At 59.8% G+C, this 112,232-nt stretch overlaps 9 protein-coding genes across 24 annotated transcripts; 5 read left to right on the forward strand and 4 right to left on the reverse strand.

Annotated features, from left to right (window-relative positions):
• The first annotated feature begins 5,136 nt into the window (after window positions 1-5,136).
• NUDCD3 (NudC domain containing 3) lies at window positions 5,137-35,338 on the forward strand. 2 transcript variants are annotated; one of them, XR_011156221.1, is made up of 6 exons: window positions 5,137-5,496; window positions 7,552-7,844; window positions 23,030-23,162; window positions 27,362-27,505; window positions 28,310-28,600; window positions 33,517-33,604. XR_011156221.1 is itself a non-coding variant. In XM_069035336.1 (6 exons), the coding sequence occupies exons 1-6, from the start codon at window positions 5,176-5,178 to the stop codon at window positions 34,392-34,394; spliced, it is 1,191 nt and encodes a 396-aa protein (XP_068891437.1). In that variant the 5' UTR covers window positions 5,137-5,175; the 3' UTR covers window positions 34,395-35,338. The 2 variants fall into 2 exon arrangements, 1 of the variants encoding a protein (XP_068891437.1); XM_069035336.1 differs by lacking the exon at window positions 28,310-28,600 and adding an exon at window positions 34,284-35,338 and having other exon boundaries at window positions 33,517-33,705.
• Window positions 35,339-36,891: 1,553 nt separating this feature from the next.
• CAMK2B (calcium/calmodulin dependent protein kinase II beta) lies at window positions 36,892-56,524 on the forward strand. 6 transcript variants are annotated; one of them, XM_069035654.1, is made up of 21 exons: window positions 36,892-36,965; window positions 39,606-39,700; window positions 41,510-41,569; window positions 41,944-41,998; window positions 42,099-42,164; window positions 44,305-44,377; window positions 45,040-45,142; window positions 45,467-45,550; window positions 46,081-46,175; window positions 46,400-46,522; window positions 46,607-46,690; window positions 47,400-47,442; window positions 47,887-47,961; window positions 50,027-50,064; window positions 50,150-50,221; window positions 51,770-51,814; window positions 52,053-52,101; window positions 54,891-54,966; window positions 55,050-55,144; window positions 55,476-55,710; window positions 55,779-56,524. In XM_069035654.1, the coding sequence occupies exons 1-20, from the start codon at window positions 36,901-36,903 to the stop codon at window positions 55,706-55,708; spliced, it is 1,629 nt and encodes a 542-aa protein (XP_068891755.1). In that variant the 5' UTR covers window positions 36,892-36,900; the 3' UTR covers window positions 55,709-55,710; window positions 55,779-56,524. The 6 variants fall into 6 exon arrangements, with proteins under 6 accessions (XP_068891755.1, XP_068891756.1, XP_068891757.1 ...); XM_069035655.1 differs by lacking the exon at window positions 51,770-51,814; XM_069035656.1 differs by lacking the exon at window positions 47,887-47,961 and having other exon boundaries at window positions 50,024-50,064.
• A 795-nt stretch (window positions 56,525-57,319) lies between these two features.
• YKT6 (YKT6 v-SNARE homolog) lies at window positions 57,320-65,546 on the reverse strand. 5 transcript variants are annotated; one of them, XM_069035660.1, is made up of 8 exons: window positions 65,446-65,546; window positions 64,938-65,059; window positions 61,005-61,087; window positions 60,187-60,287; window positions 59,227-59,331; window positions 58,977-59,042; window positions 58,479-58,580; window positions 57,320-58,080 (listed from the first exon to the last, which is right to left on the reverse strand). In XM_069035660.1, the coding sequence occupies exons 2-8, from the start codon at window positions 65,039-65,041 to the stop codon at window positions 58,045-58,047; spliced, it is 597 nt and encodes a 198-aa protein (XP_068891761.1). In that variant the 5' UTR covers window positions 65,042-65,059; window positions 65,446-65,546; the 3' UTR covers window positions 57,320-58,044. The 5 variants fall into 5 exon arrangements, with proteins under 5 accessions (XP_068891761.1, XP_068891764.1, XP_068891762.1 ...); XM_069035663.1 differs by having other exon boundaries at window positions 65,367-65,545; XM_069035661.1 differs by having other exon boundaries at window positions 65,320-65,545.
• Window positions 65,547-67,295: 1,749 nt separating this feature from the next.
• On the forward strand, window positions 67,296-74,390 carry GCK (glucokinase). The gene is made up of 10 exons (XM_069035471.1): window positions 67,296-67,340; window positions 69,670-69,832; window positions 69,953-70,107; window positions 70,315-70,434; window positions 70,525-70,620; window positions 70,953-71,052; window positions 72,729-72,912; window positions 73,129-73,284; window positions 73,900-74,133; window positions 74,246-74,390. Exons 1-10 carry the CDS (start codon window positions 67,296-67,298, stop codon window positions 74,388-74,390), a joined length of 1,398 nt encoding a protein of 465 aa, XP_068891572.1.
• Window positions 74,391-76,163: 1,773 nt separating this feature from the next.
• Window positions 76,164-78,631, reverse strand: LOC138121704 (saposin-C-like). Of its 3 annotated transcripts, none has more exons than XM_069035474.1 (5): window positions 78,610-78,631; window positions 77,354-77,478; window positions 77,094-77,276; window positions 76,843-77,015; window positions 76,164-76,257 (listed from the first exon to the last, which is right to left on the reverse strand). In XM_069035474.1, the coding sequence occupies exons 2-4, from the start codon at window positions 77,435-77,437 to the stop codon at window positions 76,848-76,850; spliced, it is 435 nt and encodes a 144-aa protein (XP_068891575.1). In that variant the 5' UTR covers window positions 77,438-77,478; window positions 78,610-78,631; the 3' UTR covers window positions 76,164-76,257; window positions 76,843-76,847. The 3 variants fall into 3 exon arrangements, with proteins under 3 accessions (XP_068891575.1, XP_068891574.1, XP_068891573.1); XM_069035473.1 differs by lacking the exon at window positions 78,610-78,631 and adding an exon at window positions 78,008-78,555 and having other exon boundaries at window positions 77,354-77,475; XM_069035472.1 differs by lacking the exon at window positions 78,610-78,631 and adding an exon at window positions 78,008-78,553.
• A 16-nt stretch (window positions 78,632-78,647) lies between these two features.
• On the forward strand, window positions 78,648-85,544 carry POLD2 (DNA polymerase delta 2, accessory subunit). Its single transcript, XM_069035470.1, has 11 exons — window positions 78,648-78,753; window positions 79,363-79,612; window positions 82,064-82,185; window positions 83,076-83,199; window positions 83,277-83,391; window positions 83,556-83,754; window positions 83,867-83,947; window positions 84,256-84,413; window positions 84,530-84,657; window positions 84,734-84,835; window positions 84,934-85,544. The coding sequence occupies exons 2-11, from the start codon at window positions 79,393-79,395 to the stop codon at window positions 85,089-85,091; spliced, it is 1,407 nt and encodes a 468-aa protein (XP_068891571.1). The 5' UTR covers window positions 78,648-78,753; window positions 79,363-79,392; the 3' UTR covers window positions 85,092-85,544.
• Window positions 85,211-92,568, reverse strand: AEBP1 (AE binding protein 1). 2 transcript variants are annotated; one of them, XM_069035468.1, is made up of 21 exons: window positions 92,291-92,568; window positions 91,766-92,155; window positions 91,439-91,507; window positions 90,861-90,932; window positions 90,655-90,741; window positions 90,195-90,311; window positions 90,001-90,090; window positions 89,558-89,626; window positions 89,405-89,479; window positions 89,214-89,323; window positions 88,999-89,138; window positions 88,826-88,910; window positions 88,607-88,751; window positions 88,423-88,511; window positions 87,885-88,008; window positions 87,611-87,807; window positions 87,007-87,186; window positions 86,579-86,918; window positions 86,350-86,489; window positions 86,178-86,277; window positions 85,211-86,097 (listed from the first exon to the last, which is right to left on the reverse strand). In XM_069035468.1, the coding sequence occupies exons 1-21, from the start codon at window positions 92,532-92,534 to the stop codon at window positions 85,547-85,549; spliced, it is 3,414 nt and encodes a 1,137-aa protein (XP_068891569.1). In that variant the 5' UTR covers window positions 92,535-92,568; the 3' UTR covers window positions 85,211-85,546. The 2 variants fall into 2 exon arrangements, with proteins under 2 accessions (XP_068891569.1, XP_068891568.1); XM_069035467.1 differs by having other exon boundaries at window positions 92,279-92,568.
• A 2,195-nt stretch (window positions 92,569-94,763) lies between these two features.
• CAPG (capping actin protein, gelsolin like) lies at window positions 94,764-99,102 on the forward strand. 3 transcript variants are annotated; one of them, XM_069035428.1, is made up of 10 exons: window positions 94,764-94,837; window positions 95,406-95,512; window positions 95,579-95,751; window positions 95,832-95,986; window positions 96,343-96,504; window positions 96,919-97,068; window positions 97,148-97,240; window positions 97,755-97,887; window positions 97,965-98,053; window positions 98,146-99,102. In XM_069035428.1, exons 2-10 carry the CDS (start codon window positions 95,490-95,492, stop codon window positions 98,209-98,211), a joined length of 1,044 nt encoding a protein of 347 aa, XP_068891529.1. In that variant the 5' UTR covers window positions 94,764-94,837; window positions 95,406-95,489; the 3' UTR covers window positions 98,212-99,102. The 3 variants fall into 3 exon arrangements, with proteins under 3 accessions (XP_068891529.1, XP_068891531.1, XP_068891530.1); XM_069035430.1 differs by having other exon boundaries at window positions 94,774-94,837; window positions 95,454-95,512; XM_069035429.1 differs by having other exon boundaries at window positions 94,835-94,856.
• Window positions 99,103-99,692: 590 nt separating this feature from the next.
• Window positions 99,693-110,956, reverse strand: DBNL (drebrin like). Its single transcript, XM_069035427.1, has 14 exons — window positions 110,838-110,956; window positions 110,226-110,281; window positions 108,290-108,402; window positions 107,966-108,040; window positions 107,558-107,704; window positions 106,897-106,974; window positions 106,134-106,285; window positions 105,394-105,448; window positions 104,766-104,840; window positions 104,568-104,670; window positions 103,196-103,306; window positions 102,181-102,284; window positions 101,050-101,155; window positions 99,693-100,754 (listed from the first exon to the last, which is right to left on the reverse strand). Exons 1-14 carry the CDS (start codon window positions 110,918-110,920, stop codon window positions 100,615-100,617), a joined length of 1,398 nt encoding a protein of 465 aa, XP_068891528.1. The 5' UTR covers window positions 110,921-110,956; the 3' UTR covers window positions 99,693-100,614.
• Between the last annotated feature and the right edge of the window lie 1,276 nt (window positions 110,957-112,232).

Raw genomic sequence — 112,232 nt, forward strand, 5'->3', positions numbered from 1 at the left:
AAATCAAATTAGAAAAAATTAGAATCAGTGGCAAGTTAGATTCAGTGGTGTCGTGGGGCCCCCCCACACCCCCTCAGAACCCAGGGGACCCCCAGGGTTCTGAGGGGTGTAGTGGCACTCATGGGAGTTTGCTGCTGGTACAACACAGTTGATTGTGCTGCTGATCTTTATTTATACTCCTGTAAATATTCTGCTGGCTTCTGTCCGGCTGTCCGGGCGCTCCGAACTGGCTTTGGAAGCTGCAAGGCGCCTGCGGAGAGGAAGCTGCTGAGGCCCGGCCGGGGCGTGGGCTGGGTGTGAGGGTGAGGAGCAGCACTGGGCACCCCACGGGCTCTGGGCACCCAGCTGCACAGGTGAGCTGTGGGCACAGAGAGCTCTGGGGAGAGCACAGGGCGCCAGCTCACAGCTCCAATCTCCACAGTGACTTGCTGGGCACCCAGAGCACCAGAGCTTGAAATGCCTCATGCCACTCAATACCGGTTTGGCAGCTCCACTCCGCCCCACCAACTCACTTTCTCCTCTTCCTCCACACATGGAGTACACAACACAGCACCATTCCCAGCAGCATCGAGCCAAGGACCGCCACGATGCCTTCTATGCAGTACTTCTGGAAATTATCAGCATCCACGGCATTTGGGTCTGCCCTGCCCACTACAATGTTTGGCTTTGCCCCATCATCCACATCATCATCCTCATCATCATCCTCATCGGCTGGGTCTGCTCCGCCATTCCCAGTGCTGGTGGATCTCCTGCTGACAGCGCTGTTGAGGCTCAGGCTCTTCACACCTGGAGGAACGATTCTGCTCGTTAGTGTGCCCTGCACACCTCTGGCAATCTCACCGGAGAGCTGACATTGCCAACAAAAGTTCTTTCCCACTTCATTAGCATCTCTGAATGAGGGGATATCCTGTTGGCAGCAACATTTCTATGGCTTCAGTAGAAACCAAGGGAACTCCCAAAGGTCTTGTTAGTCCGTGCTCTCTGGACCCTCTCTCTCCTGTCAGCTTTGCTTACACTTTGGAGTGGCCACAATCCTGTTCTTCCAGTGTCTGCCTTTCCTCCCTGTTCCTGGGGATCCTTCACATGTGCCCACAATTTCTCTTGTGTTCCAGCCAGGAACAGGCAAATGCAGTCCCTGGGACTCAGCTGGAGACACAACTGGCAGTAGAGACTCTGGACCACCCTTGCAGCTCACCAATACCCGCAGGGCATGACATGGAGAGTCCCTGCAGTGAGGGACTGAGGTGTGGGCAGGGGTGCTACGGTGTGCCCCTACATGCACCTGAAACCTCTGCTGCCCCATTGTGCTGGTTAGGAGTGACCTGTACCCACCTGCTAGTATGACCTTCATCTCCCTCAGGATTTCATGTAGCACTTTGGATGTCTCCAGGGAAGATTGTCTCCTTCCATCTTGATACTCTGGACCTTAATGGAAAGAGTAAAGTTGCATTTTCCCCCCAGCAAGCCTGGGAAGCAGCGCTCAGGCTGTGCAGTCGGTCAGGACTGACCAGTGACTCCTGCAGTGCCAGGGGTCTTCCACTGCAGGGTCCAACTGAGAAGCTGGGAAAGCCCTCCCTGTGCCCACAGCTGCAACCAGACCTCCCCCTGGCAAGGAGCTCCCTGCATACCCTGGAGCACCATCTGTCCTGATGGAACAACAGAACAGGGAAGGGGATCAAGGAAGAACACAGCACACCCAGGCTTTGCTCCCTGTTCCCGGGGATCCTTCACATTTGCCCACAATTTCTCTTGTGCTCGCCCATCTTCCCTTTTGAGGCTTGGCAGGTGCTGCCCTGGATGGAGACTCTGTCTGATGCTGAAGGATATTGCTGTCCCCCTGGGCAGGACTCAGGGGGCTGGACAGAGAGCATGGGGGGAGCACAGCTGTCTGACCAATCACCCCTTGGAGTGAGATGGACAAAACCCATCCCTGTGTCAAGGAGAGCTACCCCCAGCTCTCCCTCTTTAGCCCAGCACCCATACCCCAAGGGGATGCAGTCAGGCCCTCTAGGGAGATACCTGAACTTCCCTCTCCCTTGTTGCCTTCTCTGCAGTATGGGCAGCATTTGCCTGCCCCCAGCTTTCAGGACTTGTCTCCCATTTACAACCTCTGGCAGGGCTGCCCAGTGCCTGAGTAATTTTGAAAGCATTCCTATATCCTGGCATGGGGGCCTTCCCCAGGGTTGGCCAGCACTGTCAAGGATCAGAGAAAAGTAAAGTGTCAGCATGGCTCAGGCACAGAGTTTGCAGGAGGACAATGTAGGGTCCCCTTAAGCCATGCCGGCTCTGAGAGTGCACCCCTTTGGACCCCAGTTCCAAGGAGGGATGCCCCTCTGTTGTGGTAGGGCCTCCAGGGTCTCGCAGCAAGGTCTGGGACGCAGGTGCTGGGGGAGGGACATTAGATCCAGAGTCACATTTCCCATCATTCGCTGAGGGGTGTCCAGGTGGCCTCATTCCCAAAAGAGCAAAGTTCTGAAATCCCTGAGAATAGAGTGTGAGAGGTGGTGAGCATCTCGCTGCACCCACAGAGCGTCCGAGCGTGCGTCCCTGGCACAGCAACAGCAACAACCTGCACCCCAGAGGTGACAGTCACCCCAGAGCCACTCCTGGTTGCTGGCAGAGCACTGGCTCTGCACTGACAGTTTGGCTGCTGCTGCGGCAGAGCCTGCAGACACCCGGGGATCTCGGCAGATGCCGCTGAATGGCCAAAGGACAGCGATTACCTGACACACTTGTTGTGTGAAAGGCCCTGGTGTTTTCCTCAGGGACTTGCACTGCCTGACGGCCTTCCTGAGGTGCTTCCTCCTGAGGCACAGCCTCATGCTCTGGTGTTTTAGTGAGAAAGTGTGTCAGCTGAATTCCAAGTTGCTGTTGCTCATCAGGATCTGTCAGAGCTGGGTGCTGGCCCTGGCCTGCCCACCTACCCACTGCCTGTGCCTGCCGTGGAGCAGCCCCAACATCCTGGGCTGGGAGGGCCACCAGGAGGAGGATGAGAGTCAGGGCCCACCGTGCCTGTACCATGATGCAGCTGCTGCTGCTCCTGCCACTGCTGCTGAAGCCCGTGGCACCCAACCTACACTGCACACCAGGGCCTGGCTTTGTGACCTCAAAGGGGGCTTCTACCAGCAACATTCTGCCATCTCCACGGTGTACCCAAATATTCCCCGGCTGCTGGTGACAGGTCAAGCAGAGCCACCAGGTTCAGCCCTTCCCCAGCATACACAGGGTTCTCTGGAGAGCTGCTCTAGAAAACACTGCAGAGACTACCTGGGACTTAACCTGTCTCCAGAGCAAATCCCAGTGCTCCTGGAAGTGCCTGAGGGTGTCAGGCAGCTGCTGGTATGGACCTGCCCTGAACATGGACCAAACACTTCCTGGAGTTCCCTTGGAGGAGTTAGGAGCTGGCACCTGGGAATTATCTCAAACCCTTCATGCTCCACATTGGTCATCAGAGAGCACTGTCAGCTGGCAATTAAGCACCATGAAGCTGCTCACTTACTTTGCCCCCACAGGGTAATGAGCATACTCAGGGAAGCAAAGAAAATAGAACTTGTGGGCTGAGACAAAAACAGTTTAATAACTGAAATGCAGGAAAATAATAATTATAACAATAATAGTAATAAAAAGGAGGTGGTGAGAGGGAGAGAACACACAAGAAAACAAGTGATGCACATTACAACTGCTCACCACCTGCTAACCAATGCCAAACCAGTCCCCAAACCCCTACCAGACCTTTGTTCTGGGTAACTCCCCCACACTGGGCATGACGTTCTATGGCACAGAGTATCCCTTTGGCCAGTTCAGGACAGCTGTCCCAGCCATTCTCCCTCCCAGACTTTAGTGCACCTCCTCCCTGGCAGAGCATGAGATACAGAAAAGTCCTTGGCTCAGGGCAAGCAGCTCCTTGGGGCCACCTCTCCTCTCTCCTACCTGATTTGCTGCCCATCCCACTGGCCCAGCAGCACCCACTGCCCTGGCCAGCAGCTCCCGACATGCCTGGCACAGAGCTCGGGGATGTCCGCAATGGGGGCCAGCTCAGCGGGTGCCCCTGAGGTTCCCCCCAGCCCAGCACGGCTCCCACTTGCCCAGGTCTGGAGGGGCACCATGCAGCTGTTTCTTTGCCCCTCAGAGCTTCTGTCTCCAGTGGACCGGCAGCAAACCACCTTCACTGGCCATCTCCATGCTGGGCCACAGTGCCACTGCCCTGGGGCAGTTACTAGAGACATTAAAATGTTCATAAACAGGATCTATGTCTGACTGTTTGAAAAGAAATACCATAGAGCTTCAGCTCTCTGCCTGGGAAGATTATGGAGCTTTGACTTGGGGTCCTCTGGCGTGTTATTAAGATCCTCCTGGGAGCTCTGCTGAGGCCCATGGAGGGCAGGAGGTGATTCAGGACAGCTAGCACAGGTGCACCAAGCACAAGTCCTGCTTGACCAACTTTCTGCGATGGAGCAACTCCACCCGGGGACAAAGGGCGGACTACGGGTGGCACCGCTCTGGGCTGTGGGCATGGCACCCCCAACACCCTTCTCTCCCCTGGAGAGGTGGATTTTCAGGGGGTGTTGGATGCATGTCTGGTGGGTGAATTATTGGATGGTCGCAGCCTTGATCAAGTCGATCAAGGGGAGCAGCTGATGGAATAATTTTTGGTTTCGATAGCTTTGATACGGTCTGTCCCAGGACCTTTCTGGACCAAACGTCCCGCACACGGCTGGATAAACGCATCCTCCGTCAGGTGAGGAACGGGCCCAGGAGTCACAGTGAGCGGGGTGACACCAGACCGGAGTCCGGGGGACGGGAGCGAGGGGACGGCTCGAGCAGCTCCCCCAGCTCCGAACGCAGGCACCGCCGCCCACAGCACCCCACAGCCCCTCCCATCCACCATGACGGACCCGGGTACGTCACTTCCGCTCCCACCGCCCGGCCCTGGCCCTGCCCCCGAGCGGCGGCGCCTGGGCGCCACCTGGAGGTTCGGAGCGGGTCCTGCAGCCCCGCCCCTGCCCGCCCCGTGGGGGCAGAGCTGGGAATGGCGAGGGGAGGGGGAGGCCGGGGACATGGGGGATATGGAAGATATGGGGAGGGGGACACTGGGGACATGGGGGCGGGGATCTGGGAGTCCTCTGGTGCTGGGAGGCGACAGGAGGTCCCAGCGGTGCCACTGGGGCACCGGGAATGCCTTGGAACCCCCAGCGGGGCGGGAGGGGCCTCCGGGGAGGCCGGAATACATGTGCGCGGGGCGGGTTCCGGGCGGACCGGAAGCGGGGCCGAACTCGTTGCCGTGACAGCGGGCCCGGGGCCGCCATGGAGGCCGCGCTCACCGACATGTACGACCAGGCGCTGCTGGGCATCCTGCAGCATGTCGGCAACGTGGAGGAGTTCCTACGCATCCTCTTCGGCTTCCTGTACCGGAAGACCGACTTCTATCGGCTCCTCCTGCGGCCCGGGGACCGCCTGGGCTTCCCGCCCGGCGCGGCGCAGGCCATGGCCCTGCAGGTACCGGCGGGGCCCGGGGGGATGACGCAGCCTGGCCGTGCTGGCGGCCGGCGCTGTCCCTGCCGCGGGGCCGAGCCGAACGGGCCGTGTCTCCCCGGCCGGGCGGTGTCCGTGTGGGGCCGGCGGCGGGGTTAGGTCCGGGCAGGGCGGGAGATCTGGGGCGGGGGTCGGGCAGCACAGCGCTGCCTGGAGAAGCGCAGAGGAAGGCAGGAGAGGTCCCTTGAAGCGGGGGGAAGCGTCACCCTCGTAGGAAGATGAGCAGCCCCGGAGGCAGGCGAGGACCCCGGTGGGAAGAGCCCGGGTGCGACATCTGCTCGGAGCTTGGCCCCGGGAGCACCGGGCCAGGGTGGACTCAGGGAGCTGCCGCCAGGAGTGGGAGTAGACAGCCCAGAGAGAGGCAGGAAGCAGATGAGAACCCGGGAGTCGTGGGGGGAAGTACGTCTGGGCTCCGCTTAACGAGAGCTTGTGGCCGGCATTGCACTGGTCCCACTCCTGGACGGGAGGGGGCAAAACGCCTGACTTACCTGGTTCTGTGTTGGAGGAGCTTTGACTTGGGGTCCTCTGGCGTGTTATTAATTTCACTGGCAAGGAGGAAATGAGCTCGTAAAACTTAGAGTGAGGCTGGGTTTGGGGTGTTTGTCTGCTCGGCCTGGATGAGTTTTCCTTCCCAGGTGCATCAGGTCCGACATGACATGGGTTGGGGAACAGGAGTCCTGCCCCTCCCTGCAGTGCCCCGTGGCACATGGGGGTCCTCATCACCCCCCAAGGTAGCCCCTGATGGCCTCTCTGGATTAGGGGGATCCCAGAGGGTGCTCAGGCTGCAGAGGGATGGCATGAGCTCAAACTGTTGGGCAGAGGGGCAGTGCTGATGGGGTTCCTGTCTGGTGTCCCCCCGGGACAAGGAAGGAGGTGCATCATTCCTGCCATGGGAAGGTCTTAGTCAGGGTGGCCTCATGGCTGCAACCAGAGGTACCCAGAGTGTGGGGACAGTGTGGAAGGGGCTCATTCCTCCTCATCCTGGCTCGACTGCAGCCCAGGGGACACAGTTCTGAGGTGTTGCTTTGCACGATCCATGCAGGGCTGGCACTCACCTTTCCCACATCCTCCCCTCTGCTCATTGCTTGGGGAGGAAGGCCGGGGTAAGTGGCACAAGTTTCTGTCCTGCTGTGGTTGCGCTGGCAGGAGCCCTCTGTGGGCCATGTCCTTTGTCCTGCACCTCCTGGACCCAGAGGAAGACTCAAATCAAGCAGGTGTGCCAGTGCACTGCTGGAAGAACTAAATCTGCTTCCAGAATATTCCTGGGAAGCAAAGAAGGGCTGTGTTTGATGCTTGCACACTTCTCATGTTTACAGTGCCAAAGCCCTGGCACTCAGGTGGGAGAAGTTGCAGCCCTTTCAAGGAGCAGGTGCAGGGTCTGAGTTGCCATCACCCCTTGCTGCAATGCGGTTGTGGGCTTCACTTCTGACCTCCAGCCTGCACTGGACAGGCATGGCCAGAAGCCACCTGCGGGGTAGGATTACATCTCCTGGGATCACATCTTCTCCTGCACCTGTCCGTTTGGGCACAGTCAGTGCCAGGTCAGTTGTCCTGCAGCTTCTCCTGGGGCAGCTCATCCTGTTTGCCTGTTGGAGACTTTGTCTGAGTCCAGGCTTGCAAATAGTCCCTGGGTGAGCCCTGGAATTTGGGGTATGGGGAGGCTCCCTTGGAACCCCCTCCCAGTCAAGAGCTGAATCTCACCGCTCTGCTTTTCCCTGGAGTAACCAACCCTCTTCCCAGGCTGGTGTGAGGTTGGCTGCAAGAACACAATCCTAGAAACAATTCCAAAATGCTCCCAGGAGTTTTTGAGGTGTGCTTGACATGGCCATGGAACTTTTCAAAGAGTCACCAGCTGTTTTTGTTGGTGACTCAAGCAGCTCGAGGTAGGTGTGTGGTGCGGAGAGAGGAAAGGCAGGAAGGAGTAGGTGCCCCAAGTGTGTGGTGCTGCTCCTTTCCTTCGCTCGGCATCCCAGGCAGAGCTGGCAGTGCTGCTCACTCAGTTTGCTCTTTCTCTCCCAGGCGTTCCGAGTGTTTGAGCGGATGGCCAGGCAGGATGATGAGAAGAGGCGCCGGGAGCTGGAGGCAAAGCTGAGGAAGAAGGAGGAGGAGGAGGAGGCAGCTGCAGCTGCTGAGAGGGTGAAGCTGTGCCCTGCGGCTCAGGAGATTGAGGTGGAGACAACGGAGCACTTCCCAGCACCAGATGCCGGGGGAGCTGCAGGCACACAGGAATCAGCCGCAGCCCAGGGTGCTGCAGCCCCCAGCCCTGTGTCAATGGAGCCTTCGGGGGCTGCTGCCCCAGCAGAGCTGCCCACGTAAGGGTCTCTTACTTTCTTCATGCTCCTGGCGGGGGGAGGCAAAACCATGGACAGGGTGTCCACTGTTCCCTGCACAGCCCTTTTTGGGTTTTGACCTTCTTCTGCAGGCACTCAGCCCTTCGGGAAGCTGTGAGGATTTCCCTTGCAGGCTTCCAGGGCCACAGGCATCATGTAACTTCCCACAGGAGGGCAGGAGTTGTTGTCCTGTGGGTGGTTTGGGGTTTCCCACTCTGCTCTGAGCGGGGAAGGTGGCACATCCTGTACATGGCCCCACAAAGCTGGGCTGGGCCATGTGGCTCCTCCACAAATTGCCTGTGGTGAGCACTGTCCTGCTTCTGGCACTTGATAAGGCTCACATGGAAGTCCTGGCACCAGCCTGCAATCTTTTTGTTAGTGCTGGACTCCCTGGTGTGCTGGGAGACATCCCAGCAGCTGTCTGGGAGTGTGCACGGATACCTGCAATACCTACAAGTTGGTACTGGCAGGCCTGGCTGTGTGACAGGCAGCTGCAGCAGCAAATGGGTTTGGAGCCCTGTAGAGGTCTCTGGCCCAGCCCTTGGCTCAGAGTACGGCCAGCTTCAAAGATCAAGCAAGTGCTGCAGAGTTTTCTCTTTAGCCAGGCTTGGTGGCTTTCCAGCAGTGCCAAGCAGCCTCCATTTGTGCAGAAATGTCCTTGTGGTAAAGTCCTTCCATGGCTTCTGGGACACTGCCAGCCTGACTCTGTCCGCTGAGCAGCAAGACGTGAGCTCCAGAGGGCCAGGGTGGCCTGTCTGAACCGTGTACCTGAATGCAGGTTCTGTGCAGGGTTCACTCGTCCTTCCTTGGGCATCACCTTGACCCTGGGCCAAGGAAGAGCTGCCCAACCCTTGCTCAGGGTCTCATGGCCCATTGAGGTTCAAGCTCCTGTGTTTCTTTGCTGACCAAGTTGGGGGAGTGATGCTGTGAGCTGGCTGTGCAGACTCCATCTCCTCCTCCCCTTTCTGGTATGTTCTGTGGTCAGACGCCATGTGATGGCTGCGCTGCCCCTCTCCAATCACCACGACTGTCCTGGCCATATGCAGGGCTTTGCTGTGGCCCATCCCTGCTGTCCCACTGGTGCTTGGTGAGGAGGGAAGCTTAGGCTGGTGAACCCTGTCCTCCCAGCCAGTTTTGGACATGTTATGGGGAAGAGCGAGCTGCCAGAAGGAAGTGGACCACTGGAAGAACCCCAAATCGTGGGAGGACTGGGATGGCCTATGCCCCTGAGGGGCATAGAGAATTCAAGAGCTCAGACTTAGGGGCTGTCGACCTTTGGCATATGGAAGGAACAGTCTGAGGACCAAAATCTTGGGAACAGTGGAATGGTACATGGCAGGAGTGGAGAGGTTTGTTCCTGCCCCTGGGGATGGTTGGGCACTTGAACAGGCTGCTTGGTCACAGCTTCAAGGCTGCCAGAGCTCAAGGAGCATTTGGACAATGCTCTCAGGCAAATGGTGGGATTGTTGAGGTTGTCCTGTGCAAGGCCAGGAGTTGGACTCAATAATCCTCGTGAGTGCCTTCCAGCTCAGGATATTCCATGATTCCGGTATTCTAGGACAATGTTGGAGTCAGGTTCTGCAGCCTCGGCTGGAGGCCATGATGGGGAAGGGCCTGAGCGTGACCACCACTGGGGGAGGAGGAAAGGGGACTGGCAAGGTGCCTGGTGAGTCACGTGATCTGATGGGAGGAGGAGAAAGGACTTAGGTGTAACTGATGTGCATCCCAGAGGATAAAGATAAGCCAGAAGCCAAAAATGAAATCACCTGCAATGCCTGTGCTGGAGCTCTCCTGGTAAAGGAGGATTGTCCCTGGGGCTGCCAGTCTGACACCGATCCTGGGCAAAATTAGCAAGTCAAAAAAAGCCTTGCCAAAGTGCACAGCAGTGGCCTGGGTGTGTCCAGCTCAGCTTTCTCCCAGTGGAGAAGAGAGGGAGAGACTAGAGGCCCAGTGAAGCCATGAGCAGAGGGGGCTGGGCTGAGTGCCAGCTGCTTGGCCCTGTGCAGGCCACATCTACTGTGGCTTGCCCCGTGAAGTTTCACCTCAAGGACTTTTGTTGTGGGGCAGCAGCTGGTGTGAGAAGAGTTCAGCCACCCGAAAACAAATGTCAGAGCTGCAGGAAGGAAACTGGAGGGATCAGGAAGGAAGGTGAGGGCTCATGTGGAGCAGGATGAGTCTGACAGCGAGTGTGTTGGGGACAACAGGGATGGTTTCTGCTGTGTGTGGTGAGAGCCTGGTTGAAACTCGGCCGTCTTATATGCTACCCTCTGGCACCGCTGGAGAGTAGTCCCTGTCAGACCTCAGACACTCAGGTGTTGTTTTGCAGCCTGCAGCTGTGGCATCGAACACCAAGCCCTTCGTGGCAGCTTTCCCCTGGGTGTTGCCATGAGAAGAAGATGCCTTCAGCTGCATACAGCTGCCGCTGCAACTTCTGCCTTCCCTGATGGGCTCTTCTCCCTCTTACTGCTTCCGCCACCCCAAACTCGCTGGTGGGGTGGAACACCTGCAGCCCCCTTGGCGCCTGCCCAGTTTAAACACGTGGTGGGTGAGGTGGGGTGCAGGTGGCCCCGTCCCAGTCCCGGGAGTCTCTAGTGGTTTTCAGGCCAGGAGAATGGGGTGGCTGCAGGCCTGAAGTAGGGCAGAGCAGCCCACGGGTTTGTCAGGGGCTGTAGTTGGTTTCGATGCCTCTGGGGGGCACTGGAGCCCCCTGAAAGGCAGTGGGGGCCGGGCGGGCACCCCCCGACAGACTATTAATAATTTAACCGACTGCTTAATTCTCCACAGCCCCTTCCTTCTGAGCAAAACCCAGAGCACCCAGCCTGGGTACGAGGGGCGCATGAGTAATGCACAACTCTGGCAGCAGGAATGCAGAAAAGAGCTTAAACAAAAATATTTTCCATCTCCTTTCCTTTCCCCCGCCCCTCCAGCCGCTGGTGAAGAAAACCGCTGCCACCAAAATCTATATAAAAACTTGCTCATTCTGTCAACCTGACAGCTCTGGAAATGTAGGGCAGGTACCATCCCAGATCTGCCAGCTCCCATCAGAGCCTCACGCTGTGCCTGGATGCTGGGGTGCTGGTTGGGAACATCTTGTGAAGCACAGTGAGATGGTAGCTTTTTCAGGGTCGATCCAGATGAATTGAGCCAGTTTTGCAGGTGTGGAGGCTTTCAGGGCTCAGTTTGGGGCTCGGCCTGGTTTCCCCCAAGTCCCTCACCTTCCCCACTTGTGAAAGGCAGGCAAATCAATTCCTCTTTGCTGTCCTGTAAGTACACCGAGGACTGACGTGTCTTTGGGGTGACGCTCGTGCCAGGACCTGTGCCAAGGGGGACAGAGGTCTCTGTGCCACAGAAGAAGCCAGGCTCCTCTTGCAGTTGCCCCAGGTGTTGCAGCCATCCTTCTCTGGCTGTCGAAGCTCTCTTGCTGTCCTTCCTTGTCAGGAGGGTAGCAGGGCAGAGCCCTCCTCACACCTCACCATAGGGCTGTTCTTCCTGGCACTGCAGCTGCACAGTCCCAGCTCTGGCTCTTCCCCCATCTGCTCCCAGAAGCCATCCTTGCCTGAGCTCAGCTCCTAATTTTGAACACCTCTGCTGCCCAGCACCCTCGCCTTCCCCCAGCTTGGATTCCATCCTGCATATATTTGCCACACAGCATTTAAAATAGAGCCTGGCAGCCCACGTGTGGCACTGCACAGCCTGGCCTGTGCTTGTGCTTTATGACTTTGGTTCCTGGCTTCCCTCTGCTCCTTGCTTTCTCCCAGTATGAACTGGGGGGGAAGCTCTCATCCCCCTGTCCTGTGAGTCCCTTCCCTTACTCTATGTGTGGGCAAGAGGTAGTGGCAGGAGGCTGGGAAGGGCAGTCCTGGAAGCCTGTGCATGATGGTGAGGTTTCTGAGAGGAGGATGTTTGGGCGTAGACAGCACAGCCAGGGCTGGAAACAGGGCCAGTGGGACATGGAACACCATGCCAGGTGGGCCCAGGAGGATATGCAGTGCCTCGTTCCTGAGGAAGGCTTTGGCTGCTGCCGGGCGATCTGGCGCAGTAACATGCAGAGCAGAACGAAACCCTGCGGTCTCTGTGGCCTCAGCCATTCGCCTTCTGCGGCGTGGAGAGGGAAGAGACGGCTAGAGGAGTGGGCTGAGGTGAGGAGGGCGCTCTTCATGGCTCCACCACTGCTTTGTGGGGCCTTGAAGGAGACCCTTCAGGTGTTCTGCAGTCTGTGACTGGAGAAGGGACTCCACTCACCCTATGTGCACAGTGCCGTTGTACCAAGGAAGGGGGCAAACAGGCTGCTGCTGAGCAGCAGAGCCCTGGCCACCCTGACCGCCCCAGTCACCTGGTCCAGGTGAGCTCCGCCACCGGGGCCGGTCTCCCTGACATCGCTCTGTTATCCCTGGGAGTGGGTGTTTGGGCTCAGCAGTGACCTGCAAAAATCCTTGGTGTACTCCCTGGCTTGCTGGCCGGTGAGAAGCAGAGTAGAATTGAACTGAAATTCGTTAATCTGGTGAGCTGACTCCTAACATTTCAGCTCTCTCCTGAGACCCACCACTCCCATTCCCAGAGCTCCAGGCGACCTGGGGTTAACCCTTTGTGAGACTGGGAGCGTCCCTGGGATGACACAGCAGAGCTCTGGGAAATTTCCATGAGGCGCCTGTGTGAATCTAACTCGACTTAGCAACGGCTTGGCTTTGCTGGAAGCCCAGATGGCGTTTTATTGTGAGGTGCCTGCAGGATGGGCTTCCTGGCATGGCTGCATCCTTCTTGGGGTGTCGGAGACGGGAGTTTCACTGCTGGTCACCCTCTGTGGGGGAGCAGGGCTGTGAAGAGGAGCTGTTGCTGCATGCTGCTGACTTCGAGGCCGGTTTTGTTTGACTCAGAGACTGCGTTGTCCCAGGCTTTCTCCTCTCAAGCCTTTTCCATTCGAAGGGAGGGGAACCCTTAGGTGCTCAGCAGTTTTGTCTGGGACTGTCCAGACCAGAAGCCAGTTAAACTGGTTTCCTTCCCCACTGCCCCTGGGGACTTTCCTGATGAGCTCACCTCAGAGTCTGTGCTGTTCTTTCAGCCTGACCCAGAAAGGAGCTGATCTTGATCCACATTTAAGGAGAGTCTGTCCTGGTTCTGATTCCTCTTACGCACGTGGGGCTGTGCACAGGGAATTCCTCCAGCATGGCCAAGGCCTGTCATGAGCAGGAGTCAGACAGTGCTCAGAGAATGGCCTGACCTGATAGAGCCGAGCTCCATCTGGCCCCATATCCTGTCTCCATCAGCAGCAGATGCTGGGGGAAGAGAAGAACAGAATGAGCGTGCAGTGATACTTTCTCTGTGCTTTCACCCTGCTCTGGTACATAGTGGCTCAGCAGCTTTCTGAGCACTTGGTCCTTCGGCTCTTTGGGGGGATTATTTTCCCTTTTCTTTCTGAATTTCAGCCCTCTCATGCCTGAGGGCTCTGCAATAGCATCCTGCAGCAGGTCCCTGCAACACAGCACTGCCATGTGTGGCTATTTTCTCCATGTGGGTGAAGAAGCATTGAGTGGGTCCTCAGTCCCCTTCTCTGCCCTCTGTGGGGTTCTTCTACTGTGTCCATTTTCCCCTTTCAGCCTGTTTTTGGGCTGAAGAGTCATCATTTCCATGCTTGTTTCTCACTTGAGCATCCTTGTGCTCCTAGTCCTATATGATTCTCCAGTGTTCTGAGGGCCACCCCCATGCTCATGTATGGATGCATTGGTGTTCTCTGCCTCCTACCCATTTCTTTTCTCCTTGGCTGTCCTGCTTTTGCAGTGAGGCCATAAAATCCTCTTCCAGCAACATGGTATTTCCTGCAGTAAAGTGGTATCACTCCAACCCCTTTTCTTCCCTTCCTAGCTCTCCCCAACGCTGACAACTTTTTCAGGTGGGAGCAAGAGCTTCATGGAAGCTCTGTGTTGGTGAGACCTCCTTCTGCTGACATGCCCCAGTGTGTCCTTGGCTCCTTATGTGTCACCAAGGCTTTTGGCCCTCAGGGTCTGCAGCGCTGCACTCTGCAGTGCTGTTGTGTTTGGTTTCTGGGAGGAATGTGTCTAGGTGATAGAGAGGGAAGCAGGGAAATGTAACTTAATTCATCTTTGCTAAGTGTAGTCTTTCTTGCAATGGAGAGAGGCTGTGGTTCCTGCTGGGATTGTGTGCCTTCTCCCATTGTGGTGGGAGCTCAACTGCTCAGGAAGCATCCTTTTCTAAGGCCTGAAACACTTGAGCTGAGGGTGAAATCCCTTAGTCATTTCTGGTGCAGCCCTTGTCACTCCCAAGCCTTTTGCAGATGATGAGGAACTAGTCAGGGTTCAATTTCCCAGTGTTTTCATGGAGAACCAGGCCCCTCCAGCTGGGTTGCTGAGATCAGCAGCAGAATGCCAGTTTCCCTGTCCTGCACTGAACTGCTAAGGCTTTTGGTTGCCCTACCAAGCTACTGAGCTCCAAAATTAGGTCCTGGGACCAAAAATAACTAAATTAAGACCTATAATTTTTTTTCTCAACATGCAGAAGATCCCAGGGCTGGAAACCAAGGGACAGCATGTGCCCAATTCTTAAGTAAAAAAGAATTGCTGTTTGCTTGGTTTAATATTGCAGCGTTCACCGAAAGGGGCCTAATGTGGAAAACTACCTGGATTGGGCCAGGTTGTGTTGGTGGTGCAGGGGTCTGAGAGGCCACCTCGTACTCTCTTCCCACAGCTCAATCCCATTGGCTTCCTTTGGCCTTATCCCCCTTTCCCAGGGGAGCCTGGTTGGCTGTGTGTAGGTCTCTCTCTTGGGAAACCTCTGAAGCCCAAGGCTGTATAAGCTCTGTGCAAACAATAAGATCCCAGGGGTCTTTTCTGGATGGTAGCATGTCCTGCTGTCCTTGACCTAAATATCCCAGCAGTAGTGAAATTTAGCCCCCTGGTGCTAGCACTCCAACACTCTTCTGCAAGCTGATGGTGGCATTTCAACTTGCCTAATGTCAGTAAGTTGGCGCTGCCGAACAGCTCTGTAAATAACTCGGGACACAAAAGAGAAGGCTAAAAGCTCTCCTGAAGAGAGTGGGCTTGGAAAAGAGCAAGGCTCTTCCCCAGCAGGGAGAGGAGCAGAGTGTCTTGGTGGGGCTGGTGGGGCTCCAGCTGCAGAGGAGTGGGGTGGATTTGTTGGCTGGCTGCTGGGTTAAGCAGCATCATGTGGGTGGTGCCTTGGGCACCTGGTACCAGGAGACTTGATCCCTTCCCACTGCATCATCCAGGCTTGGTGACACAATGGCATATAGAGGAATGTGTCTTGATGGGCTTGATTTTTAGTTGTTGGTCCCATCCTGGTGGTAAGTTGAAGCTTTGAGGCGTCCTGAAGGTGAGGTGACCTTTGAAGTACAAGTCATATGAGGAGCAGCTGAGGGAGCTGGAGGGGCTTAATCTGGAGAAAAGGAGGCTCAGGGGGGACCTTCTCACTCTTGACAACTCTGCGACAGGAGGGTGGAGCCAGTTGGGGATCTGGCTCTGCTCCCAGGGAACAAGGGACAGGACAAAAGGAAATAGCCTCAAGTTGTGCCAGGGAAGGTTTAGGTTGGATATTGGGAAGATCCCTTCATGGAAGGGGCTGCCCAGCCCTGGCACAGGCTGCCCAGGGTAATGTTGGAGTACTCATCCCTGGGGGGATTTGACAAACATGCAGATTTGGCTCTTGGTTACATGAGTTAGTGGTGGCCTTGACAGTGCTGGGGAAACAGTTGGACTTGATGGTCTCAGAGGGTTTTTCCAACTGAAATAATTCCATGATTCCATGATCCTTGTAATGCTGATGGTGGGCACTGCAGGCTTGAGCCTGGGCTGCACTTCCTGGCTGGGCTGTGCCTCAGGTTTCAGAGTGAGGGGAAGTCACTGACTTGCATTTTTCACTTTTTATTTTGAGAGCAGGACCACCAAGCTGCACAGTGCAGTCCTGGAGGTGTGTGCTCAGGAGCTCAGGGATAATGGGCCATGGGGAACTGTTGACAAACTTCTGCCCACTTGGGGGGTGAAGAACACTTTCCAAAATTGGATTTGGGTTGTTCTCCAGCAAACCAAACACACCTGGGCTGGAAGAAATCCTGAGGATTGGGAGGGCCCTGGACCACTACTGTGCTCAGGGCTGGAGCTTGCTGCCAGCCAAGGAGCATCAGAGAGGATCGGGATGGATCAAAGTGGATCCTGAGGCTTACTGACTGCACTGCGACTCAAACTGTAAAGGAAGGGATTTGGCATTCAGTTTGCTTAGTGCTGTGCCAAAGCCTTGATTAGTTGAAGTGCTGGTACAAAGAAGCCTTTGAGGAGCCCTGGGTGCCTACCGGACCCCAGCAAAGGTCTGGGAGCTGCAGTCTACATTCTCTTACCACAGCGCTTCCCAGGCAGAACCCAGAGACAGAAAGTGCAACTGTCCTGATGTTTTGATGCCAAAAGATGTTAAATCTGGAAGTGGGGGGAGGCTCCTTTGCAGCTTGCTTGCAGAAGGAGCACAAAGCTGGGATTTTCCATGCGCACAATCCCTGCAGCTTTGGGAATGCAGCTTTCTGAAGAGGTTAAACCTCTGGCTTCCCTACCTGTTGCTACAGCATCCACACTGGATCCCTGAGGACCAGAGGGTACACTTTACCCTCTTCAAAATCATCTTAGAAGCTGAGTTTTTTTAGCTTTGGCTGTTGTCCATCTCAAGCTGAAGCTTGATAGAAGCTTTTTGGGGTGCACAGACCTTCCTGTGGCTTGAGGCATTTTGGGTTCTCATCTGAAGGGCTAGCAGAAGTTCTGGAAATCGGAATTCCAGTAAATCTGTATTCTGTTGCACGCTGGTGTCTTTGGGTGAGCGTGGCCTTTCTGCAGCACTGCAGAACAGGCTCTGCCATCCCCCTGCCCACTGCCCACCTGCCTAGCTGGCACTGCTGGATGGTTTCTGCCCTGCTGAGCTTCATGCAGCCCCTTTAGTGCTGGAGGTGTGGGATGCAGGTGTGGTGCAAGGTGCTTCCCCAGGAGGGAGTGGGGATTTGTGATAGTGTGAAGGCCTGGAGGCTGCCAGGCATCTGATGGGCCTCCCTAGGTGGGTGACCCAAGTGTTGCCACAGCAGGACGATGGTGGCTGCTGATGTGGTGCTGTTCCCAGCAGCCCTGTGCTACCTTCAGCAGCAGTTTCAGGGGGACAGAGCCTTGATTAGTTGAAGTGCTGGTACAAAGAAGCCTTCGAGGAGCCCTGGGTGCCTACCGGACCCCAGCAAAGGTCTGGGAGCTGCAGTCTACGTTCTCTTACCACAGCGCTTCCCAGGCAGAACCCAGAGACAGAAAGTGCAACTGTCCTGATGTTTTGATGCCAAAAGATGTTAAATCTGGAAGTGGGGGACAGACTGTGGGCTGCTCCTCTCATTCTTCCTCAATACCACTCTCTGGGGAGCCCAGTGAGGTGCTTTGAGCCAAGCAAAGCTGTCTGTGAGCTACAGGCAGATCTAAATGAAACCATGGTGGGGCCACAGCTTGCCAGGGATATGGACCATCTCCCACCAGGCCTCGGGCCCTGGCAGTGCTGGCACTGGGAGCTGCAGGAAGGCATCTACTTTGGAGCCCCCAACCCCAGGGTAGCATTCCCAGCTGACCAGCCCTTGCTGCAGTGGGGCCAGGTGCCCCTGGCAAACATGTTCCAGCAGCAGCTTCTCTTCCTGAGTGTGCTGGTGTCTCTCTGAGTCCTCACAGTGCTGGGGCCATAGGATTTATGATTCTGATGGATGCCACTTGATCTCAGCTGCTGTTAGGGAGCAGCAGCCTGGATCCAAATGTCTGCTTGTTGCAGTAAATGTCGGCTGGATTGACGACGTGCAGAGTGTCTCCTGGCAGGCCCTGCTTTCTGCATGTGGATTTGGGTAAGGCATGCAGAGTGCTTTTTTCTTTTCCTTATTGCTCTGAACTTCATTGTTACTCAATGAGTTCTCTCCACTCTTGGTAACCTCTCGAGCTTTCATGTATCACACAGCTTCTGACAGTGGTTAAAGCTGGGGTGTTCGTCCTCTTCTGTCTGCTGCCAGGGTGACTCCGTACACCATGCCCTCTGTTTGCCCACTCAAATGGTGGAAGGTCTCATGGAAGGGAGAGGCTGTCTCTGGCGGTTAGGATGTGCTTGTGGGATCTGCAGGATGTGTTGTGATGGCAAAGTGCAGATAGAATGGGACTGTTGGAAATACCTCTCTCAGGAGCAGCTTTGCATAAGGGAATGGGTCTGTGTCTCAGTTTCTGCTGATGCTGGGTTGGTTGCTTCAAAAGGTTGGTTGCCAGCCCAGCTTTTTCTCCACATCATTCCCTTTGGCATCGGCCAGTCCTGCTGTCCAGCTTTGGCTGTGGCGGTTGTTTCTCTTCTCATCCACCTCCACGTCTGGCTTGACATGTTTTCCTTAAAGCTGCCTAAATAATTCACCTTGACTAATAGCAAACAGCAGTGCCAGCTCTGGAGGAAGCTTTCTGGGAATGCCAGTGACTGGAGGGTGTCTGCAGTACTGGCCACCAAGCCGTGGCATCCTTGACTGCTAGATCCAGGTATCCTGGACTTCCCTTCCTGAGACAGCAGGGATCCTGTCTTGGAAAGTTGAACTGCTCCGGGCCGAGAGGATCACTTCCATTAAGTTGTTCTGAAAATCCTTGGAATTTTCTCCTTCTTATGGGGAAAAAAAGAGGTCCATTGGGATTATGCTGTATCAGTTCCCTCCCATGACACTTTCCCACCTCTGCTCCTCCTCAGGTTGAAGAATGGCTGCTCCCATGCTGCTGTGTCTTTTCCACAACTTTTGCATGCTTGCACCAAGACTCCTCAGTGAAGAGGAACTTGGTGAGCTGCCCTGCTTCTTCTCAGCTCAAACATTAACCAGATCCTTTGGTGTGTTTGGTTCCTGCTCTTGGTTTGTGTCCAACACTGCTTTCACAGAGCTGATGCTGCAGCTGTTGAGCTCCAAGGACAGAAATGTGTTCAGCTGAGTGTCCACAAGAGCGAGGATTGCTGTTGCCATTTCCACATTGCTCAGCTCATCGTGCGTCACCAACCCACGGAGCCGGGAATCCCAGAGTAAGAAATGCCCAGAAATCTGTGTATGGGGCTTGACATGCGGCTCAATCCTCAGGCATCCAGTGCACCCACCAGGGACAACACTGCTACCTTTCAGGGGGTCTTGTCCCCTTGTGCTGCTGCTGAGGGTCTCACCCTGCGTGTAGGGAGTGGCTTCAGTCCCAGGGACAGCGCAGCCGTGCTGCGCCATGTGGCTCTGAGGAGTGGGAAACAGATCGACTGCTTCTCGACGGTGCATTGTTAAAGGTTTCACCTCCCCCAAAATGACACATTGCGAGCAAAAATAGAACAAGACAGAACACATAGACCCACCCCCACCATCCCCACCACCCGGCAGCCAAGTGCACGCGGTGCCAAACCCATGGGTTTAAAAGCTGGTGCTTTGTCATCCTCCCTCCCCTCAGCCCTGCCACCACCTGCCCCAGCCCAGCAGGCATTCGGGCAGTCCAGTGAGTGACCAGCGCCACCCGGCCCACACTGTGTGCTGGATCTGGCCTTCCCTCTTCACCTGGTGGGTCTGGGGATGGGAGCAGGAGCCATGGTGTTGATGCAGGAGATTCTCTTGCCCGCTGCACAGTGGTGCTCTTGAGAAAACGTGAGGGATGCCTTTGGCCAGGAGAGCCACCTGCGGCGTGGCTTGGCCTAGCATGCTGTGAGCCAGAGCTGTCTTCTGTGAACAGTGAGGGAAGCTGCCTCCCAGCCAAGGAGCAGGGTCCAATTCTGGAGTGCCACTGGCGTGTGCTAAGCACAGTTGGACCAGGCAGAGATCTGGTTGGAAAACCTCCAGGAAAGGAAGAGTTGCTCCAGGAGGTGGTAGAGCTGTCAGCCGTTTGTCAGCAGTGCCTAACAAGGCTGCGGCCTGCCTTCACCATCCTGGATCCTCCACAGCTCCAGAGCTGGCAGTTACACTGGCAGTGAAATTACCCAGGCTTCATGAGTCCCCCAGTGATCCTGTTCTGGGGTACAAAGCCCACTAGTTTCACATGCATGGATTTTTAACATTGGAAACAGAGCTGAAGCAGAGGTTCATGGTGTCTTGGGAAAACAGCTGGAGGCATTTGGACTGGATGTTGGGGAGGAGAGGAGTGGAGAAGTGATGGCACTGGAGCTCACATCCCCAGGATCAGCAGCCATGGCTGGAGAGAGGTTTAGGCACGAGGGGGAACTTCTCCCCTTGAAGCTGGATGAGCAAGGCTGGGGCTGCAAGGCCAAGGCAGTGGGGCTGAGCTTGTCCAGTGAGCTGCACGTGAAGGCAGAGGTGGCGGTGACACGTTCCTCCATCACCCAGCCGTGCTCCAGTTACAGCACAGGAATAGCTCTGGAGAATGACAGAGGGACAGTCGGGCTGGGAGTAAGGCTGCTATCACCTGCGCAGTACCTATGCTGTGCAGAGAGACATTGGACAAAGTCCTTACAGAGCAAGTCCTGCCTCAGTTTCCCTGTCACACAGTTAACACTGGCTGTGGGGCTGATGAATCAACTCGTGCCCTCATAGGCAGTGAGACTGCACTTGGTAAGCTCCAAGTGGGACTACAACATCCAAAACTGTCCAGCTGGGATCTGCTCAGCCCTGGTGCTCTTCTCCTGAGGGAGAGGAGGCACATCCAGGACAGACCTGGTGGCTTTGTGACAGCAACTGACGGCTGTATTTGTCCATGCTGAGGCTGTGTGGCATTTGCAGCTGGCGTTCTCACCATGTGTGCCTTTGTACCAGTGGATTTCTCCCATCTTTGATGATTTGCCTCTGTTCTCATGAGCCTTGGCTGGGCATAGGCCCATTGCCGCCTCCTGCTCCCTTTTGAGTTTTTCCCAGGAAAGGCCTGGAGGGGAACAGCCCTGGGGAAACAACCATGGTTCTCATCTGGTTCTTTTGTGATTGCAGGGAGCCCCAGACACTTGGAATGGCAATTCCCAGCTTCCCCCAGGTGTCCTGCTGGCAGGTTTGGGAGGAGCCAGGTTGGGCTCTGCCTTGGCCAGCATGGCCACTGAGCCAGAAAGCTGGGCTTCTCATGGAGGGGGGCTGCAGGTAGAACTGTGGGGTGTCGAAACCGCCTCCATGCTGCTGCCCCTGAAGGTCACGGAAGAACAGAAAGGGGCCCACACTGCTTAGAAGAAAACACTCTCTTAGGAGGGGTTTAAACCAGCTGGGTTTAAAATCGAGTCAGATTTGTTCTTTGGTTCGCTATGTGGCCTGGGGTGGAGGGCAGGAGTCCCGTGAAGCTGTGCTGTGCCTGGGCAGACCCCACAGCATGGATACACATCCTGCAAGGGCATTTAACCAGCCAAGCTGCCCCAGGCTGCACACAGACCCTCCTCCCTGCCGGGGGCTGATGCAGGGTGGTCTCTGAGACAGTTGTGCCTTGAGAGCCAAGCTGAGTGCCACCACTGGGGTGTCCCTAGGTGGGGACCAGGGGACACATGAGACAATGCCTGGGCACATGCCACTGCATTTCAGCATATTTGCTTCCCACGGGGACGAGCACGGGGCCCTGAAGACCCTGTCACCACAGCCCCTGGTCGCCTGCACCATTCGGCTTCTCGCCCTCCAGCCTGTTTGACTCCTACAGTCTGGGGGCGGTTGGGAAGCGACAGCTGGAGCCAACGCACCAGCCCGGTGCGCGCTGCCATGCCAACCCTGTTTCCATGGCAATGGGCACCCAATGGGCGACTGCCAGGCAAGGCCAAGATGCCCGAAAAATGATGCGATGCCCCCTGAAATGGCCAGCTGAGGCTGGGAGCCTGTGAACACTGCCAGTCCCAGTACTGCCTTCAGTGCCTGGGAGCGGCTCAGAACCACCCCGGGTCACAGGTGTAACAGCGCAGGTGAAACCCTTGGTGCACCTGGTGAAACCACAGAGAAAAAAAAAACGGGAGGTGTGCACAGCCACGTTGACAGCCCCCTCCGACGGTCTAATTTAATTTAAATAGATGTCTTTTATATAACCCTCAGGGCACCGTGCTGCTGGAGCCAACCCCACCCTGTACTAGTGAGGGCCCCCCAGAGTGGGGGTGCAAGGAAGGCAGTGGGGCACAGGAAGATAGGCTCCCCAGGGCTGCTCTTCACCAGCCCCCCCTTTACATAAGTCCCTGAGCCCCATGTTTATCCAGCTCTACATTGAAGCCTAGGTGGGTATCAAAACATTTTAAAATAACTCTGCCTTTTGTTAGCACCACAGCTATCTTTAGAAGAGATTTGATTTTATTTGAAAGCCCTCTCTGTGAGGGTTCGGTGGAATAGATCCCCAGCCCAGCAGTTTAAAGGGATATGGGTGTGGTGGTCTCCTTTCTTGGCTGGAAACACTGTATTGATTATTGCTTATTGATCTGATAAACCCCATCTTAGCCCTGCAGCCGTCTCCTCAGCTTTTCTCACATTTCCACAGCTGGAAGGGGCAGTGTTGTGCTCTTGAGTGTTGCTCATGATTCACTTGCCCAGGCACCCTGGGATGGCTCTTGAGGCATCCCGCTCCGCAGCTCCTTCACCTCCATGTTGCCAACTGCCCTGGTCATAACAGCTGGTGCTTTTCCCAAACGTTAAAATCAGGGTGAGGAGAAAGAATGTTGTGTTTTCATGGTGAACTCAGGTCACAACCATAGGCCACCAACTCTGCAGCCATGACAGTGGCTTGGGGGACAGGTCAGACCCAGCATGTGCCCGTGTCCCTGCTCCAGCTGTGATGCGAAGTGGAAGGAACGAGGAGCTTGTGCTGGAGCAGAGGTGGCCAGGAAGGCGCCCTGGGCCCACTGGGGGCCAGTTCTGCACCTTTTGAGCAGCCAAACCATCGTGTGTCTCACCAGCTGTCTTTTCAGCAGCCTGACTGCTGCTGCAGCACACTGGGGAGAGGGGACTGTGAGTGTCACCCACAATGGGCAGGGTGTCTGTGGTCCCTCTGTCCTGTGGCTGCTGACTTGGACCTGCTCCCTTCCATAGAGTCAGCAGTGAGGGAGAGACTGGCCAGGAGCCCAGTGCTGGAGATGCTGTAGGAGGCCTGAGCAGAGGCTATGCCCTCCCTTTTGGTTTCTTGGACCCTGCTCTCAGAGCTTCCTGCTCTCTCCAGGCTCTGATCTCTGACATTTAACATGTCACCCCTTTCTCCCTCCACCAGGAGACAGGAGCAGTTCCAGACAAACCCTGACAGCTACAATGGAGCTGTGCGAGAGAATTACACCTGGTCCCAAGACTACAGCGACCTGGAAATTAAAGTGCCTGTGCCCAAGCACATTGTCAAAGGCAAACAGGTAAAGTGGTGTTAGTGGCATCTCTTTAGCATTTCCCTTTCCATCAGGGTGCCCAGCTTTCCTGGGAAACTGTTTGGAGCGGAAAGGCTCCTTGTCCTTTGTACTGAAGGACCAGGATGTGGTTGTGCCATTTTCTCCCTTGTGAGTCTGGTGGGGACTGAGATCCCAGCCTGTCCGTGTTCCTATTGTGCTGCAGTGTTCTCTGCTCCATCCCAGTTAGGTTCCCTGGCACTGCCTCACCCTTTCTGTGCTGCTTCTCTCTGCTGTCGCTACCTGCATACTCACGTGGGTTTTGGAGCCTGGTTGGGGATGGATGCCCTTCCTCAGTTGTTCCTCTGGCTCTGCATGTCTTCTGCCTCCTGTTTGGAAGCAGGAGTTGCTGGAACGGCTCCTCTGGCACTGGGGAGCTGGATCAGGCACAGCCCCTGTGTGGCTTGACCTGCTCTAGATGGAAGGGAGCCGGCCTGGGTGGAGGCTGAGGGCCAGCCCCTCCCCCTGGCTGGCTTTGTGCACAGAGAGGTCTCGCCTCTCTCTCTGGCTCAGGCAGGAACTTCTCTGTTCTGCTTGTGGTCACATTGTTTTTCCTGCACCACTTCTGTTCCCTCCTGGTCAGGGACCCAGAAGGAGTGTGCCCATGGCTGGCCTTGGTCAGACCTAGAAGTTTGAACTCTTTCCCAAGTGCTGCCCTTCCCTCTGTATTTTTCCATTTGGGAAGCCTGTGCTCCCCCACCTCCTGCTCTCCTCTGCTTCCAGGGCGGCTGAAAGGAGCACGCTGGAGTTTGTCACTGGCTTCAGCCTACACAGCTCCTCAGCATGCCAAGGAATGTCACTGGCAGCAGCAGCAGCAGCAGCCCGGGCCGGAGGGGTGAGGGGGCACACGGCTGCCACAGGCACAGCAGGGCACCAGGAAGATGCATCTCTCCCAGCAGGTCTCTGAAACAAGCCCAGGCTGTTTCTTAAAGGATTCTGGGGTATCCAGATGGATATTCCATCCCTCCACATCATGCTTCGATCACGATTCCTCTCCCTGCCTGGGGAAGTTTCCTCCATGCCAGGGAAGTTGTGTCCTCGTCCTTGCCAAAAACCCGACATAGGGCTCTGTCTGCTCCATCCTTGGCCATGGAGAGGTTCAGGAGCCTGCAGGAGCTCACAAGAGTGGAGACAGGATATGGTTTCCTGACCTTCCCTTGGGTTAAGACTGTGCCATCGCTGTGGAAGAGTCCCTGCACCACAGAGTGGGCAAAAGGGGTTTCAAGATACCCCATGCCAGTGCCCGTGGCATGGCTCTGCCTACCCTTGCCCCAGTATCTGCCCACGCTGTCCTCTTGAAGCAATCTGTTGTTCGGATGCTGAACTTCCCTTCTCCTTGCACTGTTGCCTGGTGTTTTGTTCATCCATCCTTCTCAGGGCTCCTCTTGGCAGCTGAGTTTCCATTTCCAAATGATTCTATATATTCCCAGCCTTGGGGGAATGGGAACAGGCAGGCTGGGTCTTGGGCCAGAGCAGGAGGACTGAGAGCAATTTAAAAGTTCCATGGATTTTGGACATGTTGTTCCTGAGTACCTGCAAAAGAGCAACATTCCCCTGCATTCACACAGTTTCATATTTAAAAAAAAATTACCAGGTTTTTGGCTCCTGCTTGCCAAGGCAAGATTAAAAATCTCCCCGTTTGGTCCCTAGGCTCAGAGTGCGCCCAACTCTAATGCTGCTCACAGTCTTCCTTATGACACTTTTTGGGATTCAGGCTGTTGCTATGGCATAGTTTTGCTCTGGTGAGCTTAAGGTTTCCTTGTATGGAGCTCGGGTGTCCTTGGAGCAGGAATGGGTGGTTGGGACCATCTTCCTCCATGGTCCCCACCTCTCTGATCTACTTATGGGCGCAACAGAGGCCCACAGATCTGAGTGCTTAAATAGAAATAATGACTCCAGGCCTTTCTCTTTGCTGGACTCAGAGGAGACAAGCTCGTTTCCTCTCTCAGTTTGTATTTGCTTGTTTGAGGTGCGTGGGCAGGCGTGGGCGTTCAGTGTGCACAGTAATCACTGTGGTGAAAAGGCCACAGCACACAGACGAGAGCTGGCTTTCCTTGGAAGCAGCCAAATGTTTTGGGGAGCAGGGAGCACATGGGGAGGGACAAGCAGCTTCAGAGCTGCCGGCCTGCTGCGGGTTGCTCTTGGCCTTCCCCCAGCTGTGGGCTGTGCATACGAGTCCTCTCAGACATGTCCCTCCATGCATGAAGGGGCAGGGCTCTCCCACAGGGCATGTGCTGCCCCTGTCCCTATTCCTGGGGGGCTGGTATGCTGGGTGGGACCTTCTTGCTAGGCACAGGTAGAAGCAGGTGTTGCAATTGGTTCTCATGCTGGCTGCTTGCACAGCGAAGTGGCCAGGTGGCGGCTTCCCAGTTTGGATCTCTTCTTCCATTTGGGTTTCTCTGCTCCCTCTTCCAGTGCATGTCTGGTCCCACAGCCACCTGAAAGGTGTCCCTCAGCCCCTCCAGATATCTTGTGCAGCCACCTGGGAATAAAACCCCTCTCACATTTGGTTGTTCTTGTCCATGTGGATCCCACAGACACAATGCTGCGCCTATGCCTTCCATGTCTCCAGCTTCCCTGGCCCTCCACACCCCAAAGAATTTCCCCCCAAAAGGTGACTTGGGAGTCACCTTGCATTTTTCCCCTTGGTCCTTTCTGGGCAGGCCCTGGAGTGTGCTGAGAGACCAGCATCAGTAGCTGTGTCCCTGTGACCAGGGACCTGAGCAGATGGTGGTAATGGAAGGCAGAGCCTCATCCCCATGCCTCATCTCTGCAGTAGGGCCTCAGCACTGGTCTGGAGGGAGCTGCTCCATGGAAGGAGCACCTCCTCTGGAGGTGTTTCCATCCCAGGGCAGCTGCTCTTGTAGAGGCTGTCCACAGTCACATGCCAGGTGACAGCCTCTTGTCCGCTCCCATCCTCATGTCCCTTCCCCAATCCCCTGTGAGCGTGGTCCTGCTCCCAGCCATCGCACTGGAGCTCAGTCCCATGTCACCCTGTGCTGTGTGTGCTGGGCCTCCTCTGCTCCTGCCGGAGCACACAGCAGCTTTGGGGGTTGTACCTGGGTGACATCAGTCAGACACAGCCATGGTGCCCTCCCCGGCTGGAGCAGCTCTGCCTGTCTTCTGCCTGTGTGGAGCTAGTGAGCTGCTGGAAGTCTCCTAGGTAATGGATAATGTAATAACATTTCAAATGAGATCTGCAGAGCAGGAGGAAGATCTGGGGGAACTCTGGGAGAGAATGCAGGCAAATCTCACTGCAGTCTCCTCCTCTCGGGCCAGCACTGGGGGCCACAATCCTGCCCCTTCCCAGCCAGGTCCTCCCTACATCCTCTGGCTTGGCGCGGGCTCTGCTGGCGGCACCTCAGGGCCAGAGGGGACAAGAGAGAACATATGGTCTCTACAGAGACCAAGGGTACTGCGTGCCTGTCACAGCCTGCCTCTGTCTCCCCAGGGGACAGCCATGTCACCTACATGGCAGGTCAGAGCAGGGTTCCCCATATGGCTGCTGTGGGCGGGAACTGGCCCTGTTCCTGGGGACAGAGCTGCCGCTGTAGCAGGGAGCCGGGAAACCGTGCTGCAGCATTCCTCCTGCACGCGGCCCCTCCTCACACACCCGATGGGAGGCCTGGGCTGAGCCCAGGGCTGGCTCCAGCAGCGGAAGCAGAGCCAAGGAGCATGCTTTCAGCATGGTGCACCAGAGAGGGGATGACCTGCTGCAGCCCTAGTGTAGGAACCCAAAAATTGCCCCTGCTCAGCTATCAGGATGACATACACTCATGCCCAGCTTGTCACAGTGATGGACAGACATGCCCCTAAAGAGCTCTCTCACAGCAAGTAGGTGCTTAACCTTTGAATGCTGTGTGGAGGCCTGTGGCATTACTGGTCTTCCTTGTGGGGAAACTGAGGCGCGGGGTAGAACCAGCTACCTTGAATCCTTCAAGGGCCCCTCCAGTACTGCTTTTCCGTCACTGAAGAGATTCCCTCTCTCCTCCAAACTGTCGCTGTTTGCTATGAGAGAACAGCGGGATTCCCACCCTGCTGCTACAGGCAGGCCTGGAAGCTCTTCTCTCTCTCATCCCCTGCAAATGCACTTGACCCCAAACCCCAGCTCGCACAGTGGGATGGCAAGCAGGAGCCTTCCAGATTATTGTCTCTCCCTTTGTTTCCAGGTGTCTGTGGATATCAGCAGTGGTGCGATTCGTGTAGCAGTGCTGGAAGGAAGCAGCCAGCACGTCCTCATGGAAGGGAAACTCACCCACAAGATCAACACAGAGAGTTCCCTGTGGAGCCTGGAGCCCGGGAAGTGCGTTTCGGTAAGGATGGTCTACACCAGCTGTGTCTCCTTGGCTCGCAGCTCTGCCATGCTTGACCTAGGAAACTGAAGCAGCTGGAAGTTTGAGCCAGCTCTGGATGTGTCTGGCTTTGCCTGTCCAACATCTGGCTCTGCCTGTCCAACGTCTGGCTCATGCTGCCCTTGCCTGTGTGCCGTGCCTTGCCTCCTACTCCTGAGTTGCCTGTCAGGGTGCTGGCTGGGCAGCACATCTGTCAGGCTGGGCAGGGTGGTCCCCAGCTCCAGCTGTGCGGGGGCAGCACAGCCATTACTTGGGGCTGGTCGCTGTCATCAGTCCCGGTGCTGGTCCTGCACACCTGGCCTTGCTGACTCTGCTTTCCACCTCTCCTGGCCCCACTCCAACCCCAGCATCTTGGCAGGTGCCTGTTCCCCGCCATTCCTTTCTGTCCTGCCATGGGATTCCTACTTGCCCTGTTTGATGCGGACACTGCGCCTCCTCCTGTGCCTCCAGCAGGCCTGTGGTTTGCTGTGTGCCTGCTGTCCGAAATCATCCCTGTCAAGGTGGTCTGAGTGCTGCTAGTGCCCAGCTGGGTATTACTGGTGGGTTCCCAGCCCCAAGCCTCATTTCTGATGTGCTCCAGATGTGCAGGCTGAGGGTGTGAGTTCAGCCGTGTTCACAGCTGGAGTTGTTGTGGGAATTCTGCCCATCACCCTGGGATCTTGAGTGTCAAACAATTTCCAAATTTCTGTGCCAGTTTGGGGGCCAGGATTGTGCTAGGAGTGGGATTTTGTTACCTGTGACCATTTTTGCCCTATCCTTTTTCAGCCAGAGGCTTTTCCAGGAGAGTTTCAGGAGTCCCAAGGCTGTTGTGAGACCCAGGAGAGGACACATGCCATCCCTGGGAGGGAGGGAGCTGGCTCCAAGCCTTTCTCCCTGTGGCACAAGGGTGGCAGCAGATGAGCACCCAAATCCAAGTCCCCACAGCGGAAAATGGAGTGGGAATGTGCTGCCAGAGTCAGGAATCCTGTGGATGGTGTGTGGGGAGGCTGCGCAGTGCCACTCGACCACTGCTGATCCGCAGGGATGTACCTTGAGTGACAAGCTGGTGCCAAAAGGGTGAGTGAGGTCCCTACAAGGGAGAGGAGCTTCTCCAATGCTGCTAGGCCATTGAAGGGATGTGGTAGCAGCATCCTTAACCTGCATTTTGTAAATATTCATAAACATCTTGAAAATTAGCTTATCTGGAACAAAGAAACAATCCTGGAAAGGTATAAACCCATTGAAGAGGAGGTGGCCCAATGAGTGGCTGCTCCACAGTGTGGATAGAAGTCTGGAAGTCCCCAGTGGATGTTCCCAGGATCAGCAAGGGAGGCAGTGTCTCTTAAATACCCATCAGAGGCTGGGAATGGTGCGGGTGGAGCGAGACTCAGTGCCTCCTGGAGCAGCCGTGGGCAGCGTGGGGAACAGAGTGGGCCCATCACCCCCAACCCCAGAGCTGGGTCTTGCCTCGAATAACACGAGCCCAGGCTTGTGAGGATCTCCAGCTGGCTGCCAACATATTGATGGTGGGATGAGATCTCGCTTGAAGAATTGTAAGGTAACTGGAGCAGAGTGAGTAATTCTCGCCCAAGAGCATCTCCTTTTTCCATGTGCTGAGTAGCCAGGAGTGGTTTGCGCCTCCTCCCAATTCATTCATCAGAGGACACCCACCCTTGTGGGAATGCATTGCTTCATTCAGTGCCTGGATGGGGTCATTGGGGTTTGTTTGGAGCTTATGGGGCATATGGACCATTTCTGTGCCCCAGTTTGTGCATCACTCTGTGTGAGCTCGAAATGCAGCAGTTGGGCTGTGTCCCTCTTGCAAGGTGCTGCAAGGTGCTGCCTGGCTTCCCTCTGTGGGACCCAGGGATGGCATTCCCTGACAGGGTGTGGATGTAGCCAAAACTGAACTCACCCAGTGCCAGCGCTGGGGTTGTCCGAGGAGATCCTGCCTGCCTTGGGGACTGCTTGGGGCACATTGATGGCCCTGTCCATGCTGTGTGTTCGTGATCTGTGAATTGAGGTGATCCGTGCAGCAGAACTTGATCTTTGCGCCCAGGAGGTGTAATCTCTCTTGCTTAGTCCTGTCTGTCTGAAAAGGTCTCAGTTCTGTGCAGAGAGGCCCTTGAGTCCCATGTCCTCTTGCAGGACATGTCAGGAATAATCAAGATCCCCAGATTCTTCAGGAGGCTGCTGTAACAGCTTTTTCACTGTCCTTGGCCTCCCTGGCCTCCTCCTGGCTCCCTTCTGGGATGCCATTCATGGCCGCACCATGAGCAGACTCCCTTCTCCTCCGGCTCTTACCCCAGGAAGATTATTTTGCCTTACAACCCTTCCTGGCTCTGCTTCCCCCATCCTGCCTGGTGTTCTTATTCATGTATCCTCTTCATTATGTCACTTGCACTCCAGCAGCCCGAGGACTCCCCTCACCATCATTCAGAGACCACTCTGCCTTCCCGCTCCTGCTCCATGGAGTTCTCACAGCTGGAGCCCAGCCTGACACCAGCATGTTTCTCATCTCATCCTTTGGCACACCCGTGTGCATGGCAGCAGAATCCAGCTGGCATTGTTCTGCAGTGGAGTGCTCTGCCGATGTGGGGCGGGGACCTGTCCATATCTCCTGCTCAGGATTATGTCCCAGGATCGTGCCCCTGCCTGTGGCGTGCCACACTGTACCCTGGTCCTGGGTGTCATCCCTGTGCTCTCCCTTCTCCGTCACACCCGCTCGCTTGTTGAAAGCGAGATTAAAATAACCTTGCTGTTTTTAGTAATCCCCACTGGGTGTTGTGCACAACTCCTTTTGGTATTATTTTTGTTGTGGAGGATTTTTCTCCTATTCCCTCTCTTTTTCTCTTCCTCTCAGCCTTTGTTTTCCACGCTTGGGCTTTTGTCAGCAAGTCCTGCCTTGAACATTTATTACTGTCTTGGCTTGTCATCCTGTGAGCCACAAGGCTGAGGGGATACGACTCGGTGGTGTTCAGCCCTGCCCTCCACGTTCTGTTGAGAATGGCACTGCTGCCTCCTCTATCCCCCTAAACTCCTCCCAGTGACTTTTGAGGTGACTTTGGCTGATGTGGTTCCAACAGGAAAGCTGGCTGGGAGAGGCTGTCCTCCCAAGACCTACTTATACCCCTTGGCAGCATCTCTCCAGCTTTGACAAGGTGTTTGGGATCAGAGAGGAAATCTTGTGCTACCACAAAGCCCAGCACCAACAATGGGGGGTTGTGACCTTCCCAGTAGGGTGTGAAGATGGGACATGACGCTGTGTCCATGCTGGTGATGCCTGTCACCTGCTAGAGGGTCTCTCCTGCTGAGTGTCCCATTGTTCCTGCAGCAATCCTCCTTGCAATCCATCATTACCCTGGTGCTTTTCCAGGGAAAGGCCCATCCTGACGTGGCTGAGAGCTCATATCTTGGACACTGGTTGTGGGAACTGAGCACTTCAGCATGAGGACACTGCCAGCTTCAGATACAACATTGCCTTCTGCAAGCCTCCTTCTCCTCAGGCCACTGTTGCAGAGGCTGTTCCTGCCTCACTGTGCATCCCAAAAGACTCAGCTGGGCTTTTACCCCAGTGGCACCCACTAGGCAGAGCCAAAATCTGGCTGAGGGCACAGGCACACTGCAGGGACCCCATCCTTCCTCTGTCAAGTGGCTCTCAGCATCTCTGGGGCCCTGAGGGGTCAGCCAGAGCTGTTGGCTGGAAAACTGGGCAGTGGTGTCGAGTGCGGGCAAAGCTTTGCCTTGTTTCAAAGTGAGAAACATGATGGGCTCAGGGTTTGTCCTTGTGGAAGAAGCTGTGCTGCCTCCTGGAGCCCCCCCGGTTTCTGGAGCTCTCCCCAGCAGTGCCCACAGCTTCGCAGGGGCCTGTCAGCTGAGTGCCAGAGCCTCCTCCATGCGTGGGTGGGTGGGTGGGTGAGGACTGGCGTGTGTGGGGAATCACCCAGAGACCTGCCATGGCCTTTCAGCTCTCCCTTACCTCCACCTTCGGGCACCCAAAGCGCTTGTGGGGGGAACCAGCTGCATCTCCATCACCACCAGCTCTCATAACCCAGACACTCAGCCAAGCAGGGACTGGATCCACAGAGGACATCGGCAGAAACTGTCCAGGAAAATTACTTATGTCTGTGTCCCCCATCCTGGAGGTGGGACCTCTCTGCAGCAAGTTCTCCAGCAGCACCTTGAACCACGAAACTGCAGAGTCACGTGGGTAGAGCGACCTTTGCCCTGGCCTGTGGGCGTTTTAGAAACCGGAGCTCAATTGGAGTGAGTCTCACTTTGACAGCTTTCCCCCTGGAATAAAGAGGGATGAGCGGATCACCCCAGGCAGGCTGCAGAGGTGTGCAGGTGGTGGCAGGGTGCCAGTGAAGGAAAGGGGTTTGGTAGGGAAGGGAGGGGGGATGGGTTTCCATCCCAGATGCTCCAGGTTGGGTTTTCCATCCCCCAGTTCTCTGGGATGGAGTTGAGGTGATGCCTGAACACTTGTCCATCCCTCTGCCAGCAGGCTGCTCTGGTAGGGGTATACCAAGCCACGTGTGCTTCACAGCAATGCCATGGGAGCATGGCTTGTGCTGGAGCCTCACTAGGGAAACCCACACTTTGCCAGCAGCACCACGGGGACATCCCTCGTGTTCCAAACCCTGAGGAGCTGAAGTGTGCTCCTGCTGCAGGTGTGGGACAGTCAAGGCTGCTGCCCCTCCACTTCGCTTCCTGTCTGAGGGGTGACGTTCTGGGGGCTCCTCCCTTCCCCCACCTGCCCACCCAGGGTTGGGAAGCCCAGGAGCAAACCCTCGCTGGCTCTCCCTCCCCTCCAAAGTGGAACTGTGCAATTAAAAGGAGAGCAAGCATGCCTGTCTAGCTGGAAAAACTAACGCCTTCCCCAGGCTGGAATATTTTACCGGCTCTGCTCTCCCAGAAGGATTAAACCCCAGCCACCCCCTCCTGTATTAATTGGTTCCTTTTCTTCACACCGCAGAGAAACCTAGCTCCATAACAGGAATGGCTGTCCGTGTTCTCCCCTCTGGAGCCATTGAGCTTCCAGGGAGGTTTGAGCAAATTGTATTGTCTGCCTTTATTGATGATTTTGCAGAGGCCGACGAATGCCATAAATCTGCCCTGCTGCTGGGATTAGTGCTAAAATAACATGGGAGGAAGCAGCCCACTCTTCCTGGAAAAACAAAAAGCAAGTTGGAGTTCCCGTTGCAGGATGCCCCGTGCTGGCCCCAGCACAGCCCCACTGGCCAAGGCTCTGTTCAAGGCACTGCCATCAGGGATGCCTGTGACTACAGCCAGCGGCTTTTCCCAGTGAGGATGTTGGCTGGAGCAAGGAGATACCCTGCCTCCTTGTTCACCCCTCCGGGGCTGCTGCTGAGCTGCGGTGCCACAGGAAGCAGGTGCTGGCAGTCAGCACGGGTGTCACAGAGCAGCAGGCGATACCGTTGCCTCCTTTGCCACCCATGCTGCTGCCCACCGAGCCAGTGCCAGAGGAGCTGAGGCCAAGGTTCCTTCTAGGTTAGGGAAAGGCAAGATGGCTGCACTACCACACCGGGAGCCCTGGCCCCACACTCCACCAGACACAGCCTCCTCATCCGACAGTCCTGGGTTCTGTCACGGCTGCTGTGTCAGCCATGCGGCCCCGAGCCAGTGTCACCCCTAGGCAGGCACCGCTGGGGGACACTGGTCCTGACTTTGAGCCATAGCGTGGGCTGAGATTTCATCCCCGGGGCCTGTGCTGGGGCTGTGGGGGCCCACAGCAAGGTTGTGCAAAGCCTTTGGCTGCTGAGGGAGGGAGGCACAAGCATCCCTCCCCCTCTGCCAGCTGTGAGGCTGGATCAGTATGAGCTTGACTTCCACTTGCGGGCAAGCCCCATGCTGCTGTCGGCACAGCTGAGCTCTGCATCGCTGCTGTGGAGCTGTGAGGTGGACAGGGGTACCACACTCTGGGCAGGACGGGGGCTCCTCTCCCCATTCACTGACCCACACCTTGTCCCCAGATCAACCTGAACAAGGGGGACGAGTACTGGTGGAACGCCATCCTAGAGGGTGAGGAGCAGATCGACATTGACAAGATCAACAAGGAGCGCTCCATGGCCACCGTGGACGAGGAGGAGCATGCTGTGCTTGACCGCCTCACCTTTGACTACCACCAGAAGCTTCAGGGCAAGCCCCAGAGCCATGAGCTGGTAGGTGCTGGCTACCCTGTGCTGCCAGCCCAGCCTGGCCCTCCCACCTGCCCTTCAAGGGTCCCATCTCCAGGAAAAGGGGGCCCCATGGCTCTGCTCCATCTCAGAGCTCCTTTTCACAGTGTTCCCCCACATTAACATTTCGAGGGTGTGAGGTTCTGCTGATCAGTCTTTTGCCATGCGCTCCTGTCTTCCCTATCCTGGCACCATGGCAAGTTACCTGTAAGCCAGATCCCCCATAGCAGGGATGGGCCCCACCTCCCTGTGCCATGGCACCTCCCTGCCAAGCTGGCCCTGCTCAGGGATGGACCCACATGGGTCTGGGCTCAGCCCGACCCAGGAGCTGCCTGGTGCTGCCCTGGATGCTGTCTGCCCTTTCCCGGGTAGCAAGGGGGAGCACAGAGGTGGTGTGTGCCCTTGGCAGTAACTGCTGCCAGCCAGGGAGGAGGGGGACTGCTGCCCACACCCCCTCCCGTGGGTCATGTGGTCATGCAGCCCAAACGCCTGTGGGATGAGCGGGGTGTGGGGAACAGCATGGGGTCACCCCGGGCTGATGGAAGCCTGTGCCCTCTTTACAGAAGGTGCATGAGATGTTAAAGAAGGGCTGGGACACCGAGGGCTCGCCGTTCCGTGGCCAGAAATTCGACCCCTCCATGTTCAACATCTCCCCCGGCGCCGTCCAGTTTTGACAGTGGCAAAAAACAACTGAAAAATAAAGCAGGGAGAGGAAATGTCCCCGCCCCCGGATGCCCACCAGGACCCTCACACCCAGCGCCGGTGCCCGGGACTCACTGATGCACGCTGCCAGCACCCATCCATGCTGTGTGGGGAAGCCTGAGGAAGCGGGCAGATTTACATCCTGTCACCACGGCAACCTGGGCACCAGGACCCCTCCCTTCCCCTCGCCTCACGCTGCCGACGCTCCGTGTTTTTCTGGAATAGAGGGAGCGCGTTGGGTCGCATTGGGTGACATAATTATTATTTTTGGTGGGTGAGGATACTGCTTTTGGGGTTTCTGGGGATGCGGAGCCCTCCCTGCCCTGGCACTGGGCAGCTTTGCCCCTCGCAGGTGGAGATGGGTGCTGGGTACAGGCAGTGGGGATGGGGAAGCCTGCCCCTGCCTGCCTCTGTCAGCACCCTGCCCACCTGGCACCCCCAAATCCCCTCGCCAACCCCACTCCAGGGTATCCCAAAGGGCTGTGCTGCCCTCTACCCAGCCCCGGGGGAGGCTTCCTCCTGGCTTCTCCCTCCTTCACGTCCTCACTGGAGGGTTGTCAGGACACGCGGGGGTGGGCAGAGACCACAGCCATGCCCCAGGGTTTGCCTCCCCTTTGTCAGGGAGCCGCGGGGGTGCTCCCTACAGCACTGGTGTTTCGGGGTGGGCTGCAGGCCCACATCTCATAGCCAGCAGTTGGGCAGGAGCCTCAGAAACATACAGGTCTCCCTGGCATGGTACTTAGGGGTCTGAGAGTGGGGACTACCTAGGAGAGTAGGCCCCACCCAGGCCCAGCCTGGTCCTTGCAGCTTCCCACCAGCCCTCCCCCCTGGGGTGTGTGGGCTGGGGGTCCCCAGCCATCGCCTTCTCTGGTTTCCCACCCCCCAGCCCCAGTTCGCAATAAACACTCTCACCGTGGGGCCTGTGAGTGATTCGGTGCCACCCCTGGGGAGATGAGTGTGCCCAATTCTCCACCGTCACCTTGCTTATGGGACAAGGGCAGGGACACCCAAGCGGGATGCCTGGGGTGTCTGTCTGCCGCATGGGCTCTGGACATTAGGGTGGATGTTGTGGTGGATATGGGATTCCTGGGGGAGAGTGGAATTTGGGGGCCTTTCGGGGTGCAGATATAGGATTCCTGGGGGTGGAGGGAGTGGATGTTGAGATCCCTGGGAGGGGCTAGATACAGGATACCCCGAGGAGGGCTGGATTTATGGGTTACTTGGGTGTGGGGATGGTGGAATGTGGGATTCCGGGGAGGCTGGATTTTGGGGTCCTTGGGGTGTGGTATGAGATCCCCGGGAAGAGGTGCTGGATTTTTGTGTCCTTGGGGTGGGGGGGGGTGTGTGTGGATATGGGATCCCCAAAGGCTGGCTAGGTTTCACATGGTGGGTGCTTTGGGGGTACCACCCCTGAGGTGTCACCCACCACTCTCCCCCTCTACCGGTGCCGGCATCTCCCGGTGCTGATGCGCACACCGGGCCCGCGGCCCCCCGGCCGCCCACGGTCCCCATGGCAACAGCAGCGCCAGTCGCCTGCCGCCCACCCGCGCCGGGGGGGCCCACACCCCCCCGCGCCCACCCACCCCTCCGGGCGGGGGGGACACTCCACTGTCCCCCGGCCCTGGGGCTACTGCTGGCCTTCGGGATGGCCTTTTGTGTGTCCCCCGCACCAAAATCCATCCCCCCCCCCCCCCATTATGCTGCTGACACTGGGGGGCTTCAAGGTGCCCTTGGGGGAAGCAGGGGGGTGATTTTGCCCCCCCCCCGGCCTCTCCCGGGTGTTTTGCTTAGGGAGGGGTTGGAGCCTGGAAGGGTTGTTTGGGGTGACATCGGTGCTGGAGGAGAGAGTTCAGTATTGGGGGGAGTAGGGGGGAAGTCCCCGAGGCGGGGGAATGCGGGGCATGGATGTGGGATCTTTGAACGGGTTATCTGGATATGGGGGCTTTGTAGGGGGAGAATGTGGGATCCGGAGCGGGTGCAGGTTTGGGGTCCTTTGGGGGGGTTGTGAGATTCTTGGGAGGGGTCTAGATGTGGGTCCTTTTGCAAGGGGTGTAGATGTGAGTCTGGATTTGGGGTCCTCGGGGGAATCCCTCAGAGGGAGTCTGGACACAGAGCTAGCTATTTAGGGGGGGGAATCCCGGGAAGGGGCGTCTGAATATGGGGCCTTTAGGGGTGGGGGCTTGGTCCCCCACTCCCGGGGGTAATTTGGGATAAAGGGGTCCCGGGGTTGGGGGGATCTGGTTATGGGCCCTTGTGGAGACAAGGGGGATCCCCCCGGCGTGCGGGGGCAGGTCCGAGGTGGGGGGTGTCCCGGGGAGGGGGTTGGGGGGGATCCCGGGCGGGGGGGGCGGCGGGGGCTGTCCCGGGCTGGAGCCTCCCCCGGCCCGGCGCCTCCCCCCGCCCCCCCGCGCCGGGCGGAGCCGGAGCCGAGCGGAGCCGGTGCCGGGGCGGCTCATTGCGGCGCGGCGCGGCGGCAGCATGGCCACCACCGTGCCCTGCACCCGTTTCACCGACGAGTACCAGCTCTACGAGGAGATCGGCAAGTAAGGGCGGCGGCACCGGCCCCGGCCGCGGCCCCGGCCCCGGCCCCGGGGCGCGGCGGGGGCGGGGGGCGCTGCCCAGGGCTCGGGGAAGCCGCTCGGTGCAGACGTGACGCATCCCCCCCCCCCCTCCCCCCCTGGGATGGGACACCCGGGACTGGCCCCCCCCCCCGCCCCCCCCGGGACCGGCCCCCCCCAGCCCACCCCCCCCGGGACCAGCCCTGCCCAGCCCCCCCCCCTCCCCCCCCCCCCGGACTGCCCTCCCCCCGGTATTGGCCCTGCCCCCCCACTGGCCCCCACCCCTTATACCGCCCCCCTCCTGGGGCCTTCCAGCCCTCCGGGCCCCCCCTCCCCATAGCTCCCCCTAGTCCCTGCAGCCCCCCTGTTCCCCAAGGTTCCCCCATCCTTACGGACCCTCATCTTTACAGACTCCCCTGATCTGTCCTCATCCCCGCAGCCCTGGTCACCCCAGACCCCTCCTCCATCCCTCCAGATCCCCTGCAGTCCCCAATCACCTGTCCCTGGAGACCCCCCACTCAGTCCTTATAGCTGCCCTTGACCCTGTGGACACTCCATCCTTTCAGACCCCCCCAATTCCTCCTTAACTCCCCCAATCTTCACAGATGCCCCAGCACTCCTAATCCTGCCCCTGGCTCCTGCAGACCCCCTCAGTCCTTAAAGCCCTCTTGCTCCAATAGAACCCCCATTCTCACAGACCCCTCATCCCCACAGACCCTTCCATCCTTATAGCCCCCCCCTCCACATTCCCTGGTCTATATAGATCCCCATCCCTCCAGACCCTCCCCCAAAGCTCCTACAAACCCCTACCCCATCTAGCCCTTATAGCCCCCCTGGTCCCTGCAGCCCTCCCAAACCCTCCACCCCCCATCCCAGTCCTGATAGACCCTCCCCTCCCTTGTCCTTACAGCCCCCCTATAGACACCCCCCATTCCCCAGACCATCCTTGAGTATTTATAGGCACCTGCTCCTTTTAGACCTCCTCTCCTTTCAGGACCCCCTTGCCCCTCACCCTGATGGTTTTTCCCATCCCTCTGCCACCCCTCCCCCCCATCTCCACAGACCCCCCCATCCCTATCCCCTCTGGTCCTTTTAGACCACCCTCCCCCCCCTCCCCTATTAGACCCTTTTGGGCCTTACATAACTCCCCAAATCCACTTCCCCGTCGGGTCCTTATAGATTCCAGCCCTCCTGGACCCCCCGGGCCTTATAGACTCCCAGGTCCCCTCTGACCCCCTGGATCCTTCCAAGCCCCCCAGCTGCACCCCCCGCATCATGACCCCCCCCGGGTGGGTGTTGTGGGGAGCTGAAGAGGAGCTGTTTCTGGGGGAGGTTCATTTGCCCTCAAGGCCTCGGGGGTTGCAGTTCCCTCCCCCCCATCCACGGGCAGGGATTGGGGGGGGAGTAAAATGAGAGGAGGGGAGAGGGGGTCAGACCTTTTGTGAGGGGGGTTGCACCACCACCTCCCTAGATGGGGGGAACATTTTGCAGGGGTGGCTGTGGTCCCTTTGGGGGTACCAGTAGGGGGAACATGGTGCCAGTCGGGGGCTGTTCCTTCGGTCTGCCCAAAATCCAGCCCATCCTGGTTGCCATGGCAACATGGTCCTGTTTCCCCCCTCCCACCTCTCAGTGTAGCCCGCCAGCCATCGCACATGTGTCCCCCCCTCCCCAGGATGGGGGGGACATTGCTCTGGCCAGGGGGAAACTGAGGCATGGCTAGGGGCTGGCACCCACCATGTCCCCTGTCCTGGGGGCCACATGGGGAAGGGAGAGGTTGGGGTGCCAGGCCCTGGGAACCCCCACTTTTCCCCTGGTGGTGAGAGGGTCCCCACTGTTCTGGCCAACATGGGGCCCTTGGTGCCTGAGGACATGGGGACATGGGTGGTGGCACGGGACAGGCAGGCCCTGTGCCCTTCCCAGGGGCACCCTCTCCATGGCAGGACCGGGGTGCTGGTCTCAGCCATGTCCCCATCTGGGGATCCCTTCTGTGTGCCCTGATGCTGCCTTGTTCCCCCCACGAGGGAGGGGCCTCTTGGGCAAGGGACAGGCAGGGGATGTGCAGGGATGTGGGTTCTGGAAGGGGGACAGGTGCTGATGGCACTTGAAGGGGCTGCAGGTGCTTCTGTCTGGCATGGGTACAACCATGCTTTTCTCATCTCTGTCCCTGTCCCTGGGGTGTTGGTGGCTGCCAGCTCCCTATACTCACAGCTGGGTCCTGTGCCCACTGTCAGCACTGTCACCATCACCACTGTCACCACCACTACCACCATCACCGCCACCACCATGGCCACTGCTGCCATCCGGGCCACCCACTGTTCCCATGGCAACGAGCTGCCGGTGCTGGATCCTTCCTGCGACCCCCCTTCCCCTCGATGATGCGTGGCACTGAGCCCCCCCTCCAGCCTCTTCCCCCCAACCACCCCCTGGTGCCTCCCCAGCGCACCCATGGCAGGGGCCCAGCGTGTCAGGGCCCTCCCTCCCCATCCCCGTGTCGGGGTTCACCCCCCTGGTGCTGAGTCACTGTGGGTGCAGCCCCCTGGCCTCGGGTGCTGAGTCACGGGTGGGAGCCACCCCCCACTTGCCCCCCAAGGTGCTTTGGGGCGTGCTGAGCCTGTCCCTCCCCAGGGGGGCTTTCTCGGTGGTCCGGCGCTGTGTCAAGCTCTGCACTGGCCATGAGTACGCTGCCAAGATCATCAACACCAAAAAGCTCTCAGCCAGAGGTAGGACCCCCGGGAACCCTGGGACTCCCCAGGACCCCTCTGGCACCCGAGGGGGCCACTCCCCAGACATCCCTGGTACCTGTGATAACCCCTGGTGCCTGTGGCACCTGTGACACCTGTGATACCCCTGGTGCCCATGACAGCCATGATATCTGTGGTGCCCATGACACCTGTGACAGCTGTGACCCCAGTGGTGCTGGTGACACCGGGTGCTGGTGGGGGGGGGTGAATGCTCCAGGGGGTGGGGTCTGGCCTGGCCCATCCCCATTATCCCCCCTGCTGCCTCCCCCGGGGCCCCTCAGAACTTCATCTGTCCCTGGGGGGTGTCCTGCAGGTATGCAGGTGTGAGCAGATGGCAGGGGAGAAGGGTGTGCACACACAGGTGTGAGCTCTGTGTGTGCACAGGTGTGTGCAATGTGAACATGGGGGTGTGTGTGATGGTGAGTGTGTGCACACATGAACAGTGGGGGTACCTTGGTGTGCTTGCCCATATGTGTGTTCATGGTGTGTGTGTGCACACACTTGTGAGCGGGGGGGTGCCTGAGTGTGCATGCAGAGGAGGGGGTGTGTGTGTGCTTGGTGTGCACCCAGGTGTGAGCAGAGGTGCGTGTCAGCGGGGCTGCGGGTGTGCACGTGTCAACAGTGGGTGCGTGTGTGTGTGTGCTTGCACATAAGGGTGGGCACTGCTGTGTGTGCACACCTGCGAGCAGAGTGGGTGCCTGTGGGGTGGGGTGTGCTCCCAGCTCAGCAGTGGGGGTGTGCAGGTGTTTGCAGGTGTTTGCAGGTGTGGGATGTGTGATAGTGTGTGTGAGGGGGTAGATGTTTAGGATGTGCACCTGGATGAGAGGCAGCACAGAGTGGCGTGGGGAGGGGGTGTGTGTTCTGTGTGCGCACACACGTGTGTGTCTGTAGCCATAGCTGTGTGCACAGGTGTGAGCAGTGAGTGGAGCGGTGCACACACTTGTATGTGTGTGAACTGTGTGAACTGTGTGTGTACACACACACCTGTGTAGAGAGGTGTGTGAGCAGGTGCACACACCTGTGCACGCGTGTGTGCTCTTGTTTGCAGACACATGCAGGGGTGCAGCTGCACACGCAGGTGCACATGTGCACTCATACAGTGGGTGCTGCAGGCACACACGTGTACAGTCGCACACAGGCACAGCTGTACAGATGTGCACACCTGCACACACCTGCACACGCAGGAACCACCACGCACAGGGGTACAGCTGCACACTCCACAAACACAGGTACAGTGAGACACATGGGTGCAGGCAGGCACACGTGTACACCTGTGCACACAAGTACAACCACAGAGCTGTTGGCTGCACACACAGGTGCACACAGCTACAGCCACAGACAGGCACACCCACGTGTGTGCACAGCTGCAGGACACGGATACTCCCGCACACCCATCACAGCTGCACACCCACATACCTGTATATCCACACAGGTACAGCCACAGGTGCTGGCACACCCATCCCTCTGTGTGTACATGCATGCACAGCCTCACACATGAGCGCACATGTGAACATGCACACACCTGTGCTCACCTGCACAGTGTGCGTACACCTGCGTCCATGTGCGTGCCCAACCTGTGTGCACATACATGCAAACCTTTGCACACATGCACACCCACAGGTACAACCCCCACCCCTGCCCCCTGTGCATACCTGCACACCCCACAGAGCCACATGCACTCCCACATGGGCATCTACAGCTCCTCTTGCTGGGGTTGGGCTGGGGGCAGGTGGCAGGGCGGGGGTGGAGGGGGCAGGTCAGGTGCCCCCCTGACCACTGCCCCCCCAGACCACCAGAAGCTGGAGCGTGAGGCGCGTATCTGCCGGCTGCTCAAGCACTCCAACATCGGTGAGTGACTGGGGACACCTGGGGGGTCTCACCCCTACTTGGGGCCACCCAGGGACACCTTGAATGACACCCTGGGGATATGCTGGGTGTCCCTCTGGGGATGTATGGGGTCCCACCCTGGGGTCCCACTAAAGGCTACCTTAGGGACACACTGGGTGCCCCCATAGGGCACGTGGTGGGTGTCACCCTGGTGACATATGGGGTCCCACCCTGGGGTCCCTCTGGGTGCCACCTTTGGGACGCTGGGTGTGGGTGTGTGGGCTGCATGTGACACAGACACCCGTGGGTGCCACATGTAGTGGCTGGGGGAGCCAGGCAGGGAGTACTTGGGGGCTGAGACTGAGCCTGTCCCTGTCCCCATCTGGTCCCCACAGTGCGGCTCCACGACAGCATCTCCGAGGAGGGATTCCATTACCTCGTCTTTGACCTGTGAGTGTGGCAGGAGGCTCCCAAAGCTTCAGGAGGGGCTCAGGGGATCCTGGGGGCTCCCAGGGGTCTCAAGGTGATGTGGCGCCTGGCTGTGTTTCAGGGTGACGGGTGGTGAACTCTTTGAGGACATCGTGGCGCGGGAGTACTACAGTGAGGCTGATGCCAGGTGAGCCTTAACCCCCCCCCACACCCCCCAAAGCCCTGGACACCCCCAGCCACCCGTGCCCTGTGCCTTGGGAGGTCTGCGAGGACGGGGCAGCTCCAGCGAGGCAGGCAGGGGGGCACGCAGGGGGAGGGGAGTACACCCCCTCGGCCCCCACATTATTGTAACCCCTCCACTGGCTCCATCCCGCTGCTGGGTGGGGTGGGGCCCCCGGGTGGGGCCCCCCCATGTTCCACTTCTGACCCCATGCTCCCCCCTCTGCCGCTGAGTCCTGACACTGTCATGACCTGTGCTGGGGGGCTGGTGGCAAGTGGGGGGCCCTCAGGGCCCCCCCCATGCCGTCCCCAGCCCCCAGTGCCCTGTGTGCCGCTGTGTGCCCCTCCCCGTGGTCTCTGGGCTTTCACAACATTGTTTCTCCCCCTCTCTCGTTCCCCCCATCTCCACCCCTGCCCCCGTCCCTGTCCCACTCGTGCCCCTCACCTTCTCCATCCATTCCCCCCATCCCTCTGTCCCTCTCGTCTCCCATCACACGTTGCTCGGGCTCTGTGCGTGTCCGTGTGTCCATCTGTGTGTCTGTCCGTCCCACTGCTGCCCTCTGCTCGCTGCCCCCCCCAGCACCCTTCACCCTCTGTTTTGCCTCCTACACCCATCCTTGCCCCCGAACTGCTCCTGTATCCTCCCATCCCCCTCTCCTGTCACTTTCTCCCACCCCTTTACCCCCATCCTGTCCCCACGCCCTGACCCCCACTTCTTGCCTGCCACCCCTTTACCTCATCCCACCCTGCCAACCTGCCCCCTCACTCCCACCCCCTTTACCTCATCCTGCCCCCATCTCCCACCCCCTACCCCTCCATCCTGCACCCCTTCACCCCTTCACCCCTTCACCCCATCCCGCCCCCTCCCACACCCTTTGCCCTATCCTGCCCCCCTATCCTGACCCCTCTCCCACCCCTAACCCTCCATCCTGGCCCCCCGCCCCCGCCCCCCGTTCTGTTTTGCAGTCACTGTGTCCATGAGCTCTTTGCCCGCGTTCCTCCCACCCATCACTTTGCCCCTGAGCAGAGGGAGCCGCAGGTCAGTATCTGGGGGGGGCCGGGGGGGCCGTTTCCCCCTCGCTGCCCCCACCCGCCGCAGCCCCCACTTCCCGGCCCCCCGCTCCGCTCGTCAGGACCCTGCTGCGGGGCTTTCTCCTCAATCTTTTTTCTCCCTGATGCCCCTTTTTTTGCCCCTCCACCCCCACAGGGAGGTTGTCCCCCCAGTGCCCCCGCTCCCCCAGCTAGGCGGGGCCCCCCTTCACCCCCATTTCAGGCTCTCATCCCCTCGCTCCTTCCCTCTTTCTTTCTTGTCTCGTCTCCATCCGCCCCCCCCCCCCCATCCCCTGTTCCCCCCCTTCCCCCATGAGTCCTGTCTGGGGGATCCCAGCATCCGGGCGGCAGCAGGGATGGGGGGCTCCCACGGGGGACGGGGCTGGGTACAAAAGCACCATTGGGATGACCCCCACAGCTCTATGCCAAGGTTGGAGCTCACCTGGTGGCCACTGAGGGGTGACCCCCAGCCAGTGATCTCCCCAGGGATGAACCCCCACCCAGTGACCATCTCCTCCAGGATAAACCCCAGGCAGTGACCCCCCAGGGGATGATCCCACAGGGGTGACCCCTCGTCAGTAACTCCCTTGGAGTGACAACCCTGGGATGATGCCCCAGGGGTGATGCCCAAGGGATGACCCCCAGACAGTGGTAACCCCCCAGGGGTGATGCCCCCCAGGAAGGAGTGACAACCTCAGGGCTGACCCTGCCTCAGGCACTGACATCCCCGTAGGTGTCCCCCAGGCAGTGACCCACCCCAGGTGGGACTCTCCCCAGGGGTAACCCCTCTGGGTGACCCCCCCCAGGTGGTGATCCTCCAGGAGTCCCCCCAGGGGTGACACCTCAGGGATGACCCCCCTGGCAGGGGTACGTAGGGGTTGCCACACACAGCACCCACAAATCCAAGGTCGCCACCTGTTTTTGTTAGTTCCGCCCAGGGTGCAGTGGGGCCCCAGGAGAGGGGCAGGGGAGCTGGTTTGGAGGTACAGGTTGTGGGCAGGGGGTGTGGGAGGTGGGGGAGCAGCGTACCTCTGACCCCCCCTCCCATTTGCACACAGCCACTGCATCCAGCAGATCTTGGAGGCTGTCCTGCACTGTCACCAGATGGGGGTGGTCCACAGGGACCTCAAGGTAAGTGTGTCCCCCCAGCCCCCATCTGTCCCTCTGCCCCTCTCCCCCTGCCCAGCCCTTGGGGTCCCTATAGCCTGGGTATGGCCCTTGCCCAGTGCGTTCTGGGGGGTCACTGAGATCTTGCTGGGCTTGGGGGATCCCCTCAGCTCTGAGCACTCCCAGTGTTCACCTCCCTTTTCTGGGGATGCACACAGGTCCCCCAGTTGTGGCACGGTTCTGCACTGGTGGGGGGTCTCACTGCAACCCCCCCAGTTGCCATTGCCCCAGGGAGAGTGTGAACTGGCTGGGATGGGGGGATGGGGGTGGGAGCAGCTGGAGCTTGGCTGGGGGTGGGGGGTGGGTCACGGCAGGACACAAGGGGGTGATGGGCGGGACACAGAGGGATGGTGGGATACAGGGGGATGGGGGGGATGCTGGGATGAGGCTAGTGAGACATGGGATGACCCTGAGCTGGCCATGGGGCTGTACCATCCGGCACCCTGGGCCATTGGCAGAGGGCAGCCATGGCCACAGCCCCACGGTGCAGAGCCGGCTGACAGGCAGCACCCAGTCAATGGCAGCAGTAAAGTCTCTCTACTTGCCCCGACCCTTCTCTCTCCCCACCCATGTCTGTGCCTGGTGCTGTCCATGCCTGGTGCTCCCTGTGCCTGGTGACTGCACAGCCGGAGAACCTGCTCCTGGCCAGCAAGTGCAAAGGGGCGGCGGTGAAGCTGGCGGACTTCGGCCTCGCCATCGAGGTGCAGGGGGATCAGCAGGCCTGGTTCGGTGAGTGCTGCTGCCCCCCTGCCCACCACAGCCCCAGCCCCTGCCCACTGTGACCTGCTTACCAGGCCCCTGCACTGTGTCTGCCGTGCCCCTCCATGTCCAGAGTCCCTGCTCTGTTCCTACTGCATCTGCCCTGTGCCCAGCACAGCCCTGTCCCATACCCACCATGTCCATGCCTCTGTGCCCACCATGTCCACCCCTGCCCAGCACATCCCTCTCCCATGCCCATGTCCCAGTCCTGTGTCCTGCACTGTGTCCTGTCCTTGTCCCCTCCCGTTGTGGCTCACCTGTCTCTCCTCACCCATCTCTCTGTCCCTATCCCAGGATTTGCGGGCACACCCGGCTACCTGTCCCCTGAGGTCCTGCGCAAAGAGGCCTATGGCAAACCCGTGGACATCTGGGCATGTGGTAAGAGCCAATCCCCGCCCAGTCCTTGCCTGGTCCCTGCCCCTTCTCTGCCCCCATTCCAAACCCGGACCTGGTCCCAATCCGGAACCCTGTCTCATCCCTGCCCCATCCCTACCCCAATCCCTGCCCTGATCCCTGCCCAGTCCCTGCCCGATGCCTGCCCAATCCCATCCTAATCCCTATTCTATCCCTGCCTGGTCCCATTCTGATCCTATCCCACTCTCATTCTGGCACTTTCCTGGCTCCATTCTAGTCTTATCCCATTCCCATCCTAGTCTCACCCTCTTTCCCATCCCATTTCTATGCTGGTCCCACCCCAGTTCCTGTTCCAGCCCTGACCTCATCCTGGGACCGTCCTGTGCCATGTGCCCCGGCAGTGCTATGCTGTCCCTTGTCCCTGCCATCCTGGCAGCACAGGGACGGGCCATATTGGGAATAACTGCTTTGTCATGGGGACACAGCAGGGCCAGAGGGAGCCCGGGGTGGTTTGGGGTCCCTGCACTCCCCTAACCCCGCTCTCCCTGGCTCAGGGGTCATCCTGTACATCCTGCTGGTGGGCTACCCGCCGTTCTGGGACGAGGACCAGCACAAACTCTACCAACAAATCAAGGCCGGGGCCTACGACGTAAGTCCCCGGTGCCATGACCCCATGCCCTGCAGCAGCTGGCCCATTAATTGTGGAACCTACTGAGGGACCCTACAGCTGATCTTCAGCAGGCAGAGCCCGGGGGTGGTTTTGGGCCATGTCTTTGGTGGCTGGCTGGGGATGTGTCGGGATGTGGAGTGACACAGGTGCCATGGGGCTGCCCCTCCACAGCTGTCACCCCCGTGTCCCTGTACCCCCCCCAGTTCCCTTCACCTGAGTGGGACACGGTCACCCCCGAAGCGAAAAACCTCATCAATCAGATGCTGACCATCAACCCTGCCAAGCGCATCACAGCCCACGAGGCCCTCAAGCACCCGTGGGTCTGCGTAAGTGCTGTGTGTCCCCCCAGTGCATGTCACCCCGGTTCAGTGACCACTAGCACCTGGTGCTGACCCCACTGTCCCCCACAGCAACGTTCTACCGTGGCCTCCATGATGCACAGGCAGGAGACAGTGGAGTGCTTGAAAAAGTTCAATGCCCGGAGGAAGCTCAAGGTGAGGGGTGGGGGAGGCGCGGGCTGGGGACAGTGCTTTATCTTTCCAGCAGCACCCTGCCTGTCCATGGGGCTCTCCTGTGGGACCCTCCCCTACCCGCTGTGGGACCCCTGTCCTGCCTGCTGTGGGACATTCCTCTGTCCACTGTGGGACCCCTGCCCTGCCCACTGTGGGACATTCCTCTGTCCACTGTGGGACCCCTGCCCTGCCCACTGTGGGACATTCCTCTGCCCGCTGTGGGACCCCTGCCCTGCCCACTCTGGCAGCACCCGGTACAGCACATTCCCACCCTGGCACCCACCAGGGCCTTCCTGTGCCCTTCCCAGTGGGTGTTGCGGTCCCACTCTGGTGTGCCCGGTGCTCTGCTGTGGGCTTTGGTCCCATCCTGGTGACACACAGTGCAGCATGGTCCCATCCTGTCCCTGCCCAGTATCCTGCCCCATGCCATGGCTCCAGCCTGTCCCCATCCAGCTGCATCCCACAACCTGCACCCTCTATCCCACTGCCTGGTCCCATGGCTGCATCCTGCCCCCTCATCCTGCATCCCCTCTCCCAGTTCCCAGTTCCATGGGCCCCATCCTGTGCCCCCTCCCATCCCATTTCTCCCCCTCCTTCTCACCCACCCCCATCAATCCCCGCGCTCCCAGGGCCCCATCCTGCCCGTCCCACCCTGCACCCTCTCCCCAGCTCACCCTTCCCCTCCCTGCAGGGTGCCATCCTCACCACCATGTTGGCCACCAGGAACTTCTCAGGTAAGGGGGGGCTCCCACTGGCCGGAGGGCTGGGGGCCGCAGCCCCCCTCCATAGCCCCCCCCCGGGCCGGTGCCCCCCTCTCTCTATCGCTGTCTTTCTCTCTTTTTCCCCTCCCTTCCTTAACCCCCCACCATTTTTTCCCCATCGGTGAGGACGGGGCATGTGGTAGCCAAGGTGGGGGCAGGACCCGGCCCCCCCGTCCCACGCACACAGCAGCAGGTAGTGCCCGGTCCCCGTGTGTCCCCCCCCACTCCGGTGGCTGGTGGGGGGGCGACACGGGGAGGGGGATGGAACAGCACCAGCCACCCCAGGCCTGAGGCCAGGGTGATGGGCACCCCAAGAGTTCGTGCTGGGGGGGGGGAAGGTGGGGTCCCGGCTGCAGCCCCTCCCCGCCCCCCCTAACAGGAGCTCTGCTCCCTCTCTCTCTCTCTCGTGGCCCGCAGTGGGCAGACAGACCACCGCTCCTCCCACCATGTCGGCGGCCGCTGCCGGGGCCCCCCTGGGGCTGGTGGAACAAGGTAGACGCGTCCGCAAAGGGCCCCCCCGGCCCCCCCGGCCCCGCTTGGTCTCTGTGTGTCCCCAGATCCTTCATCCCCATGTCACCCTCTTCTCCCAACCATCCTCTTTCCTGCCTCCCACCTCCCCAACGGGTTTCGGGTGCCCTCCTCGGAAATCGGAGCGCATGCATGGCCCCCGGCACTGCCCCCCCAGCCCTCCAACCTCTGCCCCTCCCCACTGGCACCGAGAGATGCCGCTGTCCCCCTGCTGCCATCCCAGGACTGGCCCGGGGGAGGGGTCTCTGCACCAGCCCCCAGCCTCAAGGCGGGGCTGCTGAGTGCTTCACCCTGGGCCGGTGGTTCCTGGAGGGGGTCACACTGGTGGCACCCCCAGGGTCCACATCTGGGTCAACAATGGGGAGCTGGGGGTGGGAGGATAATTTTAGGGTGTGTCCCCCCACTGCTCCCCCCCCACGGCGCTGCCCCCCTCCTGCACACAGGGGGGGCACACCGGTGCATGGAAGGGGGGGCAAACGGGCTGCATGTCCTGTGTCCCCCCGTGCCCCCCCTGCGTCCCTACCCCGCATGTGCCCCCCGTCGCATGTGTCTCCCCCTGGCATGTGCCCCCCTCCCCAGCATGTGCCTCCCCCCAGCTTCTGAGAGCTGCAGCCAGTGTTTGTGACGCCGCGAAACACTCGGCGGGTCTTAAACCATCCCCACACCAAGGGCTACCGCTGGCCACCCTGCCAGGGGTCCCCCTCTCCCACCCCCCAGTTTGGCTCTGGTTTAAACCCCCACCTCTCAACACCCGCCTGCTTTCAGAGGAGGGACCGGGACCCTTGGGGACACCCTGCTAGGGACCCCTGAGGAGACATAGGTCCACGGGGGAGGGATGTGTGGGTCATCCCCTCCTCCCTGCATCTGCCTGCCCCCTCCTTTGGTGCTGATGAGTGCCACCCTGCTGTCACTGGACTTGTCACCGCACATCCCCCCTCAACATGTGACGCCAGCCGGGGGAGGGGTCCCTGAGTGTGGAGGAATGATGAGGATGCTCGAGGTGACACCCCCCCTCCCGCCCTCCACACCCCCTCAACCACGTCCCCATCACTCCCTATTCCCCCACTGGCCAGAGACGGTGATAGCAGTGACAGATGCTCATACCCGTGCCCGTCCTTGTCCCCCTTCAAGGAGACGGGGGGGGCACAGGCGGCTGTCCCCACCCCCCGTACTCAACTCATCTTTTTTATGTTCTTTTTTATGTTTTCCCCCTTTTCCTCCTTCCCCCCGCCCCGTTTCTCTCTTGCCCCCTCCCCACTCCTCTCTCTCGCTTTCCTCTCTGCATTTCTCCAAGGTAAGCCAGCCCTGCCCCCACCACAGGGGCCACCAGGATGGGGAGCCCCCCTCAGGTTGGGGGCACCTCCTTCCCCCAGTATGAGAACCCACTGAGTTTGGGGACCCCCCCCCCTCCAGAATGGGGACACCCTGCTTGGATGGGGATCTCCACAGGTTGAGGACATCCCTCCCAGGATGGGGACAGCCCCCCCAGGTTGGGGACCCCCCTGAGTTTGGGAATCTCCCACTAGGATGGGGACACCCACCAGGATGGGGATGGCCCCGCAAGGTTGGGGAAACCCCTCCCTGGGTGGGGACACTCTCTTCCCCCAGGGTGGGGACCTTCCTGAGGGTGGGGACCCCTCCAGGTTGGGGACACCCCTCCCAGCATGGAGAACCCCCCCAAAATGGGGATTCCCTAGGATGGGGACACCCCACCCTCCATGGGGGCTCCCCCCAGTAAGGGAACACCCCCAGGATGGGGACACCCCTCCCAGCATGGGGACACCCCTCAAAATGGAGACCCCCCCTTAGAATGGGGACACCCCTCCCCGCATGGGGACCACCCCTCCAAAATGGGGACCTCCCCCAGGATGGGGACACTACCTTCTTTGTGTGTTCCCCTCCCCAGCAGGTGGGGAGGCAGGTGCTGCCAGCACCCAGGGTGGGGTCAGGTTGGGTGGCCGGGTTTGGGGGGACACAGAGTGTCCCTTGTGCTGGGGAGGAGCACTGACACTGTCTCCCCCCGCAGCAGCTAAGAGCTTACTGAACAAGAAGGCGGACGGTGTGAAGGTGAGGGGCCAGCGGGGCTGGGGGGGGCTGGGGTGGGCTGCTGCCCCCACGATGCCACTGAGCCCCTTCCATCTCTCCCCTCCAGCCTCAGACCAACAGCACCAAAGGCAGTGCCGGCGTCACCAGCCCCAAGGGGACCCTCCCGCCCACCGCTCTGGTAGGTGCCCCATACCCTGCACCCCCCAGATCCCCCATCCCACTGGATCCATCCCACCAGCCCATCCCATCCATCACCATGCGCGCCCCCTGACCTGCTCTTCCTGGGGTCGCTGGGGAGGGGGGAGTCCCAAGGATGGAAAGGGGTGTGCAGGACATGGGCACAGGGTGACTCCGCTGGACAGACAAGGTGGGTGAAGGGTGCAAGCACGTGGACAGCCCCACGTCTCCCTCAGCCATGGGGACAGTGACATGGGTGCAGGACACGGTCATGCAGGTGTCCTGCTATGGGGATAAGGTAGGTGCAGGACACAGACACAGAGATGTTCCTGCCATGGGGACAGCAAGGTGGGTGCAAGATATGGGCATGAGGATGTCCTGTGACATGGAGACCGAGGTGGGTACAGGAACATGGATATGGGGGTGCCCCACCATGGGAGCGAGGTGGGTGCAGGGTATGGGCATATATGCCCCGTAATGGGGACAAGCAACAGACAGGAGGATCCTGGTGACACAGATGGCGAGGTGGGTGCGGGGTTGGGAGACAGGGACAGCCTGCAATGCCAATGGCAAGGCAGGTGCAGGATCACAAGGATGGGGGTGCTGACTGTGACACTGCAGGTGAAGTAAGTGCAGGATCCAGACACAGGACTGCCCAGCTGGCACAGGGAATGCGGGACACAGGTAAAGGCATGGTCATCTGAAACAGCAGGTGCAGGATTTGGGGGTGTTCTGGCAATGCCAACAGCAAGGTAGGTGCAGATGTGGGTACAGGGGTGACCGTTGTGACCTTTATGGCACAGGGGGTGCAGCAGAAGGGCAGGGGCGAGGTACCATGAGGGCAGGATACAGGCAGGGTGATGCCCAGCTGGCACAGAGTGCTGTGCACTGATGAAGGTGCGCCTGGCTGGTCACTGAGTGCAGGATATGGAGAAAAAAGGGGTGCTCACCCGAGAGAGTGAGGGTGGGATGCTGGCAGCGGGAAGCTGTGGATGAGGGGTGCTCGGGATGTGGGCACCAGGATGGTCAGGATCCGGGCACAGGGACAGTCGGGATGCAAGACAAGGGATGCTTGGGATGCAGGCAGTGGGATAACTGGGGTGCAGGCGCATGGATGGGCTGGGTGCGAGCTGAGGGATGTGCAAGGATATGGGCAGTGCTCAGGATGGAGGCAGCAGGATGGTTGGGATTCAGGCACAAGGATGCTCAGATGCATGGTGAGTGGAGCCCCTGGGCACCGGGATGCAAGACATGGGCATGGAGCTGCCCCCCAGCCCAGCCCATCCTTTTGGCCTCACTGCGTCTCTCCCCCGGCTCTGCCCACCCCTTTCCCTCCTTTCTTCCCCCTCCATGTCTGTGAATTAAACCATTTGGCTTCGCTGGACTAATGACTCTCTGCTTCTCTCCCCCTTCTGCCCTTCCCAAATCCGGTCTGGGTCTCTCCTTGCCCCTGTCCATGTGCTGCTCACTTCGTCGTCCCCCCTCGTTGTCCCCTCCGGGCTCTCGCTTCCCCCTACCCCCGCCTCTGTCTCTTTCCCTTCTCCCGTAGGAGCCTCAAACTACTGTAATTCATAACCCCGCGGACGGCGCCAAGGTACCGCTGCCCCTGCTTTCCGCCTCCATCCTCCCCCAGCATCAGCCATGTCGCGGGGGGGGTGACGTGGATGAGGAGTGCGCATGGGGCGCGGTGACACTGGGGTACCCCTGCGGCGTCCAGCATCGTTGGGGTCCTGCCAAGCCCCGGCTGGGCTTGTTCCCCCTCCCCATCCCCCCGGGGCCAGGTCTGACCCCCTGTTTGTGTCTCCCCCCCACCGCCGCCGTCCTGTGAGCAGGAGTCCTCCGACAGCACCAACACCACCATTGAGGACGAGGACACCAAAGGTGACGGGCGCAGGGGGCGGCAGGGTTGCACTGGGGTGCACTGGGAGGGAGCTGGGATGCACTGGGGTGGTGCTAGGATGCATTGGGTTGCACTGGAATGGCACTGGGATGCACTGGGAGGGTCTTGGAATGCACTGGGATGGTGCTAGGATGGCACCAGTATGCATTGGGGTGCACTGGAATGGTACTGGGATGAACTGGGATGGCTGCAGGATGCACTGGGATGGCACTGTGATGGACAGTTGTGGAATGCACTAGGATGGCACTAGGATGCATTGCGATGCACTGGGAGTGTGCTAGAATGCACTGTGGTGCAGCTGGGATGTGCTGGGATGCCACTAAGATGCATTGGGGTGCACTGGAATGGCGCTAGGATGGCACTGGCATAGCACCAGAGTGCGTTTGGTTCACTGGGATGCACTGGAGCAGCAATGAAGTTCACTGGGATGAAGCTGGGATGGCCCAAGGATGCATTGGGGTGCACTGGAATGACACTAGGATACACTGGGACTGTGATGGGGTGTGCTGGGATGGCACCAGGATGCACTGGGGTGGCACTGGGATGCACTGGGAGTGTGCTGAATGGAATGCATTGGAATAGAACTGGGATGCATTGTGTTGGCACTAGGATGCCTTGGATTCCACTGGAATTGCACTGGGATGAACTGGGATGGAACTGGCATGGCACCAAGATGCAGTTGGTGCACTGTGATGTGCTGGGGCAGCACTGGAATGCACTGGGTGGGATTTGGGATGGCATTGGGATAGCACTAGGATGCACTGGGTTGCACTGGAATAGCACAGGGATGGCACCAGAACGCATCGGGGTTGTACTGGGACATTTCTGGGATGCACTGGGAGAGTGTTCACATACACTGGGATGCATCTGGGATGTGCTAGGCTGAAGCTGGGATGACACTAAGATTCATTGAGATGGCACCAGGATGCACTGGGAGCACACTGGGATGCACTGGAATGGTACTGGCATGCACTGGGATAGTACTAGGATGCACTGGGGTGCACTTGGGTGGAAATGGTGTAGATTGGGACATGCTGGAATGGCACTGGAGTGGCGCTGGGATTCATTGAAAAGGCATTGGGATGGCATTGGGATGCACCGCGATGATACTGGGACATGGTGGGATGGTACCAAGAGGTGTTCTGGGTAGAACTGGGCTGTACTGGGATGTATTGGGATGCACTGGAATAGCAGTGAGACAGTACATTGGCACTGAGATGTTAGGGTGACAAAAGAATGGACTGGGGAGCACTGGGATACAGTGGAAAGGTACTAAGATTAATTGAGATGCACTGGATAGAACTGGGGTATACTGGAATGCACTAGAATGGTACTGGGATGCACTGGGAAGCAGCAGAATGGTACTGCAATGCACTGGAATGGAACTGGGATGTATTGGGATGCACTGGAATAACACTGGGACACGGGCGATTGGCACAGAGATGCAGTGAGATATTACTGGGAGGCACCAGGGCAAACTGGAGTGTACTGGTATGCTCTGGAATAGCACTGGGAGATACTGGGATGGAACTGGGCTGTGTTAGAATGCACTGAAGTGTCACTGGGCTGCGCTAGGATGAAACTGAGCTGACTGGGTGGCATCAGGATGAAATGAGTCATTGGGATATAGTGGGATGGGCTACATTGGAATGATACTGGAACACACTGAAATTCAACAGCATGATGCTGGGATGCACTGGGATGGAACTGGGGCAAACTGGAATATACTAGAAGGGCACGGGGTTGCATTGAAGTGCAGTGGGATGGCCCTGAGATGTACTGGTGTAAACTGGGGTGTATTGGGATGCCCTGGAATGGCATTGGGACACTCTGGGATGTGACTGAAATGTAGTGGAATGGCACTAGAGTGTACTGGGCTGTCACTGGAATGCAGTAGGATTGCACTAGGATGGAACTGGGGTGTATTGGAATGCACTGGACTGGCACTGGGATGCAGTGGGAAGCAATAGGATGGCACTGGGATGCATCAGATGGCACTGAAGCTGCTCTGGGATGCACTAGGATTGCACTGGGAGGTATTGGGATGTGCTTGCATGGAACTGAGAGGGTACTGGGATGCACTGGAATGGCACTGAGACAGTGGGATGGCGCTGGGAAACACTGGTATGGAACTGGCTGTATTGGGATGTGCTAGAATGGCACTGGGATATACTGGAACTTGCAGGAGTAGCACTGGGATGCACTTGAAACTACTGGGACATGCTGAGTGGGCACTGGGATGCTTGAGCATGCTGGGAGGGCACTGGGATGGCCCTGGGACATTTAGGGGTGGCACTAGGACATGGCTGGGGTGACACTAGGACATGGCTGGGGTGACACTGGGCTAGCAATGAGACGTGCTGAGAGGATGATGCGAATACTGGTGTGGCAGAGCTGTGGGGGCCCTGGGAGCACAATGGTCCCTATCTGTCCCCAAGGGCCTTCTGTCCCCAAGGGGTGTCTGTCTTCTGTCCCCATGATTTCTGTGTCTGTCCTCAAGGTCCCTGTGTCTGTCCCTGTGGTCTGTCTGTCTGCCCTCATGGTCAGTCTGTCTGTCCCCAAGGTCCCTGTGTTTGTCCCCATGGTCCATCCCCATGGTCTGTCTGTCTGTCCCCAAGGTTTTTCTGCCCCCAAGGTCTGTCTGTCTGTCCCTGTGCCCATCCCCATGCCTCCCCTCCATGTCCCATCTCCATCCCAACATCCCGTCCACCCACCCCCACGGTGTCACCGGGGGGCTGGGGCGGTGGCGGTGACAGTGACGTGCCCCCAGCCCGCAAGCAGGAGATCATCAAGATCACGGAGCAGCTCATCGAGGCCGTCAACAACGGGGACTTCGAAGCCTACGCGTGAGTGGGGCAGGGCCAGGCAGGGCCGGGTGGGGCCAGGTGGGCTGGGGCCAGTCAGGGCCACTCTCACCCACTGCCTGCAGGAAGATCTGCGACCCGGGGCTCACCTCCTTTGAGCCCGAGGCACTGGGCAACCTGGTGGAGGGGATGGACTTCCACCGCTTCTACTTCGAGAACTGTGAGTACCCGACCTGCCTGTGCCACCTGCCCTGCCTGCGTCCTACCCATCCTCTCCCTGTCCAGCCGAGCCCTATCCATCCTGTCTCCCTGCCTGTCTCCCTCACCGTCCCCTGTCTCTTGCCCACTGCCTGCCCATCCTGGTCACCTCGCCTGCCTGTCCCCAGTCCTCCCCTGCTGAGCCATCCATCTGCTTGCACTGTCCCCATCCCTGCCCATTCCTCTGCCCATTCCCTGCCCCATCCCTGCCCATTCCTCACGCGTTCCCTGTCCCCATCCCTGCCCCCATCCCCATGCTCGTGCCAGCCCCTCTGACCTCGGCCGCCCCGCAGTGCTCTCCAAGAACAACAAGCCGATCCACACGACCATCCTGAACCCGCACGTTCACGTCATCGGGGAGGACGCGGCCTGCATCGCCTACATCCGCCTCACCCAGTACATCGACGCGCAGGGCCGGCCCCGCACCAGCCAGTCCGAGGAGACCCGCGTCTGGCACCGCCGCGACGGCAAGTGGCAGAACGTCCACTTCCACGGCTCGGGGGCCCCCGTCGCCCCGCTGCAGTGAAGGTGAGGGTGGGCTTGGGGCTCGAGGGGACGGGGACCCCCAGTTCTGGCTCACCAGGATGTCCCCACAGAGCTTGCGGTGGCTGTCCTGGTTCCAGCCCGACGGAGACGGCGATGGGAGCCGAGGCGGCAGCCGGAGCTGCGGCCCCCCGAAGCACGCGTCCGCATGCCTGTCCCCCCTACCCTGGCCCCTGCTCCCCCCCTCCAGTGCCTGTGTTTGCAGAAAACAAAAAGACAAAAAAAAAAGCCAAAATGATGAAGACAACAAAAAAAAGGAAAAAAAAAAAAGGGGGAAAACCCACCCCAATCCCAAACCCACCCACACCCCCAAACCCAACCCAGCCGCTCGGCCACAGGCGAGGGCGCTGGGGGGCTCAGCCCCCTCCCTCGGCCCGTCTCTGCTGGGGGGGGAAGGGGGGTCCCAGCCCCCCTCCCGGCTGTGCTCGTGGCGTGTTGCTGTCGCTGGTGGTGGATGTTGTTCTTTGGGCTCCGCTTTGCTCTGTCCTGCCCCGGCCCCTGTACATAGAGAGAGCTCTTTATTTTTGAATTCCCACGGGGGTCCCAGCCACAGGGGGCTGCCAGGGGGTGAGTGAGGTGGGGGGGACACACACAGACTCTCTCCCCTCCACCCCAGTCCAGTGCCTCCCCTGGGGGGCCCAAGACTGATCCTGGGCACTGCTGCGCAGGGAACACGGTGGGTGCCTTTGGGAGGGTCCACCAGTCGCACCCCCGTGTCCCCATCCCGCTGATCCCCACCCCAGCACCCCATGTTGCAGGTGCCAGTCCCAGGTGCTGGCAGGTTTTGGCAGGGGGTATGTGGGTGCCACGTCAGGGGGCAGAGGGCAGCTGGGGGGTGTTGGGGTTCAGGGTGGGGGGCTCAGGACGATCCAGCCAGCACTGACGCAGCATTGAAAGCACTTTAGACTAAGAGAATGGGTCTCTTAGGGGGCACAGGCTGCTCCGCCGGCGCCCCTCCCAGCACAGGGGCACTGGCAGCACATCCTGCACCCCCCCCTCCCACGGCCAGCGCTCGGGGGGAGCCCGTCACCCCCAAGGCCCCCCTCCCTGGGGAGGCATCACTCCACTCCAGGCACTCCCCACGTGATTCCCCAGGGCATCCCCACCATGCTGAGGGCTGGTTTTGGCTGGGGGGGAGGGGGCGGGATGGGTGAGGGATATTAATTATTTTTTAATTATTCTGATGATTTCTCTGCATGCCCTTTGCGCGGGAGCAACCCTCGGGCGCTAACGCTGTATGTCGAGGAGCTGAGCTGTTCCTGTCCCATGAATGCTGGTGGATCGTTGCCAACTTTTTCTCTTTCCTCCCCTTTTCTCTCATTCTTTTCTGTCTCCCCCTCCCCAGCATATCCCCCCTCCCGTGCCCCTCCCCCAAAAAACCCTTTGTCTTTTCTTTCTGAGCCTTGTAAGTGTAAAAGATGACTCTGATTTCGTTTTTGTCTCGGGAAAACTGCAAATAAATTATGAGGAAAAACCAATGATCATTGAAGTAGAAGGTGGAGAGAGAAGGCCAAGTGCATCCGTCCCTGCTGGGGTGCCCAGGGCATGTCCCTCTCAAATCCCACCCCAGGATGCCACAGAGAGGGAACAGAGGTACAACTGCCAAATACGACTTTATCCCCCTGGCCAGTGCAGCCAGGGCATGGAAACAACTGGAGCACCGCAAGGTACAGCCCAAGCCCAACTTTTCCCTTCCCGAGGAGGAGGAAGAGGAGGCAGTGAGGGCTGCTGGGCCCTGGCAGGTGCTGAGCCCCCCCCACCCCGGCTGGTGGGAGCAGGGGAGGGGCTCTGAGGTGCAGGGCAGGCTGGTGAGCTCCCCCCTCCTCCAGCACTGGGACACAGCTCCAGGCGCAGGGAGAAGCTACCCAGGGAGGCAGTGAGCACCCCCCACCCAAGAAACCTCTTCTTTTTCCCTTCCCCCCTTCTCCCACCCCCCAGCTCACCCTTAGGACACAAATACATAAAAGCCCCCCCAGCCCCTGGGATGGCAGGAGGGGACTCCACCTGCCCCCTCAGCCCCCTGGACAGCAGTGGATGGCCCCTCCAGGCTTCTGGGGGGTGTGAAGGCAAGGGAGTGCGTGGCCGGGTACCCCCTGGTCCAAGCTGTCCCAGGAACAGCAAGGGTGGGGGGTCTTCAGTGTGGACCTCCCCCCATGTGTGCTGGCCCGGTGCCAGCCTTGGTGTCCCCTCAAGGTGGACAACAGTCACATCAGCCCAGGGGGCTGAGGACCCCCGGCCCAGCCCCAGGAACACCCCTGGGGTGGCTGCGGAGGGGGGTGGAGGGCTGGTGGTCCGGAGGTGGAGACCCCAGGCTCCATGTCACATGATTTCACAGCAGGAATTCTGCTTTCGGGCCTAAGAAGAGAAGGAAAACCATCTGTAAAACTCCCCAAGGGTTTGGGGGCTCCCAGGGCCACCCACCCGAGGCCCCTCTCCTGCTGAAGGAGGCCAGCACAGCACAAAGGCTGATGACACGGAGGCTCCTTTCCTTTTGGCCAGAGCTGGTGCCAGGAACTGGGACGGGCATCACCCCCCACTCACTGCAGGGTGCAGGACATCCCCAGTGGGGGGCTGCGGGGCTCTGCAGCTGGAATTGGGGCTCTCTCCAGGCCCAAAGCCTGCAGCAACACGGGTGATCCCTGCCTGGCACCCAGAGCTGTGCCCCAGGGTTTATCCATTGGGGGTGACCCCCCAAGGATGACACTCCATCCATCTCCAGCTCCCTCAGGGAGGGGGTGACCCTCCACACCCACCGTTTTGTAGAAGGCTTTGGACTGTGCTCCAAGCACCTCTGATTTGGAGACCAGGTCGTCCAGCTTCTCCCCACGCTCCAGCAGTGATTCCATGGTGTTGTGCTGCCAGAGAAACATGTGCTGAGCCCCAGCACCAGCCCCCCACACCCTGTGGCAGGAGATGGAGGTGCCACCATCCCCCATCCCACCCTCCTACAGTCCCCCCAGCTCTGCAGCCCCAAGGGAGATGGGAACTTGGCCGGGGGCAGGAGCAGCAGAGCTCCCACTGGGTCACCAGGCACAGAAAAGACTAGCATTTGGAGGAGGGGTCAGAGCCCTGGTGCTTGTGTCCAGCCAGCTAGGAAATGCCCAAGGAGAAAAAAGGAGGGAAGGGAAGAAGGGGAAGGGAAAAGGAAGCTCCCACACCAGGGAGGCCTCCGGGGTTGACTCTACCCCTGCCCCATACCGTGCCCCCAGGGACCACTGGCTTGTGCAGGCAGGAGCGTCCTGCAGCCTCACCAGGATGATTTTGGTCTCGTCCAGCTCTGCCTGCACTCGGGTCATCGGGTCGGCATCACGGGGGTTCTGGGGAGAAACAACATGGTGCTGGCACCACCACAGGGACACCAGGGTCCCCTGGACACAGCTCCAGAGCACCGGGGTCCCAGCATGCGCCAGAGTGTTGCCCACCTCCCCTGCCACTTTCAGGGCTGGAGGGAACACAGGGATCCTCTGTCCTGGTGCCCTGCAGCATCCCGGGGGTCTGTACCTGGTATTTGCTGAGGTATCCATCCAAGGCAGAGTAGCTGATGGTGGCAGGTGACCCTGAGGGCCAGTCCATCTTGCTGACCTGCCTGGAGAACTCATCCAGCACCTGCCAGGTAAGGAAGCTGCAGTTACCACCCAGGAGCCGCAGCTGTGGGGCCACAGTGGCTGGAGGGGTTTTGCTCATCAAAATAGGAGATCTGGAGATTTTTGGGAAGGGACCTTACAGCTCATCCACACCCCTGCCATGGGCAGGGAGACTTTCCATTAGACCAGGTTTCTCCAAGCCCTGTCCAGCCCGGCCTTTGATACTTCCAGGGATGGGGCAGCCACAACTTCTTTGGGAAACCTCTGTTAGTCCCTACCACCCTACAGGGAAGGACTTCTTCCCAATATCCCATCTCACCCTGCCCTCTGGCAGTGGGAAGCCACTGCCCTTTGTCCTGTCCCTCCAGGCCCTTGTCCAAATTCCCTCTCCAGCTCTCTTGGAGCCCCTTTAGGTACTGGAAGAGGGTCTGGGGTCTCCCTGGAGCTTTCTCCAGGCTGGAAAGGGTTGTCCAGCCTTGACACAGGCTGCCCAGTGCAGTGGTGGAGTCCCCATTCCTGGAAGCATCCAAAGAAACACATAGACATGGCACCTGGGGACATGGTTTAGTGGTGGCCTTGGCCACGTTGGAGAAATGGCTGGACTCGATGGTCTTGCAGGGCTTGTCGAACCAAAACAATTCCACTGTTCCATGAGAGGTGCTCCTGCCCTCTGACCACCTTGGTGACCCTCCCCCCCCTCCTCCTCCTCTTCTGAATGAGCTGAGGGCAGAGACACAAATGAACAGGCTTGGCACACGAGGACCAGAGCGATGCCCAGGCCAAGGTGGCTGGCCCCGACTCTCCACAAAGCCCTGCATGTGCCAGGGTGGGGAGACTGGAGGAGCCCCCTGGAGCAGCTCCCAGCATGTGCCCTCACCTTGTCCAGCAAGGTGAAACAAACCCGCTGTGGGTACTCATTGTCTGCGATCACCACTCCGGCCAGCCCGTCGTTCCGCACATACACGTGGCACAGGTACTCTGGGAAGGAAATTCCTGTTAGAGACGCAGCAAAGGTCCTGAGCCTTCCCCAGCACCCACCACCTTTCCCCCAGCCCCCACAGTTTCCCCCCCTCCCCAAAACCACCCTGGAGGTGTCATCAGCACCTGCGTTTTTCATTAATTCATTAGGAAAGCAGGAAGGGCTTAAAATTAAAAGCCCCAAATTGTGCTGTGGCAGGGGACCACAGCCATGCCACACAGTGTGGGACGTGAAACCGACAATACATGGTAGCCAGAGGTAGATAAAAACCAGTAGGGGAAGAGCTCAGCGTATTTTTAACTAATTTTAATTAATAACAAGGCTGGGGTGTCATTAAAGAGGCTCCAGCAGCCAATCCAGGCTGTGCCCCACACGTCCTGGGGCTCGGGAGGCATGTGAAGCAGGACAGGGAGGCTGGAATGAGGTGAGAATTTGGGATACAGAGCCTGGACTTGCATGGCAAAGCCAGTACAGCCACTCTGTGGTGGGGGGGGTCAGGGAAGTTGGGGGGGCTGCAACCCAACAGCTCCAGGGGTCCCAAGGGGCACATGGAGAGTGCAGACACTGGAGCAGTTCCCTGCTCCCTCCAAAGCCTCTGCTGCACTGAGCTGGGCTCACACCCGGCCCAGCCCCTCCCGCCATCGGTGACGCTCACCCGGGCACTGGGTTTGGTGTGACTTTCCCCAGGAATGGGGCCGCAGCGAAGCTGCTCTCACCTTGCTCCTTGACCGAGGCCCTGCTGCCCAGCGCCGAGCGCTCCGCGATCAGCTGGCTCGTGAATGTCATGAACTCCTGCACACTGCGGGGACACAGCCTGGGGCAGTGCTGGGGAAGCAGCTGTCCCACAGCACCCCGGTGTGCAGGGGTAACAAGCCCTTCCCCCCCCCAGTCCCCGAGTCTGGGCTGTGGGGCTGCAGCTGAGCACTGGGTTTTACTTGGGAGAGAGGCTGGACCCTGCACCTCTGCAGAGTGGCAACCCCCAAACACATACCTCCAGCCACCACCCAGACCCAGGGGAGCACCCAGAGCCCTCCAGTTGCAGTGACAGACTTGTGTCCTTGGGCTGAACTTGCTTTTTGGGGATTTAGCAGAAAGCAAAAACGCCACTGAACCTGGCTCTGCCCGGCCAACACCTGGTGACCAACTGCATCATGGAATCATGGAATGATTTGGGTTGGAAGGGACCTTAAAGACCATCCAGTTCCGTCCCCTGCTGACACCTTCCACTAGAATCACAGAATCATAAAATATGCTGAGTTCAAGGGACCCATCAGGATCACTGAGTCCAACCCCTGGCTCTACACAGAACACCCCAACCATCCCACCCTGTCCCTGAGAGCATTGTCCAAACGCTTCTTGAACTTAGGCTTCGTGCTGTGACCACTGCCCTGGGGAGCCTGCTCAGTACCCAAACACCCTTTGGGGGAAAAACCTTTTCCTGATATCCAACCTAACCCTCCCCTGACACAGCTCCAGCCATTCCCTCAGGTCCTGTCACTGGTCACAGAGATCAGAGCTGCCTCTCCGCTGCCCCTTGGGAGGATGTTGAAGAGCACAGGGAGGTCTCACCTCAGTCTCCTCCAGCTGAACACATCAAATGCCCTCAAATGCTCCTCATAGGGCCCCTCCAGACCCTTCCTCATCCTTGTGGCCTACTTTGGACGCTCTCCAATGGCTTAACATCTTTTTTTTATTTGTTGTGCCCAAAACTGCCCCAGGACTTGAGGTGAGGCCACCCCAGTGCAGAGCAGAGCAGGACAATCCCTCCCTGTCCTTGCCATGAAGGGCCCAGAAGTGGACACAGCCCTCAAGGGGCCTCAACAGGGCCAGCACAGGGGATGGTCACTCTCCTGGGCCTGTGGTCACACCATGGCTGGCACAGGCCAGGTGCCATTGGCCTCCTTGCACACCTGGGCTCATGCCCAGTCGCAGCCAATCAGGAGACCCAGGTTCTTTTCCAATTCTCCAGTCACTCTGCTCCAGCCTGGAGTGCTGCCCGGGGTTGTTGTGGCCCAAGACCAGGACCCAGCACTCAGCCTTGTTGACTCCTCACAGCGTTGGCCTTTGCCCATTGATCCAGCCCGTCACTCCGTGCCTGTGTCCCAAGTCCCTCTCCAGCTCCCTTGAAGCCCCACTAGGCACTGGAAGGGACCCTAAGGGGCCCCCAGATCCTTCTCTCCTCCAGGCGAACAGCCCCAGCTCTCCCAACCTGGCCCCAGAACAGAAGGGCTCCAGCCCTTAGAGCATCTCTGTGGCCTCCTCTGGACTTGTTCCAGCAACTCCACATCCCTCTGATGTCAGGTCCCAGAGTTCGAGGCAGCTCTGTAGGTGGAGTCTTACCTGAGCGGGTCACAGGGGCAGAACTCGCCCTGCCCATGCTGAGCCCAGGACAGGGATGCCCTCCCCATCCCAGGAGGATGTTTCACCCCCCAGGCATCCAGCCACCCCTGTGAGTCAAAGTTAAAGAATATCCTTAAGCCAGACCTGCTCTAAGTTTGGAAAACATTCCTGAGCCCAGGCTCAGGCCTGTCCAACAGGCTCCTCAGTGATCCCTTCTCATCCCACAGCAAAGGAAAAGAGGCCAAAAATAATGAGCAAGAGTAAAATAAACCTGTTTCCAAAACACCACATCATGGGCATGCTGGAATTAGCCAATGTGAGGCAACGCATTTCCCAGTTCAGCTGGAAAATCCCAGGAAGGGATATTTGTCAGGGATCAAGTTACAAAGTTTGCAAACACCAAGGAGTGGGACAGCTCCTGCTCGGGAGGTGACGTAGTGCCAAGGAAATGTCACTGGACAGAGACACTGGTGTGGCAAAGACCATGGTCTTCTGACTGCCTCCCACTGCTGGAAGCAATTCCAGAGGGGAAGTTGCCTCTCCCAGTTTACACATCCCTTAGAGTGGTCTGCAATCCTCCCAGCCCGGACGCCAGTTCAACGGAGACTCTGGACTGTCGGGGTTTCAGGCACTACAGAAGAAAGTCCAGCCCAAGGATTCCTGAACATCCTGAACATCTCTGCTTCGTCAGAAAGGGAACATGGACACCTTCCTCCTAGTCTAGGGATCTGCTGCCAGCCACAGCCCCCCACCATGACCCCAGGTTTTCATATCTAGGTTGGAAAAGACATTTAAGATCATTGAGTCCGAATGATGCCTTAGGTTTGAACGATGCATCACAACCCTATGTCAGTTAGATCCCAGCATGTATCTTCTTCGAGGACACCTCTTCCACTGTGAATACTGCTTTTATTTCCCAGTATTCCCAAAGGAACTGCCCACTCAAGACTTCACTCTGCCTCCCTGACCCTGCCAAATTCCCTGGCAGATGCTCAGCGGACATGAGGCACTGGCACAGCCCAGCCCTGTGCTCCCGCCCAGCAGGTTCCACAGCTCCCAGGAGCCACAGCCCTGTTTATCCCAGATCCAACCCTTTGACCCAACTCTCTGGGAACTCCACAGCCTCAAAAAAATGAATGTGCAGCATTTTAACCCAAACTTCAGCTAAACACACCTTAAACATCACACCTGGGCCAAGCTCTTGCAGATCCTCCGAGCACCACCCATGAATCAGCCTGGGAAAAGCATCAAATCCCAGAAACAGCTGCATGACTGACACACGCCCTCTCCAAACCTCACTGCTCTTCCCAAAATCCCAGGCTCTTCTTCAGGCAGAGACGCAGCCTGCTGTGGGGGAAGCCCACAGCATAAACACACAGGGAATTTTCCCAGGATTTGGGAAAACAAGAGCTGCAGCTACAGAGTGTTTTGGGATTGGAGCTGATGTCACACGCTGGCACCGCTCCGCGTCCCACTCGCACATTTGGCTAAGAAAGAGCTTTTTAAGACAGTCTTACTTCAGTCTTTCCCCTTTACCCCTGGAATTACAGAACCAAATGTGCCTGAGGCTCCATAAAACCTTGGCATTGAAAATTTGAGTCCCAGAGGAATTTCCTAACCCCTTTACCATCTGAAGCAGGCACTGGGAACAACCTGTTCCACAGCATGCTCCTGCTTTGTTTGACAGCTTCAGGAGGTTCTCGGGAGCTGCCGAGAGCTCCCTGATCCCTGTGAGCCCAGAGCGGGCAGTGGAACACCAGGAGTCTGGACTGGCATCTGGGGCTCAACTAGCTCACCTGAAGCCATTGGAATAACTTGAGCAGGGTTTTGTGGGCTGGGAAAAGCTTCAGGTGAGTCCAAACAACCCATGGGCACCAGGATCCAGGAGAGTCCTGTGAGCCTAGCACAGACAGGCCTCTTCTCACCCCACCCAAGGGGAAAGAGCTGAGCCCACTCCCAGGGCACTCCCCACGCCCTGATTTCATCGCTTGGCTGCACTGGAGGATTTGTGGAGTCAGACCTGACCTACTGCTGGCTGGGGCTCCAAGAATTTCACTCCATTTCTGAGGCTGACCCATCATTCCAAGTGCTGCAGCAGGTCACAGCACCCAGGTTGTGGCTCTAGGGGTATTACCCCTTAAGAAAAGCCTTTCACTGCTGCCACTGAAGCCCCAGTGGGGCAGAAAACCTCCCAAAAGCTTCTGCTTCCCCTCCCCAAGGTCCTCCCTGAGCCACACACCAGCCTGCAGCACACAGAGGCAATTCCCCCTCCCTAGCCCCCCCAAAAGTTCCAGCTGCCCGGCACCCACCTGGATCTCTGAAAGAAGTTGAAGGTGGACACATCGTAGGCAGCTTTGAGCAAATGCACTTTGGGATCACCCTTGTAAAGGACACTTAGGCTGTAGAGCCTCATCGCGGTGGCTCCGTGTGCCTGGGGGGAAAAGAAGGGTTGGGGCTGTGCCTGGGGGGAAAAGAAGGGTTGGGGCTGAGGCCATGCAGGGGCCAGGACACCCCCAGACCTCCCTATGCCACTCCTGTGCCTGGGGTTGCCCCCAAACCCTCCTTCCGTCCTTTAAACGCTATCCCAGACAGACAGAACCCTCCCGACCCTCGGAGCCCAGTCTGACAGCGCATCCCGACCCCCGCCCAGCCAGGTCTCCCCAGTCCAGCCTAACCAACCCCTACCCTCACCTGACCCAGCTGGCCCAGCGTAACCCAGCCCCTCCACCCAGTGTAACCTGGCCACTCCTCGGTATAACCCACTACAACCCAGCCGCCGGCCCCTGGCCAGCCCTGCCCAGCCCGGCCTTGCCCCACCGGCCCAGTTCGGCCCGCAGTGCCTCAGGCCAGCGGCGGGCGCGGCTCAGCGCGGGCGGCTGCCGACACGGCGATGGGCGCGACCCGGAAGTGGAACCGCGGCGCCGGAAGCACCCCGATCTCGGACACTGCCACGGGACTCTTCCCGGTCTGCGCATGCGCCGAGACCGCTCCGCCCCTGAGCCTTCTGACCAATCATCGCTCGCCTCCCCTCTCTCCGGCCTCAGCCGGACGACCAATCAGCGCCGCGCTGGCGTTGCGGGGCAGTGCTCGTTCCGCAGGGCGGCCAGCAGGGGGCGCTGAGCCCAGCAACGGGGGCGGGGCCTGTTCGCTCCTCCCGCTGTGGGCCGGGACCGCCCTGTGGGGTGGGGTGGGGGTCCTTCTGTGGGGTGGGATTCCCCTGTGTGGGGTGGGGGTCCCCGTGTGGGGTGGGATTCCCCTGTGTGGGGTGGGGGTCCCTCTGTGGGGTGGGGGTCCCTCTGTGGGGTGGGATTCCCCTGTGTGGGGTGGGATTCCCCTATGGTGTAGTGATCCTCTTTGAGGAGGGGCCCCACGGGGGCAACAGCCTCCCCCGGGTGCTGGGGGACGCCCTGGGGACTGGGGACCCTTCCATGGGGCTGTTCTGCCCCTGGGTGGGGACCCCCCCATGGTGGGGGTGTACTGACGAGGGGTGGGGGAACCTCCCGAGGGTTTTGGACCCCTCAAAGGGGTGAGGACCCCTCTATGGGTGGACACCAGCACAGGGGCAGGGCTGCCAGAGCCCTCCTGTGCCCCCAGGTTCCCCCTGTACAGGGGGCAGGTGAGGTACTGTGGGGTGACCCTGTGTCCCCTAGGCCCTGCTCTGCCACCCACAAAACCTCTGTCCTCCCCAGAGCCCCCTCAGTCCCCCATGGGGCTGTCACCCCAACACCCATCCAGGCTTTCCAGGGACCCTCCCCAGCTCTGTGTCTGAGGAGATGCTGCCACAGACCAAGACCAGAAGGTTTTGGGGTCCACCCATGACCAAAGGTGCTCCTTATCCCATTTGGACCCCCATAGTCCCCTATTTCCGCAACACTGGGTGGATGACGCGGCTCTGGGGGTGATGGGAGTTGCCACATCCTCGTCCTCAAATCCAGCATCCATCCCCGATCTGTTGCGAAGCCTGGTGTCAATCCCAGCACCACTGGATCCCTTCCCATCCTGGGGGCTCGGAGCACTTCCCAGTCGCCCTCGGCCCTCCACGGGTGTCTGTAGGCCGTGCTGTGTCCGCGGTCTCCATGGGAGCATGCCGGTTGCCAAGCCGGCCGGTGGAGTGCTTGCCACCACCATCGAGCCGTTGGTATGACAACGGGGACATGGGTGACCCGGGGCGTGGTGCTTCGCGTGACGGGGCCAGCGGCCCCCGCGGGGAGGGTCCTGGCCGAGCCTCGCCAACACACAGGGGGTCCCCACGGGCTGCCAGAACCTGCTGCGTCGGGCTGGGACCCCCGCACCAACACCAGCCCGGGAATTTATTGACACATTGAGGAAGCAAGCGGGAGAGCGTGAGTGGAATCCCTCTGGAGCGAAGGATGTGGGGCGACAGCGCTGATCCCACCAGGGCCCCGGGCCCTGCTCCCTGCCCCTCTGCTTGAGGGTGGGGGTATCGAGACCCCCTCAGTGGGTGCCGGACTGGGGCGTCAGATGAGATAACGCAGCGAAAGTGGAGCATCCGCGTGTGGAGCGAGGGACGGAGCAGCCCAGCGCCTGCCAGACACCCTCCAGGACAGTGCAGGGGGCTCCCCCAGGCCAGGCACCACGGTGGGGGCACAGGGGCTGAGGGGGGCACGGCTTGGCCCGCAGCCCACCCCACCTCGCCAGCTGCCCCCATGCTGGATCACCGAGCCAGAATGGAGAGCAGCAGGAAGGAGAAGGTGAGGCCACTGCCAGGGCAATGCTGGGGGGCCGGGGGGGCCAGGGCATGCCCAGTGGGTGTGGGGAAAGGTGCAGATACTGGGGTTCCAGCCTTCCCTGGAGCGAGCAGCCGGGTGCTCCCAGCATCTCCCAAGGTTCCAACAGAGGTAGCCAGGAGGATGGCTGGTGGGGAGGACACCAGCTCCTGGGCAGCCTGCAGGCAGCCCAGCATGCCCCAGGGGGGTCCCCATCCCTGAGGTCACCCCCCAGCACAGCATGGGCCCTACAGCACTGAGGGCTCACAATGGAGCTGGGAGCATTTGTGGGATGTTCTGCTGGGCTGGGATGGTCCCACCATCCAAACATCGCCCTGGGCATCTTGCAGCCATGCAGCTGCATCCCCGGGATGAGATTGGGCCTGTCACCTCCTTCAGCTGGCTGTCATCGTTGTCACCGAGGCACCCAGCAGGATGGCACACGGCTCATCCCCAGTCAAAAACCAGTTGTTTGTGGGAAGCATCCTCTCCCAGATGGATTGAGCTCATGGGGTCATGGGTGAGGACAGTGGAGACATTCCCTGCTGCCAACTGGGACATGAAGGGGACACCAAGGAGACTCGGCACGTGCTGAACCAGCAGAGATGGATGTCACTGGCCCCTGCAGCCAGTGGCCACATAGTTCCCAGCTCCATCCCTTTTGTGGGACACATTGGAACACACCATTTCCATGGGATGCTGAGAGCCAGATAATGTCATGTGGGAAGAGCCAAATCCTGGCAGGGGGAGCCAAGCCCATTGTTTTGAAGGCGAGTGAAGAGATGAGTTGGTACATGTGGTGCTGAGATGGAAAAAACATTGGAGAAATAAAATTCGGACTCCTGGGTGCCAGCCTTGGGAGGGGGACCCTCCAGCCGTGGCAGATCAGGTGTTCCCATGCCAAGCAGCCCCATGGGATGGATTAGCACTGAATACCTTCAGCCAACAACCCAAGAGAGATTGAATCCAGCTCCTTGCTTTTCCTGGCAGGATTTTTCCAGTCATCCAGGGCCAAACACCCTCTGGATCAGGACAAAGCTCACCACAGTGCTGCTGTGGGTGCCCGGCTCCATTCCAAGGGGTTCACGCTGCAGCCATGTCTCTTGGGGTTTTGTCTCCCAGCACCTGGGGGTCCAGGGCTAATGGATCCCCAGCACTCAGGACCAGGATGGAGTGGGGGGGTGCCAGGATCCCACCCAGCTGTAGTGGTGGCTGAGGTCACAGGAGCTCTGCAGGGCCTCAGAGATATTTGGGCTGAGCCCCCACTTGAGGGTTTGGAGGCCAAGGGATGGCACTGGGGGCCGGGTGATGTGCCAGGATGGAGGGCAGCTGGACTGAGCCGAGGCAAGGGGTGCCCCCAGTGTTGGGATGCTCCACACCCCAAATGCTTTCTTGAGCCCCCTACCCCAAAACCTGTCAGGAAACAGTAGCAGCCTCGAGGCAAACATCTGTGTGCAGCGAGAGCACTGGAGCCTCCCCAGAGCCGGTGACTAATGAGCCCTAATGCTGCCGACTGCAGCTGGTGAAGGAGCGCCGGCTCCAGCTCCATCTGACAGCCGGGGCACCTGGCCCCAGCCCTGCCGGCTAATGGAGGCTGCGCCGAGCCCGGGGTTGCTACGGAAAGGATAAACACGGATCCTGCTTGCCAGGTGCTTCCCTGGAGTGGGCCCTGCGGCTCTCCCTGGCAGCGAGGCAAGGCAGCAACCCCTGAGAATGTTCCTGCCTGCCTGCCCTCTGCCCCACATTAGCCCCACGTTCGATGTGTGAAAAATGGTACCCACGATTCCCAGTGGGATACAGGGAGAGGGATGCTCCCAGGGAAACAAGGAAGACACACCAGAATCTTCATCATAAAAGAATCCCATATCCTTGGTGGGAGATGCTGTACTCCTCAATGGCATGGCCAGAAGTGCTCCTTGCTGGGAGTGAACCTGGGATTCATCAGGATGGGATGTCCCAGGTCACTGCTGGAATGGTGCCAGCTTCTACACAACCATCCCAAAAATTCAGCTGGGTGACAGAAATGGCAGAACCCCAGTGCTAACCCTGGTCCCCAGGGACCCCAGAGCTGACTGTGGCATCCTGCAGGCAGCACCAGAAGGGGACTTGGTGCCTTGTGACAGTTCTGTGGATTCCCTGGTGCCTCTGTTCAGCTGGAGGAGAACAGCAGAGAGATAGGATAAGGCATTTCAGGATGTCTGTGTGCCAGTGGGGAAAACCAGGCCTGGGGGAAGGAAAACTTGGCTATTTCTTGCAGTTCAGGCCCCTTGCATCCCATATCCCTCGTCCCTGGCTGATGCTGTGTTGTGTGCAGGTGGAGCAGATCCTGTCAGAGTTCCGGCTGAAGGAGGAGGACCTGAAGAAGGTGATGTACCGGATGCAGAAGGAGATGGACCGAGGGCTCAAGCTGGAGACACATGAGGAAGCTTCTGTCAAAATGCTGCCCACCTATGTCCGCTCCACCCCTGAGGGCTCTGGTACGGTGTCACTCCCAGCTCCTTGTGTCTCACCCCTTCCTCAGACCCCATCAAGCTCCATGTGGAAGGCTGAGCCTACCTAGAGCCCATCACCTTCTCCCCTTCTCCCTGGCTTTGCAGAGGTGGGAGATTTCCTGTCACTGGACCTGGGTGGCACCAATTTCCGTGTGATGCTGGTGAAGGTGGGCGAGGGGGAGGAGGGGCAGTGGAAGGTGAAGACGAAGCACCAGATGTATTCCATCCCAGAGGATGCCATGACTGGGACAGCTGAGATGGTCAGTGGAGCACACGGGGCATCCCATCCCATCCCAGTCCCTTTCATAGTGTGTGTTTCAGTGGGGACACTGGAGGGGACACCCCCATCCCTCCAAGAAGCTGGGGGGTGGCCAGGCCTGGGGAACCCATGGTGGGGACAATGTCCATCCAAGGGCAGTGGGAGGGGGGGACATCCCTTGGCAAAGGCTGGACCTCCTGTCTTCCAGCTCTTTGACTACATCTCCGAGTGCATCTCCGATTTCCTGGACAAACACCAGATGAAGCACAAAAAGCTGCCCCTGGGCTTCACCTTCTCCTTCCCCGTGCGGCACGAGGACATAGACAAGGTGAGGGGGTGGCCGGGCAGCGTGAGGGCTTAGGGGTCCCCAAGCCTCAGCTACCCCCACAGCCCCATTTTGGTCTGACTCCCACTCCAGGGCATTCTCCTGAACTGGACCAAGGGCTTCAAAGCCTCCGGCGCGGAAGGGAACAACGTAGTGGGGCTGCTGAGGGACGCCATCAAACGGCGAGGGGTGAGAGGATCAGACAGCTGTGCTGGCACCGGCGCGGTGCTGAGACCCCAGTACCCTGGCTGTCCCTGCAATGGGGTCACTGAAGCCTGGCTGTGCCTGCAGCAGGGCCACTGGAGCCTGGTGTGTCCCCAGGAAGGGACCACTGGAGCATAGCTGTCCCCATGATGGGGCTGTTGGAGCCAAGTGTGTCTCTGGGCAGGGCTGTTCCATGTGTGCACACACGTGTGCATGACACATGGCCAGGTCCTCACCCTTGGGGACTGTCAACCCCAAACCCACCTGTTGTGGGACAGCCTGACCCTCCATGAGCCCACAATGGTCCCTGTCCCCAGGATTTCGAGATGGATGTGGTGGCAATGGTGAATGACACGGTGGCCACGATGATCTCCTGCTACTATGAAGATCACCGGTGCGAGGTTGGGATGATTGTGGGTAAGATGCCCCTTCTACAGGGACACCTGGCTGGGGACAAGGAACTGTGCCATGACCCCGCTCCCCTGCTGCTTCCCCCATCCTTTCGGGGGGACACACCAAGGATGGGGGGGTGGCAGTGGCACCCTGCTGAGGTGTCCGGTGGTTGGGACATTCGATGGTATTGCCTAGCCCCAGCACTGGCCCCTGGTTGGGGCACTTTGGGAGTAGAAAGAGGGTGGTCATCATAACAGGGCTGGTCCCCACAAGGTTGTTGGTGGCTCTGGCACTTCATCGTAGGGATAGGGACCCATGGAAGGCAGCTGGTGTCAGAGAGCCAGGTGGTGGGGGTGAGTTTGAACCGTGCTGGCTCCATCCCCCACTCCCCGCAGAGAGCAGCCCCCCACGTCACCCAGCCCCTCACTATCTTTTGTGCCATCAGCCATGTGCCAATGTGCCATCTGTGCTCCGCATCCCCTCACCTGGGTAAACACATGCTGGGATGTTGATCAGCTTCTTGGGGCTGGGCTGGCCTCAGCACAGTGCCCAGAGCCCCTGGGACCCTGCTGTGGGGACAAGTGGCCAGCCAGGGCCGTGGGGACACTGCAGGGGCAGGGAGCAGGAGGGATGTCCATCCCCATCACTGCAGGACAAGGACATGCAGCTCCAAGCACAGCCCTCAGCCATGACCAGTCACTGAATCCTGGTGCTCATGGAACAGCAGGCACTGGCTGTTCAGTCAGTTCTCTGAAATGAGGTCTAGCATGGAATCATGGAATTGTTTGAGTTGGAAAAGCCTCTAAGGTCATCGAGTCCAACTGTTCCCCAGCACTGTCAAGACCACCACTAACCCATGTCCCCAGGTGCCACATCCACATGGCTGTGGAATCCCCCCAGGGATGGGGACTTCACCACTGCCCTGGGCAGTCTGTGCCAGGGCTGAACAGACCTTCTCATGAAGGAATTTTCCCAATATCCAACAGAAACCTCCCCTGGTGCAACTTAAGGCAGTTTCCCTTCTATCCTTGGAGCAACCTGGTCTAGTTAAAGGTGTCTCTGCCCAGGGCAGGGTGGTGGAATGAGATGAATTTTAAGGTCCCTTCAAACCCAAACCATTCCATGATTCTATGTTTTGATGGGTTTATTGCATCCCAATGCCGGGTGGAGTAGGGATACAGATTTGGGACCTATGTAGTAAGTTCCCAACCATCCTTGGTTCCAGCTTTCATGAAATCACAGAATGGTTTAGGTTGGAAAGGGACGTTATGGATTATCCAGCTCCATGCCATGGGCAGGAACAGCTTCACTAGACCAGGCTGTCCAGCCTGGCTTGTAACACTTCCAGGGATGGAGCAGCCATAGCTTCTCTGGGAAACCTGTGTTTGTCCCTACCACCCTCACAGGGAAGGATTTTTTCCCAGTATCCAATCTAAATCTCTCCTCTTTTAGTCTAAAACCTTTCCCCCATGTCCTGGAGCCACCCTTGAAGTAGTTGTGCCAGTCACCAGGTTGAGGAATGTCCCTCATCCATATGGGTCCCAACCCCTGTCCTGGTACATGTCTGGACCCTCTCCAGTTCTTCCCCATTGCTCCACAAGACTATCCCAGCTTTATCCCAGTTGGGATGGGAGGGCTGTGGCGGGGGGGTGTCACTGCTGCCCCCCCCGCCGCCCAGACCCATCCCCAATTCCTGGCAGGGACAGGCTGTAACGCCTGCTACATGGAGGAGATGCACAACGTGGAGCTGGTGGAGGGCGACGAGGGGCGGATGTGCGTGAACACGGAGTGGGGGGCCTTTGGTGCCTCCGGGGAGCTGGACGAGTTCCTCCTGGAGTACGACCGCGTGGTGGACGAGACCTCACTTAACCCCGGTCAGCAACTGTAAGGAATAGGAGAGATCCAGTTCCTCTGGGCATCCCTCCCATCCCCTGCACCACACTGGGCTCAGCCGCCCAGCACGGGCATCCTTCGCCCTGGACCGTGCCCATGCATGGGAACACATCCAGCAAGGAGGGGGGAAGGAAATAAGGGGTGCTGTGGGATGTGACCCCTCAAATCCCATCTCTGATGCCACCCCCTCGCCTCTGCCCCCCCCAGGTATGAGAAGATCATTGGGGGGAAGTACATGGGGGAGATCGTGCGGCTGGTGCTGCTGAAGCTGGTGGATGAGAACCTGCTCTTCAATGGGGAGGCCTCTGAGAAGCTCAAGACCCGCGGGACCTTTGAGACCCGCTTCATGTCCCAGATAGAGAGGTACAAGGCTGGGGGGTGGCACCCCAAACCTGCCAGGCTGCATCGCACTGGGAGGTTTGCGCTCTCACTCCACACTGGTCCAGGAATACTGGGGAGTCTGTGCTCTTGCTCTGCACTGGGCTGTCCCACATCAGGATCCCTCTATTCCATCATCCTATACCAGTCTGCTTTGACTGCCTCATATTGGGGTCCTTTATCCTGTTACCCCACACCAGCCTGCTCTGACTGTCCATCTTGGAGTCCCCACATCCTGCCACCCAAACCACAGGCCCATCATGATGAGACATCATGATCCCATCATTCCATACCTGCCTGCTCTGTCCCGTTTGGGGTCCCCATGACCCATCACTCCACATTAGGGGGACTCACTTCCAGGTCCCTCTGTCCCATCACCCCACACCAGCCCTCTACAGCAGTACCATGTTGGGATCCCCCATCCCATCACCCCACACCAACCTGCTCTGACTGACCCAGTTGGGGTTCCCCATCCTATCACCCCATACAACTGTCCCATGTGAGGATCCCCCATCCCATCACTCCCCCATCCCTCTCCAGCTCTCACCCAGGGTCCCCCCCCCCAGCCCTTGCTGACCCCCTTTTCTCCCCCCACCCCAGTGATTCTGATGACCGCAAGCAGATCTACAACATCTTGTCAGCCTTTGAGCTGCTGCCGTCTCGGACAGACTGTGAGATCGTGCGCCGGGTGTGTGAGAGCGTGTCCACACGCGCCGCCCAGATGTGCTCGGCCGGCCTGGCTGGAGTCATCAACCGCATGCGGGAGAGCCGCAGCCAGGACACCCTCAAGATCACTGTTGGTGTCGATGGCTCCGTCTACAAGCTCCATCCCAGGTGGGGATCTCCAGACCCTTCTCCCTGCTGACATCCCTATCCTCTCCCTTCATCCCCCAAGCCTTGACCCCGTTTGTGACTCCATTTGTGGCCCTGTGTTCCCACTCCCCAGCTTCAAGGACCACTTCCACGCCACAGTGCGGCAGCTGACACCCGGCTGTGACATCACCTTCATCCAGTCAGAGGAAGGCAGCGGGCGCGGGGCCGCCCTCATCTCGGCCGTGGCCTGCAAGATGGCCTGCATGATGGGCCAGTGAGCTGGACTCAGGGGGGGAAGGCAGGGCCAGTGGTCCCACTCGGAGCACTATGGGAGCAGATACGGACGTGGGAAGGAGGCGGCTCCGGCCCCCCAATAAACGGGGTGTGTGTGGACTTCTCTGGGGCCACTGGGGCCACTGTTCCTCATGCCTCTCCCTCCATGCTGGCAGAGACCCCCATGGGGCTGCCCCACATGTATGAGGCAGCTGAGGAGCTTCCTATGCCCTCACACCCCCCCATCCTCACACAGCTGCAGCAAGGGGTGTTCCAGCATACCCCAACTCCTTTGCTGGGGGAAAGACCCCCCCAAGGGGGTTGGCCTAGAGAAAAGGGGCTCTTTGGGGGTACTTGGGGAGGTGTCAGGGTGGAGGAGCTCCTCACCAGTGATCCCTGGGGTGCAGAGACTGAGTGCACCAGAAAGGGCCAGATGGAGGGGGGCATATTGGGGGGATCCTCTCTAGCCATGTTCCCTGAAAGGTCTGGGGCACCCCAGAGATTTGAGTTCACCAGAGGGTCTGGAGCAGAGTATTGGGGTCCCTTTGGGGGTCATGGGCACCCCAGGGTGTTGGGGTCCCTCTAAGGATCTGGCAGTACTGCAGCATATTGTGGTTCCCTGAAGGCTCTGGAGGCAACCCAGGGTTTTGAGTCACTCTGAGGGTCTGGAGCACCCCAGGGTGGAGGGGTCCTCCTGAGACACCACAGGGTGCTGGGATCCCTTTGGGGGTTTGGGGCCCACTGAGGGTGTTGGGGTCAGCCCTGGGGTGTGGGGCTACCCCATGGTATGGGCTGTCTTGGGGGTCTGGGGTTATATCTGGGATATTTGGGGCCACTGCAGGGGTCTGGGGTCACCCTGGCACATGGGGGAACCCAGGATCTAGGGACCTCTCAGGGTGCTGGGGTAACTCTTGGGCATCCGGGACTGTGTGGGGGGACTGGATCACCACAGGGTGTGGGGCCAACCTGGGGGGCTGGGACTACCAAGGGGTCTTGGTGTCCTCACAAAGCACAGGGTCACCCCACAGCTGGGGGGTGCATGTTGAGGGGCTGGGGACACTGCAGGGGTCTGTGTCACTCCAAGGGACAAAGCCACCCAGTGGTGCTGCTCCTGAAGTCCCCAGCCCCATGGGTGGCACTGGGATCCCCACACCTCATTGCAAGAGGGGAAGGGGATCCCTCTGCTCTGCTTGGCTGCAGCCCTCAGCCAGCAGGATTCCCTGTCTTCTGATTGGCTGCAGCCCTCAGCCAGCAGGATGTCCTTTGTTCTGATTGGTTGGCACCAGAAAGACATCCTTGAGCTCTGATTGGTGGCAGCCCTCAGAGACCCGCAGTCTCTCTGTTCTGATTGGCTGAAAAAAAAAAAAAAAAAAAAAGCGGTGTGGGATTCCCTGTGCTCTGATTGGCTGGGACTGAAGAAGGGATTCCCTGTGCTCAGCTGGGACAGTGCCAATGCCATGTGTTGGGGACAGTGCGGATGATCCCAAGCCCATGGCAGTGCCAGCGACAAGTGTGTGACAAGTGACAGTGCCAAGTGCAGGGACAGATGCAGTGCCAGGCACGGAGACAGTGACAGCCAGGGTCACCCAGGTGTGTGGAGGGAACCGCTCACTCCGACCCACATGGGACACATCCCCACGCTACCGCAGGCACCTTTTGTGTCACCTTGGCCCTGCTGGGGCAGACCAGGGCCAGACTATCCCCTGCCAGTGCCTAGTGCCATAGGCCCTTGTCACCGTGTCCCCCCAGTGCAGACAAAAAAGACCCATGGAGCCAGAGGAGGGACTTTATTGTGTGGGAGGGGGATGGCTGGGCTGTGGGGGCATCAGGGGCTGGAAGAGCATCGGGGTTTGAGGGCATTCGGGGCTGTGCCTGTGGAAAAAGGAAAAAGCGAGGGGTGAGTCGGGGGCCAGCAGAAGCAGCTCCTCCAGCCTTCCCCCTGCCCCACAATGCACTTTGGGGTGACCAGGCTCACCCCCACCCTACAGAGCTGCAGCAGGGAAGGTCCAGGAACCCCAAGCACTCTCCCACCCATCCGGCAGGTGTGGGGTGCAGGATGTGGGTCACAGGGTGCAGGATGTGGGGTGCAAAGTGTGGGACGCAGGGCGGGGGATATGGGATCAGGATGTGGGGTGCAGGACATAGGGTTCAGGATCAGAATGCAGGGTGCAGGATCAGGATATGGGGTGCAGGATGCAGGGTTCAGGACACAGTGCAGGATTGGGACATGCAGGATATTTGGTGCAGGATCAGGAATGGGGTGCAGGATGTGGGTTCAGGATCAGGGTGTAGGGTGCAGGACACAGTGTGGGATAGGGGGTGTGGGATTGCGATGCAGGGTGCAGGACATGGTGCAGGATGTGGGATATAGGATCGGGATGTGGGGTGCAGGATGCAGAATGCAGAGTGCAGGATCAGACCATGGGATGCAGGATCAGGATATAGGTGGGCCCTAACCATGCTCAGGACTGGCACATGCCCAAGGCAGTGCAGATGTCCCGGGGCGTGTCCCCATTCTGCAGCTCCTCGGTGATCTGGTCCCGGAACTTTTTCACCAGCTGCTGGCACAGCTTGCCCTTGACCCGGCCCAGCACCTGGCAGCCCTTCTGCAGCGCCGCCGCCACCGCCGCCTGCCAAAGGCACCGCAGGTCAGGGGGCCGCAGGGAGATGGCCCCCGGCCCGGCCCCCAGACCCCCATCACCCCTCACCTCGTCAGGGTCGTCACCTGCCAGTGCCTGTATCTTCTTCAGGGCCTTGATGCACAGTTTGCACTTAATCCCCCTGCCCTGCGCCACGCTGTCCCCATCAGCCGTGTCGTTCCCGTCAGCCATGTCACTCCCATCAGCCATGTCACTCCCGTCAGCCATGTCATCCCCTTCAGCCACATTCCCCTGTGGGGACACAAAGACCCTCAGGGCTGCCTGGACTCCTGGGTGGCCCTGGCAGAACTGAGGGGTGGGGTACTCACCAGGGCCAGGCTGTCCCAGAGGTCCTGGCACTGCTGCTCCTGGCCACAGCGTATGGCCATGTCCATGTCCCAGCACCAGGACATTGGGTCACCCTGGCAGGGCGGGGGGACCACAGCCTGTGCTGCTGCATGGGGACAGGATGGTGAGTGTGGCCGCAGGTCGGGTGCCCATCACTGAGGTCCCTGGGGACCCAGACCCCTAAACCACCAGCCCCAGGTATTCAGCCCCATCCCTACCATCCCTCCTGCCTGTAGCCACATCCTTCTGTTCCCACCATTCCTACATCTCCATGCAGACTCTGTCCCCAGACATCCCCAGGTGCTGGTCCTAACATGGGCACCATCCCCATCACCCGTGGGTCCTCATGCAGACCCCATCCTTGCCACCCCCAGGTGCTTGGTCCCATGAGACCCCATCCCCACAACCTCCGGGCCCCCACCATCCCTCCTGCCTGTCTCCTCGTCCTCCTTCCCACATCCCTGAGTGCCTGTCCCTACACAGACCCTATCCTGATCGCCCACAGGTCCCCACACAGACCCCAGCCGCACCAAGCTCAGTCATCCAGGCTGCCATCCCCATTGTCCCCATGTGTTTCCTCTCCCTGCCACCTCAGGGTGACCATCCCCCCTGGGAGGCAGGAGGGTCCCCATTACCTCCCACTACCACCAGCGCCAGGAGGAAGGCGGCAGCCATGGTGAGCCCACTGAGCCGGTGACAGCAGGTGACTGACAGTGGGTGACTGTCTGCATCCTGACACCTTTTATAGTGGGGCTGTGGGGGACCAAAACCCCAAAACGCCTTGAAACAGAACACCGTGGCTCCCCAGTGCCCTTCCTGCCTCGCACCTCCACCCCCGCAGGAAGGCGATATGGGGGGGCTCGGGGGGGACATGGGGGAGCTCAGCAGCCCCCAACCTCCCCAGCTTCGTCCCCTAAGGGAAGCTGCCCGTAAGTCCCCCCAAGTGTGGGGCAGGTAGGAAGTGGCCAGAACCCCGAGGGCTCCGGAGGGTCTATCCCGGGATCGGGGAGGTCTATCCCGGGGTCCCCTTTGGCCCACTCGGTCTCTGGGGAGTCCAAGGGCTTGGGCTTAGTGTCCCCCTCGAGGTCAGTCTTGGTGTCCTGTCTGGGGTCGGTCACGGTGCCCCCTTTCCCCCATGGGTTCCGTGGGGCCCGGGGATCGATCCCAATGTCTCGCTGTCCTGGTCCCCATCCCCTCCATGTCCCCCCGCACGCCGCCCCAGGCCCACAGCGGTTGCCTTGGCAACTCCCTGGCGTCACTTCCGCCGCGCGGTCACACAATTTCCGTGTTTGGCGGCGTTCGCGCCTTTTCCCGCCGCAGCCCCACCCCCATGGCGGGTCCCGGTGTCGGCGGCGACCCTCGACCTCTGACCTCGGACCCCGTACGTGACCTGCGGGAACCCCGGGCGGAGGCTGGGGGATGTCCCCGTTTGGGAGCAGGGGAGACCCTGGTTGGTGGGGCTGGGGGGACTCTGTGAGGCCCTGCAGCCTGAGGGGGGCTGGAGCACTGGGGTTGGGGGGCTGGGGGGGCTGTTGCGTCCTCGGGGGGGGGTTCCTGGTGCCAGGGAAGTGTTTGGGAGGGTTCAGTGCCGCGGGGAGAAGGATTGTGCCAGAGGGAGTGTGCTGGGGGGGGGCACTGGTGCCTGGGGGTGTCCAGGGGGCTATGCAGGGCCCGGGTCCATTTGGGAGAGGGGGGTCCCGGGGGCATTCGGTGGCCAAGGTGTATTTTGTGGGGAGTTCAGGTGTCCTACTCTGGGGTGGGATTTTAGGAGAGGGTGGGATGGTCCTGTCACCAGGATGAGTTTGGGGATGCCCTGGGTTGGGAGGAAGCAGGGCTGAGTGGGTGCAGCGTGCAGAGGGAGGGTCAGACCCGGACATGGTTTGTGTTTTGGGGGTTGGGAAGATCATTTTCAGGGGGACTGTTGTGTCTTGGGGTGACAGCGATGGCTAGGTGGGAGCCAGGATCCTTAATTCACCAATTTATTTTTCAGACCCATCAGTAGACCCGCGTGTCCCACACCATGTTTTCGGAGCAGGCAGCCCCCACGGCACAGGGGCTGCTGGCCCCCCCCTCGGCCGAGCCCCCCACCTTCCCCAGGGTGCCTGTGTCGGGGTATTCAGACTGCTCCCAGCCTTTCCAGCTGGGTGAGCGCAGCTTTTCCCGGCAGTATGCCCACATCTACGCCGTGCGCCTCGCCGGGATGCGACCGGGGCTGGAGCGGCGCGCACAGAGCCGATGGGGTGAGCCCAGGGGGAACTCCCCCTTTATCAGGGCCCTGCCCCAGGAAAACCACTGAGGGGCTGGAGTGTGCCCAGGGGTAGGGGCAAAGCTGCAGAATGGGCTGGAGCACCAGGAGTGGCTAGGGGTCTCAGGCTGGAGAAAATGAGGCTCAGGGGGGCCTTCTCGCTCTCCACAATTTCCTGGCAGGAGGGTGCAGCCAGGGGGGTCAGGCTCTGCTCCCAGGAAACAAGGGACATGACCTCAAGTTGCACCAGGAGAGGTTCAGATTGGATATTGGGAAAATTCCTTCATGGAAAGGGCTGTCCAGCCCTGGCACAGGCTGTCCAGGGAGTGTTGGAGTCCCCATCCCTGTGGGGAAATAACAGCTGTGTGGATGTGGCACTTGGGAACACAGGTTAGTGTTGGCCTTGGGAACAAACATCTCTGGAGCTGCCTTAGGATTTTGTCTCCGTGTTTGACCAGATTTATATCTGGAGTCCAGAAGTGAGTGAGTGTTCTCATCCTCAGGCTGGATGTACCCTGCAGGCATCCCTGGGGACAGGATGCATCCCTGCAGGTATGGAGTCCATCCCTGCCAGGCTGGGATCCACCCACAACCTTCCTGCGACCTGAGCAGCTCCAGTGTACCCAGTTGTCCCAGTCTCCAGCAGCATTTTACACCCTTGACAGGGGATGTGCAGCAGAGCCCACCCCGAACAGTTCAGCCCCCCAGCTCTGGGATGCACAGTCATGATGGGATAATCCATTTGCAGCTGGGTTGTGTGTTAATCCTGCTGCAGCTCCCACCTGGAGTTCTGACCTTGGGACAAACCGCATTCCCCATCAGATAGAAGGGGGGGTGTGGGCAGGGAGGACATAACTGAGTCACATCACCCCACACACTTTTGGGAACAGGAGTTGAGTGTGAGGTTTGTCAGGGTGGGGCTGGGGGACCCTGGCCAGGAAGTGGGGTACCGGAGGGTGCAGGAGGGTGAGAGGTGCTGGTTGTGCCGGGGGGGCTGTTTCCTGGCCGGGGGCGGTTGTGGTTCTGGGGGCGGGACCCTCACGCTCAGAGTTTCCATCTGCGGGATGAAGCAATGCCAGCGCTGCTGGGGCTCTGCCCCCCCGGCCTGGGCATGGCCTGCGATCGAATTTCCTTCAGCTTTGCCCTTCTATGGGCAAAAACCCCTTCAGTGGAAGCTTTTGGGCCGGACGCCTGTTCTTGTGCGCTCCCCAGCCCCGTGGGCTGTGTGGAAGCAAAGCCAGTGCTGGTCCCACTGCGGATGTCATTCCTTGGTTGGCCACCCTGGACTTTGCCAAGTGTGACAGAACCCAATGGTTTGTAAAGCTCCACCTCCTGGAGTCCTGGGATGGGACCAAATTTTGGGGTTTGTCTCCCAGCAGGAAGCGCCTGCAGGCAAAAATCTGGAGAGCACAGCCCCCTCCTGCCAAACGCATATTTTGGGGAGTTTGAGCCAAAAATAAGAAACTTCAACAGGATTGTTTTTGTTCTGACTCAGAGTGTTTGCATTCCTGGGCTCGGGAATCCATGTTTCCAGTGTGGAGTGCCAGGGATGGCAGCGGGATGCTCTCCCTGGGACAAGAGTCGGGTTCAGCAGCATTTGATGAGCAAAGGGAGATTTTTGGGAGGAGAAATGTCACCCAGAAAGGACGAGGAGCTGGCACAGGCAGTGTTGTTTTGGGAGAGGAGACCGGGAGCGGGTTCCTTGCTCCTCTCCAGGGCCTGAGGCTCGGGATGGACTTCAAAGGCTGGTTCAAACGGGGAAGGACAGTCCCACACACTGGATGGGGCTGGAGCATCTCTGGGTCCCCAGGGGTGGGGTAAGAAGTTTTGGACTCACCTTGTGGTGGAGACTTCTGCTTCTCATCCACAAAGCGGATGCAGCTGGGGCTGCGATGCTTCTTGCAGCTCCCGAGGTTCTCCCAGTGTGTATCCCCTGTGGATCCCTGCCTAAAGCCCAGGGACCTGTCAGCATGCCAGGATCTTCTCTGGATGTGATGGGGATCCTGAGTTCCAGCAGGGATCTGGGGCAGAGGATCTGGCCCTGGCAGAGATCAGGTTTGGGTGTGTTGAGTGATCTCCTGCCTGTCGGCTCTGAGGATGTTTGGGTCAGCCCCTGAAGAGCAGGACCAGCAACACCCCATGCCCAAGGGCAGGAACATCCTGGGCCCTTCCTGGGCAGAGCTGTTACTGGGAGCTGAACGCACCATCCTGACCCTGCTTTCCCCCCAGCACAGAGGAAATGCCTGCAGGCTTGTAGGCTCTGGAATGCTCCTCGGCCCCATCTGGCCCACACATGTCCGCTCGGCGCCGTGCCTCGAGGAAAAGCAGGAGGCTTCCCAACATTCCCCAACGCCTCTTGCTGGCCTCGACGCTGGGGCCCTTCGGCTGCTGCCACCAGCCCTGCGCTGTGCCCACCCCAAGGCCACTGCCTGCTGTCTCTCCACAGGGAGTGACATTGCGCTGCGGAAGCTCTCGGAGCTGCAGGCAGGAGAGAAGTGCTGCGTGGTGGGGACGCTCTTCAAGGCCATGCAGCTCCAGCCCTCCATCCTGCAGGAGATCAGCGAGGAGGTAATGGGCTCACCCCTCCTCCTCCTCCTCCACACAGCTCAGGGGGTTGTACCAGCACACCTGAGAGCTCAGCTGGGTTTCTGTGGCTTCCCTGTGCTCATTGAGCCAGGAAGCTGGCAGGGATTTGAGCTGGGTTTGTGCGACAGGATGATAGCCTCTGCCCACCCTGTCCCTGGATGCCACCTTGGTGATGCCTCTTGGTGCCAGCATATGTTTGTGTGCATGCTCCTTATGAAATCATGGAAACTGAATGGGTTGGATTGGAAGGGATCTTAAAGGTCATCTGTGGGCAGGGACACTTTATCCCAGGTTGCTCCAAGCCCCATCCAACCTGGCCTTAAACACAGGGATGGAGCAGCCACAGCTTCTCTGGGCAACCTGTGCCAGGGTCTCACCACCCTCACAGGGAAGTATTCCTTCCACATATCCAATCTAAACCTACCCTTTGTCCATCTGAAGCTGTTCCCCCTGCTGCTTACCACCACTCTTGCTCAGTGCTGCTTTTCCAGCCCTTGGAGGGTTTGGATCCAGGGGGGTTGGCAGTGCAGACCCCCTTTCTCTGCCACAGGGGAATGAGGGGGGTGAGGGAGGTGTCAGGGGAGCTCTGCCATCCCCATGTGGGCTTGGGGCCCATTTGCTCCCAGCCAGTTCACGTTGGGAAGCTTGAAGTTCCCAGTGCCCATCTGAGCCACTTCCTCCTTGGACAGGGCTTGTGCAGGACGCTGCAGGGAAGCACTGAGTGAAACCAGCCCGGCCGGGGGGGTTCCAGCTGCCGGGGCCTCCAGCCAGGGTGTTGCCTGTGCTGGTGATAGGGAGCTGGGGTTGGGAAGGGTCCTTGGGAGCTGCTGGTCCTCGCTGAGGCCGTCAGAGCTGTCCCTGCACCCTTGCAGCACAACCTGGTGCCTCAGCCACCCCTGCCCAAGTACATCCAGCCCTCTGACGAGCTGATCCTGGAGGATGAGCTGCAGCGGATCAAGCTGGAAGGAGCCATTGATGTGCAGAAGCTGGTGACAGGTAAGGAACAGCGGTGGCTCTGTGGCAGCGCCCACCCTGTGGCTGCTGGCCTGGGCTGACCACCTGCTCTGCTGTAGGGACCATCTTGGCCGTGTATGGCTCTGAGCAGGACGATGGCATATTCCTGGTGGAGGATCTTTGCTTTGCTGACTTGCCACCACCGCTGCCCTGGACGGGGCCCAGCTCTGACCGGTCAGTGAGCAGCAGCAGGAGTGGGGCTGGCACTGTGTCCCTGCTGTGTCCCTGAGTCCCTTGTGCCAAGAGGGCTGGCGGAGGGGACTGTGCCCCCTGCCCTGGCTCTCTGAAGCCCATTGGTTTGGGAGCATGGCACTGCCTGAGCCTCTCCATCCATCCAGGTTTGTGCTGCTGGCCTCGGGGCTGGGGCTGGGCAGCGTGAGTGGGGAGGCCCTGCTGAGCACTCAGCTGCTGGTGGACGTGGTGACGGGGCAGCTGGGTGCAGAGGGCGAGCAGAGCTGTGCTGCTCACATCACCCGTGTCATTCTGGCTGGGAATCTGCTGAGCCAGAACACACAGAGCCGAGACACCATCAACAAGGTGCGGAAAGGAGGGAGCTGCAGCCTCGTGGTGCTCCTGGGGTGCTGGGAGGGTGTGGGGAGGGGCCAGAGGGGGCATGGGGTTGTCCCTCACTGTTTTCCTGCTCACCCAGGCCAAGTACTTGACCAAGAAGACGCAGGCTGCCAGTGTGGAGGCTGTGAAGATGCTAGATGAGATCCTGCTGCAGCTCTGTGTGAGTGCTTGGGGTTGGCTGGTGAATCCGGTTCCTTTGGGGGAGGGAGCCTGGTTGCTGAGGCGGGGAAGCAGCCCAGGGTGCAGGGTGGCAAAACCCCCTTCCCCAGCACCCAACTTCCCTTTGAGCACCCCTTATGGGGAGGCAGCTCACAGCCCAGCTCCAGATCCTTCTCCTGGGATCTGGCCTCCATGGTGAAGCCAAGCAAGGTGTCTTGGGGAAAAGGAGCAGCAGTGACACCAGGGCTTTGCTCTGAGCCCCCTTGGAGGGCACTTTGGCCACTCGGTTGATCCCTGCCCTACCGACAGACCTCTGTGCCTGTGGACGTGATGCCTGGCGAGTTTGACCCCACCAACTACACACTGCCACAGCAGCCCCTGCACCGCTGCATGCTGCCCATGGCCAGTGCTTATGCCACTCTGCGCCTTGTCACCAACCCCTACCAGGCCAACCTGGATGGTGTCAGGTAAACAAACCTGGTGTGCTACCAGCGCTGGTGACAGCTGTCAGTGGCATGGGACCATGGGACATGTCCCGGCATTTCCAACATCTAAAGCTCCCCTTCTTTCTCCCATAATGTAGGTTTCTGGGGACATCAGGACAAAACATCAGTGATATCTTCAAATACAGCAGCATGGATGACTACCTGGAGATCCTGGAGTGGACACTGCTGGCAGGACACATCAGCCCCACGGCCCCAGACACCCTGGGTATGGTGAGGGCTGGGGGGCTGTTGAATGGGGGGGCTTTACCAGGGGCTCCCTCCCTAATTCCCATCCTCCCCAGGCTGTTACCCGTTCTACAAATCTGACCCATTTATCCTCACTGAGTGCCCTCACGTCTACTTCTGCGGCAATGCGCCCCACTTCCAGTCCAGGCTGCTCCAAGGTGGGTCTCACAGCACACCCAGATCCTTGTGGGGGCTGGGAACCCGTGCTGGGGGCTGCCAGGGGGCTCCTCTGCCTGACACCCACCTGTGCTTGCAGGGAAGGAGGGGCAGCGGGTGCTGCTGGTGACGGTGCCCGACTTCAGTGCCACACAAACCGCCTGCCTCGTCAACCTGCGCGACCTCACCTGCCAGCCCATCACCTTCTCTGGCTTTGGAGCTGACAGTGAGGATGGGGACATGGAAGTTGGGCACTGACCACAGGGAGGACACAGACTCCACAAGCCCCCACCCCTCAAGGTTTCCTGGCATCCACTGCCTTTGTCTATGCTCTGGGAGGGTGACACAGCTGGGGAAGCACCTGAGGGACAAGATGCTTGTACCAATATAACTTGATTTATTTGTGTAACAAAAACTGTATGGAAGGGAGAAAGGCTGTGCCCGCCTCCGTGGGCCCTGCCCAGGAGAGCAGTACCACCCCCGCCACCCCACTAGGACACGGATAATGGGCTGGCAAGGCCCAGCTCCGAGGGATGGGGTGGCATGTCCCTGACAGCACCCAGCTGTTGGTGACAATGCCCGCAGTCCTTGGAAACAGCAAGGTGAGTGGCTGGAGCCCACCTGGAACAGCTGCCTGGGCTCAGGGAAGATACTGGAAGTGGATGCTGAAGTGTCCGACCGTGGCTTGAAGCTGAGTGAGGGCTCAAGTGTCCCTAGTCCCCAAAGTTCACGGTGTAGGTTTCGGCAGTGGTGAGGGGCTGCGCCGTCCCTGTGTGCAACTCCCAGCCCTCCGTCTCTGTCACCAGCTCAGTGACCACCTCTGTCTCGGTGTCCATCTCCCAGGTGCCAGCAGTGGGTGGCTCCTGGCTCCAGGGAGTGTAGGCCGTGCTGCTGAAGGGGAAGGGCAGGGCGGTGGTGGACGGTGGGGCCGTGGGGCTGCTGGTGGCCATGGTGGCATTGAGGCGCCGCAGCCGCATCTGCTCCCGCAGCCGCATGCGGTGCCGGAGGCGCATCCGCAGGCGCAGGCGCTCGCGGGGTGTCATGGGCTGGCCGGGCACCACGCGGCGGATTGGCCGGTTCCCGTTCATGGCCATGATCTCCCGGATGCGCTTCCAGTTGGAGCGGGACAGGACGAAGTTGCACTGGGTGGCCCCAATATCGTAGAGGACGTGGCAGGTCTTGACACTGGGGTTGTAGCCCTCAGCCCGTGCCGACACGCGGTACTCGCCCGGGTTCAGGATGCGCCAGTAGTCCCCGCCGCTGGCTGCATGTATGGGGAGCAGCGCGGTGGGATGGAGGCGGCACGGGGCTGCTGGCACCCTGCCAGCACCTCATGGTACCTACCTGTCCTGACGTTGTGGTTGATGCCCCCCACCACAATGGTGGCGTTGGCAATGGGCTCACCCTGCTGGTCCGTCACCACGCCCTTGATTCCCCGATGGATCTGGGTGAGGAAAGGGATGAGTAGAACTGTGTGGGACAGGTGGGGCAGCTGTGGCCATGTCCCAGTACACACCTGCTCCATGAAGGTGAGCAGAGACTCCTTGTTGTTCTCCCACTCCTGCTGCAGCTCACTCTCATGGGGAAACTTGTCACAGCCCAGGTAAATGGAGAGCTCCAGGCAGTTGGTGTGCAGGTAGCTGAAGTCATTCATACCTGCAAGAGCATAGACACGCCCACCCAGCTGCTTGCTCACCTGCCAGTGGCTGGGTTACGGGGCAGCCACACCACTGGCCCCAACTTACTGCCAGCCCGGGGGTGCCACTTGGCGCCCTGCACGATGCCCATGGCGTCAGTCATGTCCTGTGTGTGGCAGCCCCCGCGGAAGGTCTCGGTCATGGTGAGGTGTGCTGAGGCATAGGAGATGGCGAGCCAGCGGAACACGGCGTGGTCAGGTGTCTCCTGCAGCTCGGAGTGCTCATCCTCGTAGTCCAGTGGACGAGGGGCAGCTGCTGGCGTTGGGGGGCTGGGTCGGACCGTGTCGAAGGGGAAAGACACCAGCTTCTCCCCACCCTGCAGGTTGGCTCCCAGTACGAAGGGGTTCTTGTCCATCCACACCATGACGGCCCGCGTCTCCACTGCCACCTGTGAGGCAGGCACAGGGCACGAGGTGTCACCCCCTGCCACACTCTCCCCACCCCTGTCCCGCCCCCGTGCCCTGTGCCACACTCACCGCCGCATCCTCAGCCAGGTAGTGCTCCGGGATGGGGATGTGGTGGTTGGGGAACTGGTGGGGCACCAGCCGCCTCTCCTCAGCTGCCCACAATGCTGAGGCCAGGTCAGGGAAGTTCTCAAAGAGGTCAAAGCCTTCCTCTGTCCAATGGCCCAGTGCCCAGTTGCCCAGTTCGGAGCCCTGCGGGCAGCCCAGGACACTGGTGAGTCCTGGGGGGCTGCACCCCACCACCCGTGTCCCATCCCACCACTCCAAGTCCCGTCCCCTGCCCCACCATCCCATCCCATCCCATCCCATCCCATCCCATCCCATCCCATCCCATCCCATCCCATCCCATCCCATCCCATCCCATCCCATCCCATCCCATCCCATCCCATCCCACCACTCCCAGTCCCATCCCCTTCTCTGACATCTCAGGTGCCCAGCTTGGAGCCCTGCGGCCAGCCCAGGGCAGTGGTGAGCTGCGAGGAGGGGGCTGCATCCTGCTACTTTGCCATCCCATCCCAGTGCCCCACAGCCCATCCCAGCACCCCACATCCTACCCCACTGCTCCACTGTCCTCCCTCACTGCCTGACGGTGCATCCCACCCTGCTGCCCCCTCACCGCCTCGTGGGCCAGCTCGTAGCCGTCGGGGTTGAGGGACGGGACTAGGTGGATGCGGGTGTCGGTGACCAGGCCCCGCACGCGGGGATTCCCATCCTGGTACTCCTTGCACAGGAACTGCATGAGCAGCAGCAGCAGCTCCCGGCCCAGCGCCTCGTTCCCGTGCAGCCCCGCCGTGTACCGGAACTCGGGCTCACCTGAGGGGGGGGTGAGCAGGGTCAGCAAACTCTGGGGACCACAGCTGGGGGCCCCCAATCCCTCACACCTCCCTCACCTGTCTCATGCTCGCCCGGGTTGTCGGAAACCTCCATGGCGTAGATCTTCAGCCCCCGTGAGCTCTTGCCAATGTTGTAGATGCGGGTGATGGTGGGACACTCCTCATTCACCACCTTCATCAGCTGCAGGGTGGGGAGAGATGGGGGCAGTGCTTGGGGGGGAAGAGCCCACACCCTGCAGAGAACCCCATGGAGGATCCCACACTATGGAGATGCCCACCACCACGGAAGTGCCAACAACCACAGAGAATGCCATGCCCCAAAGGTGTGCCTGCCACCACAGAGGTGTCCACTTCTCATGGAGGATCCCACCCGACAGAGAATCCCACCACCATGGAAGATCCCATCCCCAATAAAGCTGCTCATCCCCAAGGAGGTTCCCACCCACGTGGAGGATCCAACCCACTCCCCCCCAAGGATCTCACCACCATGAAGTATCCCACAACCCAGGGTGTTCCAACCCCATAGAGGATCCCACCCCATGGATTTGTTCACAGAGTATTCCATCCCCTGCAGAGGATCCCACCCCATGCCCACCTGCCTCATGTCCTTGTAGGAGTGGTGTCGGAAGTCCAGGTTGTCCGTGGAGGTCACCTCATTCTGCTGGGTGTAGTAGCTGCTGACAGCTGTGGAGGGGACAGGGACACAGCAGCGGGCGGTGGCTGCAGAGATTCCCCCCCTCCCCCCCATGGCCCCCAGGCTGCGTCGGGGTGACTGTTACCAGACAGGGGGCACCCCAGGACCTCGAGGCGCAGGCAGAGGCTCCCATTCCAGCGCTGGGGGTAGATGCGGATGTATCGGGCCACCACTGGCTCAGGGAACTCACTCAATACCGGTGTGTCCTTGTCCACATTGCCATAAAACATCTGCCGAGGAGGGAGAGATGTACCCAAGAGGGTCTGTGTTGCTCCCACATCACCCGTCCAGAACAGGTCCCCACCATCTCCTCGTAGCCATTGCTGTACATAACCCAGTGCTGGCTGTCATTGCTGAAGCCCACGTAGAAGCTGGTGACAAAGTCATCGCTGCGGGAGGACAGGGACACGTTGGGACAGGGGTCCCCACACTGTTCCGGCCCCCCATGGCCCCGGCTCCACCCCCATGTCCCCATACTGGATCTGGGAGTCGCGCCCCTGGGTGATGACACCGGTGAACATGGTGATGCGGCGGGTGTCCACCTCAAGCCAGTGTGCCCGGCTGTCGTCCTCGGCACACCACGCCCCATCAAAGAAATCGTCCTCGTTGGTGCCCGCCTGGGGAGCAGTGAGCGGGATGTGGGTGGGGGTGTCACCATGACCCGGGGGGTGGGTGCAGGAGGTGACCCTCACCTGCATGTTGAGGCGGCCGCGCTGGGCACCCAGCCCATGACGCAGCATGGAGGAGGCCAGGATCTGGTCATCCTCGATGCGGTGGGACTCCAGCCCAATTGGGGGACACCCTGGGGACAGCAGGGGGTAGGGGATGATGGGCTTCCCCCCCAGCCGGGTGTCCCTGTCACCCCAGGAATGGGGACACTCACTTTTCTTCTCTGCTGGAGGGGTCCATTCCTCCTCATCTGGATCCCACTTCTTTCCTCCTGGTTTTTTGGGTTTTCCTGGGAAAGGAAAAGGCTTAGTGAGGGGGCAGGGATGGGGACAGGTGTGAGGGGACAGGGATGGGGGCTGGCACCCACCTTTGCGCTCCTGGCCCTTCTCCTCCACCCAGCGCTCTTCCTCCTCCTCTTCCTCTTTCTTGGGCTTCACTGTTGGCGAGGTGACACCCACCCCAGGGACGTGACACCAGTCCCAGGAACATGCCACCCACCCCAAGAATGTGCCACTGATGCTGGGGGTGACACCCACCCTGGGAACATGCCACCTCCCTGGGGATGTGGCACCCACCGTGCAGACATGTCACTCACCCCAGGGATGTGCCACCATCCCTGAAGACATGACACCCACCCTGGTCATGTGCCACCCACTGTGGGGATTTGACACCCACTGTGGGAATGGAACACCCAGCCCAGGGACATGCCACCCTCCCTGTGGCTCTGCCACCGACCCTGGGGCACACATGCCTACCATGGGCACGTCTCCCCCTGTCGAGCCCTGCCCACCCCCCTCCACCCCCTCTCACAGGGTCTGATTTTCTCCTCGTCCGTCTCCGTCCTGTCCCCTTTGTCCGGGTGTTCATGGGGCTTTGGCGGGGGGGGCAGCCCGTAGGTCCCTGGGGGGCACAGGGTGGGGAGCTGGGACAACCTTCTGGAGGTGGGAGGGGCAGGGATGATGGGGGGTCCTGGGGTGCCTTGTCCCTCCCGGTTCATCACTCACAGTCATCGTAGTCAGGTGGCTCGAAGCCCTCACCGTAGTCCCCTTCTGTCACTGGGCCAGGCACGGGGGGCTGCGGGAGGGGCTGTGGGGGGGGCTGCGGGGGGGGCTCCTCAGGCTCTGCTTGGGGGAGGGGGAGGCAATGAGGGTCCCCATCTCCCTGCAGGGTGCCCTATGTCCCCTATGGGGTCCCTATGGGGTCAGCTTGCCCCTCTAGGACCCACATTTCCCTTTGGGATTCCCATGTACTGTGAGGTCCCCATGTCCCCCACCGGACCCCTCTATATCCCACTGGGATGCCCATGCCCCCAAGAGACCCCCACACCCCTATATGGTCCCCACACCCCTACAAGGTCCCTGCACCCCTTATGCTGTCCCCATGCTGCTTCCCTGGGTTCCCAAGGCTGTCCCCCAGCCTCACCCTGAGCAGTGCCAGCCCCTCATGCCCCATCCTCCCACATACGTGTCTCCTCAGGCTGGGGCCAGACCCGCTCAGGTCTCCTCCTGCTGGGGGGCTTGCGGGGCTTCTGCTGCCGCCGGATGTACTCGACTGGGGACACAGAGGGTGGCACTGGCTTTGTGGCGAGAGGCGGGGGGGACACCCGCTCCATCCCTCCCTGCAGGCCAGGGGGTCCCGGTGGTCCCCCCACCTACACCCCAGCACCGTACAGTCCTCGTAGTCCTCCCGCTCCAGCTGCTCGTTGTAGTCCAGGGTCGGGGGCTCCAGCTCCTCAGGGACCTCTGTGGAGAAGGGACACATGGAGAGGCACAGGGTGGCACTGGGGCGCAGGAAGGGGACAACAGGGAGCAGGGAGGTGGCACTTGAGAATAGGAGGGAGGCCCTGAGGTAAGGGCAGCAGCCCTGGGGCACAGAGGAGGTGACACTTGGGAGCAGGGAAGTGGTCCAGACTGCAGTGGGGTGCAGGGAAGTGACACCAGGGAGGAGGGAGGTGGCCCTGGCATGCAAAGTGATGGCACTGGGATGCAGGGAGATGGTGCTGGGACACAGGAAGGTGACATAGGGGTGCAGGAAGGTGGCGTTGAGGAACAAGGAGGTGGCCTGTGTTGCAGGAGCTTGGCCCTGGGGAGCTCGGACATGGCATTGGGGTGCAGGGAGGTGACATTTGGGGACAGAGAGGTGGCCTCAAGACACAAGGAGACAGCCCCAGGGTACACAGGGGCGACCATGGCCTGCAGAGGAGTGTCCCCAAGACACAGGGTGGTGGCCCTGGGAGCTGGGCACTCACCTGGCTGGGGCTCAGGGTTCCAGTCCTCCCGGCCCAGCCCCCAGCGCTCATTCGGCTCTTCCAGCTCTCCTGGGAACAGGGACAGAGCAAGGGGCTGGCGTGGCCTCCCCAGGCCCCTGTCCTGGCCCTCCCTAGCCCCACAGTGGGAAGAAAATCCCATGGGAAGGAAAGCTGGCGGGGCAGAGAGGGGAAACCCCAGGGCACAAAGCCCAGCCAGCTGTAGGATGCCACCAGGGCAGCTGAGCAGGATGTGGGGTGATGCCCTGCTGTGCTGAAACCTCCCACCCCAACCCCACTAGTAGCAAGATGGGCATCACCAAAACTCACCTCGGGCACCTCCATCCTCCTCCTTCTCCTCCTTGTAGTGCGAAGGCTCCAGGAACTCAGGTGTCTCTTCATCCTCCTTGCCCTGTGAGGGCTGCAGGGTAGTGGGGGATTCAGTGGAGGGGCTTGGAGGCACTGGTGGCTTCTTGCCAGAGGGTTTGGTGGCCTTGGGTGGCTTCTCCTTGGGCTTTTTGGAGCCTTTCAGGGGTTTTTCAGAGCCTTTCGGTGGCTTCTCCTTGGATTTCTTGGGGGGTTTGTTCTTGCCCCGGTCCTTGTCCTTGACCTTGTCCTTATCCTTCTTGGCGCCCCGCGGTCTCTCCTTGAGCTTCTTGGGGGGTTTTTCCTTCTTCCCCTTCCTGGGTTTCTCAGGCTCCGTCAGCGACCCTGGGAAGCCTGAGGGGACAGGAGCGGGGAGGCCGCCGCCCCGAGGCAGGGTGAGTGTGGCGGGGCCGGGCTGGGGCGTCCCCCCGTCACGCCACCGCCGTTCCCCTTGGGATCCTGGTGCCGATCGCTCACCGGTGCCGGTGCCGGTGCCGGTGCCGGTGCCGGTGCCGGTGCCGGTGCCGAGGTCGGTGCCGAAGCCCAGCTCAATACCGTCCCCGTCCCGGTCCCCGCCGTCCCCGGGTCCAAGGAAGCCCCGCAGAAACTCCTCGATCTCGGCGTCGGTGAGCGCGGGGGGGCCCGGGGCTGCCCCCGGTGCCGGTACCGGCAGCAGCGGCAGCAGCGCGGCCGTCAGCAGGAGGCAGGAGCGGGGCGGCCCCGCCGGGACCATCGCGCTCCGCACCGGCCCCGCTCCCCGAGAGCCCCGAGAGCCCCGGACGGGCGGGCTGGGGGCGGTGCTGCGGCCGGGGGCGGGATCCGCTCGGCACCGGGATGGCACTGGCGCTTAACGGGACCGGAATGGCGCTTAACGGGACGGGCACCGACACTGTCACTGTCGCCGGCCCGGTATTGGCACCGCACCGGAGCCGGGACTGCCGGGAACCCGCACTGACCCGCGCGGGACTGGCGCTGCCTGGCACCGGGACTGGCACCGGCACTGGCACCGGCACTGCCGGGGACCTGCGCTGCGCTGCGCTGGCACCGGGACTGCCTGGGACTGGTACTGACCCACCCTGGCGCTGTGCGGGGCCTGGATTGCAGGGGCTGGCACTGCATCAGCGCTCGCACGGTGTGGGGACCAGCACGACACTGGCACCGGCCCTGTGCCACCACGCCAGCCCCACGCGCCGTGGCCCCACGTGCCGGGTACGGGCAGGGCTGGCACCGGCCCGGGCGCTGCGCCCGCGGCACCGACACCGCGCTGCCAGCACGGGCGGGCACACGGCACACGCCTGTCCCCCCGAACCCCGGCACCCCTGTACCCCCTTGTACCCCCCGGTATCCCTTGTACCCCCAGTATCCCCTGTACCCCAGCGGGTGCTGCACACGCAGGCACAGGGTCCCACGCAGCAGCGCTGCGCCTGCACGGGGACCGGGCACACACCCACTGCCCCCGCGACACTGGAGGCGCAGTGTCCCCATGGCCCGGAGCAGCCCAGGGACACGCTGCACGTGTTGGGACACCGAATGTGGGACATGCACAGCACATGGAACATGCCCAGCACATGCACACAGAACGCCCACACGGAACACACACTGCACAGGAGATCCCGCACGCGTGTGGCGGTGCCTTGGGCTCCCTGCACACGCAGGAAGCACCCACAGGGGATGCAGCTCACACGTTCTGCACTGCACACGCATTACACGTATGTGATCCCCCCGAGCCCCCCTGCTCGCAGGGTTGAGGTTCAGGCTGGGGTGTGCACCCCCAGGGTGCCCACTGGGGTGCTGGGGGGTGCAGGGGATGATGCTGGGGGGTGCACTGGGTGCCCCCCACCCACCCGGGCCCTGCAGGCTCCCTGGGCCGCGGTGGCGGCAGGGCCACGTGGCAGCTCAGGCCGCCCGCCATCGTCACATGTGTGATCCCCCCTCGTCACACGCGTGGCCCCCCCAGCCATGACTCACTGTCCAGCAATGCTGGGGCCTGCCAGGAGCTGGGGGGGCCCCACCTGCACCTCCCAGTGCCTCCCAGTGCAGCCCAGTGAGCCTCTGCTGCAGCCCCTACTCTACTTCATGCAGCCCCAGGAATGCCCCCCGAACCAGTTCCACTCCCACTCCCACTCCAGCCTCCCCAGCCTGTTACGGCTCCCCCAGTACAGCCCCGAGTACCATACCCCTCCCTCCCCCCACTACAGTCTTCCCCCAGTACAGCCCTCCCATTCCCAGTACAAATCCCCCCACCAGTAACAGCTCCCAGTATACTTCCCCCAGTCCCACCCCCATACAGCCCACCCACCACAGCTCCCAGTACAGTCTTCACACCCCGTGAAGTCCCCACTTCCCAGTACAGATTCCACCCCCGTGGATCCCCAGAGCTGCCCCATCCCCTGGCACGGGGGCAGGGGGAATGGCTCGTAGGTGGCACTGGTGGGGTGGGGGTCCTGGGAGAGGTGGGTGGTCCTGGAAAAGGGAGGTCCCAGTAGGGTGGGGTAGGGTGTCATCAGGGTGGAGGGGTCCCATGAGGGTCCCAGCGGGATGGGGATCCCAGAGTGGGTCCAGGAGGATGGGGTGGTGGGTCCCCTGAGAGTGTGGTGGTCCAGCAGCACTGAGGAGGGCTTCAGGAGCAGGGGGTTCCTCAGGAGGGTCCGCAGAATGGTGGCGCGGTCCAGCAGTGCAAAGAGGGATCCCAGTGGCGGGGGGGGAGGGTCCCATGAAAATGTGGAGGCAGGAACGGTGTCCCATGAAGAAGGAGACCCCAGGAGGGTGGGGGTCCCAGGGCTCAGGGCCCCCAGGGCTCAGTGCCCCCCCGCAATGCGAGGGGCCACACCCGAGGCCACATTTCCCCCCCGGGGAGGGCCAGCCCTGGCGCTCCCCCCCTCCCCTCCCTCACTCCCCACCCTCACTCCCCACCCTCGTCCCACCCTTTCCTGCGCCTGAGTCACTCCCGGCGCCTTCCGGGTGTTGGGGCGGCCGTCGGTCCTGCTCGGTCGTAGCCTCGGACGGAGCCGGGCGCTGTCGGGGCATCTCTCAGGGGTCCGTTCGTCCATCGGGGGTCTGTCCGTCTATCCCTCGGGGGGGGCGCTGTCGGGTTGTCCGTCTGTCCGTCATGGGATGTACTCCTCGCGGGTCTCTGTCCCGGGGGCATCCCACCCCCGTGGGGTCCGTCTGTCCTTCCAGGTGTCTGGCTGTACATCAGGACACCTCTGGCTGTTGGGGTGCCTGTCCGTTTTCATGGGTGTCCATTTATTGGGTTGTTTGTCTGTCCATGGGTGTCTCCCCCTACCCATAGGGGCCTCCATGGGTACGTAGGGGTGTCTGTCCAGCCTCTGGATGTCTGTGTGTCCATTGGGGCGTCCATCTACCTCATGTGGTGTCCATGTGTGCATTGAGGTGTCCCTCTGTCCTTCTGGGTGTCCATCTGGGCACCAGTTGCCTTTCTGGATGTCTGTTGGCATGTCTGTCTGTCGGGGTGTCCACTTGTCCTTCTGGGTGTCTGTTGGGGCATCCGTCTGTCCTTCTGGGTATTAATCTGTCTCTTGGTGTGTCCTTGACCTCCTTCCTCGCTCTCCATCCTTTGCAACCGGTGTCCCTCCGTCCACAGGTCCATCTGTCTATTTGTGCATCCGTTCATCCGTTCATCCACCCACAGGTCCACCCATCCATCTGTGCCCACCGCCCCAAGGCCATGTACACCGCACTCCCCAAAAGGTACCTCCTCCCCATTCTCCCCACCTCCCCGATTGCTCCCATCTGACCCCGCCCACTGCCCCACAGTGGTTCCCCCTTTGGCCCCGGTGCCACCCGTCCGGGGCTGCATGTCTGGAGGGTGGAGCAGCTGCGGCCAGTGGAGGTCCCCGAGGCCACCCTGGGCGTTTTCTTCTCGGGGGACGCGTACCTGGTGTTGCACAACGGGCCGGAGGAGCAGTCCCACCTCCACCTGTGGATGGGTGAGCGGAGGGGGGGGGATGGAGGGGTTGGGTGATGGCCCGGGGGCAGGCGGGGTCGGGTGCTCACCTGGCTCCCGCAGGCCGGGACTCCTCGCAGGACGAGCGGGGTGCCTGCGCCCTCCTCTCCACCCAGCTGAGCTCGCTGCTGGGCGAGCGCCCCGTCACCCACCGCGAGGTACAAGGCAACGAGTCCGACCTCTTCATGGACTACTTTCCCCGCGGCCTCACCTACCAGGTATGGGGGTCCCCAGGGGTGCTTGGGGTGCTCCCAGTACTCAGCATTCTGACCAGGCTCCCAGCACCCGAGATGGGTGCCCGGTGTCACCCTCAGCACTCTGCTTCATCCTCGCTGAGCATTATGAACCCCCCTGGGGTGCTGGGCACCCCCAGAAGGTGCTCAGCATCCCTGTTGGGTGTTCAGGTCCAGTTGTTGCCAACACCCCTGTTGGATGTTGGGCACCCCCACCAAACACTCATCACTCCCACTGGGTGCTGGGCACCCCACCGAGGGCTCAGCACCCCGGCTGCTCCGTATCCGTGCTGGGTGGCTGTCACCCCATTTGGTGCTGAGCCCCTCCCCTGTACCGGCAGGAGGGCGGCGTGGCCTCGGCATTTAACCGTGCCTGCCCCGGCCCTGGCCCCGAACCCAAACTGTACCAGGTGAAGGGCAAGAGGAAGATCCGAGCAAGCCAGCGGGACCCATCCTGGGCCAGCTTCAACACTGGCGACTGCTTCCTCCTCGACCTGGGACAGGTGGGTGGAGGGCACCTGTCCCCACTGTCCACTCCCTGTCCCTGCTGTTGCCATCCCTGGTCCCCAGACCCTTCTCACCAGGTGTGAGGCAAAGTGCCACGTCCTGTGTGCTCCTCTGTCCTCTGGGGTGTCCATCAGCTCAGTGGCATGTCCCTCTTTGTTGGGGCACCTGTCCCTCCATAGGACAGGCTGCTTGTCCTCCTCTTGGGGTGTCTGTCTGTCCTTCCAGTGCCACTGGGGCATTTCCCTATCCACAGGGATGCTGGATGGTTGGGGTGTCCATCCCTCTTCCATCATGGCATCTTCCTGGACCAGCTTCAACCCCAGTGGCTGCTCCATCCCCAGCCTGGGCAAGGTGGGTTGAGAGCCATCATGGGGCAGTTCCATCACCACTGTCCCACTCCCTGCCCCCAGACCCTCTTCATCTGGTATGGGGCCCGGAGCAATGTCCTGGAGCGCAGCAGGGCTCAGGAGCTGGCCGCTGCCATCCGGGACAGCGAGCGGGGTGGCAAAGCACGCCTGGAGATTGTGGCTGACGGTGAGGAGCCACCTGAGATGGTCCAGGTATGCCCCCATTGGGCAGAGAGGGGGACCTGGGTGTCCCTGGGCTGTCTCTGTGACCCCCCATCTCATCCCCTGGCAGGTGCTGGGCCCCAAGCCCCCCTTGCAGGAGGGCAGCCCTGAGGAGGATGTGGTGGCTGACCAGAGAAACACAGAGGCAGCCGTCCTCTACAAGGCAAGGACACGGCAGGACACCATGATGGCACTGGGGCTGGGCATGCCTAAGTGTCACCATGGTGGGCACAGGGGTGGAGATGGTGAGGGGCCCCACAGTGATTCCAGGGTTGGCATGGCCAGGGAACAGTGCTGGGCAACATGGGGGGACACTATGGTGACCCCAGGGAACACATGGGGCTAGGCACAGCCAGGGGACTCCATGGTGGCCCCAGGAGGTACATGAGGCTGGGCGCAGCCAGGGGACACTATGATGGCCCCCAGGAACACATAAGGTTGGGCATGGCTCAGGGACACTCTGGTGACCCTTAGGAAAGCCACACAGAGCTGAGCATGGGCAGGGGACACTGCAATGGCCCCAGGGGACGCATGGGGCTGGGCATGGCCAGGGGACACCACGGGGGCCCTGTGGAGGAGGTGGGGATGGAGAAGGCCCAAGTGGTTGGGTAGGAGGGAGAAGACACCGAGATGGAAAGGCCCCTGGTGACCCCAAGTGATGTCCCCTCCATGGGCAGGTGTCGGACGCGACAGGGCGCATGGACCTGACCCAGGTGGCCACCAGCAGCCCTTTCAGCCAGAGCCTGCTCTGCCCTGACGACTGCTTTGTGCTGGACAACGGTGCTGGCGGGATGGTCTTCGTCTGGAAAGGTGCCCAGGGATGGGGACACAGGGTGACATGGCGACAGGGACTGTCCCCAGAGCGGGTCTGACATCCACCTCTGCAGGGCGCAAGGCCAACGAGCAGGAGCGCCAGGCGGCTCTAAGGGTGGCCGAGGAGGTGATCGCCCGCATGGGCCACCCGCCCCAGACACAGGTGGGTGCAGGGGGTGAGGGGTGCCCAGGGGCTGGCATGAGAGGCATCACCCCATCCCAATCCCTGTCCCCTCCCTGTCCCTGTCCCGACAGGTAGAAATCCTGCCTCAGGGCCGCGAGACGCCCTTCTTCAAGCAGTTCTTCGCCAGCTGGAAATGAGCAGCAGGTGCCCATGGGGCAGTGCCTGGCCCAGGGTGTGACCAGGCTTCTGCCAGTTGTGCCAGCTCCCAGCATTGCCTGCGCTCTGTCCAGCTGTCCCTGTCACCATGCCATCCCTGTCCCTGTGCCCATCCCATCCCCATGCTGTTGGCATTCACATCCTTGTGCATCACAGCCCTGATATCCCATACCAAGCCCATGCCATCTCTACTGCTGTGATATCCCTGTGCCTTTGGCCACACTGTGCCCATGCCAGGCCCATCTCCATGCCATCCCCAAGCCCACATCATCCCTATCCCTGTGCCATTCCCATGCCCACACCATCCCCAAGCCCCTGCCATCTTCATCTCCATGCCAGTCATTCACATCCTTGTACCATGCCCATGTCCACCCCATCCCCAAGCCTGTCACGCCTGCCCTGTGCATGACAATGCCCTGTCATCCCCGTCCCTTTGTCCACTCCATGCCCACATCATCCCTGTCCATCCCTTTGCCCTTCTCATGTCCATGGCACTTCCTTCCCCATTCCCATGCCTGCCCTGTGCCATGCCCATGCCATGTCCTTTTTGTGACAAGCCCATCCCCATGCCATCCCAGTCTCCTCACCATGCCCAAACCCATGTCATCCCTGCCCCTGTGCCATCCCATCACCCCAATTCCTTTGCCCACCCCATGCTTATCTCCATCCCCATCCCTACACCACCCAAACCCATGTCATGCCCACAACACAGCTCCCCCCCACGCTGCAGTGACAGCTCTGCCACCTGCATGCCCTCGCTGCCTTCTTGCTGTGCCTGTGCCACACTGTGCCCACCCCGTGCCCATGCTGCCTGTGCCCACACGTCTGCCCCTGCGCCCAGGTCCTGGTGAATAAAGGGACAGTGCCATGTCCTGATGGGTGTGGTACCAGCCCCGGGGATGGGGAGACATGCGGGGACTCAGACAGGACAGGGCAATGGCAGTGCAGGGGATGAAGTGTCTCCAGCATCCTGGAGACATGGTGCCACATGGCACACTGCAGGGCCACCTGTCACCAGGGCACCAGTTCTCTGCCCCATGGGTGATGCCCATGTCCCCTGGGAAAGGTGGGACATGGCCCGTGGCACCCATCTGGCTGCCACCATGGGTCCCCCATGTCCCCAAATCCCTCATGTCTTCAATCTCCACTGTACCTCCATGTCCACACCCTCGCTGTCCCTGCACCCCCAATATCCCCAGTGTTGTCAAACCACCAGTGCCACCAACCACACTCCCAAAGCCCCTCTCCACCCTGGGGCCACCCAGACCCCAGGGCCCCAACCACTGCAGGCTGCTTCCTCCCTCATTAGACCCAGATAATTAGTGTTGAGACTAATTATGTGCCCAGTTACCCCTCCCTTGGCCCCTGCTCACAACAGCCTGGTGTGATAACATGTCTGGCATTACGGACACCAAACCCCTGGCTTTCTTCTCCCATTCCCACCTGGATCCTGCCACATCCATCACCAAAGAAAAGCCCTTTTATTGTAGCTGGGGAGGGCCCAGGGGGAGCAAGGAGAAAAAGGAGCTCAGGGGAGGGATTTGAAGAGGACACCATGTCCCCCACACCCACAGGAGGGGTGGGCAAGCTGAGACCCCCAGCACCCCAACTCTGTTCTCTCCTTCTGTTCCTAAAGGGACACCAAGGCAGGAAGCTCCGTGTGGAGGAGGGGCTGGGCTGGGCTTTTCCTTGTTCACAGTGAGTTTGGGGTGGGGAGGGGGGTCCCACGCACTTGGCCGGGCTGGATCTGCACTGCAGGGAAGGTTATTCACTCCCAATTTAAATCCCCGGAGCACATTTGGGGCGAGGGAACAGTGGGGAGAGCAAGGAGGAAAACACAGGATCCCACATGGTGAGCTCAGTGTGCTCGGGGTGGTGGGGAACAGAGCCAGGATTCACCTCTCTTGGTCATGTCAGACCCTGTAGGATTCCAAAATTATTCTGATGAGCTTTTCCAATGAAATAAAATTGGGAAAGTGGCTTCTCCAGTGTGGCTGCGGCAGGTCCAAGGTCACAGGGTGGGAGGGAGGGAGCACAGGGGGAGGTAATTTGTTCCCTGAAAATTCCTCTGAGGGATTTGTCATGCCCTCCTTCCCACTCCAAAGCCGAGGGAGGAGGGGGAGACCAGCGCTGTGGGCTCAGGGTGGGATGGGACCCTTCCTTCACCCACCCAAGGGCAGTTATGGGGGATGGGGGGCAGTGCCTGGGGGGGGCCCCACTGCCAAGGGACTGGGGAATGGCACTTCACTGAGAGAGAGAAAGAAATAGAGAAGAAGAAAAAGCCACGTGTCGTTTGGAAGAATCAGGCAGGAGCGGAGTGGTCTCGGGGGTCTGGAGCAGTCCCAAGGGTCTGGAGCCCCCCATCAGGCCCCCCACCAGTCCCCCTACTCTATCAGTTCCACGTAGTTGGCGGGGAACATGCCAAAGTGGCCGTCGGGGCCATAGCCGCGCCACCAGCCCTCATCGATCATCTCGATGTTGGTGATGATGTTCTCAGGATCAAAGGAGATCTCGGTGTCATCAGCTGGATTGGGACAGAGAGAGGGGAGGGGGGTCAGACCAGCTGAACTACCCCAGCTCTGGGGTTCCCAAGGCAAGAGGGATGTGGAGCTGCTGAACAAGTCCAGAGAAGGCCATGGAGGTGCTCCAGGGGTTGGAGCCCCTCTGCTCTGGAGACAAGCTGGGAGAGCTGGGAATGTCCAGCCTGGAGAAGCTCCAGGGAGACCTTGGAGCGCCTTCCAGTGCCTAAAGAGGCTCCAAGAGAAGTGGAGAGGGACTTTGGAGGGACAGGACAAGGGGAATGGCTCTGTGGGTCTCACCAGCCTGGTAGTCATAGAGTGCCCGGGCACAGAGCCCCTTCCCTGCCAGGTCCGGGGGCTCCTGGTACTCCACCCTGTAGTCATATTTGGCATCGTCAACTTGTTCCTTCGGGAAGAAGAGGAGAACAAGAATTACTAGGACAACAGTGGGAGGGAAAACAACTATGTCCAACGCCAGAAATGTCCATCAGCCCCCTGAGGCTTGGAGACCTGCGTGCTGGAAGTCCCAGGTGCCCTCTGGAATAAAACATGGGCTCCAGGGAAGTTGTGCCGTGGGTCTGCCACAGCATCCAGGAGACACAGAAGCAAACCAGCTCTTAGCCAAAGAGCCGAGGTGGCCACGTCTCCATCTAGCTCAACACCCATCCCTGTCCCTTGGGATCTCATCCCAACAGAAACACCGGAGACCAGTGGCAGACAACCCCTCTGATCCCTTGGGATCCCTGCTGCAGACAGAGCTCATCCCCCAACAGATAAGCTCCAGCTTCTGAAACATTTCTGCCAGAACCTGAGCTGGCTGTGGTTTGCTTCCCTCAGGAAAGGCTGAGGGGATCATTGAGCCCACCTCCCCTGGAAATCCTTTGGAACCTGTTGGACGCTTCCAGACAAATTCCAGAATGAGAAAATGTTTGGAATGCTGATGGTTTGGTGAGCAGAGAAGAAAGCAAAGGGGCCCCACATCTCTAAGGGCAACACGGCAGCACAGCACAACCCCGCGATTAGCCCCTGGAGAATCCTGGAGTGCACCAGGGATAGCTGGGATTGCCAACTCCACTGGGTTCAGATGGGCAGAGAAGCAGGAGAAGGAGGAGAAAGGGCTTTGGATCCTCTCCCCTCACTGGTTCTGGGATGTGGCACTGGTTCTGGGATGTGACAACAGCCAGAGCAGCCCTGGGGTGCAGGATGGGTGCCAGGGACAACTCAGTACCAATGTCTCCCACTGGGAGCACTGGGAAGGGACACAGCCACACCCCTTTGCCACATGGGTGCATCCTGAATACACCTGAGCTCTGGGGTTTCTCCGTTTCCTACAATTTTACCCCAGAAAAGTGTTCCATCCTAAGGATGGGACAAGCGCACTCTCTCCCACACAGATCTGGCCCCGACAGGGTCCCCTCCGTCCAAACTCACCTGGGGCGGCTCCTCATAGATGGCCGAGGGCTCCGGAGGCTCCTCATACAGATTCTCTTCCATGTGGGACCCTGGGACACCAGAATTGTATCCAGAGTCTCGTCCTGAGGAGAAACAAGGGATCTGTCACCAAAACCATGCCCTGTCCCCTCGTGGGCTCCTGCCCAGGCTGGAGTGACACCACATTCCTGAGATGAGCTGGGTGTCCCCCAGTCTCCTGTCCAGCTGAGGGATGGAGCACGCACAGACCATGGGATGGAGGAGGCAGGGGTTTAGGGAGCAACAAAAAGGACAAAGGAGAGACCTATCTCTGATAGGGAAGGGATAAAGATAGGGAAGGGATAAACTCGCTCAAGATGAAAAAATTCCCTTGGAGGGAAAGGGCTGGAGCGGAGGTCCTGGCCAAGAGCAACATCTAGTGGTGACAGCAGCCTGGGGACATCAGAGCTGGACCCCAGCCCCAGTACATCCCTGGTCCACAGTTTGTCCCTGGCCCTCACCTCATCTCTGGCCCCCAGTTCATCCCTGGTCCCTACTTTGTTGTCCCTAAACCCCACCTCATCCCTGGCTCCCACCATGTCCCTGCATATCTAACATGTCCTGCACCCCTGTGCAGGAAACCCCTGCACAGGGGTGGAGCCACCTCAGCTGGGTCTTGGGGCATTTTGGAAATGGTGGAAAAGTGCAAGTGTGACTGTCAAAGCCCCTGTGGCCGGTCTGGAGGAAGGCTGGGGGTGCATGGAGCCGAATTCCAGCCTGAATTCCAGCCTGAATTCCAGCAGGAGATATCCTCATCCCCCATGCACTGAGCCTTCAGGTGAAGACAAGCAGGAACCATCCTCATCCCCAGCATCACACTCAGCCCTGGCTGGAGACAAAGCCCAGGGTCCCTAGCCCACGGAATGGGAAAACCAAATGGGATCTCCAAGCCCGGCCTCAAAATGCCCAATTTTGTGAGATCTAGTTGGAAAGACGAGGAGAAAGCTTCGGGGAGTGGAGGGAGCGAAGCACATACCTGCTGCAGGTACTGGGGAGGCCGGGGGGGACCCCCAAACATCCCGGCTGGGGGAGGCAGGGCTGGGCACCGAGTTCACCTCCTTCTGCAGGAATGGGCTGCGGAGCTTCCCTGGAAAAGGAGTTCAAGGGGCTGCAGGAGCCGGTCAGGCAAGGGGGCTCCCAGCCTGACTGCGCACCCACAGGTACTGCGAGGTCACCCTCCCAAGCAGGATTTTCCAGCTCTAATCCTGGCTGTGGAAAACAAGTTTGGCAACTGGTTACATCAGCAGCCAAGGGAAAACTAAAAAAAAAAGGATTTTTGCAGAGGAGGAAGAGCTGGAGGACCCTGCCTCCAGCTCTCCATGGTGACTCTTGGAGCACCCTGAACTCAGACACAGTCCACAGACATCAAACTGGGAAGGGATGGTGCAAACTGGTTTCTGCCAGTGCATTTCCTGTGACAGGAGGTAACTGAGCTGGTATCTCCTCATCTCCACCTCCAAACCAAACAAAAGCTGAAGAGAATTCCCAGACAAACCCTACCAGCACCAAGACTCCCGCCTACCCTTACTTCTGGGTCTGATCAATCCCAGGGCATTTATCTCCCTTTCCTCCATGAAAACCATCAAATCCTAATGAAATACCTCAAAGTCAGTCTCTCCCCATGATGTCTAACCACCAAAAAAGACATTTTCCCAGCACATGGCATTCCCTCCTCTCCCACCATGGCTTGCCTGCCCAAGGAAGTAGGAATTAATGCTCCTATCACCAAGTGAAAGTGATTATTCTGAATCAATTTAAGGTGCTTTGGAGGGGGCTGGGCTGAGGAGGACGAAGAGGAAGAGGAAGAGGAGGTGGAGGCGGCGGCGGCAGCAGTGGCAGAGGCAGTCACCCAGGGGCGTCATGCACTCGTCACAGCTATTTCCTCAGCTACTCTCAGCTCTGGTCTGCAAACTTCCTGATTTCTATCTGAGAGATCGGATCAGGTTCTTCTAACAGCACAAGATTCTGCTTGGCTGGGGCAGTGCAAAAATTTGGGTGAAATTTCATGCAGTCAGGAGAGATTGCAATAGTGGTGTTTTCCTGGTGTTAATATCTTGAACTTTAACTAAAAAAAAAAACAAAACAACTTTAAGGCTCAGAAGGTGAATCAGAGTATGGAAATCTTCCGTCTTTGTCATTAAAACTTGGCGAGAGCCGAACCCTGGAAAATGGCAGGAGCCAGGTGTGGGACACAGCAGAGAACATCACTGTGATGAGAGCTGCCTGTTGTCAGCTCAAACTGTGGCCTCACGATATCACTGCCCCACTGGGACCCCTCCATGTGCAGAGAGACCCAGGGCGGGACTGGAACCAGCCCCCAGCACCCTCCCCATGTCCCCAGGCCGTACCTGGCTGTGCTGGCATCCCCGTGTCCCCTGGCCCTGCTTTCTCCCTTTGCTTGAAGATGTCGCGGGGGTTGACGGCTCTCTGCGCGATCAGCGTGGCAGCCTCCTGCCGGGGAGGGCACACGGCCCGGTCAGGCCCCGAGCAGCACAGCAGGGGCAGAGCCCCCCTCTCCCCAGGGACTCAGGGTCCCAGCTCCCCACCTGGGCTTTCTCCACTGACTCGCTTCTCTTGAAGCCCTTCCACTGTCGCGCCTCGAACTCCTCGGCCTGCTCCTTCTGCAGCACAGAGAGCATCGGGTGCTGAGCCACCCCTGCCAGCCCTGGCCAGCCTTCCTGCCCCCTCCTGCCCCCATCCAATTCCTTCCAGAACCATCCTGCCCCCTCGGGTCCCTTCTGCCCCCTTCAGCCCCCTCCGGACCCAAGGAACAGCGATGGAGGGTGAATGAGGAGGAAACCCTGGATCTGGGAGGGAGACAACAGGAATTCTGGGCTGACGACAGGGACTTGGTATTATGGAATCGTGGAATGATTTAGGTTGGAAAAACCCACTGAGAGCATCAAGTCCAACTGCTCCCCAGCACAGCCAAGGCCACCACTGACCTGTGTCCCCAAGTGCCATATCCTGTTAAATCCCCCCAGGAATGGGGACTCCAGCACTGCCCTGGGCAGCCTGTGCCAGAGCTGGACAACCCTTTTCATGAAAGAATTTTCCCAATATGCAACTTAAACCTCCCCTGTGCAACTTGGGGCCATTTCCACTTGCCCTGTCCCAGGTCCCTGTCCCCTCCACCACGGATAAACCTCGCCTGGGGCCAAAACCAGAGCTCACCCATTGCTGCTGCTCCCTGTCCCTGTTCTCAGCCTCCTGTTGCTGCTGGAGTCTCCTGTGGGGACAAACTGGGGTTAAAACTGAGGATTTGAAATCTCACCCCACTGCAGGTCCCTGGGAATAGCACATGAAGGCCATCCCTCACTTTGGTAGTGCTCCCCTTCACTTCAGGGCCAGACAAGGTGCTACAGGTCACCCTGAAGACAGGATCACAGTGAGAGGGGCAGGAGCTGCTCCAAATAGTGGGATCATTCCACGGAAATCTCTTCCTTGGGGATATGGACATGAGCATCTTGATACGGGAGATGGGCAGATTTCCCTGGAGTCGTCCCCATGGGGCTTGGAGCTCCCTGGACCTCTGACACCCCAAAAATAGGGGCCATGGGTGCCAGGGAAGAGTTTGGGAAGCAAAAGGGGAGTAGTCCTGGAGCAGGATCCATGGCCAGGGGGACTCAGGGATGATGCTGAACAAGCAGCCAAGCTCCTTGGGGGTTAGCCAGGGAGATGTTCCCTCCACACCTCGAGTAAGATTCCCTCACATCTGTTCTCTTACAGGAGGTTTCCTGGGATTGCAGGAATTCCAGCAGTGGGGAATACATGGACATGATCCACCATTTCCTAAGGAATGAACTTTGCTGGAGTGGGGGCAGCTCAGAGAGGTAGTGACAGGGACACCTGGCACCACAGAGATCCCAGAGAGCAGGACAGGCTCCGGGAATCATTCCCAAAACCCCACTCACTTCTGGGCTTCGATTTCACTGGATCTGGCTTTAAACATCTGCTCCCGCCCTGCTGCCTCCTGCAGCTCCCGCTCCCGCCGCTCCCGCTCCAGCCGCTGCCGCTCCTCCTCCGCCCTCCTCTTCTCCTCCAGCCGCCGGTTCTCCTCATCCTTCTGAGGGGAGACGGGCACAGAGCCTTGGGCTTCCTGGGCTCAGGGGTGTGGGGGTCACGCTGCCAGTGCTCGGATCCCCCTGGCCCTCTGCATCCCAGGGCACACAGCAGGTCCCAGGGCACACAGCACATCCCAGGGCACACAGTGGATCCTGGGGCTCGTGGTGAATCCCAGGGTGCTTATCCAGCCAGAAGGTTCACACGTTATTGCTTAACCCCATAAAACCCAATGTGAAGGGGAAGGAAACAGGGAGCAGCCCTCTGAGAGGTCAAGAACCAGTTTCCTCACCCAAAATGGGGTTTGCTGGGAGGTGGGATGCAGCCCAGCTGTCTGCCAGGAGAGCCAGGGTGCATCCCATCCACTGGGAGCTGGGCTGCATCCCAGCCCTCTCTCCCTGAGCCAAATTCAGATGAGATAAAGGAGCACCTTCCCCTTCAAGACTCAGCCCCTCCTCTCTGAGCACCCCAAGGTAGCAGCTCTGCACTTCCCTGAGCTCTGGGTCCCCGATTCCAGGCAGGATTCCCCAAATTCCCAGACAGGGAATAAGCATATGGAGAATAATCTCCAGCTAAATCCAAACACTTTGTGCTCTGAGGCATGTGTTCACTCACCTCTGCTTTGGCCCAGAAATTATCCTTATTGACCCGCTTGATTTCAGACATCGCGTTTGTCTTCTGGTACACAGAGCCCTGAGGAAGACACAGAGAAATCACCTTTTTTGCATTTTCTGTCAAAAATCAGCCCAAATCAGCACTGTCTGAGACTTCTCTTAGAAGTTCCTGTAACCTGATGCTTTGTCCCAAAATTTAAAGAAGGGCTGGGTGAGGCCAGTGATATGCACGTTGCCAAAAATGGGGAATTGCTTGCCCTGGCACAGGTTGCTGCCCCATCCCTGGAAGCGTCCAAGGCCAGGTTGGATAGGGCTTGGAGCAACCTGGGATAGTGGAAGGTGTCCCTGCCCATGGCAGGGGGTGGGACTGGATGGGCTTTAAGGTCCCTCCCAACCCAAACCATGATTCCATGCTTCAAACCTGCCCTCTGGCAGCGGGAAGGCATATCCCCCTTGTCCTGTCTCTCTGTGCCTTGGTCCAAAGTCCCTTTCCAGCTCTCTTGGAGCCCTTTTAGGCACTGGAAGGGGCTCTAAGTTCTCCCTGGAGCCTTCCCTTCTCCAGGATGAACATTCCACAGACACGTCAATGGCCAGGGATGATAGTGGTCCCAGACACTCCCCCCACCCAGAGAGACCCAAAAGCCCTTACTGACTCAACTCACCACGGGAGCCTGGGGCCCCAAGTCCTGGAACTTGCCGCTCTCCTTGTGGAAGCTGTAGTTGGCCCCGGAGGCCTTGGCCACCTTCTCCATGATGAGTTCAGGCTCCACGTCCTCCTCTGCCCGGGCATTGATGGTGACGTGAGCCCCCTGAGCAGGAGGAACCAGGGCAGGGGTGAGGCGGTCACTCTGGGAGCCCCCAAGCCCACCACTTTGCCCTGGTGAGTCCTGTCTGTGCTCCCAGAGCTCCCAAGGGAAGGAAAAGGGTTCTGGTGAGAAGGAGAAAATATCCAGAGGGATTTTTTGGGCAAGCTGGTCTACTGGAAGTTGTCCCTGACCATGGCAGGGCAGTAGAACTGGGTGGTCTATAAGTCCCTCCAACCCAAAGGGAGGACACGAGGAGGATCAGACCTTCAGGAAGTTGGCCACGGTGCTGACGTGGTTGGCGCAGGCTCCTTTCCGCACGTCATTGACCCCTTCACCCGTCTGCAACAAGACACCATCGGCACCAGCTCACCTGAGCCCATCTGGGGGGCATCCATGGCAGCAGCATCTGGATCTGAGCCCAAGTCCCTCTCCAGCTCTCCTGGAGCCCCTAAAGGCACTGCAAGAGGCTCTGAGGTCTCCCCAGAGCCCTCTCTTCTCCAGGCTGGACATCCCAGCTCTCCTAGCCTGGCTCTATGGCAGAGAGGCTCCAGCTCCCTCCCAGTTAAGCCAAGGTCTGTCCCCACTCACCCAGTTGACGAGGACATATTTGGGCAGCCCAGAGTTGGGATCCTTCACGCGGCAGAAGCCGTACATCACCTTCCCACTGTTGAGCTCCTCCACCATCTCCTCCAGGCCCCCATCTGCCCCGGGAGGAAGGAGACAGGGTGAGTCCAGCCCATTCCATATGTGTGTTGGGAACAGCCAAACCCATGGAGCCTCCCAGCTCCGTATTCCCTGGACATTATCCCTGTTAGATTTGGGGTCATTGTACCTCACGAGTGTCTCAGACCCCTGTGTTTACTCTGTAAACACATAACCTGATCATTTGTCATCCACATGATTATTTGGGAGCCAAGCCCCAGCCTCTTCTCACCCATTCCCATTCCCAGCAGCCTTCATCACCCAGTTCCTCTTCCTCAGACCCTCACAAACCCATATGGATCTGCAACCGAGTGCAGGCAGGACACAGAAGGAGCTGCTCAGACTCTCTAATCAATTAGAAGCTTTAATGAGAGCAGGCAACTGTCAGTTTTGCCCACAGGTTTCTGCACAAAACACCTCAGTGACGGTGGGAAGGGTGCTGAGAAGTGGAGGAACTGGCTGAGCCTTGTTCCTGCTTTGTCAGATGGGACGTAGAGAAGGAACCAAAAGAGTAACATGAGGTAAGGTCCTGCTTGTCCACCATGGACTCCAAGGGCAGTTCTCACGGGCAAACTCCTGCCTCAACGCCTGCCTCCCTCCCTGTTACACCCACCTAAAGTGGTCTCAGTGCAGGTTTGAGGACTTGGGAGTGAATCCCAGAGGGAAAATCCCACACAGGGCTCAGGCAGGGGCAGTGGAAAGGGAACAGCATCGCTCCCACTACACCAATAAAGGAAAATGAAAGGATGAAAAACACCAAAAATGCACACTCTCATCTCAAAAATATTCCCCCAGACCACAATTCCTCCTGTGCTGGATTGTCTGAGCCCTGAAAAGTGGGAAAAGAGCCACTGGTCCTTATCACCCCTGGCAGGAGCAACCCAGCCCAACACAGCTCACTCTGCTCTGCAGCATAACCCGGATCGTTTCCTTCTCCCTATTAAATATTTATGATTTGGCTCTAAATTTGGCTCCAAACCCAGCAGGGAAGTTGAAGGTTGGAAGTCTGAAGCTGATCGGTGAGGGCTGGCATGGAAGGACATGAGGGGAATGCTGGGGAGAGCAGGGATCTGCAAGGAGCTTGGGGCAGACCTTCTGCAGCTCCCCAGAACTCTCATTTGTGACTCAACAAGAGTTTTCCTCAACAAAATTCCCCAGCACCAAACCCCTGGTTCCATGGGCTCCACCAGATCCTACGGAGCATCCCAGAAACTTCCATAGAGCTCCACAGGCTAGGAAAAACACTTGGAAGTTAAGGAAGAAGCTGGGGAGAGGATGCAAATTCTGAGCACGGGGAAACCCGCCTGGACGCGCTGCTTCCCGAAGGCTTCGGCTCCCCAGCCAGTAGTGTTTGGGTGGGAATCAGCAGCCAAATAAAAAATAAAAGAAAAAGAATTGCAGGAAGAAGGAAATTCGACATGAGGGGCTTTAGAAGCATTGAGTAGGGAGCCCTGGCTTAGTGAGTGGCTTTGAAGTACCAGGTGGCCCTGCCTAAATCAGGGATCTAAAATACTTCAGAGATGCAAAGGGCAGCCAGGATATAGACTTCAGATCCTTTGGAAAGGAGGAAAATTTAAGGAAGCGAGAAGCAGAGCTGCCAGTGAGGCTCTGCTCCATGTTCCTCACTTCGAAATCACACCAGACCCCCCAACACAGTTCCCACCCTTCTCCCACCACCAAGGGCACCTCCCAAAACACCCTCAGGGGTTAAAACCCCCCCCAACATCTCAGGCAGGTACAGTGAGATGGGCCCTAGAAGCCCCCCAGACCCCAGGAAAGCCCTGGAGCCACGGAAACAGGGGGTGGTCCCCAACATGCTCACCTCCAGAGCCGGCCACTCGCAGGTCATTGCTGTTGCCTTCATAGGTGAACAGAGCCCTAAAATTAAGGCAGAAATGGGATTTTTAGCCAGCACAGTGCTCATCACACACCCCTGACACCTCCTGAAGTGCAGAGCCCCACAGGGACCCCCACCCCACAGCCCGGGGACTTCCTGTTCCCCCCGGACACCCCCACAACCCCCTGAATCTCTCATACCCCCAACCCCCCAACCACCCCTATACACCCTCACCCACCCCACACCCCTGGCTCCCTCTGGGCACCCCACATCCCCCCTCAAACACCCCCAAACTCTGATCCCTGTCACCCCATGTCCCCCCAAGCCACTGGCCCAGCCGCAGATTTTTTCCCCAGGCCCTCCACCCCCACCCATCCCCGTTTCACTTCCACCTCTCCATCCGCTCCCCACCCCCTCCGATTCCCCCTACACCCCCCTCCCGCCCAAACAACCTCATCCCTCCTAAACACCCACATCCCTCCAAACACTCTACAGCCGCCCCCTCCCCCAGCTCCCCATCCTCCCCCATCCCCCATCCCCACCCCCCCGGCCCCCATCCCCGCTCACCGACCCCCGGCCCCGCCGCCCCTCCCTCACCAGTCCGTGGGGCTCCCCGCGGCCACCACGCTCCCGTAGGCCTCCTGCAGCGCCCGCCCGTTCTTGGCCAGGTTCAGCGCCATGGCCGCGCCCGCTCCGCCCGCCGGCACCGCCGGCACCGCCCCGCCGGTGCTACCGGCACCGCCCCCGGCACCGCCCCTCCGGTGCTACCGGCACCGCCCCCGGCACCGCCCCTCCGGTGCTACCGGCACCGCCCCGGCACCGCCCCGGCACCGCCCCCGGCACCGCCCCTCCGGTGCTACCGGCACCGCCCCCGGCACCGCCCCGGCACCGCCCCCGGCACCGCCCCGCTGGTGCTACCGGCACCGCCCCCGGCACCGCCCCGCTGGTGCTACCGGCACCGCCCCCGGCACCGCCCCTCCGGTGCTACCGGCACCGCCCCCGGCACCGCCCCGGCACCGCCCCCGGCACCGCCCCGCTGGTGCTACCGGCACCGCCCCCGGCACCGCCCCTCCGGTGCTACCGGCACCGCCCCGGTACCGCCCCCGGCACCGCCCCTCCGGTGCTACCGGCACCGCCCCGGCACCGCCCCTCCGGTGCTACCGGCACCGCCCCGGTACCGCCCCCGGCACCGCCCCTCCGGTGCTACCGGCACCGCCCCGGCACCGCCCCTCCGGTGCTACCGGCACCGCCCCGGCACCGCCCCCGGCACCGCCCCTCCGGTGCTACCGGCACCGCCCCCGGCACCGCCCCTCCGGTGCTACCGGCACCGCCCCGGCACCGCCCCGGCACCCCCCCCGGCACCGCCCCCGGCACCGCCCCTCCGGTGCTACCGGCACCGCCCCGGCACCGCCCCCAGCACCGGTACCGCCCCCGCCGGTGTTCCCGCCCCCGGCACCGCCCCCCGCTCCCGCCTCACGGGCGACCCCGCCCCGCTCCCGCCAGGCCCCGCCCACGAGCGCCCGCCCCGCCCCTCTGGTCCTGCAGACCCCGCCCCCGATGGGGAGACCACCCCCGGCAGAGAGAGCCCCCCCTCCAATGACGGACCCCGCCCCGAGTGACAGACCCCGATCGGGAGACCCCCCGCGATGGGGAGACCACCCCTCCGAACGGTCAGGCCACGCCCCCGGCCCGCCAGGCCGCGCCCCCCCGCGCTCCGTGTCCCTCACGGACTCCCCATCCCCGGGGTTCCTGGGGATCTCCTGTCCCAGAGCAGCTCTCGGGGACCCCCACCCCAGGGCGGTTCTGGGGCTCCCCCACCCCAGGATGACTCTTGAGGACGCCGTTCCCGGGCAGTTCCGGGATCGCCTGTCCCAGATCAATTTTCCGAGGCTCTCATCCATCGGGGGTTCTCAGGGTCACCCACTCCAAGGGCAGTTCTCAGGGACCCCCATCCCGGATTATTCTGGGAGACCCGGTCCCTAGTGGTTCTTG

Source organism: Aphelocoma coerulescens, chromosome 22, assembly GCF_041296385.1.
Source record: "Aphelocoma coerulescens isolate FSJ_1873_10779 chromosome 22, UR_Acoe_1.0, whole genome shotgun sequence".
Lineage (NCBI taxonomy): Eukaryota > Metazoa > Chordata > Aves > Passeriformes > Corvidae > Aphelocoma > Aphelocoma coerulescens.

Coding starts and splice junctions, on each gene's coding strand:
- DBNL (XM_069035427.1), bottom strand. CDS start 110,920: ATGGCGCTGAACCTGGCCAAGAACGGGCGGGCGCTGCAGGAGGCCTAC. Junction 102,285..103,195: donor CTCCCCAGTACCTGCAGCAG/GTATGTGCTTCG, acceptor GTTTCTCCTCAG/GACGAGACTCTGGATACAAT. Junction 100,755..101,049: donor ACTCTATGACTACCAGGCTG/GTGAGACCCACA, acceptor GTCCCAATCCAG/CTGATGACACCGAGATCTCC.
- GCK (XM_069035471.1), top strand. CDS start 67,296: ATGCTGGATCACCGAGCCAGAATGGAGAGCAGCAGGAAGGAGAAG. Junction 71,053..72,728: donor CGAGGTTGGGATGATTGTGG/GTAAGATGCCCC, acceptor AATTCCTGGCAG/GGACAGGCTGTAACGCCTGC. Junction 74,134..74,245: donor GTCTACAAGCTCCATCCCAG/GTGGGGATCTCC, acceptor CCCACTCCCCAG/CTTCAAGGACCACTTCCACG.
- CAPG (XM_069035428.1), top strand. CDS start 95,490: ATGTACACCGCACTCCCCAAAAG. Junction 95,987..96,342: donor CCCGCGGCCTCACCTACCAG/GTATGGGGGTCC, acceptor CTGTACCGGCAG/GAGGGCGGCGTGGCCTCGGC. Junction 98,054..98,145: donor GCCACCCGCCCCAGACACAG/GTGGGTGCAGGG, acceptor CTGTCCCGACAG/GTAGAAATCCTGCCTCAGGG.
- AEBP1 (XM_069035467.1), bottom strand. CDS start 92,534: ATGGTCCCGGCGGGGCCGCCCCGCTCCTGCCTCCTGCTGACGGCCGCG. Junction 90,933..91,438: donor GAACCCTGAGCCCCAGCCAG/GTGAGTGCCCAG, acceptor CCTTCTCCACAG/AGGTCCCTGAGGAGCTGGAG. Junction 87,808..87,884: donor CCCGGGCGAGCATGAGACAG/GTGAGGGAGGTG, acceptor CCCCCCCCTCAG/GTGAGCCCGAGTTCCGGTAC.
- CAMK2B (XM_069035654.1), top strand. CDS start 36,901: ATGGCCACCACCGTGCCCTGCACCCGTTTCACCGACGAGTACCAGCTC. Junction 36,966..39,605: donor CTCTACGAGGAGATCGGCAA/GTAAGGGCGGCG, acceptor GTCCCTCCCCAG/GGGGGCTTTCTCGGTGGTCC. Junction 41,570..41,943: donor GCTCAAGCACTCCAACATCG/GTGAGTGACTGG, acceptor TGGTCCCCACAG/TGCGGCTCCACGACAGCATC.
- NUDCD3 (XM_069035336.1), top strand. CDS start 5,176: ATGCCTTGGAACCCCCAGCGGGGCGGGAGGGGCCTCCGGGGAGGCCGG. Junction 5,497..7,551: donor CGCAGGCCATGGCCCTGCAG/GTACCGGCGGGG, acceptor TTTCTCTCCCAG/GCGTTCCGAGTGTTTGAGCG. Junction 7,845..23,029: donor GCCCCAGCAGAGCTGCCCAC/GTAAGGGTCTCT, acceptor TCCCTCCACCAG/GAGACAGGAGCAGTTCCAGA.
- POLD2 (XM_069035470.1), top strand. CDS start 79,393: ATGTTTTCGGAGCAGGCAGCCCCCACGGCACAGGGGCTGCTGGCCCCC. Junction 79,613..82,063: donor GCGCGCACAGAGCCGATGGG/GTGAGCCCAGGG, acceptor GTCTCTCCACAG/GGAGTGACATTGCGCTGCGG. Junction 83,392..83,555: donor ACGGGGCCCAGCTCTGACCG/GTCAGTGAGCAG, acceptor CCATCCATCCAG/GTTTGTGCTGCTGGCCTCGG.
- LOC138121704 (XM_069035472.1), bottom strand. CDS start 78,245: ATGTCCCCCCCGAGCCCCCCCATATCGCCTTCCTGCGGGGGTGGAGGT. Junction 77,479..78,007: donor GGCGCTGGTGGTAGTGGGAG/GTAATGGGGACC, acceptor GTCCCCATGCAG/CAGCACAGGCTGTGGTCCCC. Junction 77,277..77,353: donor TCTGGGACAGCCTGGCCCTG/GTGAGTACCCCA, acceptor GTGTCCCCACAG/GGGAATGTGGCTGAAGGGGA.
- YKT6 (XM_069035660.1), bottom strand. CDS start 65,041: ATGAGGCTCTACAGCCTAAGTGTCCTTTACAAGGGTGATCCCAAAGTG. Junction 60,288..61,004: donor GGCCTCGGTCAAGGAGCAAG/GTGAGAGCAGCT, acceptor TTTCCTTCCCAG/AGTACCTGTGCCACGTGTAT. Junction 59,332..60,186: donor GTTTCACCTTGCTGGACAAG/GTGAGGGCACAT, acceptor CTTACCTGGCAG/GTGCTGGATGAGTTCTCCAG.